Raw genomic sequence first — 144,179 nt, forward strand, 5'->3', positions numbered from 1 at the left:
GGGGGTATGTTGCAAGAATTCTAGTGTGGATTTACAAACTAACATCTAAGTAAAACAATCACCCATAGATCAAAAAGATCATTTTTCAGGAGAGGACCATGCCACATGGCATGTGAGATCTTAATTCCCTAACCATTGGAAGCACAGAGTCTCAGCCCCTGGACTGCCAGGGAAGTCCCCAACCATACTCTTTGAAAACAGCAACTGTAGATGATTGGGGGGAAAATTAAGTATAACAGCAGGCACTCCTCAGTTTATAAATGTCAAGCCTCTGAATACTTGGATGTAGCCAAGCAGAGGTAACTCTGGCAAGGCAGCAAGTGGGGGTATGCAGTTTAGGTCTTGAAGCCTGGCACAGCTGGGTTTAAGGTCTTTCTCAGCTACTCACTAATTGTGTAAGCTCTCAGAGAAACCTTTATTCAGTTCAGTTCAGTTCAGTCGCTCAGTCGTGTCCGACTCTTTGTGACCCCATGAACCGTAGGACACCAGTCCTCCCTGTCCATCACCAACTCCCGGAGTCCATCCAAACCCATGTCCATTGAGTCAGTGATGCCATCCAACCATCTCATCCTCCGTCATCCCCTTCTCCTCCTGCCCTCAATCTTTCCCAGCATCAGGGTCTTTTCAAATGAGTCAGCTCTTTGCATCAGATGGCCAAAGTATTGGAGTTTCAGCTTCAACATCAGTCCTTCCAATGAACAACCAGGACTGATCTCCTTTAGGATGGACTGGTTGGATCTCCTTGCAGTCCAAGGGACTCTCAAGAGTCTTCTCCAACACCACAGTTCAAAAGCATCAATTCTTCAGCACTCAGCTTTCTTTATAATCCAGCTCTCACATCCATACATGACCACTGGAAAAACCATAGCCTTGACTAGACGGACCTTTGTTGACAAAGTAATGTCTCTGCTTTTTAATATGCTGTCTAGACTGGGTTTTATTATCTGTGGGTTAATGATTAAAATGGTAGACAGTTATGTGAGAATTCAGTGAGATCATGTAAAATGCCAGGCACACAGTAGGTGTGGTTCAAAAATGTTAATCCCCCCTCCCTATACAGCCCTTCTTGTCTTCTTCTCTGGAATCCACTAGAGGACCCTCACCTCCAACACAGTTCTGGCCAGAACATACTTTTATTTATAATGACAGCTCCCTGAAAGATTATGTTTGTAATGCATGCACTATTTTCTTTTATTCTGAGCCAGCTTCCAAGCCCCTTGCATTTCCTGCCATTTTCCTGGTGCTCATCTCCAAATATGGTTTCACCAATAGAGCTCCCAAGCACCTTTTTATTCTGTCTTCAGGAAGATTATTAATGAAGATGTTAAGTCAGGCTGGCATAAATAACAATGCCTGAGGCAATTCCCCAGATGCTTTTGTTCCACTCAACAAGGATATGGCGTCATTTTTCATTAAGTCTCGTTACAGCTTTCTGGGCCTCTTGAAAAACTCACGTGAGGGCACTCATGTCGCATCTTCTTGAATTAGTCTTGAAGGGAGCACTCACAAGTGATGAATTAAATGTCACGTCAGGGATAGGACATCTTTTACATCACACTAACCTATCACTCTCTGCTCTCATAAATCTTTACAATCAAAACAAATTAGTCTAGCATGATATTTCTCATAAACATTGGCTTTTGTTGTGTCTGGCTCATGCCCAAAAGGGGATAATAGACCAGTTGATAAGTAACAAAATCTTGTCACAGGTTCGGAGCTGGTCAAGTGGTGAGTAAGGAATAATGACTCCTTGGCAAGGAGAGAAATGAATAGCAACAGAGCCACCTATACAAAGGGTCAAAATAAGACTTCACCTCATCAATTCAGTCTACAAAGTCCTGGAGAGAAATCATGGTCTGGATTTAGAACAAAGAATGGTTGCAGTTTTCTTGAACTTGTTTTTGCCTAATGGACCCTGGATTGTGTCACTCATGGGAGATTCTTTCTTCTCATTTACTGAAAAAGTTGAGCATTGCATGGATAATATAGATATAGTGGCAAGAAGGGTGGGAGTATGAAATGATGAAATGCTTTTCAGTCTCTGACCAGCCTCCTTTACTCTCCACTACTATTTTCCTTGCTCCTTTTCCCTCATTTTTTTTTAATTGTGGCAACATACACATAATATAAAATTTACCCTCTTGACCATTTTTTAGTGTACAGCAGTATTAAGTTCAGGGCTTCCCTGAGGCTCAGAGGGTAAAGACTCCGCCTGCAGTGCAAGAGACCTGGGTTTGATCCCTGGGTCAGGAAGATCCCCTGGAGAAGGAAATGGCAACTCACTCCAGTGTTCTTGCCCAAGAAATCCCATGGACAAAGGAGCCTTGCAGGCTACAGTCCATGGGATTGCAGGGTCGGACACCACTGAGTGACCTCACTGTCACTTTCAGTATCAACTTCAGTAGTACGAGGACATTTGCATTGTGCAGTCATCACCACTATCACTCTCTAGAATTCTTTTCATGTTGCAAAACTGAAACTCTGCTCCCAGTAAATAATAATTCCCTAGTCCCTCAGGCCCCTGGAACTGCCATTCTTTCTGTCCCCATGCATTTGATGACTTGTATCTCATGTAAGCAGAGTCACACAATTGCCCGCTACTTTTTAAGATTTTTTTTAATGTGGTTCATTTTTAAAGTCTTTATTGAATGTGTTACAATTATGCTTCTGTTTTATGTTTTGGTTTTTTAGTCGCAAGGCACGTGGGGCCTTAGCTCCCCAACCAGAGATGGAATCTCCACCCCCCACTTTGGAAGGCAAAGTCTTAACCATTGGACCAACACAGAAGTCCCTTTACTCCCCCCAACTTTTTTTAAATGAAGTATAATTGATGAGCAATATTGTATATCACAGGTATATAACATACTGATTCATAATTTAAGGTTATATTTCATCTATAGTTATTATAAAATATTGGCCCTATTCCCTGTGTTGTACAAGCTATCTTTGTAGCTTAGGGCTTCCCTGGTGGCTCAGAGGTTAAAGCTTCTGCCTGGAATGCGGGAGACCTGGGTGCAATCCCTGAATTGGGAAGATCCCCTGGAGAAGGAAATGGCAACCCACTCCAGTACTCTTGCCAGGAGAATCCCATGGAGGGAGGAGCCTGGTAGGCTGCAGTCCATGGGGTTGCAAAGAGTCGGACATGACTGAGCGACTTCGCTTTCACTTTCACTTTATACATAATAGTTTTTACTTCTTAATCCCTTTTCCCTATGTTGCCCCCTCCCCTTTCCTCTACTCATTGGTAGTTCAGTTCAGTTCAGACACTCAGTCGTGTCTGACTTTTTGCAACCCCATGGACTGCAGCAGGCCAGGCCTCCCTGTCCATCACCAACTCCCGGAGTTTACTCAAACTCATGTCCATTGAGTCAGTGATGCTATCCAAACATCTCATCCTCTGTCAGCCCCTTCTCCTCCCGCCTTCAATCTTTCCCAGCATCAGGGTCTTTTCCAATGAGTCAGCTCTTCACATCAGGTGCCCAAGTATTGGAGTTTCGGCTTCAACATCAATCCTTCCAATGAATATTCAGGACTGATTTTCTTTAGGATGGATTGGTTGGATCTCTTTGCAGTCCAAGGGACTCTCAAGAGTCTTCTCCAACACCACAGTTCAAAAGCATCAATTCTTCGGTGTTCAGCTTTATCATCCAACTCTCACATCCATACATGACCACTGGAAAAACCATAACTTTGACAAGATAGACCTTTGTTGGCGACGTAATGTCTCTGCTTTCTAATATGCTGTCTGGGTTGTTCATAACTTTCCTTCCCAGGAACAAATGTCTTTTAATTTCATGGCTGCAATCACCATCTGCAGTGATTTTGCAGCCCAGAAAAATAAAGTCTGACACTGTTTCCTCATCTTTTTGCCATGAAGTGATGGGACCAGATGCCATGATCTTTGTTTTCTGAATGTGAAGTTTTAAGCCAACTTTTTCACTCTCCTCTTTCACTTCAAGAGGCTCTTTAGTTCTTCTTCACTTTCTGCCATAAGGGCGGTGTCATCTGCATATCTGAGGTTATTGAGATTTCTCCTGGCAATCTTGATTCCAGCTTGTGTTTCTTCCAGTCCAGCACTTCTCATGATGTACTCTGCATAGAAGTTAAATAAGCAGGGTGACAATATACAGCCTTGACTTACTCCTTTTCCTATTTGGAACCAGTCTGTTGTTCCATGTCCAGTTCTAACTGTTGCTTCCTGACCTGCATACAGATTTCTCAAGAGGCAGGTCAGGTGGTCTGGTATTCCCATCTCTTTCAGAATTTTCTGCAGTTTATTGTGATCTACCCAGTCAAAGGCTTTGGCATAGTCAATAAAGCAGAAATAGATGTTTTTCTGGAATTGCCTTGCTTTTTCGATGATGTTGGCATCATATTTTGATGTTTTTTCCAGCAGATGGTGATTTCATCTCTGGTTCCTCTGCTTTTTCTAAAACCAGCTTGAACATCTGGAAGTTCACGGTTCATGTATTGCTGAAGCCTGGCTTGAAGAATTTTGAGCATTACTTTACTAGCATGTGAGATGAGTACAACTGTGCGGTAGTTTGAGCATTCTTTGGCATTGCCTTTCTTTGGAATTGGAATGAAAACTGACCTTTTCCAGTCCTGTGGCCACTGCTGAGTTTTCCAAATTTGCTGGCATATTGAGTGCAGCACTTCCACAGCATCATCTTTTAGGATTTGAAATAGCTCAACTGGAATTCCATCACCTCCACTAGCTTTGTTTGTAGTGATGCTTCCCAAGGCCCACTTGACTTCATATTCCAGGATGTCTGGCTCTAGGTGAATGTGAGTGATCACACCATCGTGATTATCTGGGTCGTGAAGATCTTTTTTGTACAGTTCTTCTGTGTATTCTTGCCACCTCTTCTTAATATCTTCTGCTTCTGTTAAGTCCCTACCATTTCTGTCCTTTATTGAGCCCATCTTTACATGAAATGTTCCCTTGGTATCTCTAATTTCCTTGAAGAGATCTCTAGTCTTTCCCATTCTATTGTTTTCCTCAATTTCTTAGCACTGATCACTGAGGAAGGCTTTTTTATCTCTCCTTGCTATTCTTTGGAATTCTGCATTCAAATGGGTATATCTTTCCTTTTCTCCTTTGCTTTTCACTACTCTTCTTTTCACAGCTATTTGTAAGGCCTCCTCAGACAACCATTTTGCTTTTTTGCATTTCTTTTCCTCGGGGATGGTCTTGATCCCTGCCTCCTATACAATGTCATGAACCTCTGTCTGTAGTTCATCAGGCACTCTATCAGATCTAGTCCCTTAAATCTATTTCTCACTTTTACTGTATAATCATAAGGGATTTTATTTAGGTCATACCTGAATAGTCTAGTGGTTTTCCCTACTTTCTTCAACTTAAGTCTGAATTTGGCAATAAGGAATTCATGATCTGAGCCACAGTCAGCTCCTGGTCTTGTTTTTGCTGACTGTATAGAGTTTCTCCATCTTTGGCTGCAAAGAATATCATCAATCTGATTTTGTTGTTGACCATCTGTTGATGGTAACCATTAGGTTATTCTCATTGGTAACCACTAGGTTATTCCCTATGAGTCTGTTTATTTTTTTATTCATTAGTTTGTTGTTATTTTTTTAGATTTCACATATAAGTGGTATTTTACAGTATCTGTCTTTGTCTCATTGGACTTAGGATGGTGGTGGTGATGGTGGTGGTTTAGTTGCTAAAACATGTCCAACTCTTGTGACCCCATGGACTGTATGAGAAGTCCATCAGACTTCTCTGTCCAGGCAAGAATATTGGAGTGGGTTACCATTTCCAGGGGCTCTTCCAAACCCAGGGATCAAACCCCAAGTCTCCTGCATTGCGGGTGGATTTTTTACTTCCAAGCCACCACAGAAGTCCTTTGCTTAGGATAGTTTAGTCACTAATTTGTGTCCAACTTTTGTGATACCATGGACTGTAGCCTGCCAGGCTCCTATGTCCATAGGATTCTCTAGGCAAGAGTACTGGAGTGGGTTGCCATTTAATGCCTTCCAGATCCACCCATCTTCTTGCAAATGGTACAACATCATTCTTTTTTATGGCTGAGTAATATTCCATTATACCACATCTTCTTAATCCATTTATCTGTTGATGAACATTTAGGTTGTTTCTGTATGTTGGCAACTTAACTTCACTTTTAATAAATGTTATCTTCCTATATATTTTTTATGTTTAAAAATGTAAACTTGGAAGAAAGTGAAGAATGAATAGACTCTTAATCTTAGTCTAAAGGCCAAGAAGTGATGAATAAATAAACAAATAAGAAAATAAAGGAAAAAGATTTCCTAGAGACTAGAAGAGTTTTATTCTCTGTGAATGAAATCAGTGGTAAGGCCATACTGTTTGCTAATTTAGAATAGAACACAATAGGTTGTTATAAATAGTCATTATTTAAATGGTTAGCAAATGTTCAGACAAGCAGCATATTTAAGGTCAACAGAGAGACTGAATATAATAGAGATTCTCACAATGAAAGAAATATCAAGATAGTTGAAGAAGAAAACAACCTGTAGATTCAAACCCAGACTTAATGGGCTAAGTGCCATTATACTGGTCACAAAGATTATTGACAGCGGTTCTTAGACTTTAGTATCCACAATAATCAATCACCACAAATCTGTTCACTGGGATTCAGGAGTTTGCATATGCCACCAGCTGCCCAACGGGTTCTTCCCAGTTTTGATAATGGGCAGGGCACAGATCACAGCAGCGGCTGTGAGGCCAGCCTCTGTTTGGTTGAGTAGTATGATTTTGGATTATATTATGCACATAGCCCTAGGGTATCCATTACTACCTATTTTTACTGCCTCTCTTTCTTCTACAATGAGTATTACCTGAAGGAGTTTTCAAAAATAGGGGCAGAGGCAGGACTGCGGCTGCTAGAAATAAACCCTCATTCAGCCCTCCACTGGAGGGGCAGCAGGGTCTTGCCACTCCCCCATGATTATTATAGCCTTGAGAATAGACCTGCTGTTGTTTTGTGTTTCATTTCTGCTCTGCCTCTGTGTCCTCAGGTGTGAACCGGCTGGAGGGAAAATATTGGCCTCCACAAAGCTGTGTTCAGCAAGAGAGATCAGTATCTGGCTTCTCCCCCGTTTATAGTTTTAATTTTCTTTCTTTCTAGAATATGTCTGTGCTGGAGAATCACCACTGGCGATCTACAATCGGCATGCTTCGAGAATCAAGGCTTCTGGCTCACTTGCCAAAGGAAATGACGTAAGTGACCTAGAGATGAAACATACCGATGTCCACACATTAGAGATAAGCCGTGTGCTCTCGGGCTTGAGACCCCCGGGGTGAATGGCAGGGAGCCAGCCAGCAGTGCTTCCGGCCCACACTCCCTTAGTCGCCTCTCGGAGGAGATGTGGTGTCAGTTACAGCAACCCAGAAACCAGAGTCCCTCTGTGAGCTCTGAAAGGGCCTGGAGAGTGTAGGACCTGATGTCAGGAAAAGAGATAATAAACAGTTCTCAGCTTTCACACTCTTTGGCCTCAGTGCTGTGCTTTGCCAAACTCCTGTCTTTTATGTTAGCAAAATTGTCCTCCAGTGTAGATCCAAATAATAAATATTTATCAAGAAGGAACACAGGAGTTCCCAAGCGAGACTGAAGCCTTGTTCAATAAAGGGTGTTTTGTCATTGCCAATCTTAGTAAAAAGAGAAGTCAGAAATTCTGTTCTAAACATCTTTTGTTAAGTGACTGAATGGGCCCCAGCCATTTCTTTTCCACCAGGAATTTACCTATGTTTCTTGCATTTAAAACAGAAGTGGAAATACTAGTTTCCTGGTCCACTATTTATTAGACTGGATGTTTAGGCTGAGGTCTACTAAATCCAAGACCATGGCCTCATTTCCATCTGGCTTCAGTTTAGCTGCTGCACCATGCTGCTGCTGCTGCTAAGTCGCTTCAGTCGTGTCCAACTCTGTGCGACCCCATAGACGGCAGCCCACCAGGCTCCCCCATCCCTGGGATTCTCTAGGCAAGAACACTGGAGTGGGTTGCCATTTCCTTCTCCAATGCATGAAAGTGAAAAGTCAAAGTGAAGTCGCTCAGTCGTGTCCGACTCTTCGCGACCCCATAGACTGCAGCTGCACCATATTGGCCTTAATTTAGCCTCTGCAACTGTCTTCCAAGGCCACCACCAATTCCTATCTGTTTCATTAATGCACAGAACCCAAAGTAGCTAGGTGGGAACAAGTAAATAGATTCCTGTACCATCTTCCAGAGGGGCACCAAGGTCAAGGGCCCCGTGGTGTCTCCTGGTCGAACAGCAGGATGCTCTGGGCACACTGGTTTACCCCTGGCCCTCTGCTCCTATTTATGCTGTTTCCTAGCACCCAGAGGAATGTGAAATTCGTGGAAAGAACTTCAATTCTGATAACACTTTACCCACTGGAACCAAATAAAATCAATCCTCATACAGGGAATAAAAATTCATGCCTTTTATGAAAACAAAGATCGAAAGAGTTGAGTACAAAAAGAACTAAAGTCTAGAGTAACAAATCAAGTTTGGAGGAGAAATGAGGAGGTGAAGGACAAGGAAGCCAAAGAAAGAGAAAAGGAGAAGGGAAGGAAAGAGAAAGAGACAGGAAAGAACAAAATGACTTGTTCTTTTGTCAAACCAGATTTGTCCCAGTAATGCCCTAGTAGGTAAAGACTAAAACAAATTTCACAAAAAAAGAAATAGAAATGACCAATAAACATATGAATATATGTCCAACCTCATTAGTAATCAAGGCAATTCATATTAAAATGACAATGAGTTGCATGATATTGGCAAATTGGCAAAGAAAAAAAGAAATGTAAAGGATAAGACTGTAAAGCAATGAGAAGCTCCTCTATTACTGCTTGGAATGTAAATTTATACAACTGTTTTGAAAATAATCAGCAATATCTAAGAAATTGAAGATGAACGTACTCTGTGATCCAATAATTTTATTCCTGGACATAGTCCCTAGAGAAAATTTACAAATGTATAATTGGAGGTATGTAATGGTATTTATTGTGTCATTTTCTTCATAGTAGTCAAAAACTAGAAACTACTCAAGTGATCATCAAAAGTAGAACAGATAAATACATTGAAGTACAGTCCTACACTGGCATATAATCTAATCATGAAAATGGATGAACAACAGCTCACACATCAACTTAACTGACCTTCAAAAATATATTAAGCTAAAAAAAGCAAGTCACAAACTGATACTTACCACATAACTTAAAGTGAACAAGCAGTTAAAGTTAAACCATAATATTTAGGCATGCATGCATAGATGGTAAAATTATCAATAGCAAGGAAATTATTAAAACAAAAGTCAAGATAGTAGTTGCTTCAGGGGTTGAGGGGAAGTGGGTTTGGATGAGAGACACAGTGAGGACTTTCTGGAGTACTGGCAGGCAACGATCTTGACCTGGCAGATCTTGACCTAGGCATTGATTGTAAGATATTTATTTTGTAATTTATCCCTTAAACTGTTTGTGTATGTTCTGTGCACTCTATCTAAACATACTTCACTTTTAAAGGTGAATTTTAAAAATAGATACGGATTTTCCTCCCATTGGTTACTTTCCATATATGAGGAAAGCCCTAATTTGGTTTACTTTTCCAAAACATCCCATTGTCTGTATACCATTCATTGACCAATATATTGCTTGAACACTGCTTTTTAATGGTACCTTAATCTACTGTGACTCTTTTGTAAGTTCCAGTATCTCTTTCCAGCCTATCCATTTTGCTCCCTTGAGGGATCTTTCCACTCCATAAGAACGGTCACTATTATTGGCTTCATGACTATTATTATACCCCTTCTCTCCCCATGCAAGTCTTAAGGTTTGAGTTGGTGTGAGCGCTATTCAAAAGCACAATCCAAATGCCAGTGATTCTGTGAGTCTTTGTGACCTCCTTCAAGCACACATTTCTAGTTGGCTTCCAATCTTGCCACCCATAGGAGCTGTGGGAATGGATAAACTGCAGCAACTTTGTTCACCCAAGGTTTCAATCACTCTGTTCAGTCCTTGGCATACCTCCCGCCCAAGGACAGAATGATGGTGGGTGAGAGAATCACACTTAGGCTGCAAGGGACCAGGACTCTGTGTAATAAACAGTATCAGAGGCAGAAATAAGGAAACAAGCCACCTGATGATGAAAGAATCAACCACTCTGCTCAAAGGGATTTGCTTTGTGTGTGTATTTTCTCTTTCATTCTTGTGGATGCAGACAGGATATTGAACAGCAGCTGGGCTCCTTGATCTTGGCAACAGACATCAACAGACAGAATGAATTTTTGACCAGATTGAAAGCTCACCTCCACAATAAAGACCTAAGACTGGAGGATGTACACGACAGGCACTTTATGCTTCAGGTAAACCACAAAAACAACAATAAGACATCATTATCCTTGCTATAAAACACTAAGGATACAATCAATCATTTTAGCACATCTGAGAAGGAGTATCCCCCATGGTATAAGCTAGAGCAGTGACCTAGTTTATTAAAAACCTTGAGACACATGAAATTTTTAAGTGCTTTCCAAGCAAGTAAAAAAAAATCTGGGTTTCATGTCAGTAGGTTGATAATATCTCATTTTTCCTTGTTTGGTATCTGCTTCACCACAAAGCAGCCCCCCTTGGTAGTTGCATGCAGCAAGAATTTACCACATTTTGTGGCTTGATATAATGTTGATCACTATCATACTTTTGCAATGTCTAAAACTATTCCTTTAATACAAAAGTATATTATGTTAACTATAGTACTAACAAAAATTGAGAAATTAGTATCTTTCCTTTACCTCAAGCCTATTAAATCTTGCTTCTTTTTACAACCTAAACTCATTTATTCATCTGAAGCTCAAAAATATTTACCTAGTCTTACCATTATCAGGTACCAATAAATAAATGATTTTGTTTAATTGAATGAACGGAATCATATCGAGCGCAGCACTTTCTGCTTCCTTCCATGGCAAGAAGCCATTTGTGAAGTGCATCTTGGAAGCAGAAGTCTGACCTGGTATCCAAACCAGAGCCTTTTGCTTGATCTTCCATTTTCTGTCATCTTCCTTCTTTCCTTTTGGCACAAAGGACTGACTGATTGGATCCTGGATGCATCTAGATAGACCAGCTTTAACCAGGGAAATGGCAAGTGGGAGACTAAACTATACAGCCTTTTCCCTTCCATGCCTTCAGGCTGCCTTCTGAAGTTATCCAACTGCTCTATCCTTTTCAAGAAATTCCCCCCTCCCAGCTGTAAAACTGAATCTCCCTCCTTCTTTCTTCCCAAAGTAGACTTCTAGCCCCTGGGTACCACTGACATCTGATTTTAGAGATTCAAGTCTTTTGAGTAGCTGAAAGATTTGGCCTGGACACTTGCATTCCAAAAGGAAAGCTCGCTAACACCCATTAATCCCTAAAGGGCAGAAAATGGAGGGGGCTTCTGCCCCTGACCTCCTCTAACAAGTACTGGTGCCCCCATTAACCTGGAAATAAAGAGCCAACCAAGTTTGCAGCTTAATATGACCCAGGCTCTCCCAGCCCCCAAAACTGCTAGCAGTTCTATGATCCCAAAGTACTAGGTCAAAACCAGTAGATCTTGCTGATGGAGGGTACACCATCAGAAGCCCATCTAGGCGGTGGTTTCTCAGCAGTTGTTTGTTAAGAGGGAGAACCTGCTTCTTTGGAAATTCAAGGGACCCCTCCGAGGGTCAGCATCCCTGACAAAAGCTGGCATCCCAGATGCAGAACTGTATGAGGCAAGCCAAGAAGGCCCAGAGTCATCTCTGGCAAGCAAACTCTCCTGGGCTTGATATGGCTTAGCTCCCTGGCTGGCAGTCTGAGCTTGCTGACACATACAGATACGGCCATATAAATGCAAACACACATGGTATAAGTGATGTGTGCAGTCGGCCAGTGTGGTCACTGTGAGGTGAGGCCCCAGTGATCTCACCCGAGCCTGGTTGGGGGCCCTGTGGCCGCCCCGCCCAGGAGGGGTGGAGCAACAGAAGGAGCCAGGCCACGGCTTTCCTTGGCCTGCCCTCTCCAGGTCCCCTCCAGGAAGCCCCATGTCCTTGGACGGTGACTCTTCTCTCCTTCTCACTGCTATAAAGTGGGAGTTCTGAATGAAGGTTTTGTGCAGTGGTGAATAAGTGCTGTTTCCTGAAGAGGCACATCAGAGAGGCCTCTGTAAATATGGGCTTGGTACCGTGAGGTCGAAGGGCAGGTCTGACTGCCCTTGGGCTTGGGATACATTTGCTGCTCAAGGATCGTCCTTTGACTGTCTCTCCCTGCCCTGTCATTTCTCAGATTGCCTTGAAGTGTGCTGACATTTGCAATCCTTGTAGAATCTGGGAGATGAGCAAACAATGGAGTGAAAGGGTCTGCGAAGAATTCTACAGGCAAGGTTAGTAGGGATCCAATTGCTGAGTGTTCATCACCCCCCTCTCCTTTTGGGCATTTATCCTAATAAAACAGGAAATGGATTGTCTATCATCATTGTTGTTTCATCAACTCATATTATCCCCACTTTTCTCTTTAAACCTTTTGCACACCATCTGGCCCTTTTTAGAAATAATTTAAAAATAAATAAGTTGACTTACTATGGAAACAGGTAGTAATGAGGTACAGTAACATGAGCAATAGAGGGATATAGATAATTTTCATGGTTTTTCTCTGTGGGTATAAGAGGACAGTTTGACTTTTACTCTGACCTTCATGTTAATGAGCTGAGCATGGCTTAAAAGCTAAATGCCATTTGGGGTCAATGTTTTCCACTCTGACAGAAGGACTTGGACTTTTTTTGTATTTCTCTCCCTTGTTTTCTTAAAGTGAATAAAGACATAGAGCATATTTAGTCAGAGTTCATCCTCTCGTGTATATATATTGTGAAAAGACAAATGGTCCCAAGTTAGGGTATAATTTTTAAGAGGTTAACCTCATTCAGAAGTAAGGCAATGAATTAGCAGCAGAATCTGGACGTTGGGTGGGATCTTGGCCTTTAAATACAGCTTGTTTCTTCAGGCCTGGTTTCAGTGCTCAGGATGTTTTTTCAGGCACAACAGTGCCCTGATGTTAGTGACAGGCTCAGGTCTGAGAGGCTGAGAACAAATAAAGCCTGAAGTGTCCCACATACCAGCTCTGTGGGGAGGTCAAGTAGCAACAGTGAGCCTTTTGGAGACGCCTCAGTAGAAAGATGAGTCAAAGACATTGAGATGGTCTCTAAGACAGAAGACAAAACAGAGCAGATTGGGTTCACATGGGGCCAGAAGGCTCTGCTCCCCATCTCTTGCCCTTGGGTAAAAGCACTCATGTAGCGTCCATTCTGTCCAGTTTCACTTCAAATGAATGTGAGTGGTTAGTAATCAAAAAAGGTCACTTCTAGTTGCCCATGTTATAAGATCACCACTGAGGGAAAAACAAAAGGAAATATGATGAACTTAGAGAAGGGAGGTTAGATTAGATAAGATAAATACTTTACTATAAAATATAGAAAATATTGAAATAGCCCAATGAGAGAAGGGCTAGGATCTTCATCCTTGGATATCAAACAATGGGACAGAGAAAAGATGCCACCTTGTTGCTCTTGGTTTTGACTCAATCATGTGTTCTTGTTGACACTGATTGGAGTTTAACCCTTTCATTTACTTATCTTATACTCTCTGGATTATGAGCTGCTTGGGGCAGGGATCATGTTTCTTGGGCAGATGGCAAGGCATACAGAGCTGGCAAATCAAAGTTGTTTTAGCTAAGTGGAGTAAATGGAATCAACCAATAAAGGTAATCTGTAAGATGCCTTTGCAAAAATTTGTCCTCATAATAATACACATGTACAGCACTATAGGGGTTCCCTGGTGGCTCAGTAGTAAAGAACCAGCCTGCCAAGGCAGGGGACGTAGGTTCCATCCCTGGGTCAGGAAGATTGCCTGGAGAAAGAAATGGCAACCCACTCCAGTATTCTTGCCTGGAAAATTCCAAGGACCCAGGAGCCTGGCAGGCTACAGTCCATGGGCTTGCAAAGAGTTGGACACAACTTAGTGACTAAACAACAACAAGTAGCATTATAAGATAGAACAACCTAGAATATTTGTGACTCAGATCTCTAAGGGCAAGCTTTCATATACTTTGCTCCATATCATGTCTCCTGTTAGAGAAAAGAAAGTACAGATGGTGTGTCCGGTCCTTTTTAATTAATAGCCATATGATCTCGCAGAAGTTCGGCTTATTTAAGAGAAGACTAGACTCTCTGGTTATCCAAACTACTTGTCCTCCATACTGAATTGTTTTTTAGAAATTCTATAAAGCACTATTTGTATCATTTTGATTAATCTTCTTCCAGCTTTCCATTTAGGATTTGGGTTTCCACAGACTGCTAACAATTCCTGCAAAAATATCTTTGATGATTCGTGACATTGAGCAAAGGAAAAGCCCAAAAACCAAGGATGAGGACAGAGAGAGAAAGAAAGGTGATTCCATGAATTAGGGAGACAGTATTAACTTCTCAGAACAGATATTAGAACTCAAACATCATTCATCCTCTTCCTCTCAATGACTCAAAAAGAGTAGCATTTCTGTCCTATGGTAACAACATATTGGTATCTTCTCAGTCAACCAAGATACCCAGAAGTTTTCATTGAACATCTGTTTCCAGCCTTGTCTAATCCTCAGCAAAGCTGTGATATTCCTATGTGCAAAGCTCCATTGGGGGTGTCCTGAAGGAGACAAAGAATTAAAGTTAATGTCTCACAAGCTCAAAATACTAATTAGTAAAGTTCCTGGAGGAGAGAAACTGCAATTTTCCTCACTGTATTTTCTACACTGATTAACAAAGTGTCTGAAATATATAGTGCTTTATAAATCCGTTGAAATAGTTAAAAGAATAAATGATCCAACTGGAAGAAAATCCTTTCATGGTGGAGGTCACAGGAGAAAATCTAGTGCTAAGGATGGTAGAATCTGAGCTGGGCATTAAAGGATGTGTAGTGACGTCACTGTCCGGTAGGACAGACACAAGGCACACATGGCCATTAAATTTAAATTAATTTGATTAAATGTAAAATTTAGTTCCTCAGTTTTATTAGTCTTATTTCAAGGGGCTACTATAGTGGGCAGCAGAGAGAATATAACCATCATTGCAGAAAATCCCACTGAGCTGGATAGAGAGGAGTGGAAATGGGAAGAGGCGTGGGGAAGGGACCATCCCCGTGCCTTATAGACCAGTTTGGTTCCAGAGAAGGTAAGAATAAGAGGATCTGTTGAGCCCCTGTTGAGGCTGAAGTGGAGACAATGACAATGAGAGTCATCTTAGAAAGTGCAATTAGGGCAACATATGTAGTTGAAGCAGAAGAAATAATAAAGAAACTAGCTAAGAAGCAGAAAATAAGAATGAGTTTTTAAGAAACCAGACGAAAATGTGAGATATGTATATGTATGTGTGTGTGCGTTTTCAATTGCTTCAGTCGTGTCCAACTCTTTGCAACGCTATGGACCGTAGCCCACCAGGTTCCTCTGTCCATGGGATTCTCCAGGCAAGAATACTAGAGTGGATCGATATGCCCTCCTCCAGGGGATCTTCCTGACCCAGGGATCAAACCCGAATCTCCTTCATTGCAGACAGATTCTTTACCACTGAGCTACCAGGGAAGCCCATATATATATATATATATATACACACACATATATACATATATGTATATATATACACATACACACACACACATATATATATATATATAATGGAATACTTGAGTTGTTGTTGTTGTTTAGTCCCTAAGTCGTGTCTGACTCTTTGCAACTCAATGGGCTGTAGCCTGCCAGGAATTTCCCAGGCAAGAATACTGGAGTGGATTGCCCCTTCCTTCTCCAGAGGATCTTCCTGACCCAGGGATCAAACCCACATCTCCTGCCTTGGCAGGTGGATTCTTTCTCTCTGAACCACCAGAGAGGTCCACAGTGGAATACCACTCAGTCATAAAAAAGAATGAAGTTTTTGCATTTGTGAAAACACGGATAAACCTGGAGGGTGTCATGCTTAATGAAATAAGTCAAACAGGAAGAGATAAATACTGTATGTTTTCATTTATATATAAAATCTAAAAAATAAAACAAGTGAATGAAAATAAAAAAGAGAAGAGAAACAGTTTCACAGATACAGAGAACTAGAGGCTACCAGCTGGGAGAGGGAAGAGGAAGGGGCAAGACAGTAGTAGGGGATCAGGAGGTTAAAAACTACTAAGTATGAAGTAAATAAGATACCGCAATGTAATGTACAACATAGGAAATAGCCAATACTTTATAATAACTTTAACTGGGATATAATCTATGAAATTATTGAATCACTACGTTGTACACCTGTAACTCATTTAATATTGTAAATCAACTATTCTTCAATTTGAAAAAAGAAAGAAGCCAGACTAGAATGAAACCAGGGAAAAGAGATATTTCAACAGAGGAATAAACGAGATTTGCTGCCTCAATACAGAGGGTAGAAGGAAGAGAAACTTCCCTCCAAGTGTCATGCTTGACTGAAAAATCCCTATTAATGGAGCTCAGGAGGGAAGGAGTGAAATCAACTTGAGGAGAATTCATTTTGATATTGAATGGTGTCATACCTGTCCTCTCAAGGCCGTTATCACCTGGCTTCCCTAAACCCCTCAGATTAAGCCAGAGTGATTTCCTCACATCGGTTTTGAGAATCGCCATGGCGCTGGAGACCATGGGAGCCGTGGCTACAGTCAGAGACAATGACGGAAATGTGGCATCTCAAAAGACTGTAGCTCCGTGGCTAAGTGAGACCTTCTGAAGCCAGACTTCCAGCATTAGAATTTAGGCTCCCCTCCTCACTGGCAGAAGGACTTAACAGACTTCTCTATGCCTCATTTCAATTGCCACATCTTGTAAAAGGGGGGTTATATTGAGCTTGTTACGAGGATTACATTAATTAAATAGGTGAAATGCTTAGAACTGTGCCTGACACACAGTAAACATGGTATAAATATATGTGTCTTTCTCCTCTAGTTTAGAGGGGTGCATTCACAGCTGTGAATTCAGCTGGTGGTTCTAAGAATCAGCTTCTCTACTGATTAACCAGATTGTTTTTCCCAATGAGAGAATTACCCACAATTTTTCACCTTCAGGAAGAATCGATAAAGTATTTTGATAAAGCTTTGCATGATGTATTTCTCCTTTGGTTTTCTAGCTGACAGAGGCATTAAAAAGAAAGATCATCCTTACATGTATGGGTATGACTGAGCCCCTCCACTGTTCATCTGAAACTATCACAACATTGCTAATCGGCTCTATCCCAGTAAAAAATATAAAGTTTTCTTTAAAAAAAGATCGTCCTGACCTTTATACTTCATTTAACTTTTAGTTATACTAAGTAAAATTCTAAGGAGTCAGAATGAAAGAATCAGACCTGTATTTTGATTAATTTTGTAGCTCTAGAGATACTCTCATATGAGATCTTTCTATTAATAGTTCCTCTTCCTTGTTTCCTGCCTACTTATTATTCCTGGTTGTTCAGGTGAAACCAGATAAGGGTTAGACAGAGTGAAAGGAGGGAAAAACATAAAACCTGTTTTCTTAATCTGTAACTTCAAACCAGAATTTCCATCTCATATTAGGAAATTGGCCATTCATTTTCCTGTTTTTATAAAGTTTTATTCAAAAGTTTATTCTAATCCCAGAGTGTACCTATTAACAATGAGCCTATTGTAAATGATCGTTGATACTCTGATATTTTAAATTTTCACAGAAATTACCAGAGCAGGGCAGAGTCAGTCATTGCTAGAGCATTCCTAACAACAAGGCAAGAAACAGTAATTCCCAGGTAACTCCTTCCAACTAGACCATTAAAAATTTCAAATTCTACATTACCAATGTGTTTCTTCTTCTTTCTTCTTAGGTGATCTTGAACAGAAATTTGAACTGGAAATCAGTCCTCTTTGCAATCAACAGAAAGATTCAATCCCTAGTATACAAATTGGTGAGTTGAACTCAATTGTAATTTTAAATGAATAATTTTGGCACCTCGGCCAAGAGTCACAAAGAAGGTCTACACACAGCTTTTGAAAGATCCGAACTAATCAATGCCCCTTTGAATAACTGAATCCAAATAAACACTCTAGTCATGACCTATCTACTAAATAATTATCAATTGAGATGAAACATAGGGTAAAGTCTTTGTTATAGACCCTTAATATACAACTTATATTAACTTTGTTGTTTAGAAACCAAATGAAGGAAAGTAACAAGAATCAATTATTGGCTGCTGAAGTTTAGATTAGCTCACACTCTCTTTAGGCCTTGAAATGTGGAAAATCTATAGTTTTGGACCCTTCCATTTTGATCACTACCCTTCATCCTCAGTGCATAATTCCAAAGGCTGGGTCCCCAGACTCAGGCCCAGAAACACATGTGACGTGGGGTCCCATGCTTCTTCACTTCAATATGTTATTTTCAGTCTTGTTCTCTTATGGCCACACTCTCAAGTGTCAATTTCAATAAAGTGTTAAACTATAGCGCTAATTCCTTTAAAATAACTATTCGTTTCTCTCACTTCTTTAAACACTCTACCAATTCCATCTACATTTAAAGCAAGTCTTTCTTTTCCTTGCAGTTTCTTCCAGTTAAAACCAAACTCAGAACTTGAACTCTTTTACTTATCAACTATAGCCCTGACATGTACCAGTTTAAGTTTTTCTTAACTGCCTTAAGACAGTTCAGACAGAACTGCCTTAAGAGTGCAGCAAACCTTTGCAAGGCTCAAGGCTCAATGCCTGGAGATTGGGAGGGCATGGGCCACCCAAAAAGATCAGCTGAAAACTGAGAAAACCAGGCAGTTAGAATGATATGCTTCCAATTACTGAGGGTCAAATTGAATCCATAGTCTCACAAAAGAGTCACAAAGTCAACCTAAGGAAATAGGAACAAAATTAATCCAGTTTTTAAAAATCTGAAGGGAATATGCAAATATTAAAATAGATATATTGGAACACTGAAATTATTGATAATTTTTTTCCCAATTGCCCTTAATATTGTTATGTTTTGTTTACAATTAAACTGATTCCTTCACCTGAAAAGGGGGAGAGGGGTGTTGTTATAAAAAGCAGAACCCAGGAAGAATCCAGAGCAGAGAAAGCTACAGAATTGCTGGGGAGGGCGAAGGGCAGCAGTATCAACAGAAATACAATCTCAGCCTCCTTGGATCTAATGCTGTATCTGGTTGGAAATTCTGCAGATGCGATTCAAAGGAAATAGACCCTGACCCAAATCCTAATCCCGGGACCCAGTTTGTTAAACTCTGGTTAGACAGGAATTTGCCAGGCACCTGTTAAAGACATTTTCAGCCCCCAGGGAAAAGCACTCACATTGTTAAGCACACAACTTGGATTTGCAAGACAGACTTGATTTCGGAGATTCTATTCTCTTGTTGTCATGAGAACACACTTATTTTGTCAGATCATATGTCCTGATTTTCAGCTCAGGAAAATGTGGTTACCATAGATACCTGTTTTTAAAATGGGATGAGGATTGAGTGCATAGGAAAATCCCATGGATGCTATACCAGCACACCAGTAATAAAGAGGAAGAGTAATTATAAAACAACCCTCAGCAGATAAATCTGTGTCCATTCCACATCTCCTAGCTCGGTAGGTTCAAGGCTGGGAAGTGTGGTGTGCAGGGGCATATCAGGCTAAACTAGAAAAACCCAGATAGATGAGTCTAATGGGAGTCTAATGGGAGCTGTGGGCTCCAGCCTCCCAAACAAATATTTTTCCAGTGGGTGTGAATAATGCAGGTAGTTCCTCTGTCCTGATTCCCTTGGGACTGAAAATGTCCTCTCTTTTTCTTTTCCCAATTCACAATGAGGATTTCCTGAGTGCCATCTCAGGCTTCTCTCTGATTCTCTTTTTAAGTAATTCATATTTACCCAAGTGAAACAAGGATTTAATATCCACCCCTCACCCACCTTCTTCCCCACTCTCATCAAAATCTGCCTTTCAAAAAGAAGGTGCTAAATCAAATGAATCTCCAATTGGTGAAACCTATAGGAATATGGGCTTCCCTGCTGCTTCCAAGTGTAAAGAATCTGCCTGCAAGGAGGGAGGCCTGGGTCAATCCCTGGGTCAAAAAGATCCCCTGGAGAAGGAAATGGCAACCCATTCCAGTATTCTGGCCTCAGAAATCCCATGGACAGAGATGCCTGGAGGGCTGTAGTCCATGGGGTCACAAAGAGTCAGACCCAACTGAGTGACTAACACTTTCACTTTCATAGAAAGATAAGGAGATAGGAATTCCCTGGCAGTCAAGTCGTTAGGACTTGTCAGTCTCACTGCCTGGAGCGCAGGTTCAATCCCTGGTTGGGGAATTAAGATTTTGTAAACCATTTAAAAACAAAAAAGCTAGAAAGATGAAGAAAAAGAGGCTTTCTTTAATCCTTATTAATTCTGAAGCCATCATTTCTCCCCTCCCCCACCTGTACCCCTTCAGGAGGACAATGTCCCCACAAAGTCAAGCTCTACATCACTTAGTAGAAGAGGGTGAATGTGAACGTGTTAGTCGCTCAGTCCTGTCCAACTCTTTGCAGTCCCATGGACTGTAGCCTACCAAGCTCCTCTGTCCATGGGATTCTCCAGGCAAGAATACTGGAGTGGGTCGTCATTTCCTTCTCCAGGGGCTCTTCCCAACCCAGAGATCAAACCTGGGTTTCCCGCATTGCAGGCAGATTCTTTACCATCTGAGTCAGTTTTCACAAATACAGTGGAACGTGTGGGACAGCCTCAAATTTAATCATGCAGAAGCTTTGCTTCATGAGAAAAACTGCCTCATGGTGTCTATTCAGACTTCAAAATCACTCTCCTATATCCTATGAGAGGTCTTTATATCTAATGAGTAGAAATATAGAGATGCAACTCCAGAGTAATTTCAGGAAAAAAATGAGCTGAAGTTTTAAGTACTGGATTTCTGAGTGTGGGATTTGTAACTTTTTAATACTTAGGGTAAACCTGGTAAATATTCACACCTTAAACTTCAGAATAGTATAACAATATTGCAGGCTATCTTTTTAGATATATAATATCTAATATCTCTTAAGATGCAAGATATTCAAAATTAGATATGGAGGTAGTCTAGAATAGCAAGCAAGAACATTCTAAAACGAAATCTTAATTGTCTGGCTCCTTACATAACCTTATCAAAATGTACACAGTAAGTCGCCAGCTTAACTTTTTGCTCCTTAGAGTCAGGTTATCTAACATCGTCTTATAATATTTAAATCATATTTCACATCTAATAAGAGAATGCAGACACATATACTAACATTTAAAATCAACGTATCCTTTTCTCATCTCCAGAGCATACTCAAAGGCTAAATATCGGCTGTTTGTCCAATAAAAAAATAATCCAGTGAAGCCTTATAATTCACATGCCTATAAACATACAGGGATAGTTGTCAGAAGATTTCATTATGCTGAAACACCTTGCCTCTCCGCATACCACAGAAGTCCCCTTCTCCCAACACCAACATTTCAAGGGAAATACAATAAAACCTAAATATATCCAAGTTTGTGATGAATCCAATAATTCCAACCTAGACTGGAAATTACCTTTGCTTTAATAAATCATGCTTAATATGGAAAGCACATTAACAGTGAGACGTGATTAGAAAGTTTAACAAAGCTAAAATAATTAAGAGAACAGACATGCTAACAAAGAAGTCTCATATCAACCCATCTTATCTCATCATTCAAGCAGAACTTTTATGCAGGTAAAAATCTGTTTTGAAGATGAATGAACTTTTATTATCTACACCTGGTTGCTTAATATACTTGAAAGTAAGACAAAAATGTGAAACAATAATCCTGAAGAAATATCTTCGGGGTAAATGTATGAATGAACTCTTCAGATGGTCTGAATCAACAATGTGTGGCTTCCTGGTGTCACTTTCCCTTTTTTCCCCTCCCTCAGCCACCTTCCTTAGTTCTAGCTCATTTCTTTTTTAACTTTTTTCCTTATATGTCTTTATCCTTCTTCAAATGAAAGTGAAAGTGGCTCAGTCATGTCGACTCTTTGCAACCCCATGGACTATACAGTCCAGGAGTTCTCTAGGCCAGAATACTAGAGCAGGTAGCCTTTCCCTTCTCCAGAGGATCTTCCCATCCCAAGGATCAAACTCAGGTCTCCCGCATTAAAGGCGGATTCTTTACCAGCTGAGCCACGAGGGAAGCCCAAGAATACTGGAGTGGGTATCCTATCGCTTCTCCAGTGGATCTTCTTCAAATAGTAAAAGCCAACATTTATTGAGTGTTTGCTATGTGCCAGGAACTTTCTAAGCATTTCACAGGTGTTATTTCATTGTCCTAACAACTCTATGGGTTTGGTACCCTTCTTAACTCCTCTTTACAAATGCAAAAACAGAGGCATAGAGAGATTAAATGCCAAGCCTAAGATGACTTACCTTATGCTCCTAGGCTGAGGGCAGGGACCACATCTTTCAGGCCTCCATACCCCTGGAGCCAAGTACATCATGAGCCCAATCGTGTGTGAGGGAAGAAGAAGTGGTCTTACTGCCCTACTGGTGATGACGTTGACCTTGCCTGTTCCAGGTTTCATGACCTACATCGTGGAGCCCCTCTTCCGGGAATGGGCCCACTTCACGGGACACAGCGCCCTGTCTGAGAGCATGCTAAGCCATCTCGCGCACAACAAAGCCCAGTGGAAGAGCCTGTTGCCCAAACAGCACAGAAGCAGTGGTGATGGCAGCCCGGACCACAAAGGCCCAGGGACTGAGGATAAGGAGCAGACTGTGACGGAAGGCGACACCCCGTAGGGCCTGCCAGGCCTGCACCCTGCTCTGCACACTGAGATTGACAGCCTCCTTGCACAGAGGCCTCTGGGAGGGTGGATGCTTCGGGGGGCTCTTGCTGATCAAGCCAACCCCTCTCTGGACATCATCCAGGAGCTCTTCAGAGTCCACCCTCCTCCCACTCACCTGCCTCCCTCCTTTTCCCAAGTGTACAGAAGCCATCCGTCACCTCAGCATTAGCTGCCGAAATGAGCAACTCTGTTCCACGATGAGGGAGCTGATTCCAGGGACCGGCTTGGCCCTGGAGGAGAAGACTGGGGAGTAAGAAAGAGGTGCTGTTGCCATGGCCCTTCTGGCCCTGGGTCACACTGTGACGGGTGGCATTCCTGAGTCCAGAGCATTTTAGCCTTGGCCATCGGACTGCTGATCTGCATGACACAAACACCAGCATATTTGGAACTCCAAGGATATTGGTCTTAAGTGCAAGAGCACAAACGAGAGAGTGTTAGAGAAAGTACCTTCTATTTTAATAATAATTATTATTATAAAATAATAATAAATCTTTTTAACTTTTCTATTTTGTGCACTAGACAACGGATCTAAAACTCTGGACAAAGATTATTCAACGTGATAATCACGTACCCAAACGTGAACAGGGGGTTCGTTGTTTTGTTACGGACTCCATGCCACTTTGGGTCAGAGATTTGGCATCTTCTCAATTTAAGAAACCACGTTTCCTATCCTATGCGAGGGGAAGGGGCTGTACAGTTCATTCCTTTGCACCATTAGTCAATCTGTCTTTTATCAATAACTCAGATTCAGTGACATGTTTCTTTTCACACCTGTACATCTTCTGTAAATATCAAGCGCTACTGATTCCCATGCCAAAATACATGAGTATTATGGGATTGCTACCTGTATAAACAATGGCACTGTGAACAGAATACTGTTAGTTTTAATACAAGAGAATGCATTTGTAAATATGGTATAGAGTTTATTAATATACTATTGTTTGCAGATAAAGGCCTTAACTTTAAACACCTTTTCATCTTCTGAAAGCTCCCCAACTGAAATCCTCACAGATGTCCTTCTGAACTGCCTGCCCATGTCCATCTTGATGCTTTCCAGCTAAGGTCACAAACCAAAACTGAATAAAGTCTTTGAGGAAATAATCTGGAAACTTCACATGCATTCCGCTTGAGACCATAGTGTCTAATCTATGGCACCAAGCATGGTTTCCTCAGATGAACAAGACCCTTCAGCAAGCCTGAAGTCACTTTCAGCACAGCGATGTTGCACTCTGTTTTAACAAGCCAGCTGATTAGCGTGTGTTTCTACAGCTCCTGTCATGGTGTGTCAGCCTCACGGGACACATGGCAGGTCTCACCAACCTTCCATAACCCTGTCAGCTAACCATCAGGGACTTCCCTGCTCCCCTATAACGCCGTCATCTATTCTGGCTGTAGTACCAAAGCACGTTTGGTTTATGGTTGGCTTGAATTTCTCTGGTGTTAATAGTAACTGGATTTTTCTTTTTCTTTCATTTCATATGAACTACCCAACTGTTTAGCAGACATTAACATCATTTAAGGAAAGAAAATATTTCCATTGTCTGGTAGAGTTTACCTTCCTCGCAGATTACTGTGGTTAATTACGACTCTACTAGCAGAGTCACCTTGGTATTTTGTTGCCATTTTTTCTGCAGACACTTGGCTGGAAAGTCAATTTGTTACAGCATTCTTCTCTAGTCAGCTAAACTCCACTCACTGAAACTTTTCTTTAGAAGTTCCAGCATAACTAATGTTACATGAAAATTGGCAATGCCCCCTTTCTTTTTATCTTCAACTGTGTGGTAGTGGGGAGAATAATATGATTGTTTCTGCTACTGTCAAGCTGTTTCACAAGCTGATAGAACCTCAGCTAACTCTCATTTCCTAAGTGCAACTCTTTTTTTCCTCCTAACATACAAATGAAATGTGAGAAACTTGACTGGGTTGTATTAAGTTCCTGCAGAAAGACCGAGGCTTGCAGAGTTAAGGTTTAGGGTGAATTGGAAAGTTGGTTGTAGTTTCATTAAAGTAGGAGAGGTGGTCAGAAGGTCCTAAAGAAAGTGTGAAAACCTCATGAAATGGGTGGATAATAAGTTGAAATTATTGATATGGGTAAGAAGGGAAGTTGTGAAAAATTAACACTAACTTTGGGTTTGTTTTTGGGGTTTGTTTTTTTCTTGTAATAACTATGAACTGACACGATTCTTTATGGCTTTAATACTCTGAAGCTCTTAGCTTGGTGAGTCCTCAAAAGAGAACTCATTGAATGTATTTCTGCTTCCAAATTCGCTTATTTTGGGTTGGTGATGCAGAGGACTTTTGAGTAGTCTATTTCTAATTTTCATGAGATCAAATCAAAGAAAACAATTACTGGGGAAGATACAGGAAAGGTAAGGAAGAAGATACTGTTTTAGCTAATGGAGCCTCTCCTTTGAGTTTGGGAAATGAACCTTGTTTAAACAACATTTATAACATAATTTAAATAAATAAGACTGGAGGCATTTTTCATAGTTTCAAATTTATAGAACACAAGTATTTTAGGTCTTAAAGAAGAACTCACAGAGAAAACTACCAAACATCTAACAGTTAAGCCTATGAAGCAGCTACTAGTACAATAAAAATCTGAAGCAAAATGAGATGTGATGCATAAACTAGTTACATTTGTCTCCTTCCTTCAACCATGTGAGTTCCTAGATCCATTTTTTTGTTTAAAAAAAATGTGAAAACGTTTGTTTTCTTTCTTCCTGCCTACGGGTGGCTGTCTTGCAATATTTCAAGAGAAGGAGTCCGATTACTAGTTAAGACACAGCTGTTGGATCATCTGGGGACACTATCTTCACATTTTTTTTTTCCTCTTAGTCCCTGGATCGTCACTTGCTGACTTCCCAAGTTTAATTCCTTCAATGCTTGAGAAGAAAGGAATCAAACGGTTCAGGTAAAGTTAAAATCAAAAGAGAGAATAGATATCACTGCCAGGCCTGATGGACAAAGCCTGCTTTTCCTTTTGAAAGCACCCGCAAACAGTCAGACCCTTTTTCCTGAAACACTGACCTCCCCATCGCTCCCTGATAGGCCGAGTGAACATCCTGCTCTGTTTCTTCCTGTCTAAGGCTTCCCGCAATGGGACGTGGATCGTGTCCTGCAACACTGTCGCCAGATAGTGCTTCCTACAAACCACAGACTTGTCTTATAAACTCTTCTCATATTGAATCAGATCTGCTCACTGATTTGAACATTGGTTATGAGCTTGTATCTCACTATATTTCTTATGCTTTGTTCTTATATGCAAACCCTTAAAATTGTGTTGTTTGTGTACACACGTGAAGTTTGGAAAACAAACAAACAAACACCTTGTGAGTTTTTGCTCAAAATGTGGCCTAAATATTCATTGGCATGTCTAGGTAAACAATGAAAAATAAAGATAATTTCTCAAAAATATCACAATATGAAAAATACTCTGATTTTCACCAGGTAGCATGTTATCAGCCAACCAGTCACATTCAAGGTCAAGGTCAAGAACACTGCTAATTGGCAACTTGCCAGCTAGGGGGAAAAGGCCATCATTCAATTCTGCCTTTCCTCTGAGTCCTGATAGTTTTCTGATCCACATTTGTCAAATTCATATATGAATGAGAATAATGTACAATGTTTTAGGTTGTGGAACCATAGCAGACTTACTGGTGAAAAATATAGTCTTGTCTTTCAGGATTGGAAGCCACCAAGAACAACAGAACAGTTCAGGCAGGACAACTGAGTGTTTAAATCTATCTGGAAATAGAGCAGGAATGAAAAAAAAAAAACACACAAAAACTATCCATGTTTCCCAGAAACAGTGTTGTATCTTTATTTATCTCTCTCATATCTATTTTGTTAAGATTTGTATTCAGAATCTCACTGATTCTTTAATGCTTCCCCATGTCTGAATGTAATGTCACTTTTTTCATTTACCGACACTCAGTGTCATCCAACTCAAAATCAAAAGTAAGATTGCCGTGGTTTTCCAAGTAAAGGTCAGACATAACTTTCAAATGTACCCAGGAACCTAGCAGAAACATTATCAAATAGACCAAGCCTATATGAGCAACTGAATTTAATTCAACAAACATTGATTGAGGATCTACTATGTGCCAGAGGTTGGGCTAGACACTTGGGATATAAAAAGACCCAATCTGGGACTTCCCTGGTGGTCCAGTAGTTAAGACACCAGGCTTCCACTGCAGGGGGCATGGGTTTGATCCCTGGTCGGGGAACTAAGATCCCACATGCCACGCAGTGAAGACAAAAAAAAGAAAGAAAGAAAAAAAAAAAACTCAATCCTTTCAGGAGCATTCAAACTCGTGTCAAAGCTTTGCATTACCAGTGAACTCTTCTGAGATTTTGTGCAAACATCCGTGAGGTCTCAACTTCTAGAGAGCAACATAAGATCATGCAGATGAGCTTGGAAGGCAGAAGTTGTCCCAATCTTGATTCTGTCACTAACCTATTCTGTGACTTCAGGCAAGTTACTCTCTACAAAATTATTTCCAGAAAATAATGGTTTTGTTATGGTCCAGGAAGATTCCAAATGCGGCAAGGCAGCTAAGCCCGCAACTACTGAGGCCCACACGCCTAAAGCCTGTGCTCCACAATAAGAGAAGCCACCGCAATGATAAGCCTGTGCACAGCAACGAAGAGGAGCTCCCACTTGTCTCAGCTAGGGAAAGCTCATGCGCAGCAGCAAAGACTCAGTGCAGCCAAAAATAAACTAATTTTTTTAAACCTTTAAAAAAATTAAAGAGATTGCATACAAAAAGCACCCAGCACTCTGGTACATGGTAGGCTTTTAATAGATACAAGTTCTCTCCTCTGAAATTATCAGACACTTCACAAATAGCCATTCATACATGGGTAAGAATGTGGATAACATATGGAGAATAATGTAGTAAAGAATGCTAGTGATCTTACACTGGGAAGTTAGACTCACTCCTGTATTTTTTTACCTGTTTATTGGCAAAATTGTTAAAAAAAAAAAAAAAGACTATCTGATGAAACCTCTTGCCTTAGCTACAGCCTGCTTTTCTGTTTAGTCCTCTATATTCAAGAATAGAAGTTAATGTATCTTTTGTTAGCAGTTTCGTCAGAAATTTCTGAGAAAGAAACAGCTCCAAAGAACAAAAATGAGAGTCATTTATATACATGGCATCGATGCCACTCAAGTCCCACATCCAGCTAGTGATGGCTCTGGTCCTCTGTGTCAGTCCCTAAAAGTTTGCGTAGGCTTTGAAGGAGCAGGCATGGACTGGTGCCTCCAGACACACTTGGTTCACTCACTCACACACCTCCAAACATGTTCTCAGCTAAAGCTTACTGTCTGTCCCAGAGCAGAGGCATTTCCTAATAACATGTCGAAGAAGGGAGAAGGCTCCGTCCTGCCTCCATAGGAATGTAATGGACAAACATTAGAATAATGACTAAACAAGGAGCTTTTAGCTATGAAACAGTATATGATGGTCTTTTTTTTCAGAGAGATTATTAGAAAAAAATTTTTAAGTTTTAGCTGATAAGGTTTGACAATGCATGATTGCCTTGCTTAGTCATCTAAGGAATGGTGTGTATCTTTGATTCAATTCCATGAAATACTTTAAATTCTAATATTGCAAGTGCTGATTTAATCTCCAGTAATTTTTTCCTTTTAAGGAGGTGGTCCGATGGAGTTTCAAAAGTGTGGGCTTTGAAGGCAAACCAGAATTCAAACTCCTTGATCATTTAGCCCCAGGCAGACGGCTTCATGTCTCCGTGCCGCCATTTCCTCCTGTGTAATATGGAAGTACCACCTTCCTCCCAGGGCAGTGTGAGGTCAAACTGAGAAGACATACATAAACATACAGCACGATTTCTAGCAGAAAGAGGACACTCAACAGATAGAAATTCTTACATCGTTTAAAGAACAAAAATTTACAAAGCGAGAGTTGGAGTATGACTTTTTATTTCTCTGCTTGTACTTTCTTGTGCCAAAGAAATCACAGGTCCGTTAATAGACATTGAGCCTGATTATATTTACAGGTGACCGGTTTGATTATGAAACAATACTTATAATATGGACAAAATGTTGTAAAAAATGACTATAGAAGAAGACAGTGTCCTTAGGGTACTAATGATAGAAGACCAGGGACATTTAAGTAAGTGTTAGTTGCTAAGTCGTGTCCGACTCTTTGCGACCTTTTGGACTGTAGCCTGTCAGGCTCCTCTGTCCATGGGATCCTCCAGGCAAGAATACTGGAGTGGGTTGCCATTTCCTTCTCCAGGGGAATCTTCCTGACCCAGGGATGGAATTAGGGTCTCCTGCATTGTAGGTAGATTCTTTACTGTCTGAACCACTGGAAAGTAGACCTATCTTTTCTGTATGTAAAGTAAAATGTTCCTCAGCCTAGCCAGAGAGAACCAATCTATCAAGGCTTTCCTAGAGGTAGTGATAATACAACCCCAGTTATTTGGTTAACAAACAAAACTTGATATCCCATCAAGTTTTCATGAATTCCATTCATACTCTATAAATTCTATCCGCAGGCATTTCCAGTGGCCCTTCCGCCCTGTAATATTAGATCCTTTCTGGCCACTGACAGCAAATGTGGAGAATCCAGGGGAGTCTTTGTAAATAGATGATCCTAAAATAGATTCTGTTCTCCCAAATTATGCTTGACAATGCATATGCTAAAAGGTGTTTATTAAGTATTCCTGGGGGCGGGCGTTGGGAGTGGCTTCTGGGGCTTCCCTGGCAGTCCAGTGGTTAAGATACCAGGCTTCCACTGCAGGGGGCACTGGTTCAATCCCTGCTCAGTAAATAAGAGCTCATAAGGGCTTCCCCGGTGGCTCAGATGGTAAAGAATCTGCTACAAGGCACAAGACTCCGGGTTTGATCCCTGAATGGGGAAGATCCTTTGGAGAAGGGAATGGCTACCCATTCTTGCCTGGAGAACACGACTGAGTAACTAACACACAAGCTGCGCCAGGTGGTCAAAATTTAAAAAATTTTTTAAATGGCTTCATAGCCAAAGAAGTTTGAGAAGCAATGAATTAAACAACCAAGTTCCTCTCCTGTATGCTTCTCAGAACCTCCCATATACTAAGGCACAGCTCCATGACGACAATATAAATGATACTGTTCAGATCTAATTTTGGTTTCATATCATCAAGGATTCCTTGATCATATCAACCCAGAATGATCTCCCCATTTATCATTTAGTTTTGTTAGTGATTATTAGTTATGTATTATTATTGATATGTGTATGTCTTTTCTGTCCAACTTGAGATATAATATAACATTGTGGTTAACTTGTTTGAGCTTGTGGCTTGAATTTACCACTTACTAGGTGTCTGACAACAAAGGTCCAACAAAGTTTCGTCTGTTCAAAGCTGTGGTTTTTCTAGTAGTCATGTATGGCTGTGAGAGTTGGATCATAAATAAAGCTGAGCACCGAAGAATTGATGCTTTTGAACTGTGGTGTTGGAGAAGACTCTTGAGAGTCCCTTGGACCGCAAGGAGATCAAAACAGTCAATCCTAAAGGAGATCAGTCCTGAATGTTCATTGCAAGGACAGATGCTGAAGCTGAAACTCTAATACTTTGGCTACCTGATTCGAAGAACTGACTCATTTGAAAAGACCCTGATGCTGGGAAAGATTGAAGGCAGGAGGAGACAGAGGATGAGATGTTTGGATGGCGTCACTGACTCGATGGACACGAGTTTGAGCAGCCTCCAGAGTTGGTGATGCACAGGGAAGGCTGGTGTGCTGCAGTCCATGGAGTTGCAAACATGACTGAGCGACTGAACTGACTGAGATGTCTGACCTCAGGCAAGTTTCTAAACTTTTTGTGCCTCGGTTTCTTCATTGGTAAAATAATGATTAAAAAAATATTACCTATTTCATAGAGCTTTTGAAGATGGAAAGAGTTCATACATATAAAGCACTTGAAAGCAGGGCACACAGAAAGCACTCACTAAATATTAGCAAGAACCAACATGTCCCTCACCCCTTCACCCATAAGCTCCTTGATAACAGGAGTAGCTATCCTTTCTAGTATATTCTCCAAAGTATAGTACAGAAAGCACAAAACAAATACTTCTTAAAATGAAAGAACATAATTTTGATTAATAAATTGAAAATCATATCAGAACAATAATGTTACTATTTAAATCTGAACAAACATGTTCCAACTGGAGCAATAAATGTCCTATAATTTGAATACTGATGTTGCTTTTCAATTTTGCTGAATTTCTATCTGGTAGACTTACATTGCCTGTAAGTCTAAATAAGAAAAAGATTTAGGAAGACAACATGTTTTCTCCTCCCAGTTTATGAGCCTACTCTTTAGAGTGGTGACAGCAAAGATAATTCCCCTAAAAAAGTTGATGCCCAAAGATTTCTAGTTTTTTTCTTTCATCCAAATAGAAGAGAAACCTACAGGACCACTAAATTGCTTCCTTTGCAGAGCTAGTAAAAGTCGCCTGTTGTAACAGACAATCCAAGAAAAGACAGACATAAATCCCAACACTCATCTTTAAAAAGGAACACGGGAGCAGAAGATGAATCTCCTATTTTATCTTTGTTTCAAGCACTTGCAACCCCATATTACCAACTCCTGCTTTCTCTTCCCAGGAAGCAATTACATGTGCATTTTTTTAAGTTGTCAGCAAAGTAAAGCCTAAGGGATCAAAATGAAGGGTCATTTCTTAGGGTTATTTATCCCTTCCCACTTCCCGCTGTTATATTTTTGTTTGGACCTTTCTAAGTAAAGAGTCAGACTTGACATATCAATGGACTTTCATCCACACTTGAAGAAAAATAACTTACAAACGAAAATAAAATGCCAAGTGTCATATATTAGCATAAGTGAGAAATGTGTTCTAGAATTACAGATGACTTTTCAAGTGTTAACCTGACTGATTTGGGGAAGAACAAACAGTTCAGATGTATCTTTCAATCCCTGGGTTATGTAACATGCTGTGAAATAGTTCTTAGATGCTTCTACTAACTTTCTTTTTTCCTTTTCTTTTTTTAAATTGGAGTATAATTGCTTTAGGCTTCCCAGGTGTCTCATTGGTAAAGAATCCCCCTGCCAATGCAGGAGACACAGGAGATGTGGGTTCGATCCTTGGGTCAGAAAGACCCAAGGAGAAGAAAATGGAAACTCACTCCAGTATTCTTGTCTGGGAAATCCCATGGACAGAGGAGCCTGGCACACAGACAACTGAGCACACACACACACGTAATTGCTTCCCAGTGCTGTGTTAGTTTCTGCTGCACTACAAAGCGAGTCAGCTATATGTATACATATGTCCCCTCCCTCTTGGACCTTCCACCCCAAAGCCCTCATCCCACCCGTCTAACTCATCACGGACCACCGAGCTGAGCTTTCTTTGCTTTATATCAGGTTCCTGCCAGCTATTTTACACACAGTAGTGTATATGTGTCAATCCTCACCTCCCAGTTTGTCCCATCCTCCTCTTACCACCTGTAGAAAGTGATCTCTGATGGGGCACACGTGTACACCCATGGTAGATTCATGTTGATGTATGGCAAAACCGATACAATATTGTAATTAGCCTCCAATTAAAATAAATAAATGTAAATTTTAAAAAATAATTAAAAAATAAAACAACAAAAAAAGAAAGTGATCTCTGAGGCTTAATTTTGTTTCAGAAACAGTAATAATAGAGCCTGTTTTGTAACTTTGGAGTGAGGCTTAGAGCTAATATACTCGCAGTGCTTTGTACAGTATTTTGAATAGTATTGACACTTAATAGTTGTGTCCAACTCTTGGCGACCTGTCCAACTCTTGGCGACCTGTCCATGGGATTTTCTGGGCAAGAATACTGGAGCGGGTTGCCATTTCCTTCTCCAGGCAATCTTCCCAACTCAGGGGTCGAACTTGGGTCTCCTGCATCATAGGCTGATTCTTTTTTTTTAATATAAATTTATTTATTTTAATTGGAGGTTAATTACTTTACAATATTGTATTGGTTTTGCCATACATCAGTATGAATCTGCCACAGGTATACACATGTTCCCCATCCTGAACCCCCCTCCCTCCTCCCCGTACCATCCCTCTGGGTCATCCCAGTGCACCAGCCCCAAGCATCCTGTATCCTGCATCAAACCTGGACTGGCGATTCATTTCATATATGATATTATACATGTTTCAGTGCCATTCTCCCAAATCATCCCACCTTCTCCCTCTCCCAGAGTCCAAAAGCCTGTTCCATACATCTGTGTCTCTTTTGCTGTCTTGCATACAGGGTTATCATTACCACCTTTCTAAATTCCACCTGCAGCTTAATTCCAGGAAAATAAATCACCCAATCAAAAAATGGGCCAAAGAACTAAATAGACATTTCTCCACAGGCGGATTCTTTACCACTGAGCCACCGGGAAAGCCCCCTTTTAAATTCTTCTTCTAACTCAAGTGAGGCTGGTGATGGAGACAGGAGGCCAGGAGGAGAAGTGGTGAGGGAAGTGAGCTTGTATTGGTTTTCCTTTAACATTCAAAGTAAAATAAGCTTTTAAGGAAGAATAACCAGGCTGAAACCAAGGTACTCCTCCCCTGCTGTGTCAGTGTCCTGAGGCTGCTCTAACAGGTCACCACAAACTGAGTGGCTTCACACCACAAAACTCTATTCTCTCCCAGATACGGAGGCTGAAGTCTGAAACCAAGGTGCCATCAGAGCCACGCTCCCTCCAAAGGCTCCAGGGAAGAAGCATTTCTTGCCTCTTCTAGTGTCTAGGAGTTTCCAGGTGTTCCTTGGGAAACCAGTCATGGGATTTAGTCTGACCCCATGTTAACGAGTTACATCTACAAGAATTATTTCCAAGGAAAATCACATTCTTGTGGACAAGAATATTGCGAGGATGGGAGTTCTATTCAGTTCAGTACAGCTTGACACTGTGCACCAATGCACTCTGTGCATTACCTCCCATGGCATCAGCCCCATCACTCACACACACACACACACACACACAGTAGAGACACATCTTCCCAATTCCCCCTGAGTGAGGCTACTGGGACAGAATGCTTTAGGTTTGAGATAGGGTTGTTTTGCATACTTGGAGGGAAAATCTTGGAGAAAAATCTTACAGGAAGGAAGATCGAAAGCACATCTTTGTGTCTTTCTTCTATCTTCTTCACTTGCTAATTCAGATCAGTCTCAGAAGAAAAAAAAATTCTTGAAAATCTCTCTGGCATCTGCCATCTGGAGATGACAATGTGTGTCTTATTCCACATTTCAGCTTCTTCACTTTCTCATCATCACTAATGTTCCAGACACTCCAATCCATTTATTCACTAGTATTTTGGAAGCAAAGCAACAGATCGAGGGGGGTTGGCCACAGGAGTGAGTAGGTTCAGGACGTGGAGGAGAAGGTTAGTGTAGATGAAGAACAAAAAGGACCTGGTGGCAGATGAGTTCTCAACTTCGTGCTGCAGTCATGACCTGCAGAATGAAGGCAGGACTTGGGGTGAGAAGCCCGGGGCCTCTCCGGTAACTGAAACAGAGACTGTGGAACATCAAATGATGGCAGAGACAAGGTGCCGGGGCCGCTGCATGGCAGGAACCCCAGGAAAAAGTTTCAGCGTTTTGGATATCTCGGTGAAGGTAGAGGACTAATGGTCTAGAAGTGGCAGTAAGATGTAAGAGGACACCAATCCTATTTCCCAATCCTGACATGAAGGACAGTTGGTGATAAATGGCCTCCATTTGGGAGGCATCTTGAAAGCAGGGTCTTGCCAGGGGGCGGGGGAGGGGAGGCGGGAGCAGTTTTCTATTGAAGCATGAAGAATAGAGGAATGTCAGTTGCGGAGCCAGGGGGTGTAACTGTGTGTCTATCCTGTTCCAGAAGCTCCAGAGAGTGTGACACAGGGGTCAGAAAGGAGGACTCTAGTGAAAGGTTAGATCAGAATAACATGGAGTATGATGCTCAGAAGAAGACAATGAGTGGAGGAAGCATCATTCTTAGGTGGTAAACCAGGTGGGGGATGGTGGGTTACGCTGGACATTTGATTGCCCAGAAAACTAGTCCCAACATTCCCTCTGTGGCTAGAAGGAGATGTTCAGGGATTTACGAAGTTCTCCTAGATGCACTTTCAAGCCACAGGGAAAAGAGGAACCCTGAGCTCTTGAAAGAAGTGACTTATGGCTTGGATTGACTGTGATGGGCCCAAGGAGGGCCCAGTAACTGGACATCAGTAACTTGTACTTGCCCCTAGAGAGTGGTCAGGGGCTCTCAACCCAGACAGCCTTGGCTGGGAGGAGTGGTGGGAGTAGGCTCTTTGAGAAGCAGCAATACCCAGAAGACTTCAGCATACAACCAGCTCAGCTTCTCCTTTGGGGACTCCAAGTCCAGCAATACTACTGTTCTAGATTCTGTGTGCAGTCTAGAGGCAGAGATAGGGTCTGTAGCTAACACTTTTTAAGTGTCCTTTGTACTGTGTCTGCAGAGGTCAACTGTGAGCCCAGGCAGCTAGCTGTAACAGGAAGGCTCATCAAATATACCAGTTTTATGGATGAAATGGAGATATAATAAGTCTGAAAAATGGAAAGAAATTTACCCCTGACCAACCAAATGGGCTACTCTTTAATCATGGAGAACATTATGTAGCAGCAAAGACTAAAAATGGATACTAAAAGGTAAATGATTTTTTATAACTATTTCTAATTACACATTGGAAATGCAAGCAATCTCTTTGTAAAGTATAAATCAAACAACATCCAGAATTTAATCTCAATTCTAACTCAGTTCATGGAGAAAAAGAGGCCCAGAAATCAGCAAGAAAAAAAGACTTTACTCAAGCCCTCTTTTATCTAATCAGATTTGGCTCTCAAAAAGCAACGGAGAACACGGACAGAAAGAGATCACTTAGACACTGTTGTGTAGTGATTTCTTATTAACATTGCAGTTAAGAAAGAGACCATTCTTAGAATTTGAGAACTTGCTAGAAAATAAAATATCTCTTTTTCCCTGAAACTGACCTTGCTGCCCAGAAGCCTCCAAGCCTTCCTGGAATTTTTATTTAGAATTCCAGAGAGTTCAGTAGAGATTTATAAAGGTAACCCCATCTTCTGCTAACATGATGTGCAGAGGCCCTCTTCCTCCTAGAATTACAGGATCTATAATCCAATATTCTTTAGAAATGAAGAGGTTATATGACAATTCTACTATCAACAAGCACCAATTTCAACTGGAACGTAATTTTGAAATCAAGACCCAAGTCAGTAAACATTACACTGAAACACGATGTATTTAAGTTATACTGGGACATTGGTTAGTCCAAGAAAGCATTGGTAGAAAAATAGAAGATGGCTTGGTTTAAGTGGTCACTACAACTTCTCAGAGACTCACCCAAAGAATGCAATATTTGGGATGTTACTCCCCTCTTCCCCTCAAACTTCCACCTCTACTATGATTAACCAGCAGTTGTCTGCTAAGCCACTGATTTCTAGTGGTGATCAGTGGAAAAACAGCATAGAAGAGTGGTTACAGGAAGATGGCCTGAACTAGAATTCTGGCTCGGCCACTTAGTAGCTGTTTATCCCTTGGAGGGTTTCTCAGTCTCTTTGTGTCCCTGTTACATCAATGAGGTAATAATAGCACCGCTCATGGGGTTCTTGAAAGGATCAAATGAATTGGAACAGTGTGGCCACATAGTAGCAGCTTAATAAGTTTTTAAATTGCTAAATGATCATATGAACAGGAAACATGAAAACACACTCTCCTGACTTTTCTCACCTTGCTCAGAATTCAAGGAGGGTTACTCTAGGCAATATTGTCCGTATATATTTCAGTTTTTGTAGCTGTTGCAAGATTGCTGTCATAACTTTGGAGGTCATGTTCCCAGACACAGTGCTCCCTGAAACTGTCTCATTCACCGATTCAAGCCCAGAATATATCCACACTTCTGGCAGATAATAGGTCCTCCAAGAATGATTGTTCAACAAAATGAACCTTAGATGAAATAGCTATAGAAGACTTAAGGCTATCAAAAGAAGAGAGAATGCAAAAAAAGGAAATATCCAGGAGCGGCCAATCAAAGAGTGGGCAGAATGGCCTGCAAACCAACACTTGGAAAGTGGAACTCCAGTTCATCTTTCCAATATCTTCTACCCAGTCATGGTCCCTCCACCATCATTTGTCCATGCTGGTAACGAATAATAACTAAGCTGCCTGAAATAGAGGCATGGAAGTTACTAGGGGGACTTCTTTGGCAGTCTACTGATTAAGACTCCATGCTCGGCACTAGGGGTAAAGAACCTGCCTGCCAGTGCAAAAGATGTAAAGGATATGGGTTCAATCCCTAGGTCGGGAAGATTCCCTGGAGGACATGGCATGGCATGGCAACCCACTCCAATATTCTTGCCTGGAGATTCCCATAGACTGAGGAGCCTGGCGAGCTACAGTCTACAGGGTCAAAAAGAGTCATACACAACTGAAGCAACTTAGCATGCACACACTTTTCCACTACAAGGGGTGCAGTTTGGTCCCTGGTTGGGGATCCAAGATCTCAGATGCTGAGCAGCATAGCCAAAAGATTTTTTTTTTTTAAGTTACTAGGAATAAATGAGACAAACTTCCAACATCTTCATGAGATGGGAGCAAAAGCACATTTGGAAGAGTCCCAAACAAGGCAGACAGCAACTGCCAAGGGGGACGACGCTCTCTCTGTCTTAACGAGGACTCTCTGCTTTCGTTGGCAGAGGTACTCTTCACAAAGCTCCAGGATGAATTCCTTCATCTGTTCTCCGGTTCTAGCCTCGTGCTCTTCCCTGATTTCTTCTCCGCTTCCTAAAATTCTTTTGTGTGTGGTCATTTTTCAGACCTTTTAAAACGGAAGTATAGCTGATTTACAATGTTTTCTTAGTTTCAGGTGTATTCTAATTTGTTTAAATGCCTTTTTTTTTCATCTTAAGAACTTTTGCATCTCAATACCGCAAGTATTCATTTCCCAATCATGTAGAAAATACATAAAGGCAGGATAACCATCAGAGGCTTGCACAACATATGGAAAGGAAAATGACAAAGAATTACTTCCTAAACCGGATTCAATGGGACTCCAGAGGTTGTTCACGATCTTGGGTTAAATAAACTATGTTGACTTAGGGAATCATAAGAGCTTATCAAAACATAATCAGAAACAACAATTTAGGCATAAGAAGAGTAGAAAATTTACCTTTTCCTCATCCAGGAAACTGAGACCTTTTTCTCTTCTTATATCTATTTTATGATAGCTGGCACAGATCAATTAAGGTTGCAATAAAACTAGAATCTCATTATTTAAAAACTGCTTCAGGGGGACTTCCCTGGAAGTCCAGTGGTTAAGACTTTGCCTTCCAATACAGGGGTGAGGGTTCGATCTCTGGTTGGAGAGCTAAGACCCCACGTGCCTCATGGCCAAAAAAAAAAAAAAAAACATAAAAAAAAAACAATATTATAACAAATTCAATAAAGACTTTAATAATGGTCCACATCAAAAGAAAAACAACTTTAAAAACAAAACAAAAACCTCCTCAGGGTCTTCCCTGGTGGTCCAGTGGTTAAGACTGGACTCCATGCTCCCAGTGCAGGGGGCCTAGGTTCAGTCCTGGTCAGGGAACTAGATCCTGCATGCTACAACTAAGAGTGCATATGCCACAACTGAGATCCAAGGCAGCCAGGGGAAAAAAAACAACCTCCCCAAAAGATCCTAAAGCTCTGTCTACACTTTTCATGAACTCTTAAAAATCACTGTAGTCTGACTGCTATCTTAAAAGTGCTCATGAAACTTCTCATCTTTCCAAATTCAGATGGCATAGTTATTTTTATCTCACATGTCATTATTATTTGCAACTCACTATTTCTTCCTTTGAACACTTTTTTTTGCATCATATTCTCTTGATTTCGCTCCCTGCGTCTACTAGCCATTCCTTTGTAGAGTGACCATCCCTATTTGTTTAGAAGTCTCCTAACTTCAAGGGGCTTCCCTGATAGCTCAGTTGGTAAAGAATGTGGGAGACCCTGGTTTGATTCCTGGGTCAGGGAGATCCGCTGGAGAAGGGAAAGGCTACCCACTCCAGTATTCTGGGCTGGAAAATTCCATGGACTGTATAGTCCATGGGATCACAAGAATTGGACACTTTCACTTTCTCCTGGTTTTAGCACTGAAAATGCCACATATCAAAAAGCTCCTCACACCAGAGCAAACTGGGATGGTTGATCAGCCCGGTCTTAAGTCTCCTTTGAAGTCTCCAAGTCTTCCACTCGCTACTAAAATACTAGTGTCCCAAGGGTGCCATCCTTGGCCTTCTGACCCTTTCACCTATAAAGCCTCACTGGTGACCTCATTCAATCAAGGCTTTAAAAACTATTGATACATTTGGATGGTGGTTACCAAATCCATACCTCCTCCAAACCCAAACTGCCAATATAGCCTAATGTATTAAAACAGAACACAGCTTCTCCATAAAATTGGCTTCTTATTTGCCATCTTGGTAAATGACCAAGGTGTCCATCTACCTAGTCATCCAAAGCAAAACAAATCTGGAAGCCTCTGATAATTCCTCTTTCTCTCTCACCCCTACTGATTTTACCTTCTAGATATTTATCCCCTGTCCTTCTCCTTTCCCCATATACAGCTTTTGTTCAGGCTTCCTAATTCCCCATCTGAAACATTACAATCCAGTCTGTCAATACAATAGTCTTTCTAAAATACTAAGCTAACTAACGTTTTTGCAGTCATTTAATGGTCTCCCCTGTGACTTTTCAAAGAAAAATCCAACTCTTTTTTTTTTAATATTTACGTTTTTGGCTGTGCCAGGTCTTAGCTGCAGCATGTGGGATCTACTTCCTGACCAGGGATTAAAACCCAGGCCCTCTCCATTGGGAGAATGGAGTTTAGCCACTGAGCCACCAGGGAAGTCCCAAAATCTCAACTCTTTAGAACACTGGGGTCTTCATACTGTGAACTCTGCTAATCTCTACAGTCTTCTCACAATTACTGTCCCATTCTCCCTCTTGCCTCCCCCTCACACAGTCTTGAGTGACGCTTGCTGGTTTCTGAAGACAGCGTGTCATTTCTCACCTATGAGCCCTCCCACCTACATTTTCCTTCAGTAGGAATGCTCATTCTCCACCTCACCCTTTTTGGACCAACTGAAACAATTCTGTTTGATTGGCTGCCCTCCATCAGCCAACTATCGCACCCTCTACCATAGCTCTTACAATTCAATATTCTCACCATTGGCAATGTGTTTGTTTCACTGACTGGACTTTGAGCAATTTAGGAATATAGTCTGCATGTTATTTGCTGTTATAAAACCCAACACCTAAAACAACTGTGCTCAATAAAAGTTTATCAATGAATAAGCAAATGATTTAATATCCAGAAACAAGATGACCTGGCTTTAATGGCTTCATGAGCTTTATTCCTTTAATTCGGTGCTTCCATATTTGCCCACATTTCAGAAGTCAAAGAACTTTCTGGAGTTGTAACAAGGAGACCAAGTTTCCCACCAATGAGAAATAGTAAGTGCCAGAACTTAGTTGAAAATATCTATGAATTTATAAATGGGTTGTGAGGATTTTTACAAGAGCTTAGTCAGTAAATAGTAAAACAATAAAGCAATCACTGGATGACTGTGTGTGCTTACTCACTCAGTCGTGTCTTACTCTTTGCGACCCCATGGCCTATAGCCCACCAGGCTCCTCTGTCCATGGGATTCTCCCAGCAAGAATATTGGAGTGGGTAGCCATTCCCTTCTCCAGGGGAGCTTCCCGACCCGGGATCGAATCCGGGTATCCAGCATTGCGGGTAGATTCTTTACCATCTGAGCCACAAGGGAAGCCCCGTATGATAGTAGGGCCTGCCAAAAAGCCACAAGCCCAACTTGAAAGTCTAACCATGTTCAAAGGGCAATGGTCCCACTGGAGTGCTCAGGACATTGTATGATTATACTTAGGGCACCCGGCTACACTTTCTAGTTTTGTCTCCTCTCTCTCTCTCTGCCTTTTCACCTCTCAGGCCTCTCCCAGTTGTCAGATACCCTGAAAACTAGTTTTGCCCCCTGACTAGATGTCTGTTAATTCTGGTCGTGGCTGTGATGCAGTCATTAGTTCTATTTGGGAAGCTCAGCTCTGCAAACTCTCCCTCCACCTGGAAACTTCCTTAGATTCTATATGTGTATTCATGCTAAATCGCTTCAGTCATGTCTGACTCTTTGCGACACTATGGACTATAGCCCGCAAGTCTCCTCTGTCCATGGGATTCTCCGGGCAAGAGTACTAGCATGGGTTGCCCTGCCTTCCTCCAGGGGGTCTTCCCAACCCAGGGATCAAACCCACATCTCCTGCATTGGCAGACGGACTCTTTAACACTACCACTACCTGGGAAGTCTTAGTAGCAACTGGGCCTAGTGTTCGTGATTACATGATAGTGCATTATCTCTTTTACAAAATGTGTTTCATAAATACAGATTTTCCTCACAGAGAATTTCTTGTATATTTTCTCTGCTTTGCTGCCCTCTGGTCTGTTTTGGATTCTCAGATTGGTAGCTTGGCTAAACCTTATCCCATGGCCACCCTCCTTCTATCAACTGCTGAGAGCTCCAAGTAATGAGGCCTTATAGCAGATGAAGCATTCCAATTTCCCCTTGTCAGTTCTTATGTTCCTATGGTAACAAAAATATCTTGATTTCTTTCTCTTTGTTTTATCTTTTAGGAGGTTTGGGGGTGAATCACAATCAACATGAGTTCACTCTTTTTCCTTTAACAGGGCATCTTTTTGATTTAAGCTTTGCTCCAGAAAAATAGAGAATAAGAGCTGGTAGGGATTGGGAGGCAGGCCTCCTGTATAAGAAGATGGGGTCAGGAAGGGCAGTGTGATGGATGGAGAGCCCTGGAGAAGACTGGCCATCTTGGTCACAGTTCTCTATTGGGGTGTGCAGAGAGTGGCAGGGTGATCAACACCTCCTCCTTCACCCAGATTTGTCTTCATTTCAAAATGGAAAGTCACACATTCTGGGAATCCCCTCAGTGTCAAGAAGACTGAGATGATTCATAGCTACCTTTTCTGTTTACTTGAGCCTTTTGAAATTGCCTTCTTGGAAGGAGTGGAGTCAAAAAGGGGGTAGAATGACATATAATTATTATGGTTCTACCTCATACTTCAGAGCTTCCCTGGTGGCTCAGGGGTAAAGAATCCGCCTAAGATGCCAGAGATGCTGGTTCGATCCCCTGTGTTGCGAAGATCTCCTGGAGAAGGAAGTGGCAGCCCACTCCAGTGTTCTTGCCTAGGAAATCCCATGGACAGAGGAGCCTGGTGGGCTTCAGTCCACAGAGTCGCAAGAGCTGGACACGACTTAGCAACTAAACAACAGCATCACCTCATGCTTCATATTGCAGTTTGGAGGACAAATAAAACTGTGACCATGAGAATACTTGGTAAACAGTAGAGAGCTTATAAATAGAATCATCATCATTATTATTATAAATGACCCTTTATTGTCCTTCCCTTGTGGCTCAGCTGGTAAAGAATCTGCCCTCAATGCAGGAGACCTGGGTTCAATCCCTGGGTTGGGAAGATTCCCTAGAGAAGGGCAAGGCTACCCACTCCAGTATTCTGGCCAAGAGAATTCCATGGACTGTATAGTCTATGGGTTGCAAAGAGTCGGACACAACTGAGCGACTTTCACTCACTTCACATTGTCAATAGCAAAGTAGACACAGGGTTAGAGTGACCGAAGTCTTCACTCAGCTTGGAACTCTGGTTTTGTAATATTTTTTAAACTTCCAAGGAAACAACTACTCTTTTAAATTCTCTCATGTAAAATCCTGCCCGGGATTAACAATCCTTCTGACATCTACCAAAGAGTCAGATAGCAAACCAACAAAACCAAACAGCTTTGACATCTGGTTTGCTCTTAAGACAAGAACACATTTCTAGAATCATAATTTAGGTATGTATCACAATGGAAATAAATAAACACATTCAGCAAAAGACTAGTGAAACCAGAAACCAACCACAGAAATGACCCTACTGAGGTCACTGGGAAATATTTGGGGGACGTAGAAAGAAATGAGGCCATATTAGCTTGGTGCCCACTCAGAAATACTTGTGTAATTAATTGGGTGGGAAATGTAATGATATGCTTCAGTCCCATTCACACCTCGGAGACAGGCAGAAACATGGAGGACAGAGCTCCATTCCTTAAAAGAACACAGGAGGAGTAAGAAACGAAGGCACTACAGAAAGGACACAATCTGTCTTCGGGGCCAGACATGAGCTCAGACAGCGAGAGCAATTTAGAGCTATTGAAACAGGCCCCTTTGGCCAAAAGCCGCTCTGTGAACCTTCTCTGACTTTACAGAACACTCACAGGCAATCTGTAACAAATACACAGCCTCTAGGAAACCTGAGTACTTCAAACACCCACACTGATTTTACAAAAATGACATAAACAAAAATTACCAACAGAAGCCCAGGCCCCAGGGGGTTATTGCCAGCCACACCGTAATGAGAAGGTAACCTACACACCCACCGTCTCTATGTGGAGAAAAGGACTGACCCTGCTCCTGGGCCTTGTTTTGGCTATTTGAATTGGCTACGTGGACTGATGTGTTAATTTGCAAATAATGCCTTTGTTCCCTTTGCAACACTGAAAATTGTCATCACCTTTAGGAAGAGCAACTTTTCTCAACCTCTGACAGAGCAGCAAACTGTTTCATACACACGCAGCCTTCAGCTAACTTTGGGAGTTGGTACTGCTGCCAAAACCCTTTCAGAACATGGAAAATGAGGTCAAGAGCCAGGCCAGTGAGTCAGTGAGTGGGGACACCTGCTCCTCCCTCTCCACCACTTGTATGCCTGTGGCAGTACCCTGGCAAGGCCCCTGTAACTGGATCTGGGCTAAGGCCTGTCCAGAGAGTGAGGCAGGCAATTGCAATCACCCTATGCCCCAACCTCACACGGGCACATGCACGCAAACACACACCACCAGAACTGTCCACACTGCTGGGGTCTAACTAAGAGGCAGAGAAGGACTTCACCTGGGAGCTAGGACACAGCATCAGCCCAACGGATTGACAGCTAATCCAGTGGCAAGTTATACAGAGAAGCAGAGTGAGAATTCATCACAAAATTGACCCTCACTGAAATCCAGTGAGTGACCTGCGTGTGTTTGTGTGTGATCGGTCACTTTAGTCATTAGTTAGTTCTTAGTTCAGTTGCTCAGTTGTGTCCAACTCTTTGTGACCCATGAATCGCAGCACGCCAGGCCTCCCTGTCCATCACCATCTCCCGGAGTTCACTCAGACTCACGTCCATCAAGTCCGTGATGCCATCCAGCCATCTCATCCTCTGTCGTCCCTTTCTCCTCCTGCACCCAATCCCTCCCAGCATCAGAGTCTTTTTCAATGAGTCAACTCTTCGCCTGAGGTGGCCAAAGTAATTATATCTGATGGAATTCCAGTTGAGCTATTTCAAATCCTAAAAGATGATGCTGTGAAAGTGCTGCACTCAATATGCCAGCAAATTTGGAAGACTCAGCAGTGGCCACAGGACTGGAAAAGGTCAGTTTTCATTCCAATCCCAAAGAAAGGCATTGCCAAAGAATGCTCAAACTACCACACAATTGCACTCATCTCACATGCTAGTAAAGTAATGCTCAAAATTCTTTAAGCCAGGCTTCAACAATACGTGAACCATGAACTTCCAGACGTTCAAGCTGGTTTTAGAAAAGGCAGAGGAACCAGAGATCAAATTGCCAACATACTCTGGATCATGGAAAAAGCAAGAGAGTTCCAGAAAAAACATCTATTTCTGCTTTATTGACTATGCCAAAGCCTTTGACTGTGTGGGTCATGATAAACTGTGGAAAATTCTGAAAGAGATGGGAATACCAGACCACCTGACTTGCCTCTTGAGAAATCTGTATGCAGGTCAAGAAGCAACAGTTAGAACTGGACATGGAACAACAGACTGGTTCCAAATAGGAAAAGGAGTATGTCAAGGCTGTACATTGTCACCCTGCTTATTTAACTTATATGCAGTGGACATCATGAGAAATGCTGGGCTGGATGAAGCACAAGCTGGAATCAAGATTGCCAGGAGAAATATCAATAACCTCAGCTATACACCACCCTTATGGCAGAAAGTGAAGCGCTAAAGAGCCTCCTGATGAAAGTGAAAGAGGAGAGTGAAAAAGTTGGCTTAAAGCTCAACATTCAGAAAACAAAGATCATGGCATCAGGTCCCATCACTTCATGGCAAATAGATGGGGAAACAATGGAAACAGTGGCAGACTTTATTTGGGGGGGCTCCAAAATCACTGCAGATGGTGACTGCAGCCATGAAATTCAAGACACTTACTCCTTGGAAGGAAAGTCATGACCAACCTAGACAGCATATTAAAAAGCAGAAACATTACTTTGCTAACAAAGGTCCATCTTGTCAAGGCTATGGTTTTTCCAGTAGTCATGAATGGATGTGAGAGTTGAATTATAAAGAAAGCTGAGTGCCAAAGAATTGATGCTTTTGAACCGTGGTACTGGAAAAGATTCTTGAGAGTCCCTTGGACTGCAAGGAGATCCAACCAGTCCATCCTAAAGGAAATAAGCCCTGGATATTCTTTGGAAGGACTGATGTTGAAGCTGAAACTCCAATGCTTTGGCCACCTGATGCAAAGAACTGACTCATTTGAAAAGACCCTGATGCTGGGAAAGATTGAAGGCAGGAGGAGAAGAGGCCGACAGAGGATGAGATGGTTGGATGGCATCACCGACTCAATGGACATGAATTCAGGTAAACCCTGGGAGTTGGTGATGGACAGGGAGGCCTGGTGTGCTGCAGTCCATAGGGTTGCAAAGAGTCGGATACGACCGAGCGACTGAACTAAACTAACTCTTTGCAGCCCTACGGACTGTAGCCTGCCAGGCTCCTAGCTACTTAAATCGAAAGGACCTAAAGTATGAAAGTGTCTCAGGCCTTACTGAGGTTCTCAGAGAGCCTGCCCAGAATTGCAGGAACAGCATGATGATGGCATTGATGATAGCAGCTAGCATTTGTTAAGCACTTCTCAACATACTGTTTTAAGAGCTCTGAATGAATTCATTCACAACAGCCCTGTGAATTGAGTGCTATGGTTTCTTCTAGTGTGAGAAAACCGAAGATGAACCAAAGGGTTAAATCCTTGTCAGGGGCAGTGAAATAAGGCCAGCTGGCTCCAGAGCCTGACAGTGTTGGACGGCCCTTCAGAAGCTCCCTGAAGAGTCCCCTTGCTTGAAGTCTCCAAAGCAGGCAAGTCTTTATATCGCCAGCCAGCTCTGGTCATGAACTTCCTCAGTGTGAATGGGGATACTGTTACATATGCTTTTCTTGTCAGCAATTGCACTTCCAAAAATTAAATCTGCAGATGTGCATATAGACATTTTTTGGTGCAAGGTTGTAGTCTGTACAGGAAATAACTCAAATTTCCATCAAGAGATAACTAGCTAAATACAGGATTAACCACCCAGGTCTCTAGTCTATAAAACTGGCTCCTCTGCTCTGTCCCTCTGCCCCCTGCAGGCTTAGACAGGGGCAGTACCTTGGTAGGAGTATACTGTGCCCTTTTCTCTAAGTGAAAGCAGCCTTAGGGTAGGGTCCTTGCACAAACCACACACTGTATGCAGCAGCCCTAAGGCCAGGATGCAGTAAAATAGAAAGAGGTGCATTTACATCCATGCATAGAGTATGTGCAGAGTACCTCTGGAAGGATCTGATGACCATTGCTTCTGAATAGAGGGCCTGGAGAGCTGGGGGCTGGGGAATGTGCTTTTCACTTGTAAATCTTTTGATCAGGTTTACATTTTTACATTTACATGTGAACCAAGCATACCTTTAAAAAGCTGAAATTTAAATTTAAAATTTAAACAACCCAGTGAAAATCAAATATTCATTATTGGTTAATCAGAAATGAAAGAAAAACAATCTAAGTGCCCAACAACTAGGGCAATGAATAAGTGCATGAGAGGATACACCTTCATGGATATATTGTACAATCATTAAAAGCCAGGGACATAGAAGGCAGGTAGAGAAAGGGGAAATATTTAGATGATAATGTTAATGAAAGACAAAATACCATATGTGCAGTATGACTGCAAATCACAATAGTATAAAAAAAATTGTCTTCTCTTAGAAGCAAGCATGAGGATTTCTTCTGAAGGTGGGATGAGGAACTTATCTTTGTTGGGAAAATTGTTCAATAAGCCCTTTGGTGCAGAAGCTAAACTCATAGAGCTTCTCTTCCAAATCCCCAGGGAAGGTGTCAGTAATTTCTACTTTGCTCCCAACAGCACTAAATTAAACAGATTCTTTTCACAAAGACAACATAGAAAGACAGGAGACAGCCAACCCTAGGTTATCCCACAACACACGAAAAAGGAAAGAAGGGTCAAACTAAATTATGGTAAATTGCTAAGTAGTCATATTACCAAGGGCTTCCCAAATTTGTTTTATTTCCTGAATATATGATTTTGTTACCTCTATACTTTTTTAAAAAGTCAATGTTTAACTGTCCATGTAAAGCAGAGACATTACTTTGCCAACAAAGGTCCATCTAGTCAAGGCTATGGTTTTTCCTGTGGTCATGTATGGATGTGAGAGATGGACAGTGAAAAAGGCTGAGCGCCGAAGAATTGATGCTTTTGAACTGTGGTGTTGGAGAACACTCTTGAGAGTCCCTTGGATTGCAAGGAGTTCCAGCCAGTCCATTCTAAAGGAGATCAGTCCTGAGTGTTCATTGGAAGGACTGATGCTGAGGCTGAAACTCCAATACTTTGGCCACCCCATAGGAAGAGCTGATTCATTGGAAAAGATCCTGATGCTGGGAGGGATTTGGGGCAGGAGGAGAAGGGGACGACAGAGGATGAGATGGCTGGATGGCATCACTGACTCGATGCACATGAGTCTGGGTGAGCTCCAGGAGTTGGTGATGGACAGGGAGGCCTGGCGTGCTGCGATTCATGGGGTCACAAAGAGTTGGACACGACTGAGCGACTGAACAGAACTGAAAGAAGCAATGAGAAAAGCAACTCTGTTCCAGCTATGGAAGTCAGTTGGAAATCTTGCAGAAGAGATTCAGAGGAAGGCTTAGTAATGAGCCCTCTGTCTTTCTCAGATCCTCAGCTTTTGGTTCTTGCTGCCTTCATGTTCAAAAGGAAGTCTGAGCTGTGGAGAGAGGAGGAAAGTTTGGGAAGTAGGAGGGGGAAAAGGACCTTAGAAGCAGAAACAACTGATGTTTTTCTCCAAGTTTTTGAAAACATCTAAACAGAGAACTGCATCTCAGATGGATAACCAATGCTCATAGAGAAACTGAGGATCAGTCCAGGGAAAACAAGAGGATTCCCTGATTATAATCTGTTTAGTAACGTTTATAATCAGATAGTCTTGAGGCTGATGTCTATACTAAGCACAAGGTATGGTCACAGTTGACATTTAAGTAGATGGGTATTATTTTAGAAACCGCATTTTTCATCCTTTTACCTCTGGTATTCTGTTCAGCCCACAGAATATGGGATTTGCAGTCAACAATCCAGCCCCTAAAAGGGATAGTTAGGGAGTCTGAGATTGCCATGTCCATGCTATTGCATTTAAAATGGATAATCAACAAGGCTATCCATAGCAGGAAACTCTGCTCAATGTTATGTGGCAGCCTGGATGGGAGGGGCGTTTGGGGGAGAATGGATACGTGTGTATATATGGCTGAGTCTCTTTGCTGTGCACTTGAAACTATCACAACATATATTATTGGCTATCCTCCAATATAAAATAAAAAGTTTTTTAAGAATCCAGCTCCCAGCCTCCTACTGGAACATATGACTTCCCACATTACTTAAGCCTTCAAGCCTCAGAATCGCCATCAATAAAATGGGAATGATAACGATAACTATCCTTTCAAAGGGTAATTCAAACTACGTAATTCAAAGTCATTTCGAACTTTAAAAGAGATAATAGATATGAAAGTGCTCCACGACATTACATTATCCCACATGAGCAAGGCTTATGCTGTTTCTGAAAATACAGAGAACTTCCCCCAAGTAATACAAATGACTAAAAGACTCAATTTTGAGATATCACATAATTTAAGGCATTAGCAATTTACATATTTGTTAATAAACTTGAAACTATATATTGCCTTCTCGTTTTATATGTATTTATAAATTGAACCTAGTTTAAAGGAAAATGGGCTTCTTCTACATAAATTTACTTGCATGCTAAGCCGCTTCAATCATGTCTGACTCTTTGTGACCTCTTGGACTTTGCCTGCCTGGCTCTTCTGTCCAAGGGATTCTTCAGGCAAGAATACTGGAGTGGGTTGCCATTCCCTTTTCCAGGGGGTCTTCCCATCCCAAGGATCGAACCCAGGTCCCCTGCATTGCAGGCAGACTCTCTACCATCTGAACCACCAGGAAAGTCCCTCAAGTTTCCTTAAAGAGTGAAAAATAAAATTAATAGAACTTTGAAAGGAAGATTGTCTAAAGAAGAGGATAATGTTACTTTCTTGAAGTCACTTTTCAACGGCACCAGTGCTATAAGCTGCAGACTGCCTTTAATGAAAAACTCAATGATATGTCCCTGAAAATTCCACATAGCTTAATCAGAATATTTCATCTTGTTCTTAAACTTAATTTTCTAAGTAAAAATTTTTTCACCTTTCTTTTTCATTATACTGAATGTAAATTCATTCATTATATTAAATGAGAAAGTGCTGTGTCATTATCAAGACTATTATTACTATAAATAAACTCATGAATCAATTGGAAATGGATACTCTAAATGAAATATAACTCAGTGTTCAAATCATGTCACAGAGGCATCAGGTATGGTCACAGTTGACATTTAAGTAGATGGGTATTATTTTAGAAACTGCCTTTTTCGTCCTTTTACCTCTGGTATTCTGTTCAGCCCACAGAATATGGGATTTGCAGTCAACAATCCAGCCCCTAAAAGGGATAGCTAGGGAGTTCGAGATCGCCATGTCCATGCTGTTGTGTTTAAAATGGATAATCAACAAGGCTATCCATAGCAGGGAACTCTGCTCAATGTTATGTGGCAGTCCGGATGGGAGGGCCCTATTAAGGGAGGTTCTGACCCAGATCCCACAGCCTCACAGTTTTTGACTCCAGGTAAAACAACTCTCGGAGTTAGAAGCCTCTTCGTAACTCAGAGCCTCCATCTGCTTTCCTTTAACTGCTCCTTGTGAGCTTGGTGCTTCCATCTGGAACAACACATAAGATGGGCCCCTCTCCATAAGGGGCTTCCCTGGTGGCTCAGATGGTAAAGAATCTATCTACCTGCAATGCAAAAGACACAAGTTCGATCCTTGGTCAGGAAGATCTCCTAGAGAAAAGAATGGCTACCCACTCCAGTAGTCTTGCCTGGAGAATCCTAAGGACAGAGAAGCCTGGCAGGCTACAGTTCATGCAGTTGCAAAGAGCCCCAACATGACTGAGCGACTAACACTTTCACTTTCACTCTCCACGACATCTATAATGCTCTCTATCAATCTCCCCTTCCAAATTAAGTGCATCAGATTGGATAAACTCCTCCTTATAAAATAGGGCATCTGTTCACTAACCACCCTGGTCCAACTTCTCTGGACGGACTAAGGCAACAACAGTCTCTAATGGATATGTTATTCCAGGTATCCCCTAAAATGTTCAATATACAGTAGAATCAGTAGATATTACTTCTACTACTGTAACTTAAATGTACATACAGTTTGTTTATTTATTTGTTTGGGAGGAAATATTTGTTTAGGGATATTCATTTCATTCCAGGTACATTTTGAGTTTGTTCCCCTTATAGTTGGAAATGTTATGATTATGTGAATAAATTTCGCTTTAATTTTCTTCAGAAAACATCTTAGCATTTTATTAAAATTCACCATCCCTAACATCCCTTTATGTCAAAGAGAAAAGAATTACATGCAGCTAACTTCTAAGTGATCTCAAAAACTAAATTACAAATGTCTACAAAGAGCAGTATATTTCTGGAAAATGCTATGCAGTCAAAGCTAGAATGTTTTTTGATCTTCAAAACATATTAGCTAAGTATCTTGAAAACAGATTAACTGGGTCCTGTACCAATCAGATAGATTTTAGTAACTGTTTTAGGTAAACTTTCAATAAGTACAAGTTAGGTTAAATAAGAGTTGCAGTTAGGATGATCTTTAAAGTGTTTTATTACATCTCAAGGACCTAGCATGGTACCTGGAAAATCAGACCTTGTTCTATTTGCCAAGAATACACCTGTGAATAAAGCAATGCCTTACCGACATGCCACTTACATCTGCACACACACTTGTAAGTATGTGTATGGTGGTAGTATATATTCATGAATTATTAAAACCAAAAATACAGAAATCAATGCCCCCCGCCACTTACCACCAAAAGAATAAACCAGTATGGTACAGGTATAACTAGGAAATAGAAATGTTTCATGGTTCACTGTCCTTAAGGGACCATTGGTGTTCTATGAATTAATTGGGCAAGAGAAAATATTTCAGGCTTTTGAATAGAATAAGTACAAGCAAATAAGTGTCATCTTGGACTTGTCTAGTGAACCAAAGACTGTCAACATACTTAGACATTTGTTCTTCTATGATAAGGGATAATATATTAGTGATATAACCTTTAAAATAAAAAACATTTTTGTTTTAGAGTTTTTCCGAAGTCTTCATTCATGGAAAAGGAATTTGAGGCCAAAAGATGTTAAAAGATTTGGCTAACATTTTTTTAACTTGCTTTATAGAAGTATAGTTGATGTACAAAGTTGTGTTAGTTTCTGCTGTACAGCAAAGTGATTCAGATTATACATTCACATACATTCTTTCTCATACTCTTTTCTATTATGATTTATCACAGGATATATATTGGGGTTTCCCTGATAGCTCAGCTGGTAAAGAATCCGCCTGCAGTGCGGGAGACCTGGGTTCGATCCCTGGGTTGGGAAGATCCCCTGGAGAAGGGAAAGGCTACTCACTCCAGTATTCTGGCCTGAAGAACTCCATGGACTATTGTCCATGGGGTTGAAAACAGTCGGACATGACTGAGCGACTTTCACTTTCACAGGATATAGAATATAGTTCCCTGTGCTATATACAGTAGGACCTTCTTGTTTATCCAGTCTACATGTAATAGTTTGCAACTGCTAATCCCAAACTCCCAATCCACCCTTCCCTTATCTCCCTTCCCCACCACCCCTCGCCCCGCCCCGCAAACACAAGTCTGTTCTCTATGTCTGCAAGTCTGTTTCTGTTTCGTAGACAAGTTTCTTGTTTAGATTCCATGTATAAGTGATATGATGGTATTTAAGATTTGGCCAATATGAACTGATACACTGGAGTCACTGCAGTGACTAGCTCTCCAGCCTCCCAGTGTCCAGTCTGTGCTGTTTCTATTCATCACAACTGCCCCTGTCGTATCAGGACGGAGGAAAGGGAGAAGGAAAGAGGACCACTGTAACAGAATGCACAGTCCATTTTAATATGCTTTCCTCAAACTCTAGTTCTGAAATTAAGTTGAAAAAGGCTAAAGTTGGAATTCTTACAAAACAAAGCTTGTAGTAAAAACTATGAAACTGGGAAGTCCTTGGTGGTCCAGTGGTTAGGATTCCAAGCTTCCACTGCAGGGCGCCTAGGTTCTATCCCTGGTAGCACAGCTAAGATCCCACAATCTGAGTGGCAAAAATAAATTTAAAAATAAAAACTATGAAACTAATACTCAACACAGCATGTAGTACGTGAAATGCTCAAAGACTGGTTGACTTGGACAAAATAATGTTTTTTTTTTCACGTCCAGCTGACTATCATCGATGTCAGCAGTTTAGGAGACGAAGGATTCCTGGTCACAGACAGATTTCATTAAAGGAAAAGAAATCAATTTTTGTGATATCTTCTACTCCATCTACTCTTTTAATGACTCAATTTGGTCAGAATATGCAGTTTGAGTTGAAAATAACAGATAAGTATAAAATTTCCATGTATATCTTAAAGAAATAAAGGTAATAGATGTATTTATGATGTAACACTCCAGTTATTGTTAATTAGTCACTCAGTCATGTCTGACGCTTTGTGACCCCACAGCCACCAGGCTCCTCTATCCATGGGATTCTCCAGGTAAGAATACTGGAATGGGTTGCCATTTCCTTCTTCATGATATCTTCCTGACCCACAGATTGAACCAGTGTCTCCTGCATTGGCAAGCAATTCTTTACCACTGAGCTGCAGAGGAAGCCCATAACACTCCAGTAGCTTTTGTCAAATCTAACCTGCCTTTGACATAAGGAGACAAGAATATATTATCTTCACCCAAAATTTTACTCTATCATTTGCTAAAACTAACATTTTAAATCTTAGATCCAAATAGCTATTTGGGCAATACCAATCACAAAACACATGGATGACTGGAAAGCCCTATGGTGGATATACTGACACTTCTATCAGAAATTCTGTACTGAAAACATATTAAGTGAGTTTTTTGCTTCCAAAATTCATCCCCGATAATGCAGCTGATGTAGCCACTGCTCAAAAATATTTTTGGAGCCAGTCTTCAGGAAATGCCTTCAGAAGCAGATTACAACAATCCTTACAAGAAAATCACTTGAATTACCTGCAAGTTGGACGTCATTTGTGACTCACTGTGATATCATTCAGCTTGATCAACCATTCATTCATCAGACTTGGCACTTGTCTATTTCCGGAAATCAGATTCATCCTCAGAGGAGAAATAGATACTCCTGCTGGAAGTGGTTTTCCAAAGACTCTGAAGCAACTCTTAGGCAGGCTCTTCTGTGGTACATCATGGGACACAGAGCCAGCGGAAAGTGGGAGGGAATCTGGGTGAGGCAGTGATCTGCTCACCAAGGTCCACGCATGGTCAATTAGAACTGCAACAAATATGACAGCAAAGAGGAAAGCCCAGTTGGTGGGAAGTGGTCACGTCTGCTGGAGGGTTTAGGGGACCAGGAGAACCAGATAAGGCTTCTGAGAAAAATGTTCCCTAAACTGGGTCTTAAAGGATGAGTGGAAATCCTCATGTGGCAGAAACAGCAAATGCCATACATAGCAGAGTGATGCTAACTTGGCAGTTTGGGGACCAGATGTTACCTATTGCCTTTGGAGGTCAGATGAGGCAGCAGTGGGAGGGGCTGGTTGGTCAGGAAAGAACTCAGACTCTGAAATCCAGAGTTTGGACTCAAGCAGTTTACTAGTAGCGTGAATGTGGGTAAAGTACCTAACTTCTCTGCTCCTTAGTTTCCTCATCTGTAAAAAAAGAATATGACTTAACAGGATAATACTTGTAAAATGTCTAGTCCAGAGACCAGAACAAACTAAGTTTTTGAGTTTAGCTATCATGATTGATTATCATCATCTCTGACCACAGGCAGCAGGACCTTGGAGGACAGAAGCTATGGTCTAGTTCTCAGGGAAGAAGGGTTGGTGTGAGCAGACCCAGCACAGGCTCCCTGGCTACCAGCTGTTTAGGCCAAGGCTGAAAGCCTGACCGTGAAGCAGGGAACGCAAGGTCCTTAGTGGGAAGGACCAGACAGAGACCTAGTCAAAGGCTGAAACCACTTGGGACAGAGTGCCGTCCTACTCAGGGGACCTTCCGGTGTCACATCATACTTCCATGCCCCAGCAGATAGACCTGAAATCGCTGATACTCCTCTCCAGATTAGCCTCTGACAAGGCTTCTCTCAACTGCAGGATGACACTGGGCTAATACAAAAGCAGGGGTTGGGGGTGGCGGGGGTAGAAGGGGAGGGCAATCATTTAAACAATTACAATGTCTTTGGAAACATATATTTTCAAGTATAAATTATGGTATGAAGTGAAATGTTAGTCACTCGGTGGGACTGTAGCCCTCTAGGCACCTCTATCCATGGGATTCTTCAGGCAAGAATTTTGGAGTGAGTTGTCATGCCCTTCTCCAGGGGATCTTCCCAACCCAGGGGAAAAAAAAAATTCCACCACTTTTTTTTTTCTGGTGCCATCATGTGGGATCTTAGCTCCCTAACCAGGGATGGAACCCATGCCCCCTGCACTGGAAGCTCAGAGTCTTAACCACTGGACAGCGAGGCAAGTCCAAAATTCCACCACTTTAATGTACCAACCTTTACTGAAATACAAACAAAAACTCTAATCCTGTTATTCATAATTAGCCTTATGCTTCTCTCTAGTAGTCAAATAATAGCTGTACTTACATTGAAGAACTTATAATAATCTCACTGAAATCTTAAAGTTTAGCAATACTGTCTTCTGTTCTTATCCTTGAATTATATAGAAAATTTATTTTGTTGGGAAAAGAGCTGAATCACAAAAAAGATACAAGCATCCAATGTTCATAGCAGCATTATTTATAAGTGTTTAAGTGTTAGTTACTCCATTGTGTCTGACTCTTTACAGCTCCATAGACTGTAGCCCACCAGGCTCCTCTGTCCATGGAATTCTCCAGGCAAGAATACTGGAGTGAGTTGCCATTCCCTTCTCCAAGGGATATTCCCAACTCATGGACCAAACCCCGGGTCTCTAGCATTGCAGGCAGATTCTTTACCATCTGAGCCACCAGGGAAGCACACAGTCTAGACATGATGTGAAATATCTACATGAAATATTATCTACATGAAATATTCTACAATGAAATATTACTCAGCCGTCAAAAAGAATGAAATAATGCCACTTGCAGCAACATGGATGGACCTAGAGATTATATTAAGTGAAGTCAAAGAAAGACAAATATCATATGATGTCACTTATATGTGGAATCCTAAAGGAAAATACAAATGCAATTATTTACAAAATAGAAATAGACTCACAGACATAGAAAACAAGTTTATGGTTACCAAAGGGGAAAGGAGAGGGGGAGGAATAAATTGGGTATTAGGGATTAATAGATACACACTACTGTATATTATATAGATAAACAAGAAGGATCTACTGTATAGCACAGGGAACTATATTCAACATATCCTAATAACCTATAATGGAAAAGAAACTGAAAAAGAATCTGATTCAGTTAACTGAATCACTTGCTGCTGCTGCTGCTGCTAAGTCGCTTCAGTTGTGTTCTCTGTGCAACCCGACCCCATAGACGGCAGCCCACCAGGCTCTCGTCCCTGGGATTCTCCAGGCAAGAACACTGGAGTGGGTTGCCATTTCCTTCTCCAGTGCATGAAAGTGAAAAGTGAAAGTGAAATCGCTCAGTCCTGTCCGAATCTTCACGACTCCATGGACTGTAGCCTACCAGGCTCCTCCATCCTACACCTGAAACTTTGTAAATCAACTATACTTCAATTAAGAAAAAAAGTTGAATTAGCTTGATGATAAATCTCAGGTTGATAAAAGCCATGGTCATTTGTAATTCATGATTATGCTTTAAAGTAAGCTGTTTTTGCAAGTTATGAAAATCTGACTCTACTTTGTGACTTCTAAAGATCTGACCTTCAAGTGGTATAACTAGTTAGCAGCTTCCCAGGAGGCTCGAGTGGTAAAGAATCCCCCTGCCAATGCAAGAGACACAAGAGATGTGGGTTCAATCCCTGGGTGGGGAAAATCCCCTGGGAAAGGGCATGGCAACCCATTCCAGTATTCTTGCCTGGAGAATCCCATGGACAGAGGAACCTGGTGGGCTACAGTTCGTAGGGTCGCCAAGAGTTGGATATGACTGAAGCGACTTAGCTCGCACGCGGGTGCTCTCTAATGCTATACTTCCCTCTTGTGGCAAACATAGAAAACTGCGGTCTGAACTTTTCCCTTTCAAGTTTTTCTGCCAAGTTTTATACATCCTTGTAAACTGCCTTAAATACTTTCAGGAAAAAGGCAAAGTGTAAACAAATAAGTAAAAAAATTTGCAAGATGGACAATGTTTCCCAGGGGTTAAAAATATGTATTTTATAAAAGCATATGTATGTGTGTGTGTGTGTGTGTGTGTGTGTGTGTGTGTGTGTGTGTAAACCCATCTGCCTGTGTTCAAATCCCATTCAGCCACTTACCAGCAATGGAAATCTGGGGGAGTTCATTCGGCTCCCCATGTCTAGGTCCCCATCTGTGAAATGAGGAAAAAAAAAAGTACCTTGTCTTGTTATAATAGAGTCAATATTTGTTAATCACTAAGAACAGGAGCTGATATATCAATGCCATTCAAAATGAGAGCTATTTGCTCTCATCTGAATGGTTAATTACAGCCCACTCCCAAGTGCAGTGTAACAGAAGTTCTCAGGGACCCACAGACCATTTCCCCCTAGTGTCCTGTCCAAAACCACATCTCCTTGCTAGGAATATTTGGCACAGAGTACAGCTAACCTGATGCGAAGAAGTGACTCATTGGAAAAGACCCTGGTGCTGGGAAAGATTGAAGGCGGGAGGAGGAGGGGCCAACAGAGGATGAGATGGTTGATGGCATCACCGACTCAATGGACATGAATTTGAGTAAACTCCAGGAGTTGGTGATGGACAGGGAGGCCTGGCGTGCTGCAGTCCATGGGGTTGCAGAGTTGGACACTCCTGCACGGCTGAACTGAACAGAAACTGAAATGGCAACCAAATTGAATTGTAAAAGTAAAAGAAGTCACTCAGTCGTGTCCAACTCTTTGCAACCCCGTGGACTATACAGTCCTGGAATTCTCCAGGCAAGAATACTGGAGTGGGTGGCCATTCCCTTCTCCAGGGGATCTTCCCAACCCAGCGGATTGAACCCAGGTCTCCCACATTGCAGGCGTATTCTTTACCACCTGAGGCACAAGAGGAATCCAAGAATACTGGAGTGGATAGCCTAGTCCTTCTCTAGGGGATCCTCCCAACCCAGGAATTGAACTGAGGTCTTCTGCACTGCAGGCGGATTCTTTACCAACTGAGCTATCAGGGAAGCCCAATTGAGTTATGATTAACCAAACTGAGCCAAGTAAGTCAGAGGATGTTAATATTGTACACAGACTCCAGGGCATGTCCCACTCCATTTTACAGTCAAGGAGCTTGGGGGCCCGAGAGGTAATAACTCAGTTCTCCCAGCACATTTCCAGCACTTCTTCCACTGGTTCCCAAAGCCACACAATGAAGTAACTGTTTAATGTTTCTGAGTCCTTGAAAACGAGTTATTTCCATGAAAAAAGGGCAAAGCTGTGAAAGACCAACCAAAGGTTACCCACAAAGAAACCAAGGGGAGCAGCGTGGGTTCGAAGGGGGATATTTGGAGACAGAAAAGCATTCTCAACACCAATTTTTAAAATGCAAACATTTTCAAGAAAATCAGTAGAAGGAAGACAGGGTAATAGGTAGTGGGAATTCTGGGCAGTCAATACTACTCAAGGCTAATGGCAGTGGAAGGCAGGCTGGACCCTGCAACATTTTTGGAGCCCATGTCTGCCGTGGATGACTAGTCTGCTAATGGACTGTGATGTACCACTATGACAAACCTCTGTGGAAATGTCCTTGGTTGAAGAAGGATGCTTTGCTCAAGATCATGCCACACTCATCAATGTAGGGTCAATGTGAAGACAAAAAGACCTGGCACCCTCAGCGCAATGGCAGACTACATGCATGTGTGCTAAGTCGGTTCAGTCGTGTCTGATTCTTTGTGACCCGATGGACTGTAGACCACCAGGCTCCTCTGTCCATGGGATTCTCCATGCAGGAATACTGGAGTGAGTAGCCATGCCCTCCTCCAGGGGATCGCCCCAACACAACCTGGGGACTGAACCCACATCTCTTGTGTCCCCTGCACTGGCAGGCAGGCTCTTTACCACTACCACCACCTAGGGAGACTACTCCATAGGGCTACTCCAGCTTCAGAGCTCCCTCTAGAGTGCTCTGAGGCCCTTGCTGAGGCTACATTTCAGCCCAGCTTCTCCCTCACCCAATCCTGCTTCCTTCCCTAGTTAGGGGTATGATCCTGAGAACACAGTCAGATAAATTTCCTCACATTAATCCCTATCTCACAGTCTGCCTCCCAGATGACCCAACCTGCAATAGCCCTTTTTTGGTTTTGTTTTTGATTTATTGTTATTATGAATTTATTTTTTGTATGTTTTGGCTTCACCATGCAGCCTGTGTTATCTTAGTCCCCTGACCAGGCCTTGAACTGGAGCCTCCTGCAATGAAAGAGCAATTCTTAACCACTGAACCACCAGGGAAGTCCCAATAGCCCTCTTTTCTGTTTAATATTTATTTGACTGCATTGGGTCTTAGCTGCGGCACAAGAGATCGATCTTTGTTGCAATGCAGTATCTTTTGCTGCAGCACAGGGACTCTCCAGCTATGTCACATGAGCTCTAGAGCTCTCAGCCCAGCAGCTGCAGTGTGTGGGTTTAGTTGCCCCTCAGCACTTGGGCAACTTAGTTCCCTGACCAGGGATCAAACCCACGTCTCCTGCACTGCAAGGCGGATTCTTAACCACTGGACCACCAGCGAAGTCCCCCAATAGCCCTCTTTTGATATAAAAATCTCACACTTGCATGATTGGCTTGTCTCCCAACCAAATTTTTATATAAATTTCATAATTAAAGCACAAATGCATTCTCATTGTAAAAGCAAGGGTTTGGGTAACCCCTACCCATAACAGTCCCATGCCACTATTTGCAACTCCAGTGCCTCCTCCAGTTGCTGATGTATCCTCCTGGGAAGTCCCATCTCCTCTCCCTGCCTTGACAATCTGCTATCATCTGCATGTCTCAACCAGCCAAGATTTTGAACAGCATTAACTTCCTGTAATCTATATTATAAAACCAATATTTTTCCCAAATATAAAATAGTATTAGAATGCCTTGTCAAATGATTTGTCAAACGCCTTAATTCTTCTCTACAGATTAACTACCAGCCAATCAAGAAAGAGAATACAACTTAGTTTAAAGGCATATGAGGAAAAGGGGAGAGGAGGGACTCTTCAAGACCAAGTGGGAGGATTCATGTCTTAGAGTCAGGAAAATAAGCTGTTGTTTATATAACTTGCAAGAAGATAACGTTTCCACATTCACAATATGTTTAGACAAGCTTAAAATTTTATAAACAACATGTAGGTATTAATTTATATATAGATTCATGATGAAAGCCTAAACCCTCACAAACTCTACAGTCAACATTAAGTCACAAGGAGCCCAAGTACAGGCCAGTCAAAAGGCCTCCCAGAGGGGAATTTCATGGCATGGTCTTGTGTTGTCCAGGACACTGCAAGTCACCCTTCTAAATAGAGGTGTTAGTCATTTGGTCCAACTCTTTCCGACCCCACAGTGCAGCCCACCAGGCTCCTCTGTCCATGGAATTCTCCAGGCAAGAATACCGGAGTGGGTTGCCATTCCCTTCTCCAAGGGATCTTCCAGACACAGGGATCAAATCTGGATCTCCTGTATTGCAGGCAAGTCTGAGCCACCAGGGAAGCTAATAGAGGTAAGCCCAAGGTCAACTCAATTCTGATGCATCCTAGTGCTGACATGTGCTTTAGGCAAGCAGGAAATCCATTCTGAAGTAGAAAAGAAAAGCGCCCTTCCCCTAAAAAACCAACTTGAGATTTCTTAGGAAATAGATCTCACTTGGCAGAAAATAGTATCTTCAAAATGTTCCTGCAATGCAAAACTGCCCTACGGGATAAAAACTAGTGATTTCAGAGGAAGAGGGACTCTAATTCGAAGTACAAGATGAGAAGAGGCAGAATGGGGACAGTGTCTAGAAGGGGCGGGAACAATAGCAGGAACAAACTACTGAGAAGTGTCAGAAGATTACACAGAGGGAATAACAGGCAGGTACGAAAGCCACACTGGTGTACTTGCTGTATCACTATGAGTGCTTTTGGCTGCAAATAACAGAAAACCCACTCAGCATTTTTTTTAATCTTTCTCATGTAATAAGTCTAGAGATGGCTTTTGCTGGTATTAGTTCAACAGCTCAGTGATGTCTTTGAATCACATTTCTGTGATTCAAAGCCTATTCCTCGTGGTCATAAGATGAATGCAGCATAGCCAGGCCTAACTAGAAGGTACTGGGTGAAAGGGGCTGGACATGGAGATAACCAGGCAGCCAATTCTCGACACCATGACATGAAAATGGTAAGCAAACGGGCTTTTTCAAAAGGAGAGAGCTTCCAAAATGGGTGGGTGCTGAGTCCATCCAAATGGAACCTAAGCTCCATTTCTAGGGAAACATGGAAATTCCCACACACATTAGTGTAATGGCAGAGGAAAAAAACACCTATTCCAAACTTATGTGTTTCATCGTATTGACCAAGAAACTAACTACACAATTCTCTTTCCCCCCAAAAGTTTAGACTTCCTAAATGTAGTGAGAAGAAAACATGAATTTGAAGCGCTATAAAACACAAGTTCAAAAAGGCGTATTTATTTACAAAGGAACAGAGCATAATAAAGAACAAAGGAAATAAAATGATAGGTGTACATATATACATAGCAAGTGAGGGCAAAACTTATCAAGAAGATTCTTTAAATACTTCTACAATCGAGCATTTAATAGTCAAAATCAGCTTCTAAGAATAATTCTTTATCACCTCAAGTGTTTTATGGGGTTCAATCTATGATTCAAAGTATGACTCTCTTAGTGAAAAAAATTATAATTTTATATTCTTTGAAAATCTCCAAGTTGCTGGAGGCCAGGTAAACCATATCACTACCAATCTTTAAAAGACTGAAAGACTCTTAAATAAGCAAGTCATAACTGATTTAAGAAATTTTAAAAAACCCAAATGTACTATCATCGGCTGCGTAGTACAATACAGACTTAGTTTATATTACTTTCTTAATCCACTAAATGGTTTCTGTTACCTTATAATGAGATCTTACCTTTCTCAAATGAGAAACATTAAATTGTTTACGATTTAGCTCTTAGGAAAATCATTCAAAGTATTTATTCAGCTTTAATAAACTTAACATATGCGGGGAAAAATGAAAAAGATCCATGCACCTGACTATCATCAGTGGCCCGTTAACTGGTGGATCTTATAAGACCAGACACAGGTCAAGATCCTTCAGACCTCTGCACTAACATACCCCATTATATGGACTGCATTTAAATTCATTGACAGGAGATGCGATCCTTTCGCAGGCAGGGAGAGGCATGCAGGCATCCTTCTGCAGTCCTGCCTTCTAGGTGTAGACACGGCCCCTGTTGCTCACGGCTTGGTCTATACCTGCTGGGTTTATTGGCTCTTCCTTTAATTCAACATACTTCTGACTTGAGATATGGTGTCCAAACTGAAACAAAGCAAATGTGTAATACATTATTCTGATGTAAAAAAACAGAATAGTAACACAAGCACCAAATGACCCTATCAGGCTTAATTCATTCAACAGTAAGTAGTTGTTTGAGAGTGGGCTATGTGTCACGCCGCCTGCTCAGGGCTGGGGTCATGGAAGGTGAGACCTCAGTTCTGCCGGAACTGACAGAGTAGAACAGTTCTCCTCTGCTCTGCTGTGCTCTGTGAGTTGTCATCTGCTTTTTAGCTTCCACCCCTCCTCCTTTGCCTCTCCAGTGCCACCCACCGGACTTTAGACTCTGTCCCTCTTTCACTCTCCCCTTGTTCCCATGGCTTAATCTTCTTTACTTCCTCAACTAAACTACGAGATGGGAAACCACCCCCCAAATTAGGATTATATCTGAAGTAAAGCAAAGAGGCTTCAAATAAGGAGCAATCTTCAGAGTTAAGAGTTGAAATATATTGTGAATTTTTTTAAGTGTCCAGGGAGCATGGTCATCGAAGGTAATTATGATCTCACTTGCTTTGTTAAGCACAATTATAAATATTCTATTTATCTAAATAATCCAGTCTTTACATGTGACGAGGAAAAATACTGGGAGTATTCACATTTAGATACGGTTAGGTTGAATCTATTACATCATTCCTCTCTGGTCCTCTCAAAGTTAGACGCCCAGCTCATACTGGGTGGCAACAGTGACAGGCAGCAATGTCAAGTTAGCACGTATCCAGGATAAACCATTACAAACTTATGCAAAAGTATTTTTCAAATCAAATGTTTTATCTCAAAAAATGTCATAGTATGCTAAAAGCTAAAATGAGCATGGAAGTGAAAGTCAGTACAAACAACCAGAACATTAGCAGCACACAGTATCAACAAACAATTTTATGGTCCAGTCCACATAATTACTTCAAGAGAATTTGAAGGTAAAGATACATCATGAACAGAATGCATGAGAAAAACTGAAAATTTAACCTTACATTATAAGTGCACCCTTGAAGTTTCTGGACTAGAAAATGGAGAAGACTCCCAACAATTATCTTCTTTCTCAAAGGAATCTTCTTCTTGGAATGCAAATTTCTGCCTAAGTGCATGGGATATTAGGGACACTGGATCCCAAGGTGAGTCTTCTCTTTTCCTTTTATGAATAGGTCTGCCTCCAGGGGACCTTTAAAAAAATGGAATAACTTAAAACTTTGTGTATTAAGTTCCTTATTGAAGAGCTTCCCAGGTGGCACTAGCGGTAAAGAACCCGCCTGCCTGTGCAGGAGATGTGAGAGACACAGATTGGATCCCTGGGTCAGGAAGACTCCCTGGGGAGGGCATGGCAACCCACTCTGATTGAATTCTGGAGAATCTTGTGGACAGAGGAGACCAGCAGGTCCCAGTCCATGGGGTCACAAACAGTTGGACACAACTGAAGCAACTGAGCACATAAGCCTTGACAAGCATAGCAAAAATATAAGCATTATATAGCAGAAATAGAAGCATAATATATCATAATCTACTTCATCTTCAAAAGATTGGAATGTTTTGGCTTAGGACAACAAATATAAGGGTGCAATGGATTAGGAATCAGAAAGCTGAGAAACCATATGGGGCTCTACCACAATCCATTATAACCTGGGATTTATCAAATATCATCTTTGTTTTTTCATTTTCTAATTCTCCAGTGGGTAGAAAAGTTTAAAGAAAAATTTAGTAACTTTTAAAAGGACTATGGAGTTCACGAAAAGAAACACATCAGGCTCTTTGTTCACTCACTCAGTCTTAATGCTGACTATTTTGCCAGGCTCCATTTTTACATTTTGGGGGTAAAGAGGTAATCCTGCTCCCATGGAACACTCTAGCGGCAGGAGTTCATCAGTGAACAAGTAAGCAAGAACATTTGGGGCAGCAATTAGTGCTGTTAATAAAATAAAAGCGGGAGGGACTTTCCTGGTGGTCCAGTAGCTAAGACTCCCCACTCCCAATGTAGGGGCCCCAGGTTTGAGCTCCAGTCAGGGAACTAGATTCCACTGCCACAACTAAGAGTTCGCATGCTGCAACTAAGACTTAGCACAGCCAAATATGTATTTTTTAAAATAAAAAATAAATAAAAGAGGGAAGTGTGATAGTGGCTAGGATAAAGCGCTTTGGATGAGATGCTGAGGGGATAAGTCTCTTAAAGGATTTGCCACTCTTCTTAAGGAAACGACAAGCAGTCAGTTTTATTGTTAACATCCAATGGATGCATCAGAAAGGAGGCTGGCATCTGTTAGAAAGGGAAAACAGGTACAACTGGAGTGCAGTGAAGTAATATGGGAAGCAGGATGGGGTGTCAGAGGCACGAGGGCTGAATCCAGGCCACAGCAAGGTGTCAAGGTTTCATTCTAAGCGCAGTGAAAACCACCAAAGGATTTTCAGCAGGGGAATGGCATGATCTGACTTCTATTTTTAAAGATCACTCTGGTTATTATTCACATACGGAGAACAGACAAGCAGGCAAGAAGGAAAAGAGACTGACCAGTTAAGAGGTCACTGCCAAAGTCCAAATTATATAAAATGGTGGCTTAAAATGAAAGGTGGCAGTGGGGACCATTGAGGGTACATAGATTTGAGTGTGGCCTCCCCCCTCAAAAACTGATAACAGGAAAAACGCATAGAAGAATTGAAAAGGATTTTTTTTTTAAGTACAATAAAAAAGCAAAGAGAAAGAAATCAGAAGGGGAAAGATATGAAGATAAGACAAATAATTCTGGCATTCGAACTTCTAATAGGAGCTTCAAGAAAAGACGGAAAAATAGGAGACGTATCAGAAAAATATTATAAGAAATTTTCAAAAATAAAGGACAACTGATTGAGTCCATAAGTGATCAGCATGAGAAATTTTAAAAGAACACTCCAGGGCTCATCATCACGAATTTTGAGAACATCAGGATCTCAAATGCTTCAAGAATAAGGGAAACAGGGTTCATACATAGTATCAGGAATTAAAATGACATTAACCTTGCAACAGGAACACTGAGAGCTAGAAACCAACGAAATGATGTCTTCAAAATTCTGAGGAAAAACGATTTTCTGCCAATTATATATCAGCCAAACTAGCAAGTGTGAGAAATTTTTTTAAAAGTTTCAAATATGCAAGGTCTTAAAATAATTTAGCTTTTATGCATTCCTCAGGAAGCTACAGAAGATGGAACACCCAGGACATGGGTGATGCAACACTGGACAAACAGAATGTCTATGATGACAAAGGAAATCCTTAGGATAACAATGCAACAAGTAAGATTAGGGAAGGGCAGAGGGCTCCAAGAGGGGATTTCCAGGGGTTTGGGGGGAATTCAAAGAGGTAATAGTTAACTGCAATAAAAAATAAAATTAGTTAACAAATAAAACGTAATTGTATATGAAATAGCTTTCCTGTGAATGTTTATTATAATAAGGATATAAATTCTGAACATGGATTTAAGACTGTGACTTAACCATAATGGGAAGATGTGATAAGAAGTGTATGTGTGCATGTGTGTTAGGAGGTAGACTGTCTAAGAGAATGTATTTCAGATTTTTAACAATTCTAGTAAACATAACTAAAATACCAAAAAATAGCAAAAGTATAATGTTGTCTCAAAAGTATGAAGGTAAGACACTAGAAGAGTCACAAAAATTTGAAAATGATTCTCTCTTAGGAGCACTGTTTGGGGTGAAGAATAATCAAAGAGAAGACATATATGTTTGAAAGTGAAAGTGAAAGTGAACTTGCTCAGTCCTGTCCGACTCTTTGCGACCCCGTGGACTGTAGCCCACCAGGCTCCTCCATCCATGGGATTCTCCAGGCAAGAATACTGAAGTGGGTTGCCATTTCCTTCTCCAGGGGATCTTCCTGACCCAGGGATCAAACCCAGGTCCCCCGCATTGCAGGCAGATACTTTAACCCCTGAGGGAAGCCCTTATATAGGTTTACTTTGATAAAATAATTTATTTAAACACCACTGATAATATTCTGGTTCATTTTGCAAATTATGACAACATACCTTTCAATAGCACGTAGTTTAACCTTATTCATATCCTTTAGAACATCCAACATGTTTGGAACAGCTTCATTTTTCTGGTTTTTTGAATGATGATTATAACTGGTGTTCCTAGCATCTGGGTGCTGTTTTTTCACTTCAGTTGTTGAATTATCTGATGCACAAATATTATTAGATGCTGTTTTCAAGAGAGGAGAACATGGAGGCTGTACAGAAGAAATCTGAGGAGGCGGTGGTGGAGGAGGAGAAGAGGGAAGCACTGAACTTGAAAACGAATCTTGTTTGACATTGAGTTGAGTAGCCCCTGATGATGGCTTTTGTCCAAAACCACTAGGCCTGTCATTCAAGTCCAGGAAACCTAGAGAAAATTTAGTCTGTTGAAAAATCATACAAAACTGTCTCTGATATAACATGTAACACTAATTAGAATCAAAATAGGAACAATTTCTGTAATGCTATCAAAACAAATGACACGGTGGCCAAGAAGGAGAATCAACCCCATCTGCTTAGCAATTTTTGGAAGAGTCAAGCAAGTAGTAAATTTCTTTTTAATCCAATTAGGGTTCTCTGTGTAGGGGGAAGGGAGAGAATGTATTTCAAAGAGAAAATAAAAAATATTTTCAGTTACAATCTAAATTTCATCCTCAGTTTACAAAAGCTAAAACATGATCAACAGCTTGTGGCTAGAAACACATGAACTGATATATTCACTCTATGATGACACTGTAGAAACACCCAGACACATATTTTCTAGGCAAGAGCCTAAGATGGATACCAAATACTTAAATTTTTTACAACAGATTTGCTCCTAAAATCATATGTAACATGACTACTTTTTAAAAAGTGTATATATAATCTCATTTATTCTATAGTAACATATACTATATAATATTTCATATAAATTGTAAATATATAATACTAAACAAATATGGGTTATAAACAAATCATATATGTGTTCATATAGGTGTTTCTACATACATACAGATACCGTGTTTGTATATTTTATTTAAAGCAAGTCACATCTCTAAAAATTTGAGAGAATCATCTAGAAAACAGTATTCACCTAGATTTGATGGAAGCATAGCAGCAATAACTTCAAACAGCAAATATATGAACCTCAAACCTATACTCTTCTCTCAAATTAATGCATCCCTCTGCTTAAATTTCTAACGATTTTCTAAAGACTCAGTAAAGCTTACAGTCGTCCATCTATATCCTCACCCATATCCTCTACATCTGCAGATTCAAAAAACTGCCAATTGAAAATATTCTTTTTTTTAAATATCGTATGTGAAACGCCAGTCCAGGTTCGATGCATGATACAGGATGCTCGGGGCTGGTGCACTGGGATGACCCAGAGGGATGGTATGGGGAGGGAGGTGGGAGGGGGGTTCAGGATGGGGAACACGTGTATACCCGTGGCGGATTCATGTTGATGTATGGCAAAACCAATACAATATTGTAAAGTAATTAGCCTCCAATTAAAATAAATAAATTTATATTAAATAAATAAAATAATATGATAATTTAAAAAAATTCCAGGATAGTTTCAAAAAGTCAAACTTGATCTGCTACGCACTAACAACCGTTTACATAGCAATTCCATTGTATTTACAATGATTTGCATTTTATTAGGTATTATAAGTAATGAGAGATGATTTAAAGTATACAGGAAGATGGAGGATGTGACAGGTTATATATAAATATGCCATCTTATATAAGGGACGTAAGTATCCTTGGATTTTGGTGGCCACAGGGGTCCTAGAACCAAAATGCTGAGGGACAACTGTACTTGGAAAATAGGCTTTTAAATATAAAACTACAATCTTTGGCAGCATAGCTAGCTCTTCTTTAAACCAAAGCCATTCTGGTCACTACAAATGCATCTTAATTTATTCTTAATAAACATCAGCAGTTATATATATACATATATTTACATGCACACACACACGCAACATCCTTTCATATTCCATGTCATTCAGAGGATACGTTAGCAGCAAACATTCTTTTCTTACTTAGAACTTTCTTACTTAGAACTTAAAATACTAGAGGAGTATCATCCAACCAAAACAAAAACCCAATGTTACTTACCAGCTTTTGTACTGTTTCCCAGTTCTTGCCGTCCCACAATTGCAGCAATCTGAGAGCGAAGAAAAGCTAGCTCATCTTCAAGGGCAGCTATCTTTTTAATTGCAGTTTCACTTTTAGGCCAATCATTTTTTCTTGGTTTGTTATGCCTTACAGCAGGTGTCAATGGACCTTCAACTAGTTGCAAAGGATGAAAAGATGCAATTTTCTCCTCTTCTTCATTTTTCCATGTACTATTTCTATGGGTGGAATGAAGGAAAAAACAAATAGATGGGGGAAGGAAAATTTTCTAAGAGAAATAATTTCTTTCAGTCAAAGAACAAAAACACCAAAACAAAATCAGAATAGCTCTCTTTACTCTATAACTATCTGTAGACTCACTAAGGACAAACAGTATCTTACACAACTTTGTATCCTCAATACCCAGAACAGAATGTTGCCTTTAGCAGGTGACCAAAAGTGATCAGTGAATAAAGGGACACATCTTGCTTTCAAACTGTAAACCAGAAATAATTATCCTATAATTGTTCTGTTAATATCAAACCATACAAATGGATTTATTTAGAAATAATTTATTTAGAAATTCTACATATTTGGAATATAAGGCTTGAAAGGATTCCATGTTATACTGGGGTAAGTACTCTAATTTTTTGAAAATTTATAAACCAGCTTTACATAGAATAAATTTAAGCAGAAATTTTGAATAATTGACCTTTATTGTACTAACAGCCTGTATCTGAATACACCAACACCTAAGTTAGTATTCCCAACCAGTAAAACATCCAAATGATGAAATATATTTAACATCATTGCCTAGTATATAGTAAACACTGTATAAATTTTGGTTAAATATATAAAACAAAATAGATCTAATATTGGACGTCCCTGGTGGTCCAGTGGTTAAGAATTCACCTGCCAATGCAGGGAACACGAGTTTGATCCCTGGTCAGGAAGATTCCCCTTGCCGAGGGGCATAGTGGACTGTGCACCACAACCGCGGAGCCTGTGCTCCAGAGCCCACAAGATGCAATCTACCCAGCTCGCGCTCTGCAACAAGAGGCTACCACAGTTAGAAGCCCCGGCACTACAACTTGAGAGGAGGCCCCGCTCTCTACTACTAGAGAAAGCCCACAGAAAGCAACGAAGACCTAGAGTAGCCAGAACTAAATAATTTAAAAGAAAAATAGATCCAGTATTTAGTATACAGGAAAGAGCTTTCTCCTAAAAATGAATGCAGTGATCTTCAAACCCTTTTAATATCATTCCTTCATAGGCTAGGGTTAGGTTTAAACATCGTTAAGAAAAGCCAAAAACGAAAAAAAAACACCAGTCATCCTTATCATGAAGACATTAGTAGGACTCAGTGTACTACTGCTGCTGCTAAGTCGCTTCAGTCGTGTCCGACCCCATAGACGACAGCCCATCAGGCTCCCCTATCCCTGGGATTCTCTAGGCAAGAACACTGGGGTGGGTTGCCATTTCCTTCTCCAATGCATGAAAGTGAAAAGTCAAAGTGAAGTCGCTCAGTCGTGTCCGACTCCCAGCCACCCCATGGACTGCAGCCAACCAGGCCCCTCCATCCATGGGATTTTCCAGGCAAGAGTACTGGAGTGGGGTGCCACTGCCTTCTCCAAGTGTACTACAAAGCTAGACAAAATAAATGAAAAGCCTCACTTAGTCTGAACACACTTCAACACCGGCAAGAATTCAGATTGTAGCCCACACCCCACTTTTTCAAGATACGTAGAAAAATTACCGAAATCTGAGATAACTGGCTTCTTCATCATTTGCCACACACCAAACGTCAGCAAAAGACGGAACTACAGAGCCACAGTTAGCCGGGTCCACAGAGTTCAAGAGCGGAACCAGCTAAAGGGAAAAAGGGAAAAGAAAGTCAGAGCTCTGCGGGCAGTCAGGGGGATACACATGCCTGTGGAAACCACCTACACAAGTGTGAAAAGGAGAAAGGATATGCAAGAGGAAAACATACACCTGTTAGCAAAAAAAAGGGCTCAGGAAAACACAGTTCTAAAGTCTATGCATACAGCACTGTTCTCTCCCCTAGGAATGTCATCCAACATAAAACGCAGACTAAAAGAATCAAAGAAACGACTCAGGGGTTTCTTCACATCTGCCAATCTTTGGATATAATTAAAGCAATAAAGACAAAAACACAGATGAAATGACTTGTTTCCAAGATAAGCTACAGGTTTTTGGTTTGCAGGAAACATTTCTTCTTCTATTCCAGTCTATGTCCCTATTTCCCTATAGAAATTTTTATACATGGTACTTAAATAATACACGTTGACTGACTTACCTCAAAATTAGGCCTGGGACAAGGTTCTAAAGGAAGAAGTTTCCCAATGATACGAACAATACTCCGAGCTGATCCATAGTCTTTATTTTCCCAAATGCGTAAAACCTATTTAAACATAAATCATTATTTAAAAAGTAGTACTCTGTTGAGCATGTTTATATTGCTTAAGAAAAGAACAAATGTTAAAGATAGGATAGCATTTATTTTTTAAAAAAATATAGCATTGCATGCTTTTAAATTATTTTCTTCAAAGAATCAAACTATTCACATGTATTTTTTAAAAAGTGGGGGTACAGGGGAGTGCAGCTGAGGGAGGCAGTTAACATAAGCATATTCCAGGAAGAAGATCTTTTGAGAAAGCACCACAAATTCATTTCCCTTTATTTCTGGTAATGACCAAATACCCTGGGGAACTTTATTAAAAACTGACAATGTCAATTTCTCAAGCAATGAAGTAATACAGAGTATACTCATGTAATTTCCTTTAAAGGGGTGAATAAATGAATCATGCCCTAAACAATTTAAGAATGCTTTCAGTTCAGTTCAGTTCAGTCGCTCAGTCGTGTCCGACTCTTTGCAACCCCATGAATCGCAGCACGCCAGGCCTCCCTGTTCATCACCATCTCCCGGAGTTCACTCAGACTCATGTCCATCGAGTCCGTGATGCCGTCCAGCCATCTCATCCTCAGTCGTCCCTTTCTCCTACTGCCCCCAATCCTTCCCAGCATCAGAGTCTTTTCCAATGAGTCAACTCTTCGCATGAGGTGGCCAAAGTACTGGAGTTTCAGCTTCAGCATCATTCCCTCCAAAGAAATCCCAGGGTTGATCTCCTTCAGAATGGACTGGTTGGATCTCCTTGCAGTCCAAGGGACTCTCAAGAGTCTTCTCCAACACCACAGTTCAAAAGCATCAATTCTTCAGCGTTCAGCCTTCTTCACAGTCCAACTCTCACATCCATACATGACCACAGGAAAAACCATAGCCTTGACTAGACAGACCTTAGTCGGCAAAGTAATGTCTCTGCCTTTGAATATGCTATCTAGTTTGGTCATCACTTTTCTTCCAAGGAGTAAGCGTCTTTTAATTTCATGGCTGCAGTCACCATCTGTGGTGATTTTGGAGCCCAAAAAAATAAAGTCTGACACTGTTTCCACTGTTTCCCCATCTATTTCCCATGAAGTGATGGGACCGGATGCCATGATCTTCGTTTTCTGAATGTTGAGCTTTAAGCCAAATTTTTCATTCTTACTTATGTAGTATTGGCACAAAAACAGACATGAAGATCAAAAGAATAGAACAGAGAGCCCAGAAATAAACCCACCCATGCACGATCAATTAATCTATGATAGAGGAGGCAAGAATATACAATGGAGAAAAGACAGTCTCTTCAGCAAGTGGTGCTGGAAAGATGCACAGCTACATGCAAATCAATGAAATTAGAACACTCCCTTACAACACGCATAACAATAAACTCAAAATGATTTAAAGACCTAAACATAAGATATGATACCATAAAACTCTCAGAACACAACATAGGCAAAATACTCTGACATAAATTCTAGCAATATTTTCTCAGATTGGTCTCCTAAGGCAAAAGAAATAAAAGCAAAAACAAACGGGATCTAATCAAACTCAGAAGCTTTAGCACCACATGAAAACCGTAAACAAAACAAAAAGACAACCTACAGAATGGAGGAAAACATTTGCAACCAACAACTGGATAATATCCAAAACATACAAACAGCTTATACAACTTTCTAGTAGCTACATTTGAAGACTAGAAAGAAACAAGTGAAATTAATTTCCTTAATGTATTTAATTCATATGTGCATATTATGTCAATGTGAAATCAACATTTTTTAAAAACAATGCCATTATTTTATAATACATTCCAGACTAAATCTTCAAAATCCATTGTATATTTTATACCTATAACAGATCTCAACTTAGACATTTCAAGTATTTTAAAGTGACATTCACACTGATCAGCACAGCCTATGGTACAGAAGCCCGACTTAATTAACATAATTATCTCTGTGGCTCTGCAGATCACTCACAGGTGCACCCTTGCTAAGAACCACAGGCCTAGAGGCTCCACTACAGTGAGGGCCACTAATGTCACACACACTCACATAACTCCAGGATAATGTGAATGTCTTGCTCTACAATTTCCGTTCTGCCAAACTTCTGTCCTTCTCTCTCATTCCTTATTGCCACTAACCATCTTCACCACTCTTACGATTTCACCTCCCTCTTCTATTTCTGCTCTGGCACTCTCCTACTGACTTCACTGACTTTCCTACTAAGTAGGGATTTTCAAGTTGTTTCAGTGATATGTTCAGTTCATTTCAGCCGCACAGTCATGTCCGACTCTGCAACTCAATGAATCGCAGCACGCCAGGCCTCCCTGTCCATCACCAACTCCTGGAGTCCACCCAAACCCATGTCCATTGTGCCGGTGATGCCATCCAACCATCTCATCCTCTGTCGTCCCCTTCTCCTCCTGCCCTTAATCTTTCCCAGCAGCAGGGTCTTTTCAAATGAGTCAGCTCTTTGCATCAGGTGCCCAAAGTATTGGAGTTTCAGCTTCAACATCAGTCCTCCCAATGAACACTCAAGACTGATTTCTTTTAGGATGAACTGGTTGGGTCTCCTTGCAGTCCAAGGGACTCTCAAGAGTCTTCTCCAACACCACAGTTCAAAAGCATTAATTCTTTGGCCCTCAGCTTTCTTTATAGTCCAACTCTCACAACCACACGTGACCAATGGAAAATCCATAGCCTTGACTAGACGGACCTTTGTTGACAAAGTAATGTCTCTGCTTTTCAATATCCTGTCTAGGTTGGTCATAGCTTTTCTTCCAAGGAGTAAGCGTCTTTTAATTTCATGGCTGCAATCACCATCTGTGGTGATTTGCAAGCCCAGAAAAATAGTCAGCCACTGTTTCCCCATCTTTTTGCCATGAAGTGATGGGACCAGATGCCATGATCTTCGTTTTCTGAATGTTGAGCTTTAAGCCAAATTTTTCACTCTCTCTTTCACTTTCATCAAGAGGCTCTTTAGTTCTTCATCTTCTGCCATAAGGCTGGTGTCATCCGCATATCTGAGGTGACTGATATTTCTCCCAGCAATCTTGATTCCAGCTTGTGCTTCCTCCAGCCCAGCATTTCTCATGTACTCTGCATAGAAGTTAAATAAGCAGGGTGACAATATACAGCCTTGACATACTCCTTTTCCTATTTGGAACCAGTCTGTTGTTCCATGTCCATTCTAACTGTTGCTTCCTGACCTGCCTATAGGTTTCTCAAGAGGCAGGTCAGGTGGTCTGGTATTCCCATCTCTTTCAGAATTTTCCACAGTTTATTGTGATTCACACAGTCAAAGGCTTTGGCATAGTCAATAAAGCAGAAATAGATGTCTTTCTGGAACTCTCTTGCTTTTTCCATGATCCAGCGGATGTTGGCAATTTGATCTCTGGTTCCTCTGCCTTTTCTAAAACCAGCTTGAACATCTAGAAGTTCACAGTTCACATATTGCTGAAGCCTGGCTTGGAGAATTTTGAATGTTACTTTACTATTGTGTGAGATGAGTGCAATTGTGCGGTAGTTTGAACATTCTTTGGCATTGTCTTTCTTTGGAATTGGAATGAAAACTGACCTTTTCCAGTACTGTGGCCACTGCTGAGTTTTCCAAATTTGCTGGCATATTGAGTGCAGCACTTTCACAGCATCATCTTTCAGGCTTTGAAATAGCTCCACTGGAATTCCATCACCTCCACCAGCTTTGTTTATAGTGATGCTTTCCAAGACCCGCTTGACTTCACATTCCAGGATGTCTGGCTCTAGGTGAGTGATCACACCATCATGATTATCCGTGTCGTGAAGATCTTTTTTGTACAGTTCTTCTGTGTATTCTTGCCACCTCTTCTTAATATCTTCTGCTTCTGTTAGGTCCATAGCATTTCTGCCCATTATCGAGCTCATCTTTGCATGAAATGTTCCCTTGGTATCTTTAATTTCCTGCAGAGATCTCTAGTCTTTCCCATTCTGTTGTTTTCCTCTATTTCTTTGCAATGATAGCTGAGGAAGGCTTTCTTATCTCTTCTTGCTATTCTTTGGAACTCTGCATTCAGATGCTTATATCTTTCCTTTTCTCCTTTGCTTTTTGCTTCTCTTCTTTTCACAGCTATTTGTAAGGTCTCCTCAGACAGCCACTTTGCTTTTTTGCATTCTTTTCCATGGGGATGGTCTTGATCCCTGTCTCCTGTACAATGTCACGTACCTCCATCCACAGTTCATCAGGCACTCTATCAGATCTATTTCTCTCCTTAAATCTATTTCTCACTTCCACTGTATAATCATAAGGGATTTGATTTAGGTCATACCTGAATGGTCTAGTGGTTTTCCCTGCTTTCTTCAATTTAAGTCTGAATTTGGCAATAAGGGTTCATGATCTGAGCCACAGTCAACTTCCAGTCTTGTTTTTGCTGACTGTATAGAGCTTCTCCATCTTTGGCTACAAAGAATATAATCAATCTGATTTCGGTGTTGACCATCTGGTGATGTCCACATGTAGAATCTTCTCTTGTGTTGTTGGAAGAGGGTGTTTGCTATGACCAGTGTGTTCTCTTGGCAAAACCCTATTAGCCTTTGCCCTGCTTCATTCTGTATTCCAAGGCCAAATTTGCCTGTTACCCCAAGTGTTTCTTGACTTCCTACTTTTGCATTCCAGTCCCCTATAATGAAAAGGACATATTTTTTTGGATGTTAGTTCTAAAAGGTCTTCACTGAACCATTCAACTTCAGCTTCTTCAGTGTTACTGGTTGGGGCATAGACTTGGATTACTGTGATATTGAATGGTTTGCCTTGGAAACGAACAGAGATCATTCTGTCGTTTTTGAGATTGCATCCAAGTACTGCATTTCGGACTCTTTTGTTGACCATGATGGCTACTCCATTTCTTCTGAGGGATTCCTGCCCACAGTAATACATATAATGGTCATCTGAGTTAAATTCACCCATTCCAGCCCATTTTAGTTCGCTGATTCCTAGAATGTCGACGTTCACTCTTGCCATCTCCTGTTTGACCACTGCCAATTTGCCTTGATTCATGGACCTGACATTCCAGGTTCCTATGCAATATTGCTCTTTACAGCATCGGACCTTGCTTCTATCACCACAGCTGGTTATTGTTTTTGCTTTGGCTCCATCCCTTCATTCTTTCTGGAGTTATTTCTCCACTGATCTCCAGTAGCATATTGGGCACCTACTGACCTGGGGAGTTCCTCTTTCAGTATCATTTTGCCTTTTCATACTGTTCATGGGGTTCTCAAGGCAAGAATACTGAAGCACATCTTCAACTATCCCTCGGTCTTGGTTTTTTTTAACCTCCTCAATTCTGAAATTCAAAATGCTTCATTATGGACATCCTCTATCATCAAAGTCAAATAACAAAAGTATATAGAAAACGCCAAATCTGAATCTCTTTTCTTTCCTACACCCAGAACCATATATCTAATAACCTGCAAGATATTTGTATTTATATATTCCAACAGATTTAACTTATCTCCCTAGGAGAAAGTAGTTCCTCATACTGAGTTGTCTATTTTTCATTAATGGCTCCATCATTCTTCAACTTACTTTTGTTCAAAATCCTTTACTTATCCTTGACTATTCTAATTCACCATACCAAATAGCAACAATTTGCCCACTCTGTGTATGCCCCTCCATTATTTTTGTGTCTGTCTTATATGTACTCTTGTAGCTGTATGTATATATTTCTCATATCTCACACTATATTTTGAGAATCATGAATACAAGAAAGATGTGCTGCCACCCTGCATCACTTACAGAACAATTGCACATTGTCTTAGATCTTAGATGTCATAGCTACTCAGTAAGTAGACAAAATCTGATTTATGATTCTCACACCTAAGTCAGCCTCTCTCCTGAATTTGCTGAACTACAAAATTCATCATTCTATAACAAATGTCAAGCATTTTTTTTCAACTTTTTATTTTATACTGTAGTATAGTTTATTGACTATGTTATGTTAGTTTCAGTTCAAATAAATCACCTTAAATAAAACCACTAGAATTTTTAAAATATTTTATCTATGAGGGTCATGTCTATCTTTTGCTTGGTTTTGATCTTTCATCAGCTTTTGACCCTTCAAGTAAATAGGTTCCTAATAATCACATCCTTTTTTTTTAACTCAAATTATCAAAGCTACACTACTGCAAACTTGCCTTTGTTACACCTTATACAGAAGTAACAATTTTGCCTTGAATGTTGACATATAAATCATTTCCAAAATAAGACCCCAAATACAACAGGTCCATTCAAATCCATTAAAAACATTTACCTGGTTTATGGGAACACCAAAATATTCCAGCATTTCTCTTAAGATACTCAATATGAATGACATTGATGAGGCAAATACAGAAGCAAATTCAAAGAAACATTGTTTCTTGATACCTTAAGGGGATAAAAATAAGAAAACATTACTCTTGATAAATAACTGTTGCACACACAAACAAAAAAGCCTTCCTTACACATTACACCATCAACTAAACTAATCTCTCTGGCCAGCATTATTTTGAGGTGAGGAGAGACAAAGAGGAATGGGAGAATGGGGAAGGGCTGGTTAAAACAAAACAAAACAAAACCAAAAAAAACCTTCAGTTTATCAGTTAAGTTGCATTAAAAATTCATAGAATTTGGGTTTTTTGGGGTTTTTTTTGTTTGTTTGTTTTTTTGAACCTCTTAAGGGACGCAGTGTTAGTGTGCTCAGCTGTTCGGTCGTATCCAACTCTTTGAGATCCCGTGGACTGTAGCCCACCAGGCTCCTCTGTCCACGGAATTTCCCAGGTAAGATTCCTGGAGTGGGCTGCCATAGGCTCCTTCAGGGGATCTTCCCAACCCAGGGCTCGAACTCACATCTACATCAGCAAGCGGATTCTTTACCAACGCACCACTTCGTTAATAAATATCAATCAAGGATAGACTGGAAACTTAGCAGGAAGCCTTCAAGTTAGTTGCAATAGCGAAAGCCAAAAGCTTCGCCTCCCTCGGAAAGCTCCGGCTGAGACTAAGCAGGGATGAGTTCAGCCCTTCCTTGAGAGCAGGCAGGCGGCCGACCAGAGACTTTGACCAAACAAAAGGAATGATAACACTTCCTTACTGACGTATCGGAGTACCAACCATCCCTCCTAGCTCATTCTAAAGATAAGGATTGTGCAGCCCAGATAGGTGACGTGACTTAGTCACCCAACTACTAAATAACAGACCGAGACTAGCTCCGGCTTACGTCACTCCCTGTGGCCCCAAGCGGCCTCGGGGTCTCTCCCGCTCGGTGATCACAGTCGCCTGGCTCACCTTCCTCCGAAGCCCAGCCTCCCGGCAACCACGGGAACTTCAAGCTACAGTCATTAAGGAACCTCGCGGCAGAATCCGCAGAGGACGAGGCCAGGCGTGCTCTCGCCCTGGTCCAGGAGCGCTTAGAGGTCCACACGTGCCCGCCCTCGCGCCCCGGCTTTCCTGCCACGGGCGGAAACACCACCTCCACTGGCCCCGGAATTGGCCCTGAAGGTCCTCACCCAGCGGGGTATCCGGGATGAAGATTCGGCGCTCCTCCAGTGCGACACTCAACCTGCGGCTTAGCCCTGATTGCTACTTCCGCGTCCCCGGACAAAAATTAAACTCCGCGGGCCTTGACCGAAGCCCGTTGTCATTGGACAAACCTTTAGGTCGTTGCTTGTGATTGGTTACGGAAGGTTATTTAGCCGCTCACGAAGCCCGTTGTCATTGGACAAACCTTTAGGTCGTTGCTTGTGATTGGTTACGGAAGGTTATTTAGCCACTCAAGGTCCTTTTCCTTCAGGAGGGCGGGCCTTTAGCGGGCCAGCCAATGGAAGCTTAGAGCCAACGGGTGGGCGTGGCAGATCGCACAAACATGGCGACGCATGCTCAGAAGGTGTGTCTAGGTTTCCCCAGTGCTGTCAAATACCTGCGTAGGAAGCCTGGAGTTGTGGAGTCTTATGGCCTTTGGCTCAGGCTCACGATCCCGAGTTCGTGCCCCGTACAGATCATCGCAGGGAAAGTGTATCGTCCTCTACATACAGACCCGAAGTGGGACCCCTCTCTCAAGTACGCCTGTCGTGGAGTGTCGCGATTTATTGTTAAATCATTCATCCATTCAGCGAACATCTGTTGTTTATGGGATTAGTGAACCAATGAAGTTGCTTAGTCATGTCCGATTCTTTGTGATCCCATGGACTGTGCCCTACCAGGCTCCTCCATCCGTGGAATTTTCCAGGCAATTCCAGTATTGGTGTGGGTTGCCATTTCCTTCTCCAGGGGATCTTCCCGACCCAGGGATCGAACCAGGTCTCCCGCATTGAAGGCAGACGCTTTACCGTCTGAGCCACCAGGAAAGCCCTGTTTAAGGGACTGCTGCTGCTGCTAAGTCGCTTCAGTCGTGTCCGACTCTGTGCGACCCCATAGACAGCAGCCCAACAGGCTCCCCCGTCCCTGAGATTCTCCAGACAAGAACACTGGAGCGGGTTGCTATTTCCTTCTCCAATGCATGAAAGTGAAAAGTGAAAGTGAAGTCGCTCAGTCGTGTCCGACTCCCAGCCACCCCATGGACTGCAGCCCACCAGGCTCCTCCGTCCATGGGATTTTCCAGGCAAGAGTACTGGATTGAGGTGCCATTGCCTTCTTTGGTTTAAGGGACTAGCAGGTGCTAAACACTGTCATCGAGAAATCTGCAGTATTCATGAAATTCTCCAGGTTATCTAGGCTATCAAATATGAGCCGGATGCTGACCTGGCCTAGCGGACAACGGTTAAGCGATTACCAAGTCCTGGCAGTTGATATCTCAATTTTGAGTTCTGATCTGAAGTTACTGGGCTTCATAAGAAACTACAGCTCCTGCTTTTCATATTTCAGCAAGAAATGCACTAGGGTGACATAATAATTTAAGATCAACTGTGTCTCCTGCTGACCAACACAATTTTTAAGTGGGAGAATTTTTCAACAAATTTCTCTGTGTCCACAGCATGTATTCATTCATCTAACACTGGATGTCTACTATGTGCAAGGAATCATTCTGACAATGAGAATGCAATTAGCAAGGCAGCTAAGATCCTTACCCTCCTGGAACTTACATTCTAGTGGAGACCTGAGGTTTCGCTGAACACCATATAAATCGCATGTCTCCACTCTCTTTCCATGATTTATTTTTCTTTACAGTACTCAAATCATGTAGTATTTATGCTCCACCTACTGCCAAACTAAACTCCAGAACAGGAACTCTGTCTTGACCCATGCTGTTATCACCATCATTTTAGAGGAATACCTGGTATATTTGATGAGCATTCAATTAAGAGTTTGTTGAATAAAATAGTTCTATATACCTAAGAGAAAACAGACACCAAGAATGATTTGACACTAAGAAACTGGCAGAACAATAGTGCTTATAGTCACAGGCCCCGTAGTATAAGCTAGATAAGCATGAAAGGAGCAGGAAAGGGCTGCTGGACAAATGTAAAAGAAAACAAATGGATCAGTGACCCTACATTAGATTTTTTTCAGCTTCCTTATCCTTCCCTTTTGCCTTTGCAAATACATGATGATCTTATAACTTCCTCTTTCCAATCTGATATCAAAACAGCAGACAATAGGGTCAAAAGGCAAAATATCCCTTGAAAGCATGAGAAGGAAAACCAGTAGTACTAACACACCTCCTTCAGGCTGCACTATTAACAGAATTCAACTGATCCAAGTGCAAGATGGGCCCAGGTCAAATGCTACCTCTTCCATGAATGCCTTGCTGACAACTTTCCTCTAACTTTTCAGAGATCCTTCCTCCATTTTATGTGTACTAAAACAGTCGAAGAATTGATACTTTTGAACTGTGGTGTTAAGAGAAGACTCTTGAGAGTCCCTTGGACTGCAAGGAGATCCAACCAGTCCATTCTGAAGATCAGCCCTGGGATTTCTTGGAAGGAATGATGCTAAAGCTGAAACTCCAGTACTTTGGCCACCTCATGCGAAGAGCTGACTCATTGGAAAAGACTCTGATGCTGGGAGAGATTGGGGGCAGGAGAAGGGGACGACAGAGGATGAGATGGCTGGATGGCATCACTGACTCGATAATCGCTGAGTCTGAGTGAACTCCAGGAGTTGGTGATGGACAGTGAGGCCTGGCGTGCTGCGATTCACGGGGTCGCAGAGTTGGACTCAACCGAGCGACTGAACTGAAAAAGTCATACATACCACATCTTGATAACCTTTTATGCGATATGAATTATTTTCCTATTACCTTTAAGTGAAATTACTGTCCTGAACTTTGAGAATGATGCAGAATTCAGTAAATCTTCTCTACCTTTTCTGTCATTTTTCAGTGGTGTTTGAAAATACGGTGGCATACTTTCTAAGCTCTTCCTGGCTATGTTCCCCTCTCCCAGTTGCATCTAGCCCCTTTTCATCTCCTATCTCTACTCTGCTCATTAAGATTCCTTTTAGTCCTTTCTTCACTGTGGGGTCCTGTCCTTAAAAGGGAGTCTTGTCTTGACAGGTCTACTTGAAGAGTTCACTGAGGTCAAGTGCTCCAGTCTCTCCATACTTACTGTGGGTACCTTGTGCTCACTACTGGAGAGGACAAGGCCCGAGTTTTGATAGGCTCATTTGAGAATTGCCTTTTCCAGCCTGTCAGATGCTACCCAACTCTTACTTTTACTCACACAGGAATCAGTACCAGGCAGGTTGGTGATGTGTCCCTATCCTGCTGCTGCTAAGTCACTTCAGTCATATCCAACTCTGTGTGACCCCACAGACGGCAGCCCACCAGGCTCCTCTGTCCCTGGGATTCTCCAGGTAAGAATTCTGGAGTGGGTTGCCATTTCCTTCTCTAATGCATGAAAGTGAAAAGTGAAAGGGAAGTCAGTCAGTAGTGCCTGACTCTTCGAGACCCCATGGACTGCAGCCCTCCAGGCTTCTCCGTTCATGGGATTTTCCAGGCAAGAGTACTGGAGTGGGGTGCCATCGCCTTCTCCCGCTACTTGCAGGTTAATGGGAAAAGCTTGTCACCTTTGGCTTTATTATCTAGATATATTTTTTCAGAATCATTAATAATACATTATTGTTAATCATCACACTAGGTACTATATTCTCAAGAGCAAGAAATTTTGATTCAACTTTAAACCCAATGTTAAGAATACTTTCCCAGTGAATAAATGGAGGTTGAGGGCTAGTTTAAACAAAGGCTAGAAAGCTAGGTACTTAATCTTGTGACAGCCCAGTTAGAAACCCATTAGTCTTCCGACACAAACCTCAATTTTAGGTGATTAGGAGAACTCCAATTATTGTAATTACCTTAAGTAATGTGGCAGGGTACAATGTTAACATTCTACCAAGTAGGTAATTGCCTGTCCATAGTATGTATGTCCTACACAACACATAATACTAATTGCTAAATGTTTATTCTAGCAAAGCATGACACATAAGCAGAATGAGTTGCCAGCCTCAAAGAATGAGGACAAGAGGAATTTTTTGATTTTTTGCTAAGATGTAAGATTTTAAGATAGGTAAATGAACAAGGAGTAGGATAAGGCAAAGGATTAAACACACACACACACACACACACAGCTCAGAGGAAATTCCTGTAGTTCATCCTAAGATTTAGGCAACAAGAAATCAAAGAAATTTTAAGTTAAAAAAACCTTTTCAACTGAAAAACATTTCATTGATGGCAATTAAAAGATGAAATTTAAAGGTCAAGATTTCCAAATTAGAAGACTGCTGCAGTAACTGAGGTTTATGAGCATCTTTACCAGTTATCACAGGGGTGAAAAGAGCTACACGTTGACTTTTAAAGTTGAGTATCATCACCAAATGTAAACACAAAATCACTGTATACTGACATTAACCAGTGAAATTCTGTTTTTAAAATAGTTTGGTTGCCTCGGGTATTAGTTGCATCATACAAGATCTTTCATTGTGGTGAGGGGACACTCTAGTTGTGGGCCCTAGATTCATTTAGGGACGTGGGCTCAGTTGCTCTGTGGCATGTGGAATCTTGGTTCCCCAACTAGGTATCAAATCTGTGTCCCTGCATTGCAAGGCGGATTCTTAACCACTGGACCACTAAGGAAGTCTCTAAATTACGTATTGTTTTATGACTCCACTTGGTGGTGATATTCAATTGCTTTCAAAAAAACTCCAAGTGCGTTTAACATTTCCCTCATAGCAGCCTCAGGAGTACCCTGGAAACTACATTTCTACAGAATTCCCCGAGTGTCCAGTGGTTAGGATTTGACGCTTTCATTGTCAGGGCCCAGACTCAATCCCTGCTTAGGGAACTAAGACTGCAAGCTGTGTGGCACAGCCAAAAATTTTCCTTTTCTGGTACAAATAAGCCAGAAAAATTATGGCCTCCCACAATCAAGGACTAAGTAAGATTCCAAGTAAACCAACATCTGGAGGGTGAGAGTGGTAATTTTACGTGGCTTTTCACAAGCCATGGAATTTGCAATTACTATGACAGTACCAAGAAGTTATCATTGTCAAATACAGACTTCATACTGTGAATGTACATCCTTTCTTCACCTAAGTTTATGGTGTACTTACTATCATTTTGCTTGTCCCCAATTTATTTTATGGGGTGGCATTTGTGGGGGTTTTTATATTGGACTACAGTTGATTTATAATGTTGTGTTAGTTTCAGGTATACATAGCCAAGTGGCTCAGTTTTATACGTATCTTTTACAAATCTTTTCCTATTTAAGCTATTACAGAATATTGAGCACAGTTCTTCCCTATGCTATACAGTAGGTTTTTGTTGGTTGCATATTTTAAACATGTATCATCTACTTTTGGGGCTTGTTATTATTCAATCAAGAAGCTGGGCAACCCTAAGAGATTACTAGGAAAAAATCTGATTCCAATTCTCAGAATAGTATTAAAACCACTTAGCATTTTCTACTTTCAAGAATGATCTTATCTTCTGCACTTTAAAAGCACTGCAAATCAGTTCACTGTTGTCAAACACCTAAAACATCCTTGAGAAAAATATCTTACACACAGATCATTATAATTAAGACACATTATTTGGAAATTTTTCTCCTAGTAGTTGCACGAAAGTGCCATCCTAATGCCTGTTCTTTTTAACCACTGGGATCCATTCTTGAAAAAAACTAACATGTGAGGAGGTAACAACAATAAAGAGAACTAGCACACTTAATGTACAACTTTGGATTCATTTGCATAACTGACACTAATCATTACTGAATGATTCTGAAACTTGAGTCCAGTTCATAAATTTACACAATCTCTACTAAAGCTCTCAAGTCAAACAATGGAATACAGTAATTTCTATATATTCCTGGATTTCAAAATAAAATTTTCACTTTAAACTTCATTAACATAGACTTCAAATTTTTAACATCTACCTCAATAAACTGAACAATTAGACCCTTGATACTCATATTTATAAATAACAATTTCAACCATGTTTTGAGAACCCAAGATGTTATGTAACAGATAATATTCTAAAATTTTGTCAAAGTATCTATCACAATCTACTACTTATAGAGACTGAAACCAATCAAATACAATCCGAGGGTAAAGTTAGTTTCTCCATGTTTCTTCCCTATTTAAGCAAGTTACAAATTCAGACAGGTCTCTGTACTACTTGTTCTGAATGTGAAAGGAATATCATTCCACATGGAACAAAGTATATCCCAGAGATTCCAGCTGAAAAGTCAAAGAGAAGAATTTCCTGGCCATCCAGTGGGTAGGGCTCCTCTGCCCCACTGCAGGGAGCACAGGTTCAATCCCTGGTCAGGGAACTAAGATTCCCTCATGCCAGAAAAAAAGCAACTAACTTATGAAAATAAGTCCTTAAAAAATAAGATGGCATACTTTTATGTAGCTAGCTGAAACATGTTAAAATTATCCAGTGTAGTTAATAAACATACAGAGAAAGGAGTAACATTTATATTAATCAAAATGTTACCTTAGCACACAAATTTCTGTGAAAATTCTTGTAAAGTTACAGAATGGTCACTTTATATTTCAAGTAACTTACAAAAGGGTTCAGTGAAGTTAAGAATTACACCAGTTCTAACTCAAGTGAACAAAGACAACAACAACAACAACACTTTTTAGTTAATAACTACTACATTTTTAGAAACCGAAGTAATGCTGCTGTCTCCATCATAATTTATAGCTGACAGTTCCTGTATGAACACATGAACAGGAGGGCTAGACTAGAATTTGGAATTCCTGTGTTAACAAATGGCTTACCATCACCACTGTAACATTTCCCATGTTTCCAGAGGAAAAAAGAAATAAATAAATGTGAATTTGAAGTTTTATAGAATATTTACTGATCTCCCCAAAAGCCCCATCATACTAGTAACTTGACTAACAGATGAGCTGTTAGACATAAATTAGACATAAACCATTGACACTGGCTGTATAGCACAGACACAGACATAGTCTCAAAATCAGGTAAACAAACAACAGCTATTACCACTTATGGCATTTTATTGGCATATGACAATTTACAAGGGTCCCTGTTGCATTATACATCACACTGAGTAAGAATCGTTTAGCCATCTACATTCATTCTTATTGGGTATATGTTTACTCAAATTGTAATTGAATTCCCAACACTTGATTTTAACTGTGACAAAAGGGAAAAACAGTAATTCCCAAAAGTAGGCTGCAATAGGAAAAACAAATTTTGCTTTTTATATTAAAATTTCTAAGATGTTGAAAAGTATACACAGCTAAGGACTGAGTCATGGCCTTCTTAAACAGCTTTCTTAATCCTTTCTAGAAATATCCTTTGGTTATTTTTATTTTCCTTCACTAGGCAAAAGGAAATCTATTAATGCAGGTTATCAAACAGCTACTATTTTCTGGCACTTGTAAACAAATATCCTTACAAGAGCAACCATTCAGCTTTTATAACATGTCATGAAGTATAGAGTTGAATTGTGGTTTAAAGACAGGCTTCTTTATATGTTTGGCTCTAAAACAAAGATAACAGCCGCGATGGCTTTCTATTGAAGTGTTTTCACAATCTCCTTTCCCACTATATTCTAATAGGATACTCTTCCCCTCAATTTTAATACAAGTAACCAAACATGAGTACATGTGGGTTAAAGCAATGCACTTGAACTTGTAACCTGCTGACAGGATTTAAGTAGCTTTACTCCTACTTCCTATTAAATTCTCAGTAAATTCCCCTTTCCACTTCTCTTATGTGGAAAAGCAAAACTGCACATTTATAGTCATGTATAGAGATTCAGTATCTAACCGAATAATAATTGTTAAAATAAAAGCTAAATTTATTTGTATAAAATAAAATGGTCGTGAAAATTTTCCTGTGTTGGAGATCAAATCCATGTTACTTTAGCATGTAATTATGTGCTATGCTGACTAGAATATTAGTTATGTCCTGATTAATGCAACATATATTTGTTTTTACAGTGTTTCCTTTCTGCTCAATTTCAGAAAAACAAAATAAGAGAAATCATGCAATGCTTAAGGATCTTAGGGCCATGAACATCACATTTGTTGAGTTTTATTTTTCTATTTTTCCCCTCATATAGCTGTTAGGTAAATGCTCTGACTGCAATCAAGGTGCCAGAAGCATCCCAAATCATCAGTGAGCATGAACGAGCCATACACTTAAAATGCTTGTTTACACTAACACAATAATCATTATCTTTTAATGCAAACAAATACAACTAATTCAGTTGCTGAATTAACAAAATGAAATTTGACTACTTTTACATTATGCTCACAGAGCAGACTTAGCACTCAAAATTTTACTATTTCCGATTTTCATTCCTTCTAAGAGATATCATCATAAACATAAAGGCAATTCACATTTGAAAGATTATCTTCCTGAAGAACAGAACCCTTGGGAAGAAAAAGAAAAACCCATTTTACAAACTGAAACAGAAATAGTGAAAAAAATAAAAAAGGTAGATCAATGCTGTGACAAACTTCCTGTCAAATCTTTTTATTGGTGACATTTGGAAAACAAGTTTCTTAAAATACTACTAATGAGCAGTATATTCTGTTTGCCTATTATTCATTATAGTTAGACTATGAACTAGTGATTTAGCTGTCTAAAAGCTCAAATAAGTATGTGAGATATGACGTCAGGTACACATCTTTTTAACGTTATCAAGTTATTCTGCAGAATAATCCTCTTCCATACCAATATCAGAATTACAGGCTTTGTTCTGTTTTTCTTTTTTAAGCAAGACGTTCAGTAGGAATGGGGGTTTTGTTTGTATTATTACAAACCAGATTCCTCTCTCAAAGAACTGATATCTAAGACCATGACTCAAACGTTCAAATAAAACAGAGAACACTGAATTTTGAATGCAAATAGTAAAGGCTCCTAAAAATGTTTTTTTATAGCCCACTGCTTGCTTTCAGTTTAAGAAAAAAATTTTTTCATACTTTTCAATTTAACTTTTAACAGCTAGTACTTTTGAACTATTGGCAAAGCTTTTTTCCATCTTAAACATTTGATGAGATGTTAAATTAGTTTAGTTTACCAAAATAACAACTTTTTCCATGGTACTCTTCAAAAATTAGTCACCCTACAATGTAGTGTGTTTGAATTAAGGAGAATGTTAAACAGATGTATACAGTTAAAATAATTAGTGTGGTCTCTATAGACAATTCCTCTTCAGGGATTTGTATGTAGAGCTAACGTTTACTTCAGAATAAACATTAACACAAACAGGGAGGGAAGAGAATCAGAACTTTCACAGAGCTGTACTTGACCATATCTTATAGACAAAGCAGAATTACAATGCATGTAACAAAAACAGTAAAAGTATATATTTTTTTAAAAGTTGATAGTTACAAATATGGTACGTAACAATTTTCTACTTTATTTCAGTACAATTTTCAACATACAGTCTACTATTTTTCAAGATATTTGAAGATTCAAAACAAAATTTCTCTAGACTACTTGCAAACAGTAAAATTTAAGTAAAATGCTTACATTCTTATTTGAAAACAAAAATCATGTAAAAAAAAATGGTGGGTGCAAGTTCTGTTCTCTGTTGCAATCTTACTTCAGATTTCCTATTCCTAAAATAAAAGAGAAAGGAAATAAAGATTAGAAAAGATATGAAGAGTGGAAATAATTCAAAATAATCACTGTATCTAAAAATCAAATAACTAACTGGCCCAAGAAACTCACACAAAAGAACACATCAGAACCACTAACAAGTTGAAAATGTCTACCTTTTCTTCTTTGCGTCTGTCCTTCTTTTCTTCATTATTTTCCATGGTCTCTTCTTCATCTTCAACAATCCCGTCCCCTTGGTATTTGTCATGAGTCCACTTTGGACTGCTACCTGACTTTTTGAAGTTAAAGCGCCCTCTGCCACGTTGAAAAGTACCACGACCTCTTCCTCTTTTGGCCCAATAATCCACACCATCATCTCTGTCATCATGCTATAGAAAGGTTAAACAAAGAAAGAAATGTCTTTCTTGTAAGGAATATGATTACATCCCCAATCCTGTTATTGTATAAATGTTCTGAAAATTGGGTATATGAGGTGGGTACTGTTCTAAAATACACAAAATCAATAAAACTGAACTTTTCATCAAAACATGTTGCATCATAAAAGTAAATAATTACATGCTTAGTAACCCAAGCATTTGAAAGCTGCCCAGTTTTCTGAAGAATCTCAACTGCTAAATTATTGCCAATTATCAAAATTTTTTATTGTTCTGCTTTTCATTACTTCAATCTACTATGCATAAATGAGATAATGTAACTGATATTTTCCCCCCAAAATTACCTGTCACAAATACATAACAAAGTATAAAAATGTCATTACAACATTATCAATAACATTTACTAAATAAAATAGGTGGTAAGAAGTATCTCTTACATATAGCTACAGACTTTTAAAAATCCTATTGAGATAAATCTAAATTAATGTGTATTACATATTAATCTTCTTGGCAAGGGCACAAGCCAAATCAGGATGGCATGATCCCTAGGGTAATACCTCAACTTATTTCTTGTTCAATAACCTAAAATTCTGCAGCTACTACATCTCAACTTTAATTTCTTATTAACTGCATCCAAATAGATTGTTCCCCAAATTACAAATTATTCCATTAACCAAAACAATCTGAAAAAGTGAAAAGTACTTGACTTTGTGTGTGAGTAGATAAGTATTACATCCCAAAGAACAAAACAAAAAATGAAAAGTTCTCCTTAACTGCTGCCCATCTCAAACAAACTTTTTAAGTTTGTACCTACAAAAAATGGGAATGATGTCCCTTCATGAGACAACAGGTATAATACAAACATAGCTGCATAACTTATGGAGTACTGATACTGACCAACTGTCCCAAAGTCACTAAACTTTTAAAAAAGAATACATAACTAAGCACCTTTTCAAAACAAAGAATGTGCCTTTGTGCATATTCACATAATATAGCTCACCCTCCTACCTGACTTAAAAAGCTCACACATGTAATTAGACAGTGTGAAAGAGCCCTCACCAATTTATTTTCTAATTATCTAGCTTTATCAAACCAGTGAGATGACCAAAGAATGAACTTAGGAGCTATCAAAAATGTACCATTTCAGTACATCAAAGTTTAACTGTAAATCCAAAATAAACTATTTTAAAATAGTCTGCCACTCAAAATAATACATACATAGAATGATGTAATTTCAAGCTCCTTTTTGTTATCATCATAACTCTGTAAGAGTTTATGCTTTCTCTTTGTGGTGTTTACACAGTATTCCATGAATTTGTAGGAAGAAGCAAATGGGTTTTCAAGCCAGAGGTATGGATTTAAATCTTAACAGAAACTGAGTGAACTTTACTTCCTCATTAAAAAAACCAAAGATAGTCTTAAAGGAACACAAATGATTTGTAAAAAGTGCCCAGCCCAGTGCTTGACAGGCAGGCACTCAATCAAAGGTGGTGATAATAATGCTTACATGGTACTTATTTCTAAGGATGAGGCATTGGTCTCAGCATTTTCTATATACTTACTCATCTAATCCTCACAACAACTGTAAAATACTGTTACTAACTCCACTTTAGGAATAAAGAAATTGGGGGACAGAGAAACTGAGTAACTTGCCCAAAGCCACAGAGCCAGTCTTTTCCAATGCCCTTTATGCTCATCATCCTCAGAATAAGCTTCCCAGGAATCATGGTAACAATAAATGACTACTAAATTGAGGTAGCCAAGAGCTAAAACAGGAAAAGCAGTAACAAAGCTAGACACTAGAGTTAGACTAGCCATTACTTTTAAATATACAATCATCTTACACAATAATCTGAAACTAAACAACAGCTACATCATCACCCTGTGTTTCTCAAAGGATATCCCAGCAGCTACCGAAGTGACATTTTAATGTTAAGCGTACTAGTTCTTTTTCTTTTTTGGACAAGTGGCATGCAGAATACTGGTTCCCCGATCAGGGATGGAACCCATGCCCTCTACAGTGGAGGTGCGGAGTCTTAACAATGGACCACCACGAAGGCCCTAAAGCATACTGAGTCTTAATCCTCAAATTCTTACAAGATTTCAGTCTTACTGTATATTAATTAACATTAACTACTTTACAGAAGATAAAGGGGATATGAGATATTTATAATATATAATCAAAAATATGTTAATGGAGGCCTTCCTTGGTGGCTCAATGGTAAAGAATCCACCTGCCAATGCAGGAGACACACGTTTGATCCCTGATCCAGGATGATCCCAAGTGTCATGGCCAACTAAGCCCGTGCATCACAACTAGTAAGGCTGTACAGCAGAGCCCAGAAACCACATCTACTGAACTCACAGGCTCTAGAAACCATGATCTCCAACAAGAGAAGCCACTGAAATGGAAAGTCTGAACATCACAACTAGAGAAAAAGCATGAGCAGCAGTGAAGACACAGAACAGTCAAAAATAAGTACAATTATTAAAGGAAAATTCCAGTTAAAAAAAAAATATGTTAACAAACGAGGCCATAGAACCAAAATCTTCTGAATCGTCTTCTCTTCTCTACAGAATGATCAAGTTTCAAAAGAGTTAATTTACTAAAGCTCCAATCCAAATCCCTGTTCCCATAAGGAATTTTCTCTTCCTCAGATGACATTAACATGGGGAACTTACCCATTTCAGTACTTTCCCATCTGGTCCAACTCTTTACAAATACTCTCAATCCCTCCAGAGAATCTCAGGTTCTAAAGACTATCTTTCCTGAAATATTTATTATTGAAAACATTATCTTATCTTTGTATAACTCAAAGTTTAGACAAGGGAAATTTCAGATAAGAATGCAGTAACTGTTACCAAGTACTGGAGGAAAAATGATACATGCTGTTAAGAACCTTTGAACCCTAAAGCATGGGTTCAAATCCTAGCCCCACTCCTTCTGGCTGAGTACCTTTGGTCAAGCTGCTCAATCTCTGTACCTCTGTGTTTTTCATCTATATAAACTGAATAATGGTCCTACCTCAAAATGACTTTACAAGCATGAAAACAAACTGAGCGACTTTCACTTTCAGTTCAAAACACTAAGAATGGTGCCGAGCAAAATGCTCAGTAAATGTTATCCATTATTATTACTAAGTATTAAATGTTTCATTACTATGGACAGAATGTCCATGCTTATTAATTATTCTGAAAAAAACCTAGAGGAATCTATAGCTTTCAACTTCACTCATTTTGAATTTTTTAAAAATTTTGTATTTCTAGTCTCATCACTGAAAAATATCTTTAGACTATCCATAAATACACATGTAGAAACCAAAGCTGGCATTCCAATGGCTCATTAACAACCAAAACAATTAACTTGGGGAACTGATTTATATATAAGAAGAAATGTGACATTAGTTTCACTTCTAGTGAGCACTAGCCTGTGACAAATGCACATGATGTCTCATACAGAAACGAGGACTTTAAAATATAGTCCAGAACAGCAACATGTGGAACCCTAAGTAACATTCCTCTTGATTAGTGTAACTAAAGCCTGCTGCTGCTCCTGCTAAGTCGCTTCAGTCACGTCCGACTCTGTGCGACCCCGTAGATGGCAGCCCACCAGGCTCCCCTGTCCCTGGGGTTCTCCAGGCAAGAACACTGGAGTGGGCTGCCATTGCCTTCTCCAATACACGAAAGTGAAAAGTGAACGTGAAGTCGCTCAGTCGTGTCCAACTCCTAGCGACCCCATGGACTGCAGCCCACCAGGCTTCTCCATCCATGGGATTTTCCAGGCAAGAGTACTGGAGTGGGGTGCCATCACCTTCTCCGAACTAAAGCCTAATTATATGCTAATCAAAAATAATTATGTCCCAATTTAAGACAAAAACTATAATACTAGAAAGAATGTCATAGAAAAGTGAAAGTGTTAGTCACTCAGTTGTGTCTTTGCAATCCCATGGACTGTATCCCACCAGGCTTCTTCGTCCATGGGACTCTTCAGGCAAGAATACTGAGTGGGTAGTCATTCCCTTCTCCAGGGAATCTTTCCAACCCAGGGATCAAACCTAGGTCTCCTGCACTGCAGGCAGATTCTTTATCCTCTGAGCCACCAAATTAAATATTTGTAAAATGTTTCAAGTGTTAAACAATTATTTAACTTGTTTACCTCTCATTTCCTTAAGTTTTTGTGCTTTTATACTTGTTTTACCGTCTGGCATTTTTATAAGCACTTGCTCCTCATTCACACCTTTGAAAAGTTGGCCTTTTAATCTCTTCTCTTCTGACTGGGTGATATTACTGTGGTTCTGTGACCGTATAATAGAACCTAGATTTTTTTTCTCTCTAGATCTGTGTTAGCACCTACCTACTGCACATTTCCACTTATTATATCTTGGGCACTTCCATACCAGAACTTAACCTTCACGTCAAATGAGCTGCTTTCCTCTGTATTCCCTGTGCCTGCAATATCCTTTCTTCTCGCTTCCAACACCAAACTAGAGGGTCCCTAAATAAGCCTTCATAAATGTGGCTTTAACATTTTTCAAAACTAGTCCCTTAGACACTCAATTACGTCTCAGGTCTGTTTGTCACAGCCATGTTTTCCCAAACTCTGCTTAACATCCAAATTTACTCAAGTATTATTGTCTTCCACAATTTGGCCCCTGCTTCTTCTTAATTTTCCCAAACTTATACCAATCATCTAGCCACTTGAGTACTGGAACTCTCTAGATTAGGATGTTTCACTCCTGCTTTTTTACAGCACACCTGCTCATCTTTTAAGCTTAAGATTCAATCCAAACTGGTCTACAAAGTCTCTCTTAATCAGTATCTCCTTCGCAATAATCCACTCTTCCTCAGGAGGACATCCACAGTATGTATTTAGAATGTTCTCTATTACCAGTCTCTTAAACCAAAAATTGAAATCCTACGTATCTTTCCATCCATAGCATAAACAGCAGTGTATTAATTTATAAATTCCTATATTAAAAAGGAAATACATCTTTTAAACTTTCTGTAACTGAATAAAACACCTTTCACTTTCCAGAGATTGTCAAGTCAAGCATAAATTTTTCCTCAAAGGAGCACAGATTGTGGAAACATTATGCATAATGCACTCTGTAAAAATTTAACTTTTCCAGACTCTTGGTCATTAAAGTACTCCAAAAAAGAGATAAATGGAAATTTTTGAAACAACTACAATGCCCATTCTTCAACCAAAATATATATCTAGTTCAGAATACAGCTATATAGTCCACCTTGGCAGAAGGCTGGGACATTCAGCTTTATTCAAATATACTCATAAAAAGTCAAATGAAAGACACATTTCTAAAAACTCAGCACTATTTTCCTCCTTGGTTCAACAAAACAACTAGTCTTCAGAAATAATCTCTAAAACATGACTTCCCTGAAAAGCTATGACAAAAATGAATACTCTGTTAATAGTTTTGGTATTTCCTTAAGTTTCTATAATGGAAGATAAACCCTCTTCTCCCGTGCCAAAATGTAAAAAATTTCCATCATTACTTAGAGAATCTTTCAGGACCCACCTCCTCTAGCTTCATCCTTACAAACTAATTCAGAGAGAAGAGCATCACAAGGAAGTGTCAAATTAATGTGTATCAAGCAATTTTTCCTCTTCCTTTTACTCCAATAAAAGTTAACAACCTCCTGAAAACCTTAATTACATGCACTGTGAAAGAATTCTTCTCCTTGTCTTTCAATTAAACAAACAGCTGTGGTGATGAAAGGGAAATCTTAATGATTTACCTTCTTAACTTTACCGTCTTATAGACAGATATGAAACAGTTTAATGTTCTTCTCTGAACGTGACTATCAAATCAGGGAAATTTTTACTTTACACTGACCAGTCCATAGATAATATCAATAAGGTGTAAAAAGGACTAAAGGGACCCACATGTTCAAAACTTCAAATCATCTGGGTAATGATTTATTTTAAAAGTTTCCTATATTATAGTAAAAACTTCTCATAGTAGTGGATGCCTGTACTCAAATGTATTCACCCAGTATGCTTTGAAAATTAATGCAAACCAAATAAACAGAGATTTCTAACACCCACCAAGAAGTACTTCTTGCTCTTTGGGGTATATTCTGGATCCCATTCCTCTTCCTTCGGTCTCTTTTGAAAAGTAGTATTTGAGTTGTTTGGACCAGTATTTGTCCCAGCAAAAACTCCTCTGGCTCTTCCTCTGCCTCTAATTCGAAACTGATTAACAAAGTTGTTTAGTAATGAAATCAAAAGGTATTAAGTTACATGCAAACTCTAATTTTACTGCAGTAACAAAAAACATTCCCTAATTTCTTCCCTAAATCTCAACTTCACAGCCACTGAGGATGGAAAGGGTGGCCATTTTATACTAGTAAGGACAGAAAAAATTCTGCCTATTGAAAGCTGAATAGGTTAAGAAGAAATGCACAGTCAACCTAAGTTGTCAGAACACTGCACTTTCTTTCATGGCCTGAACTAAAATTTTTAAATAGTTTAAATTTTAAGAAGTTGTTTCTTTTCCCTTTTACTAGCCAAAAGAGTTGTCTAATTTCTTTGAATTACACAGGAGTCCTAAGTGTTAACTACACCTTTCACCATATGGGCAAAGCTCTTCTCTTTCCCAAATGATCTAATCAATAAACCCTACTAACAACTAACTGGATACTAGCTTAAGTTAGAAATCTGAACCTAGACATTAAGGAGTCAAGAAGATATGAAATCATTAAATTTACAATTGTAAGAATTTATGGAAACATGGGAATAATAATATATATACTAGGTAGGATAAAAAGTCTTGTAATTTCTATGACTGACACACATATAAAAAAGAATTTGAATAGGCAAAAATGAAAATAGTTGTTAATACAAACATGGATCTGTTTCAAAACATGTTCTTATTAATAAAAAAGTGACTAAAGAAATGGATCTAAATTATTAACTTTCCTTGACTCTTGGGTCTCTAAGCACTATGTACAGTTATTGAATCCACAGTTAGTACGTTACACAGATGCTTCTAAATCTCAAAATGGAATATTTTCAAAATCAGGCAAAAACATGGATTTTTTACTTTCTATACAAAGGAGGTTATCATCCCACCTCCAGCTCCTCCTCACTCTCCCAAATGGCATTTCTTAATAAAGATATATCAAATACCATTTTAAAGACTTCAGGAGTAATGACTCATACAACAATGACTAAATCATCATATATCTTACTTTCCTTATGTACAGTGCGCTAAAGTTCTATCAAAGACAGAAAATAATTTTATTACTTACAAAGGTTCCTCGTGGTCGGCTAACTCCTGCAAAGCCTGAGTATTCTTTCAGCTCATGGTGAGTTTTAAATTCTTCTTCTCTTTCCTTCTTACTCTCCTTTTCTTCTCGAGAACTAGGAGAAGAAGGTGATGCTGAAGAGGATGAAGATCGAGAATGATCTTGCTCTCTACTTTTATGTTTACTGAAAAATAAAAGAAACAAGAAAAATGTGCTATTTAAAAAAAAGACTATGAAAGACCCTGCTGTATCTTACAATAAGAGGGATATTTTTCAAGTCAAAGAAACTATCCCCTATTAAAATTAGCATGAAACTAAAATGATTGGGTGTTCAACTTTGACATAGTCTGTTTCCATTCTCCTCCAATATTTGTTTTATATCACTACTGGAAAACATGCTATGACCTGCCAGTTAGAAACTAGCAGTCTGGAAACTTCAAGAATATAAAGTTCAGTTCAACATTTTTAACATTCTTTTTTTTTTTTTAAGGAAAGGAAGGGAAGAGTAGGAAAAAGAATGAATGTCCTTAAGGCCATGTTTCAAAATGACTGCAGTTTGTACAACCCTAGGTGAAAACAGTTGATACAGATTGGGCCATAACTCCGTTATTGAAATAAAAGGCATAAGACATTATAAATACCAGGAAATTAAAATTAATTATAAATTTAAAAACACAAGTAAAATTACCACCATTCACCTAATGAACAGCAAGAAAAACGATTATCTATGATACTTAGTATTCCTAATATTTACTTGACTCTATCATGATCAATACATGATTCTACTGCAATACCCGAAAAGGTCATACCTGCGATAACTCTTACCACTTCTAACAGTATCCATGGAAACATTACTTTGAAAGCCTAATACACATTGCTATTTCAAAAAAACTAGTCCTTCCTCCCCCCCAACTCTCCCATGTTAAACCACTAGACATCAGTTTAAAATTCTTGTACTCTGGGTGTTATGAGTTGAAAAAGTGCGGAATCAAGCATAACGAACCAAAGTTCTTACACAAACTGTTTCTAGAAATGCACTGCATTGAAGTCCAACCTCCTGATGTAGCCTGGATAATAGGACACATTAATTTGTCATTTTTTTTTCAGTGTTAGCTTGCTATTCCAAAGTTTTTGTCCTCATCCACCATAAGCCGTGTAAAAGACAAATACATTTTTGCTGTAAAACAAATAATTTTAATTGTTTAAATTTAAACATTCGATTACACAGTCAAAATTGAAAGCAATTAAGCTGACAATTATTAAAGGCTAATTAGAAGCTAAAACCTAACTCCGACAGTTTCAACAATTACCTGTCATCTTTGTAAGATTTGTATTCCTTGTAATCTTTTGGAGTTTTTTCCTGCTTTCTTGATCCACTGGATTCCCTGGAGCCCTTGGAATCCCCCCGTTCTTTACTTCTTTCTTTTCTCCGACGGTCTATGTCATGCCGAAGATCAGCAGAATCACATCTTAATTTTTTATCTCCCTAGAAAAGACAGATGTAAAATGCAGATTTCAGGGAAACTATAGGGAAAAAAAAGAAATATATATATAAAATACCAATTTTTTTTTGGCCAGTTTCTAAGCTGGCATTTTTAGTAGCAGAAAAGAATGAATATAACATACTACTTCCATACTTAAGTTTTTGTTTAAAAACATACTTGCTGTTTTCACTAAACACTTGTGAACACAAGTACAACAGGACTGGAGAAGTAATTAAAAGCTAATTGTCTTCAAAATGTCATAGGTTTCTGTTCAAAGCAATCCATAATAAACTTTCATATAGTAAAATGATATAATTATTTTTCCACTCGGTACATCCTCATTAATTATCCCTCATCTTTCGAAACAGCTTTTTATATACTTTAACAATGATAGAGATTATACTCAGTTGTGGGTATAGCCATCTGACAGTAAAGTTAAGGGATCCTAAAGTAAATGGTTCTCATTATTTAAGCCTCATTATCATCAAGTTCTTCCCAAATTAGTTGACCAACCCGATAAAAATCACTTTACAAGTTAAATATTCTGTATTTTCCATAACATGCAAAGATAATATGATTAATGAAACCAACTGAGGTTGAACAAGGGTAGAAACAAAGCCAGAAAGAGTCATTCCCAATCCTGTACTCAGTATCTGGGCCATATACTGCCCTTTCTCAATTCAGGTATTGCAACGGACATTAGTTTAACTGGGTCACAATTCACCTCCTTCTTGTTCCATTGCTTTTTCAAATACTATATAATTTAGGAAGATGGAAAGAGGCATCTAGGAATGAAGAAAAATTATACATCAGTAAGATGCTAAGCAATGTGGACATCCTTGCTAGTATTCAACAATAAGAAGTACTTACTCTGGGAAGTCTAGCTACAATGTTCATAAACATTCCTAAAACTGGAAGTATATGTCCAAATGGTATCAGCTACTCACCTATTTGCTCCCATAGTTATGAGAAAATCTAATCAAGAGCAAAAACTTTCCTATTCACCTAGTAATATGCTATTGGCAAGCCCTTGGGTAACAGTATAGGTGGAAGTACTTTGTAAACACCAAACTATCTATGTAAACTACACACTACTACATGTATGTTAATTGTTCATTCAGATAGGAAGATAAAGGATAAAAAGCAATGTCTTTTCCTCTTATCCTTCCATTAGTTATCACTATTTTCTCTCCTCTAGATCAAAACCTGGTCTGAATAATGAAGAGAGAAGAAAGACACTCACTCTGTCAGAGTACAAGAATAGACTAAATTGTGGGCAAAACAAAATTAATCAACAGTGAACCCAAGATATTGAAAATAAAAGCCAAAATTAGCATTCACTTCTCAGAATCTGCTTTACCAAAACCAATTTCCCCCACGCAAAGACACCACTTTCTAAGCTCTAAATTTCTTATTTAATAAATTAATAGCATGCCTAATTAAAAAGCTTATAAATGAAAGCCTTAGTAACAACTTCTAGTAATAAAGTGCCAATTTATCGTAACAGCCCAGTTATTCAACTCTGCAAAACAGATGTATTCTCATTTTTCTTATCAGGAAACCGACATCCAAAAAGCTAATCACATTCCTATTATCAAGACAGTACTCAGTAATGGCCACGACTGGAACCAAGTAATACCGTTACAAGTCCCTAACCTTCTCATTACAACAGACAGTTGCTCCCTTTTAACCTTGCTCCACATTTCAACTAGAATATTATGGCCTGTCACATAGACTAATCTACCTAGGAAATATCAAATTATCAATTAAACAGAGTCCCCTTAATGACTGAATTCCATTCTTAAAAGTCCCCCGACCCCAATGCCAGTCATTCAGACTCCTTTCTGAAGTTTAAAGGCATTCTTCCCCAAAATCTACAATATTCCAATAGTAACACAGTTTTTATTCCAAGTGTTCATTTGTAAACCAGTTCTTAGAATGCTCATTTCTTAGTCCAGATCAAAAATACCCAGTAGCATGGCAATTACTTCCTGTTCTCTCTTTGAAGAACCTAAAGATATTAATTTAGGCACCCATAAATCAAGGAATATTTATTCTGGATTACCCATTTCACCTCTAACAAAAATCTTTATATAATGTGTATCTTTCCTATTATAATTTTTCTGTCTACTCACTGATTCTTTGCCTTTTTCTTAGAAATACTTTTTTCCTTTCATTAGCATTTAAATTAATTATTCTTGGTTTAACATATAGTAAAAGGTGAGCTTAATTTTTTTTATAGGAAGAAACACCACATACACACTACTACAGATATAGATATATACATAAATATATATATTTACAAGTTATAATCAATGATGTCTATAAACATTTTGCCTAGACAAACTGCTTATTAGAACAATATCATTAACTAACCAGAAGTTAACATGGAAAAGAAAAAGTGCATTCAAAACATACCTTTTGATTTTCTTCTTTAAAAACTCTCTCTTCCCCTGCTAAACGGGTATGCTTCCTCAGGGCACTTGGAGAGATGTCAATTCTCCTTAATGTAAAATAAAGTCTATTTGTAGTCACATTAATTTTATGATTCCACAAATTCCTAAAATCTGTCCATTTTTGGAAAGGGAATACCAGACAGTTGTTTCTCTCCCAGTTGACTAAATTTAGTATAGCAAGATTATTAATCTAATTCCTAATGATAATTAAGAAATAAAAACTGTACTTATTAAAAATAAATTTAAATGCCTCCAATTATTTATGTACAAATGAAGCCTGATCGTTTTAAGATATCAAGCTTACTTTAATAATCAAAAAAGAAAAAACTTTTTTGATTAAAATTATCTTTTAAGTATCAGCATATATCAGTATCAACGAATACACAAATAGGATTATTTGTTCTTAAGTTATCTCCCATATTTTTACATATTCAGTATCTTTAGTTTTATTCTGTGCCTCTCCTTGCGTTCTTAAGCTACTGTCAGTTGAATCTTCTCAGTGCCTCTTTCAGCAGTGACCACCAAAACCATACCCACTATGTACTAAGCACTGAATTAAGATACTTAACAATTAATACTGTCACCATCATCCTGCAAAACAGGATATTTTATTTGTTATTCTTATTTGTAGATAGAAAAAAAAACATTCAGAGATTAAATAACTTTTTTATCACAATGCAATTAAGTGAGAGCAAGGAACTGAAAATAACTATCTAACTTCAAATTCACGATCTTTCCACAAGGAACAATTCTATCTCACCAAGCATTTTTATTTTACAAACTTACTTGAAGTGAATAAAATTCAAGGGTTACTTACTCTAGGCATCCAACCCCCTCCCAGAAGAAAAATTGCTAACTATTTAATTCCATACTGGGAAGTGATAAGAGTGAGTATTTTAAGTTCTAACAACGAGTTTTAGCCAAATAAACTGAAAACTAAAAAGAAATGGTAAATTACAAATTTTCATTTGAGTCATGATACCCATATAGTTTCATGTATCTTATTTATAGCTTCAACATGAACTTATTTAACAGTGTCTTCCTATCAAAACAACATTTTTACATGCCCAGTATACATACCTGTGAATCTCAGGGCTCTTTTGCCTGGCACTATGTTCTTCAGTGGCTTTCTGATACGAAGTGAACCTCTCGTTTAGGGTCATTGAAGATGATTTGAAGTATTGCTCTGTTGATTTAGGAGAAACACTGCCCAATTAGTTACTTTTACCTTAAGAGGAATTTTCAATTGTGACAGAAGGGCATGTAGCAGGTGAATAGAAAATAAAAATACTCAAGAAACCTAGTAGAAGAGAATCAAGTGTTACAAAGAACTCCTACCCTGTCCCACGTAACTTCTTGTACCTTAACAGGTAACTGATGCAAAGTTCCTCACAGGTCTCTGTCAACATTACATATAATCCAAGAACAATAAATATACTAAATCAAGAGTCTCTCTCTAATTCCATTTCAATAACGCACTACACTTCCTCAAATTAAACAAAAAGCAACAATAATACGTCAATGTCCTTAAGCCTTGCCAATATGAACCAATGAAGTTAACTTCAAGTAATCATTTGCAGAAAACAAAAATACTAAAATAACTTGCAAAGCTTGTTTTAATAAACTAATAAAATTATTTTGGCAAGAACTATGTTGTTTACAAAAACCGGCTTTAAGAAAAAACTGAATACTGGCACTTCAATTGGAAAAATATTTTTTATATCAATTAACACTAATTACTCCAAAAATCTGGCATCTTGGCAAACCTGACAGTACATTTGATATTACTGTCTTGTCTTTTAACAATTTAAAAATTAGTAATATCAACACCAATTCTTTTTTAAACCATTTCAAGATATGCTGTTGATGTAATATAGAAAGACGTATAAAGTCATGAAATGTTACATTACGAAGCAAGCTATCTGCTTAACAGGTCAACATACATCTGTGTCAACTTACCGCCCAATATCCAGCACATGTCTCATAACCAATCATTAAAACTTGAAATGGCCACTACCAGGGTAGTGCCTCAATCATAATTCCATGAAACCCAGGAATTTGAGCTAGCAACTCAGTTTTTATGCCATTTTTGCCAGGAAGACAGAAGATTCAACTTTGCCTGTATCTTTCAACAGCTATTTTACTTTGAAACATGGATTTGCCATTTCAAAACATATTCCAGGACCTAGTTACAATGAAAAAGAAAACATCACTGGGCATTTTCAGCTCTATACAAAGTAAGAGCTGTTCAGATCGGTTGCACAATACCAATAATGAAACATAACTACAGTTCTTTTCTTCAAAAAAAAAGGAAAAAGGAAAAATTTATCAAAACCTGATCTCAAAATTCAGCAATAAATTGTAAAATGTAGAGACAGGTAAAAAAAAAAAAAGAAAAAAGAAAAAATGTTAATGTTTCATATTCTATGCACCACAGTAATATGGTCATAAATTGGTTCATAAACCTAGTCATAGCCAAATAGCAAAACTCTTTTGTTACTACGTTTAAATAATTACAGTAAAAAAGAAATTCATTAACTCTTCACTATTTTGAAATATCAAGTGCATTAAGAATTCCTGAGTGATAAGTTTCACCTATGAGTTGTTCTCAGGTCCAAAGACAAACTTTTCAAAAACGGCTTTTCAGAGCAACAGCCACGGAGATTCCTGGGTAAGAAACCTACTTCAAGGTAAACTCCCTTTCAAACACAAAAAGTCGCAAGCTAAAATCTTTGAAAATTATTAGTAACTCTGGAACTAAAATTAGACACCGGTGAAAAGAGAACATCACTACTTCAGTTGAAAAGAGCATCCTTCATCATCCCCAGGACCTCAAGAAATATCATCATTTTTATCCTTAGTCATTCACTACTCATAGTATCACTACTTACCTAACATACTTTTAAATTTCTTGAACTTTTTCCCCTTTTAAAAATCCTAATAAAGTTTTCTGATTTATCATATAAAAAAGTAAAATACTATAACAAATTAAGTAATACAAAATTAACAGAGAAATAGTGTTTTCCCCTCCCCACTGGTTTCAAGTTTCTTTAAAGGTTAAAAAGAAATTCTTCATAATAGTAACAACATTGCACCACTCTGTTAGAAATCTATACCAAGAGTATATTAATACAAGTCTTACGAATGCAATCAAAGATAATCTGCAAGCACTCTGAACTTCAAAGACAGTATTATGGCACATTTCAAAGACTTTTAGCACTGTATAAATCTGTATCATTTTTTATCATGATACAGATTTTCAGGGTATGTTTTAATTTTACTTACATTTCACTTATTAAATATTAAAAATCACTTTATTAAATAGGTGTGTTAATGTTAACAAGACTGGTATCTCATTTATGAAGTGCTATTTATGCAAAATTTTAATAGTCTACATAGAGCCCTAGGGTACATCATTATTATGCATAGCTGTTAATTTTTTTTTTACTTGCAAGAAAAATATAATTCACAATACTAAACATACCTTTAACATGATGAACCAAGGACACAATGTGTTGAATAAATGACTCAGATGTGCTTTTGCTGGCCTGTGGCAACTTAATGTGGTCAAAGATGGATCGGAATTCTTGCTCCTTCTTGACAGAATGGACAAGTGTACTAGCAAGCAGTCTGTCTTTAGTCAAGGAAGCAGGTCTGGAGCATATCGGTAACAGACAGACACATACAAACAAAATATACCATTGGTTTGAATATGAAAATGGAAGTATGGTCAGAAAATAAGATAATTAACTGGATTATTAACTAACCACCCACAGATTATTTATTGGGGAGCAATGTGGATTACCTGTTAGAATCATCAAGAGGAACAGGTGCCATTTTGAGTTTGACTTCAGGACGATGAGAATCACTGGCTATCATTTTGATCCTAAGTGGGCTCTCTTCTCTGAAGGTAGACTTTTCTCGAGCATCCAGATTCTTGTGTAGAGGGGGACTGTAATCAAAGAGGTCTTTGAGCTTTTCAGACTTTACCTGCTCAGGTGACTGAGTTTCTTTCTTTACTGTTATTCTCTCAGAATTTTTGTCGTCTTCCTTGTGCTTATCTTTTGCAGTGCTAGGCCTTTCCACTACATATCCAGTCTCTTTAAGTTTGTAATTTTTTTCTTCTCTAAATCCATCACTTTCTCTATTGCCTTTCAATGAAACTTTGGACTTGTACTTGGGTCCTTCCTCCTCAGTATTCCGATGAGACGTAGTAGCAAAATTTTTACCCTGATCTGCAAGAACTGACTTCCTGAACTGTCTATAATCCTCTGTCTCCTCTGTGTCATCCCCTTCTGAATCATTAAACTTTTGTTTTCCAGATTCTTTATCACTGAAGTAATCTAGAACTTCCTGATCTTCCCATTCTCCCTCTGCCCTCCCTTTCTCTGATCCTTTCTCCTTTGGAGCCTCTTTATCCCTGGTATTACCCCTATCAAGCAGGAATACTCTAGACTCTTCATCTGTGAACCTGTGAATAAGCAAAGAAGAGGATGGTAACTCTGGATTGCATTCATTCTGGACCACTTACATACTTAACTGTGCTTCCCAATATCACAGGGCCAGTAAGGGAAAAACTCCTACTGAAAATTGCTTTTTTCAGATTCCACTTATAGAAAGCCTTAAAAGCATCCATAAAGCTTATGTGCTGAGGTTTTAAATAAATGCACACATTAAGACTTCTGAAGTTAAAAAAAAGTAAAGCCATTCTCAAAAACTTGTTCTATTTCCTCACAGTTCACAATTCTGCACTAACAAATCCAAATTTTCACATAGCTTAAGTTTTATTTTTGAGACTAAGAACCACTAAAAACTTATCTGTAATACACTTATCTATTTGATACTTAAAATATACTTATCTATTTAATATATTTATCTATTTGAATTCTACTTATGATTATACTCAAAATTTCACTCTTTAACATATCTACTAATATAAATAAGAGTTCAAAAAAGTGGACTTCAGTGTAGTTAACATTAGATGTTACTATTCTATCTAAATCACAAAATAATTCATGTATATACTTTTCAGTAGAAAATGATTTCTGGCAATATTAAGTAGAAACTACGTATCAATTCAATAAAAAATTAATTTTAGGTTGGGAAGCACTAAAAAAATAAATAGCAAGCTCACTGTATTTCCTTACTTAAAACCAACCATATTACCTTAGCAATCCATTTTCATTAAGGAACCTTTAGCAATGCTTAAAATTAGCATTTAGACCAAGCATCTCTCTGAAATGTTACTAGAGTCAATAAGAAATACCATTTATTATCTTTTCTACAGTCAGGAGGATTTACTAAAAATTGGCAGCTGGACTATTTATATACAAGAATATATAACTGCATTATTTTATGTAGGTCACATTATAATGATGAAGAAGACAAAATAACCTTTCAATGCTTTAACACTTTCAACTTCTCATTTACATTCTTAATTCTGGACTTTAAAAAATGGATGAAATGAAAAAGAAGAGTATGAATTATCTTCATAAACACTAAAACACTTTACAATCAACTTCAAATTATTTTATAAAAAGAAAGAAGTCACAATTAAAAATACTTAAATACACATCACAATGCCATTTCCAAACATAAATCCAAACAGAATTCAGAGAAATATTACTATTATGATCTAAATTCTCTTAACTCTTACCTTTTTAAGAATTTTCCTGTCTTTGCAGTTTCCTGATCTCCACCATCAGGATAAAATGAGGAACGTCCCCTAGCCTCATCTCTTGGAGCATTCTGTGGTGTGATTGTCTTTGCAGGGCTTCTTCGTGAAGGGATGTGATGAATTGGACTATTCTGAGAAGGGCTGTATCTACTTGATCCATTTCCAACAGAACCAGACCCAGATCTTTCAGGACTATGCTGAATGGAATGTGAATGCTGAGAGGGTGTGTTTTTTGCAGAGTGTACTGTACTGAGCATGGGGGCATCAGAGCAAGATGAACTCTGACTAGGTGGTGTAGCAATTGGTGAAGGACTATGGGGCGATCTGGGGCTATTATCATAAGCTGAAAGGCCAGGCCAAATATCACCAGATGTGGCCGATGATTTATTAAACTCATCAATAGATTCAGACGGGTCGTGTTCAAATGTATCTTTCGGTTCCTCCTGTGATTTATTTTTCAAAGGACTCTCTTCTTGAGGTTCCCCTTCAGCTTTTTTGGTTTGTTTTTCCTGAGACCCTCGTCTTTTAGAGACAGGAGACTTGCTATAAGGGGACGAAGAACGAGAAGATGATGATCTTGGAGACCTAGAGGATCTATATGATCGGCGAGATCTGCTTCGGGATCTTTGAGAAGAAACAGATCTTCTTTTTGGACTCCTGGAACGTGAACGACCTCGTCGAGGACTCCTAGAGTGTCTTCTATTCCAAACAGGTCTATATCCACCTCGATGGTATCTACCTCCTCCTCCTTGATAATACCCTCTACCCCTTCCTCTGTACCCATAAGGTCGTCTCATTCCTCTATTATTTCTGTAATCTCGACGATAATCTCTAGAATAAATTCGATCTCTACTACGAGATCTTGAATACGTCCTGGAACGAGACCTAGAACTAAAAATGAAATAAATATCAATGAAAGAAAAATAAACTATTCCATTGTACCATTCTGATCAAATATGCAAATAAGTTGTCAAAGCTAAAAATGTATTAAAAAAAAAAACAAACCCTCACTTATATATAAAAGTAAAAGGTTACTATTTTCAATGACGAGCATCTCAATTCTAAGGTATATATCAAGAAAAACTGACATCCAAAAATAGGACACACTAACACATTACATTCATGCAGGCACTTAAAGTGGTAATGTTAAAAGAATATGTAATGCCACGGAAGAATGTTCATTAGTGAAATACCACTGGCTAAATGTATATGTAATAAAAAGTTAGGCCAAGAAAAATACTAAAGAAAAACCAGAAACTAACATTAATTCATAACAAGACCATGGTCATTTATTTTTAACTTGCAGTTTCTATTTTCCATGCTAAGTATGTATTACCATTTAAAGAAAAACCACCAGAGTCAATCATTTTTATATAAAAGAATAAACCTATTGAGACCTCAGAATCAGAAACAAGAAACTATGAAATAGTATGCAAAGATTGTTTACTGCCAAGTAATTCTTACATTATCCAATTCATCTCTTAACGTTACAACAGTTCCCCTTTATCTGCAGGAAATTCATTCAAAGTTTCCCCAGTGGACTAATTCTAAACAACAGATCCACTCACTGGGTTCTTGGAGACTAAAACATGTTAATGAATTTAGCACTTTGCCTGTGTAAGCAATCCGTAACTGTTAGCTGGTATGATGATTATAATTTAGAAAGGTAAAAGCACAGTAATTCACCTGTATCTCTTCTTCCTTGAGTGTGATCTTGATCTTGATCGAGAACTAGACTGTGATCTAGACTTTGATCTTGAAGAATGTGATCTAGAATTGGAGCGACCCATTTCTTTTCTCCTAGGCAAATGAGAGGGCAAAAAAAGGTTAAAAATCACAATGCAAGAGAAGTCGTTTCTATTATTTATCTTCAGATATAAATTAAATTTATAAAACATTAAGTTTCTCAAAGGATATTACCCATCATTATTCAAGTGAGTACTAAGTCATAAATTATCCCTAACTAAAACTTTATTTGCACCTGCATGGCAGGTATGGTAAAGACACAATAGAAGATTTCTATGGACTTTTCCACTTATGTGCCTCAATCCAAAAAAAGGCAGCAGCTGCAGAAGTCAGAAAGAGCAACATCAGACTGCAGCAGTACGTTAGATGTTATTCCATGCCCAATACAAATGCCTACCTCTCCTGTAAAAAAGATAAATAATATCAGAGTATTACAGATAACAAACCTGAAAAGAAAATACAAATGACATAATATTAAAAAACAGAGTAAACCTACCCAGCTGTCATCATAAGTGCTTTATGGCTTTGAAATGGGACTAAATCGACCACTCCATGTATGCAATACTGCTTGGAATGGTGACGGCTAAGTCTCCTAGGAGAATAAAGGTCACTAAGTCTCTGAACAGCTGGAGCCCACAGCTCTTTTAACAGTCATGACTGTAGAAATAAAAAAGGACTTATGTGACAATGCCTAGTTCACCCTGTAGCTTTCTGGTGAAAAGATGAAAAAGGATAAAAGAAACTAAAAAGATTGCTGCAAGAAGAGATTGGGACTGAAAGAAAAAGAGAACTTGTACACCAATATTCTAACTTTTCTAAATACTAGCTAGTATCTAATGCAATAATCAGACCTCACGGAAATCAGTAACAGGACTAACTGATTTATAAGATCTACTCTTTACAAAATTAAGCCTACACGTCTCCCAAATTTATTCCTGCTACAACTATTTTCAAATTTTCACTAACTTACACAAAATAAGTATTTTTTCCCAAAAAATCAACTCAGTAAACTTTCCTAATAGCCTGCAATTGCCATGTATTTAAATCCTTTTGATCTGATTAGACTTTGCTCAATATTCTGAAACAGTTTTTGAAAAGTACTGAGATGAACTAGAGGAGGCAATGATGTCTGCATACTTCCTCACCAAAAAAGCCACATAAATGATAAATTCAAAGGGTTTCAAATATTTATAACAAAATAAAACACAACTGTCTTCAAAGAGACAAACACCAGCTTCACCTTTTCTCACTCTTAATTCCAAGTGAGTTAAGATATAAAGACAGCACCTTCCTCAGAGATGCAGTGATTAAATGAGTTGATACATATAATATTATTAAAACAATTTTTAGCACATAATAAGCAATCAAACCTAACTTTAACACCCATGTAACGGGGGAAAAGTTAAGTTATGGAATTCCCTTGTATGCATAAAAGATAAGTTAAATAAGCAGAGCTATTTTATCCTGATTATTTTTGAACAACTGTGTGTTCTCAGTCTTTAAGTAGATGTGTTTATAGAAGTAAAAGCAGATACACAACCTAGAAATAGAAGAGAATCTTTCCCCTAAAACTTTAAAAATCTGGCTTACTTCATACAAGTCACCATAACAAGTTTCAGACCATATCACTTTCAATCGGTCTAAATCATTAAGTTCAGAAGTCACATTTTCTTTAAAAAGTCCAAACTGCAGACTAGAAAAACTAATCATCTACCTTGGGTTTTATGCAGGATCAAGCAGTCAACTGAAGTCTTTGAGAAACTGTAAGATTCTTCCTGGAGAGAATGTTCTGAGAAATTAAATTCCTAGCAAAGATAAAAAAAAATTTTGAATTATGATTAAAAAAACCCACTATTTACAACATATTACCACTCAGCACTGCAATAAACTCTTAATAAAGGCACTAAATATTTCAGGAACAGGATAGTGAATCAGGAAATAAGTTTTTAATCATAAAAGCTTAAAGAAATTCAACTTCTGTTTTAATCAGAATGCAGCAGTGCATTATGAAACTGCAGAACCTTTCATTCAAACACTTGAGTTCTAATTTTAGCAATCTGGGATTCAGAAAACAGAAGCTATACTGTCATCCTATCAGAAAATTCCAAAGTGGTTAGTTTACCATAAGTGGCCATCTTGGTATATCAAAACATGTTATGTATCCATAGTAGGGGTTTCCCACACAGCTCAGTCGGTAAAGAATCTGCCTGCAATGCAGGAGACCTGGGTTCAATCCCTGGGTCAGGAAGATTCCCTGCAGAAGGAAACTGCAAACCACTCCAGTATTCTTGCCTGGAGAATCCCACTGACAGAAGAGCCGGGGAGGCTACAGTCCATGGGGTCGCAAGAATCGGACACAACTTAGCGACTAAACTACTACCATCTACAGTTAGTATTCATAATGCTACAGTTTATAACAACTACAGTATGAGTTTACTTTAATGCTATTTATCTTATTTTCTCCTGACCACTTCCTTTCATATAGTGCAGTTTCATATGAAGCTGATTTTTAAAATTAATATAACCACCATCATAGTAACTTTAGTAATTTTGTGCCTAAAAGGATTTTGATATATATACAGATGTTCAAAAAAAAAAAAAAAAAAAAAACCCCAGCCAGTAGATGAAACAAGTATCAACTGGAAGCTAGAGCTCTTCCTAGACTAATTTATATTACTATACAAATAAGTTTAAGTTATACACAAAGTATTAAGCAGTTTCAGTATTTACTGAAATGCTTAGCCTTATGAATAAAATTCAGTTATTATCAATTATGGGGCTTCCCAAGCGGCACAAGTAGTAAAGAACCTGCCTGCAATGCAGGAGACACACAAGACGTGGGTTTGTTCCCTGGGTCAGGAAGATCCCCGAAGGACAGCATAGCAACCTACTCTAGTATTCTTGCCTGGAGAATCCCATGGACAGAGGAGCCTAGAGGGCTACAGTCCATGGGATCACAAAGAGTCAGACATGACTGAAATGACTTAGCACACATTATCAGCTATGTACAAAACATAATCAAAACTACGAGGGGATCAGAAACTAAACAATACAAAATTGTATGTGACTATACTCAAAGAATTCATAAATCAGTTTAAATGGGAAAAAAACCCACATTAATATGAAAATCTGTCTTATCGAATTATTGATCCAATGGAAAAAAGGTAATAAAAACGAAAACACAAAGTAGAAGAAACAAGATTAAACTGGTAAAACAAGAACACGTCCCCTAAATATTTATACACGGCCTTACAGCTAAGGGAATTATTTTATTTTTAAGATAGGAAGAAGGAATAGGAACCTAGCAAGTATGGGAAATATAGCAAAATAGAAATTAGCAAAAACAAAAGAACATGGATACATCCTAAAGTATTCCTATGTTTAGTTTTAAAAATATTAGATCCCCCAAGTGGGCAGAGAAAAACTCTCATCTTTTAAACTGATAGGTTGTTATGAAACTTTATTCTGACTGAGAAGTCCAATACTACTGATTCACTGCTGGAAGTGATACAAGGCTCATTTTAGCCAACACTTACCCCCAAACAATTCTAAAAGGCTTATTTTAGTTTCTGTATATCCAAAGAAGAACCAATTGCCAAATCTCTCTTTACTCCAAGTCATGATTTTCTGAAGTACCAAGAAAATATATGCTAGAAATAGCAAAGTGAGGGAAAAGGGGCTGTAGGCTGTTAGCCTAGCAGATATACCTTCTTGTTCACGATCTATGAATATATTCAAGCATCCATACCAAAAACTCAATGATCATATATAAAGTGACACATAATACATTAATAATATATAATATACATTACAAATTAATGTTTAATACTATGTTAATATTTAAGATAGTACAAAGATCGTAATCAGCTTGCCTTTTTTCTTTTTTAAATGGAAGTCTATATACAAAGTACTGTGTTATATATTATGGGAGACACGACAGGTCCCTGCTAAGTCACTTCAGTCGTGTCTGACTGTGCGACCCCATAGACGGCAGCCCACCAGGCACCCCCATCCCTGGGATTCTCCAGGCAAGAACACTGGAGTGGGCTGCCATTTCCTTCTCCAATGCATGAAAGTAAAAAGTGAAAGTGAAGTTGCTCAGTCATATCCGACTCTTTGTGACCCCATGGACTGCAGCCTACCAGGCTCCTCCATCCATGGGATTTTCCAGGCAAGAGTACTGGAGTGGGTTGCCATTGCCTTCTCCGAAGAACTATGCTAGGTGACTTTAAACATAATTATCTTATTTAATCCTCATAATCTCATAACCTACATATTTAACCCCACCTTTCAGATTAAGCTTTCATAATTGATATGAATTTAAACAAAGACTATCAGAAGCCAGACGCTACTACTGTAGGAAATACAGCACTTTAAGCGAGACATTAAGTTCCCTTCTCTGTTGGAGCTTACGTTCAAGCTAGGGGAAGAAAGAAACCAAAGAACACAAAGTGATGTCAAGAGATGGAGAGGAGGACTACTACAGTGGGTCCTTGAACCATCTTTAAAGAGGTAACAATCAAGTTAAACAGAAGGAATACTGCAAAGATCCAAGAAAAGCATTCTAAGCAAAAGACACAAACTTAACCAATTCAAGACATACTTGTAAGAAGGCTGAGGTACTGTGATCAATGAGAGGGTGCAAGATAAGGCAGGAAACAGGAAGGACTAAATCAAATAGCATCTAATAAGGAGGCCAGAGTAGAGTCAAGATTTTACTCTAACTATAATGGGAAGGTCCTAGAAGGTCTGATTAGGGAAGTGTCACCATCTTATTTATTTACATTTTAAGATGGCTGCTGTATAGAGCATGAACCACATGGAGAAAAGAAAAGGGAGACAAATTAGAAGGTTGAAGTAGCAGTAAGTACTTGAGCCGAGTCTTAATTTTAGCATATTCAGGATGTGGGCTTCAAATTTTTGAAAACTATTGCTATTCATATCTTTAATAATCCTAAAAATACCTCCCATGACTATTACTCCAACTGACTAGGTTCAAAATTCTGGTTTGACAATTAACCAGCTACCCAACTTTGGACAAATTACCTTAATCTCTTTCAGCTTCACTTTCCACAGATACAAAATAAAGCTAGTAACAGCTTAAGATTAAATGTACTAAACTAATAAATGGAAATGTCTTATCTGGCATATGGTCTGTATTCAAATGTTAACTGGTCTGAAACAGTCTTAACTGCAATTTATTAATTTCACTTCAAATGACTAATATTTTTGGCACAGCATTAATCAGCATTATTTAAAAAGTCAAGAAATGCTTAACAGGGTGTGAGGATGGCCAAGTGGTCTAAGGCTCCAGACTCAAGAAACGCTTAATGAGTAGAATTTTGCTTTAAAATACTCCAGAAAAATGGAATTTGAAAAAGAACAGATTTCACATGTATAACTAAATCACTTTACTGTACACCTGAAACTAACACAACAATGTTAATCACCTATACTCCAATATAAAATAATTTTTAAGCACTCTCAAAAAAAAGCAAATAATGTTAAAGTTGGTAAATGCTGATAATTATTAAGCTTAAGTAACAGTTCAATATTCTACTTTTGTGCTTGAATATTTTCTTAAGAAAAAGATTTAAAAAAAGGCTTAGTCACAAATTTTTAGTCCTGTGTCCAGTTCCTTGTCAGCCTGCTTTAGAAAAAAGCATGCAGAACTGAGAAAAAGAATACCTGCATTCCAGAACAGATTGTGCCACTCCCTGGTTCATGTGGCCCTAAAAAGTTTTCTACCTTTTTTGGCCTCCTCCTACTATATGCTTGCTCCTTGGAAGAAAAGCTATGATTAACCTAGACAGCATATTAAAAAGCAGAGATATTACTTTGCCAACAAAGGTCCGTCTAGTCAAAGCTATGGTTTTTCCAGTAGTCATGTACGGATCTGAGTGCTGGACTGTAAAGAAAGCTGAACGCCAAAGAATTGATGCTTTGGCATCAATGAAGACTCTTGGAATGCAAGGAGATCCAATCAGTCTATCCTAAAAGCAATCAGCCCTGAATATTCATTGCAAGGACTGATGCTGAAGCTGAAACTCCAATACTTTGGCCACCTGACGTGAAGAATGGACTCATTGGAAAAGACCCTGATGCTGGGAAAGATTGAAGGCAGGAGAAGGGGGTAACAGAGGATGAGATGGTTGGATGGCATCACCAACTCGATGAACATGAGTATGAGTAAGCTCCAGGAGTTGGTGGTGGACTGGGAAGCCTGGTGTGCTGCAGTCCATGGGGTTGCAAAGAGTGAGACACAACTGAGCGACTGAATGACTGAACTAGCGTAGGGAGAAATACTAGATCAAGTTGAAGGTTTGAAAATTCCAAAATAACACACAAATGTCAATCTGTATTATTGTTACATTAATGTTTGTAGACTTTTTTTTCAGCTTGGGGCAAAGAAAATATTAAATACTTAGTATCGAACACTGGACTGGTTCTAAATTGGGAAAGGAATATTACATCAAGACTGTATATTGTCACCCTGCTTATTTAACTTCTATGCAGAGTACATTATGCAAAATGCCAGGATGGATGAAACACAAGCTGGAATCAAGATTGCACAGAGAAGTATCAATAACCTCATATGCAGATGAGACCACCCTTATGCAGAAAGCGAAGAAGAACTAAAGATCCTCTTGACGAAAGTGAGAGAGTGAAAAAGTGGCATAAAACTCAACATTGAAAAACCGAATATCATGGCATCCAATCCCATCACTTTATGGCAAATAGATGGGGAAACCACGGAAACAGACTTTATTTTCTTGGGCTCTGAAACCACCGAAGCCATGAAATTAAAAGATGCCTGCTCCTTAGAAGAAAAGCTATGACCAACCTGGACTGTGTTATTAAAAAGCAGAGGACATTATTTTGCCAACAAAGGTCCATCTATTCAAAGCTATGGTTTTTCCGGTAGTCATGAATGGATGTGAGAATTGGACCATAAAGAAGGCTGAGCAAGGAAGAACTGATGCTTTTGAACTGTGGTGTTGGAGAAGACTTGGGGGACCTTGGACTGCAAGGAGATCCAACCAGTCAATCCTAAAGGAAATTAGTCCTGAATATTCATGGGAAGGACTGAAGGAAGTTCCAACACTTTGGCCACCTGATGCAAAAGAGGTGATTTCATTAGAAAAGACTCTGATGCTGGGAAAGAGTGATGAAGGCAGGAGGAGAAGGGTTATGACAGAGGACGAGATGGTTTAATGGCATCACCCATTCAATGTACATGGGTTTGAGCAAGCTCTGGGAGATGCTGAGGACAGGGAAGCCTGGTGTGCTGCAGTCCATGGGGGTCACAAATAGTTGGACACGACTGAGCAACTGAACGTTTATATACTTTTTTCCAGCTGGGGGCAAAGAAAATATTAAACACTTAACATTCTGAGGCTAACACTGACAACCACTGTTTAAGAAACTTGAACTGAAAAATGAACAAATTCATAATCTACAGCTATAACCTAAACATTTACACTTATCAGTCAGAGACAGCTGGACTTCCCAATTCCCTTATCCACTTCTTTGTCACTTAATAAATCACTGTAAATTACACAGCTGTGGTTGTTGTTCAGTTGCTAAGTCATGTCTGACTCTTTGCCACCCCATGAACTGCAGCATGCCAGGCTTCCCTGTCCTTCACCAATGATTCTGAATGTAGCTTCTGGAAAACCCTAATACAAAGTTCTATATATAACAGAAGTGAAAAGACTTTCCATTTCTATTAAGGCAAGTTATCACTCACATAGATAATCTAGTATAGGTAGCCGCCCATATTCAATACACTGAACTAAACCTGAGCCTACCCAAGCCACAAGTGTTTAGAGATCTATCTCCAAGTCCTGAAACACTACTTACTGCTCTTCCAACTCAAGAACTCAGCTCTAGGCAAAAAATTACCTTTGCCACAATTATCTGAATCAAGGGGGATTCCCATGACTACCACAATGTGACAATGAAAGTGTGGTATTCCAAAAACAAGATGCTAACTGCCATCAGTAAACAGGCTTTAGTTTACTCACCTAAAGTGAGTTATTTCGGACACACAATCCTTCCATTCAATTAGTTATCCAAAATTGTCTAGGATCACATAAAACTGCAAATAAACTGGTAGCGTTTCCTTCCATGTAAAGGTTCTTTTAAACTGTAGCCCAACCATTCCAACTATAGTCCAATCTGAATGAGAATTCTCAGTGAGAAATAAACTGTTTTGCCTTTTAATATCCCCAAAATTTAAGAGGCGCTGCTGCACAAAAAAATACAAGACTGAAGGAGCTAATCTCTGTACGTCATTTTTGGTCATATCTACCTCCAAATTTAATTTCAATTGTTTTCACTTCTAAAATTCTCTCTATATAAACATATATAAAATAAATTAAAAAGTTTGACTTAGAAAAATAGTTGCCAGTACTGCTGGATTCTGACAAGATACACCTTAAAATTTAAATAAAGTCAACCAAGGCTCTATGATGGCAAAGTCCCTAACCTCAACTCACCACTCACATCCATCCATTTATACCACCAATCGCGGATCCAACTTTTCTAACAAGGTACAGTGGCTAAATCTGCATGAAGGACGTGGCTTAGCGGGTACTGCAGAACTGCTCTTTAGCCCCGGAGGTGGCAAGGCCGTCCTTACATCCATCGGCTGAGACCTTTGCTCAAGCTAGTAACTAGGCACCAAATCCTAGCGTCAAAAGTGCACTCTCGCTTCAAATCAATGACCAGGGGAACCCGAAGAAACATTTCCCGCAACCCAGAAAGCCGGAAGCGGATGCCGGGGACAGAGCACGGAACGAGATCCTAGGACAAACTAGAGTAACAAAAACAAGGCGTAAAGCGACCGGGAGCGTGAAGCCGGGGAAAAAACTCCGGAGTTAAAAGACGGCGCGGAAAGAGGTTAACCTACCCAAAGCACTTCGTTGCAGGTTAGTTATTTTGTCCAAGCCTCTCAGGCCGGAAAAGAAGGTGGCGATTCCAGCCAATGAGAAGCGAACACAAGTTGCACCTCGGACCGCCTGAGGAGCCGTAGGCGGGGAAGGGAGAGAAGAGGAAGCGCGCGTGCGCCGGGGCCAGCTTTCAGTCGGCAACGCGCAGAGATCAGGGCTGAGGAAAATGGGGGAAGGGTTGAAAAGGCAGATCTGCGCAAGCGCACGGAAGGCCGCGCGGTCTGAGGGTCTCGAGCCAGGCTCGCAGGCGCGCGCGCGCGCACGGTTCTCGCTGCTCACCCCACCCCCCACCTTTTCGGCCCGTAGTGCCTCGAAAGCCTGAGGGAAACTGGCTGGGAAACGCATCAATAACGGTGCAACGTTTCCTGGGCTCTCCTGTCACCGCCAACCCGCCACTACCAACAAAAGGTTCAGTAATATTCATTCCTCCTCGATATTCACTGCCTTTTGAGTTATTTGGACGCAACACAAGGCCTACCTGACACGCCGAAGGACGGTTCCCGGGACTTATCTCACCGGTAACTACACAGCGGCCATTTCCCCACTCAAGAACGGGAGGAAAACCATAGAGGTATCTTCGACGCGCTAGCTCCTCTCCGTCACTTCCGATTTGGGGCGTGGCCTCCGGTGCCGCTAAATATCTGACCAAGCCCCACCCACCCCACCGCCCTAAAGCCGCTCTCCGGCCGCGGTATAGATGTTGCCTGAGGCTTTCTGGGAAGTCGCGTGGCTGGTCTCGCGCGATGATGTGGCGGCTCCGCCTTCCGGTCTTCATCAGCCGCCTCCGCCAGGGTGGCGGTAGAAAGTGGGCGGGGTGTTTTGGTGATGTGAGGTGGTGGTTCCACACCGAGGGACTCGCTGGTCTCTGGTTTGCATTGGGCGAACCCTCCGGACTCGCTTGCCCCCACTTTTCCTCGTCTGGTCTGTTTTTTCTGTGGGACCAACTCTGACCAGGCCAGAAACAAAAGGATAATTTCACACTGAAGAAAAGACACGGACTCTATTAGCACACTGCGTTTCTCTGTGCCAGGAAGCTCCGAGTTTTTTCTCAGACGCCAACTGGAAACTAGGAAGTGTCGCTTTTTGTTTGATAGAAAATATGCCAGACGCACTTAGAAAGTAGAAAAATGGCCACGATCTGCGTCCGTTTCTAGAGTGGCGTCACACCACCTCTCCTACCCGTAGCGGAGTTCACGCTGCAGTACTCCGAAGTGGCTTACGCTGTCTTGGCGGTTTGCGTCAGAGGATGCTTCTTGTCCTCGGATGTGGTTAAAGCATTACCACTTAGACGCCTCGAGACATTGGTTTGAGCATAAAAATAAAGCAGAACGCGAAACTTAACGATCAGTTGTGCTGGTCCAGAAACAACCTAATCTGCTGAGAATATAAACCAGATTATGAATGGGGAAGCCATATTTTTTGATTTGGATAAAATTTCAAATAATCATAGCACATTTTCTATTAAGACTTAGCTGCGCGTAATTCCTTAGGGCCTAAAATGGTTATTACTTTGTTGTTTAGGGACCTGAACTGCCTGAAAGGATTTAAAAGTTCTAATTAGCAACCAGTCTTCTGTCAGTAAAGGCAGTCCAGTATTGGGCCCTAGCCGTGGATTTAATACTGTGCTTAGGGCGTTCTCTCATCACAATCCAATTTACGAGCTCAACTAGAAAAAATACCTCATTTGTATGAGATGTACTCTCGGTTATTTCTTGTACAGCCTGCCCCTCAACCCCTCACCACTATCAAAATATGGAAGCAGGAATCTTTGGCCTATGTCATGCACTGATAAGTCCCAAGCATTCAGTAGGTGCTCAGTAAATATTTGTTGAATGGATAAACTATATTAAAAGAAAAAAAGGAAAAGTCATTGATGGCTCAATACAACTACTATTCTGCAAGTAAGGAAGGGGGGTTAAAGCTAAAAGCCCTTACCCATACAGGGTAAACCACAATCTGACAAGAGTACTTTTAAGCTAGGATATTATCTTAAGCCTTTCTCTGCAATTCTGTTGCGAATTCATTGAAAACGAAGTCATGTTGCTACCTGAGGCAGTATGCTGCTGCTGCTGCTAAGTCGCTTCAGTTGGGTCCGACCCTGTGCGACCCCATAGACGGCAGCCCACCAGGCTCCCCCGTCCCTGGGATTCTCCAGGCAGGAACACTGGAGTGGGTTGCCATTTCCTTCTCCAATGCATGAAAGTGAAAAATGGAAGTGAATTTGCTCAGTCGTGCCCTACTCCTAGCGACCCCATGAACTGCAGCCAACCATGCTCCTCCATCCGTGGGATTTTCCAGGCAAGAGTACTGGAGTGGGGTGCCATTGCCTTCTCCGCTGAGGCAGTATAACTGCTTTTAAATAACCTGAGGTAATAACAAAGTAGAAGAGACATTGGAACAAATCCTTTAATAAAAAGCAACCCAGGCTTCTTTTGAACTAGATTCATTTGATATATGACACTTTTATTAACCTCCAAAATTAGAGGATATTGAATTTAGATCATGTTTTATGTACTTCACTGTATTGTTTTCTTTTACTTTCAAAACCTGGAATTCCACCATTACAGTTCCATTCTTTGTAATGGAACTTTTTACCCTGTTGAAAATACAAAGAAGGTGGAGAGGAACATGAGAAAATCAAGAGCCCATTTAACAAAAGGACATTATATAAAAATAGAAATTTTCCCAAGAAGAAATAGTAATTGTAAACAACCTTATTAATAAGATAAATGCCTACAAAAAGAATAATAAATCGGTAAGCTAAATTTAACTTAATGGTCATTGGCAGTTTACTCTATGTTTATAAAACTCCTTAGCGTTTTGGTTTGTTTCCTTGAAGGTAACTTGAAAGAGAGAACAAGAAAGGACTTGCTGTCTAAAAATGGTGTTGGAAGATTAGACTTGGAAGGCAGACTCCCTCCTTCTACTGGTTTTGTTTGTCTTTTTAGGCTGAACAACATTGGAACTGTTTTCTCATTTGGGGAAATTAAAGTTCAAGGGGAATTTGGAGAGTGTCTTCCCACTCCCTGAGAATAGTAACTGTTGCTAACCCATTAGTAGTGGGAAGCAGGCAAAACAAGTGGGGCCAAAAGAGTTTAGGCTATGTAGGCTAGAGAAGGCAATGGCACCCCACTCCAGTACTCTTGCCTGGAAAATCCCATGGACAGAGGAGCCTGGTGAGCTGCAGTCTATGGGGTCGCTAAGAGTCGGACACAACTGAGCGACTTCACTTTCACTTTTCACTTTCATGCACTGGAGAAGGAAATGGCAAGCCAGTCCAGTGTTCTTGCCTGGAGAATCCCAGGGACGGGGGAGCCTGGTGGGCTGCCGTCTATGGGGTCACATGGAGTCGGACACGACTGAAGCGACTTAGCAGCAGCAGGCTGGGAGGCTGGAAGTGGTTGGCTATTGTTTCTGCTACCTCCTCAGTTCCTATCCTTCCCAAGGCTTTGTGTTGATTCCTTTTTGTGTGTGTGTGGTAAAATGTATGCTGATACTTGGAGCTAGCTGATACCTTTCAGTATATTTCTGAGTGAGCTAACCAGAGTTGGTTTCTGTTGCTCACAAACAAGAACCCTCAACTGCATGCTCTGTTTTGGGTAGAGACATTTTCTATTTATGAGGACATGTTCTCAAATAGTCTGGCATTTTTCCGTATCTGTACAATTGAAATAAATGGTTCCCCTTGCCAAATCTATTTCACTTCCTACTGGTGAGCACAAGTTGATTGGGATCCATCCCCACCCCCTCCGCCGCTCTTTCTATCCTCTTTTTGCCTGCTACGAACATGGAAGTTGTTTTTTCCCCAAGATTTAAAATTATCAAAATTATATATTCAAGAATTATGTATTACACTATTGTTCCTTAATATTCATTTCAAAAAATTGAAATATCATAATATGACTGTAAAGCATTGTTCTTAAGTCCCACCAAGATTAATGTGCATATTTCTCACAAGATTATTGCAATAAATATAATACTTTCTAAGTTTCCATAAGAAATCTTTGCCCACAGATCATGCCAGCTGGCTATTTAATCTAGCTATTAAAGAGCAGAGAGGAAAGGCCACCTAAAGTGAGGTAATTGAATTATGATTAGATTTATCACCAAAAACCATTTCTTCCTTGAGAGAGGTTACAGGAGGAGCAGAATGTTCTTTGTTGAAATTCTTTGGGGTTCAGTCCTGAGTCATCTCTTGTCTCTCTATATCTGTCATCCTGTGATTTTAAGTATCATCTTTGTACTTTATCTCAAAGCTGGAATTCTTCTTTGAACCACAGACCCGCACATATTTGACTTCATACCTTGTTTTTCTTCTTGGAGGTTTCACACACATCTCAAACCTAATATTAAGAATGGAATTCCTGGGATTTCCCTGGTGATCTAGTGGCTAAAACTCCATGCTCCCAATGCAAGAGGTCTGGATTTGTCCCTGGTGGGGGAACTAGATCCTGCATGCTGAAACTAAGACCTGGTGCATCTAAATAAGTAAATAAATAAATAAAAAGTTAGAAAAAAATGAAATTTCTAATTTCCTTTCCTTCTCCCAATCTGTTTATTCTTTCCTTCCCTATTATTCTCTCCAATCTTCCCAACTATTATAACACTATCAAACTCCAGTGAATTAAGGTCAAAACCTAGGGAGCAACACTATTTCCTCTTTCCCTAAATTTCTAATCCAATAAATCAGCTGAGACCTGTCAATCCGTTTCCAAAACACATTTGCAATTATTTGCATTTTCCTTTTCTCACAATGATCATTGTTACCTCACTTAAACTACCAAAACAGCCTCCTAGCTGGTCTCCCTGCCCACTGTCAATCCATTTCTCAGAGAAAGCCGCTTGAATGATCTCTTTCAAATAAATCATGCCATATCTCTGATTACAATCTTAACCTTCCACTGCAGCCGGATTGAAATCCAAATTAGTTATGTAGCTTATCCACTATATATCCACAACCACTTATGTACCACAACCTGCACTTATCTATTTATTCTTTTTTTTTAATTTTTTTTTTAGTTTTTTATTTTTTAAATTTTAATATCTTTAATTCTTACATGCGTTCCCAAACATGAACCCCCCCCCCACCTCCCTCCCCATAACATCTCTCTGGGTCATCCCCATGCACCAGCCCCAAGCATGCTGCATCCTGCGTCAGACATAGACTGGCGATTCAATTCTTACATGATAGTATACATGTTAGACTGTCATTCTCCCAAATCATCCCACCCTCTCCCTCTCCCTCTGAGTCCAAAGGTCCGTTATGCACATCTGTGTCTCTTTCCCTGTCTTGCATACAGGGTCGTCATTGCCATCTTCCTAAATTCCATATATATGTGTTAGTATACTGTATTGGTGTTTTTCTTTCTGGCTTACTTCACTCTGTATAATCGGCTCCAGTTTCATCCATCTCATCAGAACTGATTCAAATGAATTCTTTTTAACGGCTGAGTAATACTCCATTGTGTATATGTACCACAGCTTGCTTATCCATTCATCTGCTGATGGACATCTAGGTTGTTTCCATGTCCTGGCTATTATAAACAGTGCTGCGATGAACATTGGGGTACATGTGTCTCTTTCAATTCTGGTTTCCTCGGTGTGTATGCCCAGAAGTGGGATTGCTGGGTCATAAGGTAGTTCTATTTGCAATTTTTTAAGGAATCTCCACACTGTTCTCCATAGTGGCTGTACTAGTTTGCATTCCCACCAACAGTGTAGGAGGGTTCCCTTTTCTCCACACCCTCTCCAGCATTTATTGCTTGCAGATTTTTGGATCGCAGCCATTCTGACTGGTGTGAAGTGGTACCTCATTGTGGTTTTGATTTGCATTTCTCTAATAATGAGTGATGTTGAGCATCTTTTCATGTGTTTGTTAGCCATCCGTATGTCTTCTTTGGAGAAATGTCTATTTAGTTCTTTGGCCCATTTTTTGATTGGGTCGTTTATTTTTCTGGAATTGAGCTGCAGAAGTTGCTTGTATATTTTTGAGATTAGTTGTTTGTCAGTTGCTTCATTTGCTATTATTTCCTCCCATTCAGAAGGCTGTCTTTTCACCTTGCTTATATTTTCCTTTGTTGTGCAGAAGCTTTTAATTTTAATTAGATCCCATTTGTTTATTTTAGCTTTTATTTCCAGAATTCTGGGAGGTGGATCATAGAGGATCCTGCTGTGATTTATGTCTGAGAGTGTTTTGCCTATGTTCTCCTCTAGGAGTTTTATAGTTTCTGATCTTACATTTAGATCTTTAATCCATTTTGAGTTTATTTTTGTGTGCGGTGTTAGAAAGTGATCTAGTTTCATTCTTTTACAAGTGGTTGACCAGTTTTCCCAGCACCACTTGTTAAAGAGATTGTCTTTACTCCATTGTATATTCTTGCCTCCTTTGTCAAAGATAAGGTGTCCATATGTGTGTGGATTTATCTCTGGGCTTTCTATTTTGTTCCATTGATCTATATGTCTGTCTTTGTGCCAGTACCATACTGTCTTGATGACTGTGGCTTTGTAGTAGAGCCTGAAGTCAGGCAAGTTGATTCCTCCAGTTCCATTCTTCTTTCTCAAGATTGCTTTGGCTATTCGAGGTTTTTTGTATTTCCATACAAATTTTGAAATTGTTTGTTCTAGTTCTGTGAAAAATGTGGCTGGTAGCTTGATAGGGATTGCATTGAATTTGTAAATTGCTTTGGGTAGTATACTCATTTTCACTATATTGATTCTTCCGATCCATGAACATGGTATATTTCTCCACATATTAGTGTCCTCTTTGATTTCTTTCATCCGTGTTTTATACTTTTCTATATATAGGTCTTTAGTTTCTTTAGGTAGATATATTCCTAATTATTTTATTCTTTTCATTGCAATGGTGAATGGAATTGTTTCCTTAATTTCTTTTTCTACTTTCTCATTATTAGTGTATAGGAATGCAAGGGATTTCTGTGTGTTGATTTTATATCCTGCAACTTTACTATATTCATTGATTAGCTCTAGTAATTTTCTGGTGGAGTCTTTAGGGTTTTCCATGTAGAGGATCATGTCATCTGCAAACAGTGAGAGTTTTACTTCTTCTTTTCCAATTTGGATTCCTTTTATTTCTTTTTCTGCTCTGATTGCTGTGGCCAAAACTTCAGAACTATGTTGAATAGTAGCGGTGAAAGTGGACACCCTTGTCTTGTTCCTGACTTTAGGGGAAATGCTTTCAATTTTTCACCATTGAGGATAATGTTTGCTGTGGGTTTGTCATAGATAGCTTTTATTATGTTGAGGTATGTTCCTTCTATTCCTGCTTTCTGGAGAGTTTTTATCATAAATGGATGTTGAATTTTGTCAAAGGCCTTCTCTGCATCTATTGAGATAATCATATGGTTTTTATTTTTCAATTTGTTAATGTGGTGAATTACATTGATTGATTTGCGGATATTGAAGAATCTTTGCATCCCTGGGATAAAGCCCACTTGGTCATGGTGTATGATCTTTTTAATGTGTTGTTGGATTCTGATTGCTAGAATTTTGTTAAGGATTTTTGCATCTATGTTCATCAGTGATATTGGCCTGTAGTTTTCTTTTTTTGTGACATCTTTGTCAGGTTTTGGTATTAGGGTGATGGTGGCCTCATAGAATGAGTTTGGAAGTTTACCTTCTTCTGCAATTTTCTGGAAGAGTTTGAGGAGGATAGGTGTTAGCTCTTCTCGAAATTTTTGGTAGAATTCAGCTGTGAAGCCGTCTGGACCTGGGCTTTTGTTTGCTGGAAGATTTCTGATTACAGTTTCAATTTCCGTGCTTGTGATGGGTCTGTTAAGATTTTCTATTTCTTCCTGGTTCAGTTTTGGAAAATTGTACTTTTCTAAGAATTTGTCCATTTCTTCCACGTTGTCCATTTTATTGGCATACAACTGCTGATAGTAGTCTCTTATGATCCCTTGTATTTCTGTGTTGTCTGTTGTGATCTCTCCATTTTCATTTCTAATTTTATTGATTTGATTTTTCTCTCTTTGCTTCTTGATGAGTCTGGCTAGTGGTTTGTCAATTTTATTTATCCTTTCAAAGAACCAGCTTTTGGCTTTGTTGATTTTTGCTATGGTCTCTTTTGTTTCTTTTGCATTTATTTCTGCCCTAATTTTTAAGATTTCTTTCCTTCTACTAACTCTGGGGTTCTCCAATTCTTCCTTTTCTAGTTGCTTTAGGTGTAGAGTTAGGTTATTTATTTGACTTTTTTCTTGTTTCTTGAGGTATGCCTGTATTGCTATGAACTTTCCTCTTAGCACTGCTTTTATAGTGTCCCACAGGTTTTGGGTTGTTGTGTTTTCATTTTCATTAGTTTCTATGCATATTTTGATTTCTTTTTTGATTTCTTCTGAGATTTGTTGGTTATTCAGAAGTGTGTTGTTCATCCTCCATATGTTGGAATTTTAAATAGTTTTTCTCCTGTAATTGAGATCTAATCTTAATGCATTATGGTCAGAAAAGATGCTTGGAATGATTTCGATTTTTTTGAATTTATCAATTTAGATTTATGGCCCAGGATGTGGTCTATCCTGGAGAAGGTTCCATGAGCACTTGAAAAAAAGGTGAAATTCATTGTTTTGGGGTGAAATGTCCTATAGATATCAATTAGGTCTAACTGATCTAATGTATCATTTAAAGTTTGCGTTTCTTTGTTAATTTTCTGTTTAGTTGATCTGTCCATAGGTGTGAGTGGGGTATTAGAGTCTCCTACTATTATTGTGTTATTGTTGATTTCCCCTTTCATACTTGTTAGCATTTGTCTTACATATTGCGGTGCTCCTACATTGGGTGCATATATATTTATAATTGTTATATCTTCTTCTTGGATTGTTCCTTTGATCATTATGTAGTGGCCTTCTTTGTCTCTTTTTACAGCCTTTGTTTTAAAGTCTATTTTATCGGATATGAGTATTGCCACTCCTGCTTTCTTTTGGTCTCTATTTGCGTGGTATATCTTTTTCCAGCCCTATCTATTTATTCTCACCTTGAACCACCTTCCTCTTGATTAATTATGTTCACTGCCATTCTTTCCATTCCAGAAACAGAAGGAGATCTTTTCTACTCCAGGGAATTTCAACATTTATACATTTATTAAAAGAGGAGGAGGAACCAGTAAGGAGATTGAGAAAGAACAGCCAGGGAGGTAGAAGACAAATGAAATCAAATGTAGTAGTTTCTCTGTTACTGTATAACAAAACATAGCAGCTTTAAACAGTAATTTCACAGTGTCTGTGGGTCAGGAATCTGGAGGGATTATCTGCATGATTCTGGCTCAGGGTGTCTCATGAAGTTGCAGTGAATTTGTCAGCTAAGACTGCAAACATCTGAAGTCTGGAGATTCACTCCACAATTCATGTGGACGTTGGCAGGAGACCTCAGTTCCCAATCACATGGACCTCTGCACAGAATGCCTCAGAGTCCTCATGCTATAGCTGGCTTCCCCCAGTTAATGATGGGAGAAAGGGGAGCCCAAGAAAGAAGTTGTTACCGTTATAAGCTAATCTCAGAAGTGACACCATCACTCTACTATATTTTATTGGCCATTCAGACCTAACCCTGGTGCAGTGTGAAAGCACACTAAAGAAAGGTGTGAATACCAGGAAGTGGAGATCACTGGAGACCATCTCGGAGATTGTCTTCCAGGCCAAGAGAAGCATGTGCTTAAGTGTGTGAAGTCAAAAAGACAAGGACAGTGTGCCTCTGTGCCACTTAGTCTGCAAGAAACACTGCTGCTGCTGCTGCTAAGTCGCTTCAGTCGTGTCCGACTCTGTGCAACCCCATAGACGGCAGCCCACCAGGCTCCCCCGTCCCTGGGATTCTCCAGGCAAGAACTCTGGAGTGGCTCACCATTTCCTTCTCTGATGCATGAAAGTGAAAAGTGAAAGTGAAGTCACTCAGTCGCGTCCAACTCTTAGTGACCCCATGGACTGCAGCCCATGAGGTTCCTCCGTCTATGGAATATGCCATGCAAGAGTACTGGAGTGGGTTGCCATTGCCTTCTCCTCCCCGCTAGCTTTATTGAGATATAATTGACATATACCTTTGTATAAGTTTAAACCAAGCCATGCCCGCGGGGCAACCCAAGATGGGCGGGTCATGGTGGAGAGGTCTGACAGAATGTGGTCCACTGGAGAAGGAAATGGCAAACCACTTCAGTATTCTTGCCTTGAGAACCCCATGAACAGTATGAAAAGGCAAAATAATAGGATACTGAACGAGGAACTCCCCAGGTCAGTAGGTGCCCAATATGCTACTGGAGATCTCCGGGAGTTGGTGATGGACAGGGAGGCCTGGCGTGCTGCAATTCATGGGGTCGCAAAGAGTTGGACACGACTGAGTGACTGAACTGAACTGAACTGAAGGTATACAATGTGATGATTTGATACATGCATATATTGCAAATGATTGCCACAATGAGGTTAGGCAAGAAACACTATATGAGTGCAGTAATTAATACCCAGCTGAACTGAACTGAATGGGAATTTTGAAACATAAGCAACTCGAGTACCTACCAGCTATTTCAACTCACATCCATCCTCTGTTCATGTTACAGCTTTCCTTCTGTTTTCAGATTACTCTCCTTCTACCTCTTCACAACAGCTCACAACTTTCTTGATACCCATTTCTACAAATAAACTTCAGGTTTAAAATAAAATAGTATTTTAGTATTTATGTGTTTCTTAACCACTTAACATGTATGAAACTCTGCTACCATATTTGCTAGGTTCCTATTTTTTTTCACTTGTAACTGATGACGTTTCTGAGTATTATATCCTAAGCCTATTTTTGCCGAAAACCCTGTGATTTTTATTGTGATTTTGCCTAGCACATTACTTTAAAAAAAATTTATTAAAGTGTAATTGACTTACAAGGTTGTGTTAGTTTCAGATAGACAGCAAAGTAATTCAATCATATATACATATGTGTATATATATGTGGCTACATATATATATATATATATATATTCTTTTTCAGATTCTTTTCCATTATAGGTTGTTGTTGATCCATCTCTAAGTCGTGTCTGACTCTTTGCAACCCCATGAACTGCAGCACACCAGGCTTCCCTGTCCTTCACTGTCTCCAAGACTTTGCTCAAACTCATGTCCATTGAGTCAGTGATGCCATCTATCCATCTCATCCTCGTTACTCTCTTCTCTTGCTTTCACTTCTTTTTGCCTTGGGAGAGTGACCTAAGAAAACAGTGTTATGATTTATGTCAGAGTATGTTTTGCCTATTTTCTCTTCTAGGAGCTTTATAGTATGTCTTTTTTATTTTTAATATTTATTTACTTGGCTGTACTGAGTCTTAGTTGCAGCATGTAGAATCTTAGTTGTAATGTGTGGAATCTTATTTCCCTTATTTCCCTCTATGCATTGAGAGCATAGAGTCTTAGCCACTCTACCACCAGGCAAGTGTCATATGGTGTCATTCATGGCTTGTATTTAAGTCTTTAAGCCATTTTGAGTTTATTTTTGTGTATAATGTGAGGGAGTGTTCTAACCTCATTGATTTACCTGCAGCCGTCCAACTTTCCCAGCATTGCCTGGTCTTTTCTCAACTGTATATTCTTACCTCTTGAGCTTCCCTGGTGGCTCAGAGGTTAAAGCATCTGCCTGCAATGCAGGAGACCTGGGTTCGATCCCTGGGTTGGGAAGATCCCCTGGAGAAGGAAATGGCAACCCACTCCAATATTCTTGCCTAGGAAATCCCATGGATGCAGGAGTCTGGTGGCCCACAGTCCACAGGGTTGCAGAGTTGGACATGACTGAGCGACCTCATTTCACTTCACCTCTTTTGTCACAGATTAACTGACTGTACATGTGTATGTTTATTTCTGGGCCCTAGAACATGAATTTTTATGAACACACATGTTTCACTATAGCAGAACTGACTATATAACATTCAATAAATATTCCCAGTTTTAACAATAAGGAAATTGAACCTTGCAGAAGTATCTTGCCAAAGTCACATGTCAACTGAATTTATCAAATGTCCATCTGGCTCTAAAGACTGCCATCTTTTCACAGCAGTTTTAACCATGTAAATACTTTTAGTAGAGGTAATATTAGATCAACCTGACCTTGTGCTCTTCCTCTTGTATGCAAGTTGGTTAATAGTTCCCATATATCTGATTCTAAGTAATAAGATAGATACAAAGTCTAGCATGTGTACACATGCATATATATTTATCTGAATAGTTCTCTTATTACCCTAAAGTAAACAAATTCAGAAATTTAAGGGACTTTTCTGGTGGTCCAGTGGCTAAGACTCTGCATTCCCAATGCAGAAAGCCAAGATCTGATCCTTAGTCAAAGAACTAGACCCCACATGCCACAAATAAAAGTTTGTATGCCACAACGAAAGATCCTGCATGCTGCAATGAAGACCTGATGCAGCCAAATAAAAAAATTTTTAAAGAAATGTCAGTGTCCAAGTAATTATTAAATGGTCTTGATAGAGAAATAATGCATAATATATTTCTATCTTATGTAGAACTGTAATTTTAAGTATTAATGTTTTATGTCTTTTCAAATTTCCTTTTGTATTTATGCATTTAAAGCACAAGATAAGTAATAACATTACCCTGCCCTGCTGTACTTTCTCAGCAATGACATTGTTGAAATTATCTAGCTCTAACTCTAACATGGACCACAAAACTATTCGCATTAGGGGAGGCTAAGTAGTTCCCAGATCTGGGCCACAGTTATATGCTGCACCAGGCTGTTCAAAAGGATAAATGTGAAATGAAAATCTATTTGAGGGTTTCAGGCTGGTATATTTATTAGTGCCTTAAGAAAAACCAAGAGGGGGCGGGTAACAAAATGCACAGAAATTGTGAATTCATTGTGTCAAGGGGACTATAGGGTAATGATATCTGCATTCAAGCCTAGACAGCTCAAAGATAAATTTAAGGTGCATATTAACTGGAAATTAAATGTTTAAAGCATTAGAAAAATGAGACACTAAGGGTGTATACAATGGGATGACAGGTGTGGAAGAGGAAGCAGGATTAAATAATCTCTCTGAGAAAATGGCTCAGTTATAAATATATAAATTGCCTGCAGGGAAGGCATATGCCCTCCAACTTTTCAGAGATAAATGATTGTGTCAATGTCAAAAAAAATGATTGAATTTTAAAAAGTAGATAAAGTCAACTGAATGAATTGTGATGCCATATTTTATTCTGTTTTTCAGCACATTTTTTCATCAAGACAGAAAATAAATTATCAGTGCCACACCTGAATCTTACCTTCCTCCAAACCTTAGGCTATGCTTTGTTTATGAAAATACCTGATTTTTGCCCCATGAAACTGAAAGGAAGTAAAGAGTAAATGTAAGGGGAATAAATATTCATCTAGGTTTTAAAGTTACTGAGAGTTGTGAGATAAATCCAAGTCATAAGAAAAGTTCTGGCCATCTTTGCAGATGGCTTGCTCTTTCCAATATAAGTTATATAATCTTATACAGGGTCATAATAATTTTACCCTAAGTGTTACTTTAGATGTTCTACAAACATTATCAGAGACCCAACAGTTTAACTCCATCCTATAGCTTTTCATAAAGAAAACTGCATTAGAATTTTATAATAAACTAATAAAATTTTATGAGAATATATATATAATCATTCTGTAACTAATTTCAATGTAGCACAACATTTTTTCTTTTTAAAATTTATTTTATTTATGTATTTTTGGCTGCACTGGGTCTTTGTTGCTGTGCATGGGCTTTCTGTAGTTGCAGCAAGCTTTTCTATATATTCTAAAACTTTTACAATAAGCACTGCTATTACAATACAAATTTATCTTCAATTTAGACCATTTAGTTTTATTTAAGTTGCATAAGATAAGGAGGAGCTAAGGACTAACTAAGAAAAGATTTTTTGTATGTGGTTCTTATAAATCATGGTCAAAATTGTACTTTAATAGAGGAAAATGAAATATTCATTAGTAAACCACCATTATGATCAATCTAGTTCTAAATTACTGCTAGGGGGATATTTGCTTCCAGAGAGAATTGTTGTTTTCTTTTCTTTTTTTTTTTTTTTTTCTGGAGTGCCCTATAGTGCTGTTTTTGCTTAATGAATCTTCTCTTAAACAGTGAAGGGGAGTACTATATAGTTCAGTAACAAAACTATAAATGTTACATGGTTCGCTTCCATTTAAAAGAAATCTTTATACTGAATTCCAACCAGCCATGATATATATGCCTAAAAATGGCTTGAGCTTTTGCAAGACGATTATTTTCAAAATTCATTTTGTCATACTAGGATCTGGCTAGTTAGGTTGAAATTAACACCACTGGCTCATTTTTAAAATTCAATTTTAGAAAGAATTGTAAAATCACAGACCTGACTTTGTTTTCTTAGTGGTTGTAACATTTTTTTAAATGTCTATGACAATAAAACCCCTTCAACCTTGTGCTGCTGCTGCTGCTGCTGCTGCTGCTGCTGCTGCTGCTGCTGCTGCTGCTGCTAAGCCGCTTCAGTCATGTCCGACCCTGTGCGACCCCATAGATGGCAGCCCACCAGGCTCCCCCGTCCCTGGGATTCTCCAGACAAGAACACTGAAGTGGGTCGCCATTTCCTTCTCCAATGCAGGAAAGTGAAGGCACTCAGTCGTGTCTGACTCTTAGCGACCCCATGGACTGCAGCCTACCAGGCTCTTCCATCCATGGGATTTTCCAGGCAAGAGTACTGGTGTGGGTTGCCATTGCCTTCTCCCAACCTTGTAATATAACTAGGTTAATCTCTTTTAACACAAACCCATCCAGCAGCTTTACCAAAATACATTCAGTCTTTCAGTCTCCATTATTTGTCCCAGGGAGATATTTCTGCCAATGGTATATGGGATGATCTGTTGTCCCTGTGATGAGATGCTCATTATTTGAAAACAAGTTCATTAACGTGCTTAAATATCTTTTAGGAGCATGAGTCATAAAAATATTGATTATTATTGATTATTTACAATTTATTCATAGGGATCCAGCTGGCAACCATCTGGTGTATAAAACTGAAAGCTGGAGGAAAAAATAAAAGTCACTGAAATAATATAATTTAGTCTCTACATGTCTTTATTACATGTACATATTAAGTTAGTGAATTAGATGATAGTGGAATGAGATGAATGCTCTACAATAGCAGATAAATTTATGGAATTTAACACAAAGGTAAGTTAAAATTTTACTCAAAAGTGTATGTTGAAGGACAAAATAAAGTAGAAATAATATTGTAATTAATTGGAAAATGTATTAAGGAGTATAGGATAGGCTATAGTAACAAATGGACTTCCCTAATGGCTCATTGGGGCTTCCCTCATAGCTTAGTGGGTAAAGAATCTACCTGCAATGCAGGAGACTCAGGTTTGATTCCTGGGTTGGGAAGATCCCCTGGAGAAGGAAGTGGCAACCCACTCCAGTATTCTTACCTGGAGGATCCTATGGACAGAGGAGCCTGGCGGGCTATAGCCCACGGCAGAGTCGGACTCAACTGAACGACTAAAGAGAGAGAGAGAATGGCTCATTGGTAAAGAATCCGCCTGTCAATGCAGGAGACACAGGTTTGATCCCTGGGTTGGGAAGATCCCCTGGAGAAGGAAATGGCAACCACTCCAGATTCTTGCCCGGGAAACCCTGTGACAGAGGCCCCTGGTGGGCTACAGTCCACAAGGTCGCAAAAGAGTTGGACAAAACTTAGGGACTGAACAACAAATAGTATTAATAACAAATAGACTCTAAAATATATAATGGCTCACACACAGTAGAGGCTTTCTCTCAACAGATCAAGGCAATTGTAATGGTTTGATAACTATTTCCTCAAGTAGTGATTTGGGGTATTAAGCTATCTGTGTCTCTCCAATCTCATAGGGTCGTTGGCTAGAATTCAAGAGTCTGCTAACCTCCAAAGGATTCATGGATAGAATTCAGGGCTGCCCATATATTTGCAAGGGAAAAGTTACATCACTGTTAACTTCAAACCAAAATTTGTCCTTTCCTTTAATTATGAACATAGGCAAGAACCACAGAAAGTATTAGCAGTACTTGCATCTTTGTAACAGATAAATCACAGATTTTTTTTTAATCATCACTGTTGTTGCCAAACTTTCAAAGAATCACTTATACTCAGCACACTTTCAAAATTACAGGGGTTATTAGACTTTCCTCTGGATTTTGTATTTTAAAACAAAAACAAAAAATTCGCTGTGGTATGCAGGCTTTTGCATGGCCCTCAGTTTCCTGGCATTCGTACCTTTGTGTAATACTCGTCTGGTGAATAGAGTCTGGTAAAAGTGATTCTATGTCATTTATGAGATTAGGCTATAACATTTCAATGGATTCTGTGCCCTTTCTTTGAGCACTTGCTCCTGGGGAGGTCATGCTGCCATGACATGGGAACTCCGTGGAGGGATGGATGTGACAAAGGACTGAAACCTGCCAACAGCCGTTTGAACAAGCTTAGCAGTGGATCTTTTCCCCACTCAAGCTTCCAGGTGATTGCATTCCTAATTGTCACCTTGAATGTAGCCTTTTGAAAGACTCTGGACCAGAACTGCCCAGTTAAGCTGCTCCTGACTCACAGAAACCATGAAAAAAAATTTGTTTTTTGGGGCTCCAAAATCACTGCAGATGGTGATTGCAGCCATGAAATTAAAAGACGCTTGCTCCTTGGAAGGAAAGTTATGACCAACCTAAATAGCATATTCAAAAGCAGAGACATTACTTTGCCAAATAACGTCCGTCTAGTCAAGGCTATGGTTTTTCCTGTGGTCATGTATGGATGTGAGAGTTGGACTGTGAAGAAGGCTGAGCGCCGAAGAATTGATGCTTTTGAACTGTGGTGTAGGAGAAGACTCTTGAGAGTCCCTTGGACTGCAAGGAGATCCAACCAGTCCATTCTGAAGGAGATCAGTCCTGGGATTTCTTTGGAAGGAATGATGCTAAAGCTGAAACTCCAGTACTTTGGCCACCTCATGTGAAGAGTTAACTCATTGGAAAAGACTCTGATGCTGGGAAGGATTGGGGGCAGGAGGAGAAGGGGACGACAGAGGATGAGATGGCTGGATGGCATCACCGACTCGATGGACGCGACTCTGAGTGAACTCCGGGAGTTGGTGATGGACAAGGAGGCCTGGCGTGCTGCGATTCATGGGGTCGCAAAGAGTCGGACACGACTGAGCGACTGAACTGAACTGAATTTGTTACATAGTGGTAGATAATGAATATACTCAGATATTTATGTATTACTGATTTTCTAAATAGGCTAATAATTTTATTTAGTTAGTTTCCTTTATAATTCTAGATTTGTATACATTCAACAAACATTCTGCAAAGGGATTCAGAGGCTTTTAATGTATGCCAGAGGAATCCATAGTACAGTAAAGATTACAAGGCTCATTATTGCTCTGTGACAATCAGCAAAAGGAGAAAGGAGTATGGAGGAAATATACTTTTTTATATTGGCCTAGAAGAAGACATCGGAGAAGGAAATGGCAACCCACTCCAATACTCTTGCCTGGAAAATCCCATGGACGGAGGAGCCTGGTAGGCTGCAGTCCATGGGGTCGCTAGGAATCAGACTCGACTGAGTCAGTCACTTTCACTTTTCACTTTCATGCATTGGAGAAGGAAATGGCAACCCACTCCAGTGTTCTTGCCTGGAGAATCCCAGGGACAGGGGAGCCTGGTGGGCTGCCGTCTATGGGGTCACACAGAGTCGGACACGACTGACGCGACTTAGCAGCAGCAGCGGCAGAAGACATCATTTCTGATCATATTTTATTGGTGTGGACTAGTCATATGACCACAACTTGACCCAATGGGGGCTGGGAAATGTAGTTCTTGGTGAACAGCCATTTGATAGCCATTGCTGCATGTAGGAGGAGGATATGCTCTAATGGATAGTACCAGAGCAAATGCCCAAAATATGAAGAAAAGCAATGAAAATAATATGGACTAGAGGAGAATCTTAAAGCTCATTTGAAAATTTAACACAGAGTCAAATGAAAGAAGCAGATGGTAATGACAAACCATTTTCTGTGAAGTGATTTTTATTCCAAATGATAAGATATCTGTAAATCTAAAGATGTAAAGAACTAATTTGGGTTTACCATCTAGATTAGAAAATAAGAAATCAAAATCTTCTTTAGTGTACCTTAAAAATAAATTTTTGCGGTTATGAACACAGAATCTTAATTTTTCTGAATAAACTGAACAAGGATGTGATAGGATTGGTGGTGATTCATTTATTCAATAAACATCTGCTTAGGGCCTACTATGTAACAGAGACTGTAGGAAGTACTGGGGAAAATGAGATGACCAAAACTGAGACAAGACCCAGAGAGCCTAGGATAAGGGAAATGGCTCAGGCAAGTAAATCCATAATGTCTTCTGCTCAGTACTGTGACATACATAACCACAGGGTGCCAAAAGCAATACACTGACAGCAGAATAATTCTTAATTACTTGTTTCATTTAAACATGCCTTGAGCTAAGATGATCAAATTAAATTGGAATGTCAAGCTCTAGTTGTTAAATAGGGTAAGATTCCTCTGGGGATCATTTATCAGGCCTTCCCAGAATCCCTAAATCCACAAAGTAAAGCTGTCCATGGGTATTCATAGAAAAGAGTCCAATCCTCTGCTGATGGGGGCATGGCAAGAAAGAATTCTTGGAGGTCCACCATGGGGTTCCATGCATGAAGTGTTCATGTGAAACAATTAGTAATGCTATGTACCCGCCAACATTTTCATGATGGCGAATGACTAATTAATGACCGCTGGAGAAAAATCCAGACACAGGGAAACTGGGCTGCCAACAGTTAATCGGTATCGGGGGCTTCCCAAGAATCTGCCTACAACGCTAAAGACGCAGGAGACTCAGATTCAATCCCTGGGTCGGGAAGATCTCCTGGAGGAGGAAATGGTAACCCACTCCAGTATTCTTGCCTGGAAAATCGCATGGACAGAGGAGCCTGATGGGCTGTTGTCCAAAGTGTAACAGCAATTCAGGCATGGCTGAGCAACGAAGCATGCGTCTTTGAGATTAGGCAAACCTACTCTTTCCTTGGACAGTGGCAGCCACATGCTCAGGAACATGGCTTGATGAGCAGATAAACAGAATGCAGGCTGGGTTCCAGGCCCATGTCACCCCCAGCTGCACATTCTGGTGCAGACAGTAATCTACATAATCTACTGTTGCGGGCAGAGGCTCTTGCATGAAAGTTCCTCGGTAAAACAACATGTCTCCCCACTACATCTTTCTTCTGAACATCTCTCCCTTTGTGACCCTCACCTTAACAACTTGAGTTTTTAGCACCATGTCTATTATCCTTACACAGCCAACAGGACAACACAAGAATTATACTCAGTTTTATGATATTGAATATTCATTCAACAAATATTTATTGATCAATTGTTCCTTGGGTGAAGAAATTGAGTATTATGCATATGACAAGGATAAGAAACGAGTTATCAAACACAAGTAGCTTGATGTCAAATAACTTATAAAATCATATCTCATTAAAACAGGCTTTGCCATTGAATCGATCAGAAGAAAATACAGGAATGAGTGAGTGCTTGTCATCAGTTCAGTTTAGTTCAGGCGCTCAGTCGTGTCCGACTCTTTGCGACCACATGAATCACAGCACGTCAGGCCTCCCTGTCCATTACCAACCCCCGGAGTTCACTCAGACCACGTTCATCGAGTCAATGATGCCATCCAGCCATCTCATCCTCTGTCGTCCCCTTCTCCTCCTGCACCCAATCCTTCCCAGCATCAGAGTCTTTTCCAGTGAGTCAACTCTTTGCATGAGGTGGCCAAAGTACTGAAGTTTCAGCTTTAGCATCAGTCCTTCCAAAGAACACCCAGGACTGATCTCCTTCAGAATGGACTGGTTGGATCTCCTTGCAGTCCAAGGGACTCTCAAGAGTCTTCTCCAACACCACAGTTCAAAAGCATCAATTCTTCGGCGCTCAGCCTTCTTCACAGTCCAACTCTCACATCCATACATGACCACTGGAAAAACCATAGCCTTTACTAGACAGACCTTAGTCGGCAAAGTAATGTCTCTGCTTTTGAATATGCTATCTAGGTTGGTCATAACTTTCCTTCTAAGGAGTAAGCGTCTTTTAATTTCATGGCTGCAATCACCATCTGCAGTGATTTTGGAGCCCAAAAAAATGAAGTCTGACACTGTTTCCACTGGTTCCCCATCTATTTCCCACGAAGTGATGGGACCAGATGCCATGATCTTAGTTTTCTGAATGTTGAGCTTTAAGCCAACTTTTTCACTCTCCTCTTTCACTTTCATCAAGAGGCTCTTTAGTTCCTCTTCACTTTCTGCCATAAGGGTGGGGTCATCTGCATATCTGAAGTTATTGATATTTCTCCCGGCAATCTTGATTCCAGCTTGTGTCTCTTCCAGCCCAGCGTTTCTCATGATGTACTCTGCATAGAAGTTAAATAAGCAGGGTGACAATATACAGCCTTGACGTACTCCTTTTCCTATTTGGAACCAGTCTGTTGTTCCATGCCCAGTTCTAACTGTTGCTTCCTGACCTGCATACAGATTTCTCAAGAGGCAGGTTAGGTGGTCTGGTATTCCCATCTCTTTCAAAATTTTCCACAGTTTATTGTGATCCACACAGTCAAAGGCTTTGGCATAGTCAATAAAGCAGAAATAGATGTTTTTCTGGAACTCTCTTGCTTTTTCCATGATCCAGCAGATGTTGGCAATTTGATCTCTGGTTCCTCTGCCTTTTCTAAAACCAGCTTGAACATCAGGAAGTCCTCGGTTCTCGTATTGCTGAAGCCTGGCTTGGAGAATTTTGAGCATTACTTTACCAGCATGTGAGATGAGTGCAATTGTGCGGTAGTTCGAGCATTCTTTGGCATTGCCTTTCTTTGGGATTGGAATGAAAACTGACCTTTTCCAGTCCTGTGGCCACTGCTGAGTTTTCCAAATTTGCTGGCATATTGAGTGCAGCACTTTCATAGCATCATCTTTCAGGATTTGAAAGAGCTCAACTGGAATTCCATCACCTTCACTAGCTTTGTTCATAGTGATGCTTTCCAAGGCCCACTTGACTTCACATTCCAGGATATCTGGCTCTAGATGAGTGATCACACCATCATGATTATCCGTGTCGTGAAGATCTTTTTTGTACAGTTCTTCTGTGTATTCTTGCCACCTCTTCTGAATATCTTCTGCTTCTGTTAGGTCCATACCATTTCTGTCCTTTATCGAGCCCATCTTTGCATGAAATGTTCCCTTGGTATCTCTAATTTTCTTGAAGAGATCTCTAGTCTTTCCCATTCTGTTGTTTTCCTCTATTTCTTTGCACTGATCACTGAAGAAGGCTTTCTTATTTCTTCTTGCTATTCTCTGGAACTCTGCATTCAGATGCTTATATCATTCCTTTTCTCCTTTGCTTTTCGCTTCTCTTCTTTTCACAGCTATTTGTAAGGCCTCCCCAGACAGCCATTTTGCTTTTTTGCATTTCTTTTCCATGGGGATGGTCTTGATCCCTGTCTCCTGTACAATGTCATGAACCTCATTCCATAGTTCATCAGGCACCCTATCTATCAGATCTAGGCCCTTAAATCTATTTCTCACTTCCCCTGTATAATCATAAGGGATTTGATTTCAGTCATACCTGAATGGTCCAGCGGTTTTCCCTGCTTTCTTCAATTTAAGTCTGAATTTGGCAATAAGGAGTTCATGATCTGAGCCACAGTCAGTTCCTGGTCTTGTTTTTGTTGACTGTATAGACTTCTCCATCTTTGGCTGCAAAGAATATAATCAATCTGATTTCGGTGTTGACCATCTGGTGATGTCCATGTGTAGAGTCTTCTCGTGTGTTGTTGGAAGAGGGTGTTTGCTATGGCCAGTGCATTTTCTTAGCAAAACTCTATTAGTCTTTGCCCTGCTTCATTCCACATTCCAAGGCCAAATTTGCCTGTTACTCCAGGTGTTTCTTGACTTCCTACTTTTGCATTTCAGTCCCCTATAATGAAAAGGACATCTTTTTTGGGTGTTAGTTCTATAAGGTCTTGTAGGTCTTCATAGAACCGTTCAACTTGAGCTTCTTCAGCATTACTGGTTGTGGCATAGACTTGGATTACCGTGATATTGAATGGTTTGCCTTGAAAATGAACAGGGATCATTCTGTCATTTTTGAGATTGCATCCAAGTACTGCATTTCGGACTCTTTGGTTGACCATGATGGCTACTCCATTTCTTCTGAGGGATTCCTGCCCGCAGTAGTAGATATAATGGTCATCTGAGTTAAATTCACCCATTCCAGTCCATTTTAGTTCGCTGATTCCTAGAATGTCGACGTTCACTCTTCCCATCTCCTGTTTGACCACTTCCAATTTGCCTTGATTCATGGACCTGACATTCCAGGTTCCTATGCAATATTGCTCTTTACAGCGTGGGACCTTGCTTCTATCACCAGTCACATCCACAGCTGGGTATTGTTTTTGCTTTGGCTCCATCCCTTCATTCTTTCTGGAGTTATTTCTCCATTGATCTCTAGTAGCATATTGGGCACCTACTGACCTGGGGAGTTTCTCTTTAAGTATCCTATCATTTTGCCTTTTCATACTGTTCATGGGGTTCTCGAGGCAAGAATACTGAAGTGGTTTGCCATTCCCTTCTCCAGTGGACCACATTCTGTCAGACCTCTCCACCATGACCTGCCTGTTTTGGGTTGCCCCATGGGCATGGCTTAGTTTCATTGAGTTAGACAAGGCTGTGGTCCTAGTGTGATTAGGTTGACTAGTTTTCTGTGAGTATGGTTCCAGTGTGTCTGCCCTCTGATGCCCTCTTGCAATACCTAGCATCTTACTTGGGTTTCTCTTACCTTGGGCGTGGGGTATCTCTCCACGGCTGCTCCAGCAAAGTGCAGCCGCTGCTCCTTACCTTGGTTGAGGTGCTTGTCATAGTTCTATTTAAAGAAACATTTAATTTTCAAGAAGTCCTCTTCAAAAGGATCTAGCTGACTCTTAGAAAGATACTAATCCTGGCATTCTGCCCAGCTGACAGTATTTTGCCTGTGTAAGTAATCCAGACCCTTCCTTTGGTCAATATTTTAAAGTTGTTCTCAAGCCTGGCATCAGCACACTGGTGAGTTGCAATCAGTTGTACAACATTTTGAACGTAACGTGTTTTTGTCAGTGTGAACTGAGATGCTCTTTCCTTTTCCTTTTATCAAAGAGAAGCATGATGGTGGGGGAACAGCTGGAATGATCATTCATCCCAGGTGACTATAACAGAGCAAATGATTCTGGAAACAGCAGCAGCGTCACCCGGGGACTTATTAGAGATGCAAATTCTGTTCTTTCCACAGAAGCACTGGATTGGAAATTCTGGGATGAGGTCCAGCAAGCTTTAATAAACCTTCCAGGTGACAGTAATGTACACTCAAGTTTGAGAACTACTGTAATAGACCCATTCCTGGTTGATTAAATTGTCCTTATATTGTAAATATGATCAAGAAAGAATCAAATGCTGCTTTACATGATAGACTCAGGCTTTTATTTCACAGATTGCCTGGAGTAGGAAACGGCAACCCACACCAATATTCTTGCCTGGGAAATTCTCATGGACTGAGGAGCCAAGCGGGCTACAGTCCACAGGGTCGCAAAGAGTCAGACATGACTGAGTGACTGAGCACAGTTTCACAGGATAAAAGTCATGCTAATAGAAACATGGTGAATCTGGATAATGGAGAAAGATTAGTATTTGCGGAGGCAGTTGTATGTGCACCTAGGTAATTTGAGGCAGAGAGGGAAGATTGGTTGCAGCCATCTCTGGTGGAACGATTGAACTGAAATCTGACTACCTGCCTTCTCCTCTCCACTCTGACTCTTGAGTCTTAGAAGTCATCAAAACCCTCCACTCTCCAGGGTTCTCTGTCAGTGCAAGGACAGCCTACAGTGCAGGGACCTTAGTTATATACTGTATAATCTGACCACTCAAGATGGCTGTTCTCTTGTTCTTTGAGCCCTTGCTTTACCTATACCCTACTCACATGAATGTGCTTGCCCCCTGCCTCTTAGGCCAGAATCGCTCCACCTGCTAGCTTATTAAAGGAAAACATCTCCTGATGCTCTTTAACCCAAGGAGCAATGAGGAAAGTGCCTCAGTTGCTGGTTTCCCTGGTTGCTGATGAGCCAATAGCTGATGTCAGTTCCCCCCTATAAATGGTAGGCTCCTCCCCCACGCCCGCTGTGGCAAAGATGGCTGCTGTGTCCTGCTTACTGTCTGGTGCACATGGTAGTGGGTCACTCCAGGACCTTGCTTCAGATGGGTAAGATTCCCGACCTATGAAGCCATTTAGATCTTGGTCACTATCTCTGAGCTCTTTCTTCAGTCTTGAGGTCGGGCAACTACAAGGCTTGCAGGCCTGAGGGGTGTAGCCCAACAATTGCCGAGCTAGCCAAGAGGCTGAGGAAACTCCTGGGGAACGCCAAGGCACCAGGAAATAAGGACATAAGGACCAGGAACAGAAAGCTGCGGGAGTGATGCCAAGGTGGCCGTCCACTAGCATGTAGGGACCTGTGACAAGTGCCTACTGAGAGAGGTAGCTTTCTCTTCCATTATATTGATGATATTCTGTTAACCTCAGTCTTTTCCCAGCTTAAAAGTAGCAGCCCCATCCTCATGGTTCATCTCATTGTACGGGGTAGGCTTCATATAGACAAAATACAAGGACCTGGGTTAGCTACAAAAGACAAGCATACACCGAACCCATCACCCCTAAACAATTACAGACACTGGCTTTAGGGACATGGACTTAGGAGCAGGTTTGTGAATTGGACTTGTTCAGTTACCCAGGAGGGCTTGGTTGGGACCTGTGGCAATGGTAAAATAGTAAGAGTACCTTAGCTATAGAAGGGGGCAAAGCAGTGATACAGTGTGATGACAGCCATTGTTCCCTGTGTCGTCCGCAATGCGTTACAACAGGGGGAAGATATTACAAAAGGCCTGCCTGAGTCCTCAGGCAATGCATAAAAAACAGTGAATGGAGTCTAGAACAGCTGTGTGTGTCATCAGAACCCCCACAGGACCCCTATGACTGTAAGGGTCATTCAGGGTAGGTAGGGAAGGAGTATATGATCGGGCCACGCAAGATGGCTGTTCTCTTGCTCTTTGAGCCCCCTGCTTAACCAGTCCCTGCTTCACCTGTGCCCTGTTCTCATAAACGTGCTTGCCCCTTAGGCCAGAAGGGCTCCACCTGCTAATTTATCAAAGGGCAATATCCACTCTTGTGATGGTCATTAACCCAAGGGGCGATGAGGGACGTGCCTCAGCTGCTGGTTTCCCTGGTAGCTGATGAGCCAACCTGATGTCAATTCTTTGTATAAATAGTAGCCTTCTTTTCCCTCCAGGTAGCAAAGACTGCTCCCATGTCTTGCCCACTGTCTGTTGCATGTGGATTCTCCAGGACCTGCTTGAGGTATGTAAGACCTCCCATCTATTAAGCCTTTGATGTCTCTGTCGCTATCTCTGGGTTCTTTTTCAGTCTCAGGGCTGGGCAACTACAAAACTTGCAGAGCTGTGGGGTCTAGCCCAACATACATAATGCTATATCCACTAGTTGATCCCTACGTTTTTACCAAATTTTAGCATCTATCTCTCCTTGCCGTTTGTAACTCTTAGTGTCTACTTACTTTCCAAAAAGCTTTTTCTGCCCCTTTGCCTTCTTGCAACAATGGCTGTTCCTTGTTTGCCACCTTTTCCTTCAGCTGATCATATCTCACTACTCACGCTGGGTGTACATCTTTGTGTCCATCTCCAGTGCCTCACCCACTTTCCTCATCGCAAGCCACTGGCGAGCAAAACATTTTAAAAAGCCGTGGCCTATGTGAGACTTCCCTGGTGGTCCAGTGGCTGAGATTCCACATTCCCAATGCAGGGGCCCCGGGTTTGCTTCCTGGTCAGGGAACTAGATCCCACATGCCACAGCTAAGAGAGTTCACATGCTGCAACTAAGACCTGGCTCAGCCAAAAAATAAAAATATTTTAAAAAGCAGTGTCCTGCAGCACCAACTAGCTGTAGTATAGATGCGTAAGTCCTCCCCACATGTGTGCATGCTAAGTTGCTCAGTCGTGTGTCTTTGTGACCCTATGGACTGTAGCCTACCAGGCTCCTCTGTCCATGGGATTCTCCAGGCAGGAATACGGGAGTGGGTTGCCTTGCCCTCCTCCAGGGGATCTTCCCGACCCAGGGAAGATCCATGTCTCTTACATCTCCTGCATTGGCAGGTGGGTTCTTTACCACTAGTGCCACCTGGGAAGCCCAGTCTTCCCCACCCCCACCTTTAAATCAAGTCTTGTGGACCAGCCTATCTGAGGTACCCAATAAGCATGATTCCACAAACATGTGTGTATATACGATTTGAGTAGTCTGCTTTCTTTTTCTCTGAGGCCAACCTTTTTCAGTCAGTATGATGTCTGTTTTATTACCTTGCATTTGTTTAGGACTTGAATTCTTCCTAGCTGGAAAATGCTAGAAGTTCTTAAAAACAAACAAACCGAAAAAACCTTAATGTTCTTTAAAATGCTGTATTATAGTGCCCAGTGGAGCACCAACTTGAGCTGGGCCACCCCTCCGCCCCAACTCGGGCCTCCTGGCCGCTGCCTTGCAGCTGTGCCTGGGCTGGTCAGATGGCCCCGGGTACTGACATATTTCACCATCTGTGAAAACTTCCCTGTAATTCAGTTTTCCTCACTCCAGTATTATGAATTACACCAAATTAAAAAGATATGAATGAATATCCTAAAAAAAGAAAAAGGAAAACTTTACATCCTTCTCATTATTCAGATTCCTCTGGAATAAGCAGAATTGCAGATGGATTGAATGGAATTTTTTCTGATCATTGTTACAGCGTTTGTTCTGTGAGATAACCAGACTTAAATTGACAGCAAAATCTTTGATTCTGATACAGAGATGTCAAATGAATTACCAAAATTTACACATGGCATCTAGGCCAGAAACAGAAATTAAAACTACCTGGTTCCCAGTCCTGTACGTAGACTTCTAGACCACACTGCCTTTCCTACAGAAAAATCTGCTGATATTGAAATTTGTGATGAAAGACTGTGCTCCCCTGAATCAGTCCACCAGCAAACCCAAGAGGAGAGCTCCATAGAAGTTCAGACTGCTGAAGGTGTTCCAGTTGCCGCAGAAGTGCATGCAATTTCTGAAGATTATGATACAGAGACAGGAAACAATTCCTCTGAGAGATTCCAAGATCAAACTGATGAAGAGCCACCAGCTAAACTTTGCAAAATTGTTGACAAGAGCCAAGCTTTGAATGTGACTGCACAGCAGAAATGGCCTTTACTGAGAGCTAGCAACGGTGGCCTCGATAAATGTGAACTTTGTGAGTTCAACAGCAAATATTTTTCTGATTTAAAGCAGGCATATGATCTTGAAGCACAAGTGTACTGATTCAAACATGTGTCGAGTATGCAAAGAGTTTCTCTACCAACATGCTTCTGATAGAACATGCCAAACTGCATGAAGAGGATCCCTACATTTATAAATACTGTGATTATAAGACAGTAATTTTTGAGAACCTCAGCCAGCACGTTGCAGACACCCGTTTTAGTGATCACCTTTATTGGTGTGAGCAATGTGACATACAGTTCTCCTCAAGCAGTGAACTCTACCTACATTTCCAGGAGCAGCTGTGATGAACAGTACTTGTGTCAGTTCTGTGAACATGAAACGAATGATCCAGAAGACTTGCACAGCCTTGTGGTAAACAAGCATGCATGTATATTAATAGAGTTAAGTGATAAGTATAACAATGGAAAACATGGACAGTATAGCCTCTTAAGCAAAATCACATTTGACAAATGTAAAAACTTCTTTGTTAAGTGTGTGGGTTTTGGAGTAGACTTCATATGAATGTTAACAGACATGTTGCTACTGAACACAGTAAAAATTTTCCTAATGTTTGTGATGACTGTGGGAAAGGCTTCTCAAGTATGCTAGAATACTACAAATGTTTAAATTCACATTTACCTGAAGGGATTTATTTATGTCAATTCTGTGAATATTCAACAGGACAGATTGAAGATCTTAAAATTCATCTAGATTTCAAGTATTTGGCTGATTTACCTCACAAATGTAGTGACTGATGAGGTTTGGAAATGAAAGGGAATTAATAAGTCACCTTCCAGTCCATGAAACAACTTGATTGTTCTCTTTAATTTCTGTAATGTTGATGTGAAATAATAAATTCTACGTTTTTGGAGAAAAAAATATTATAGCATTTTGGGTTTCCTCTATTAACATGTGAGCCAGCAGGGCAAGTGGACTGCATACCTACTGTGTGCTTTTCACATACCTTTTTGATGTGCAACCTATGTGTTACTCAAAACACTTGGTAAATACCTTATGAATGCATGCCTTTTTAGAATGACAGGTAGGATGACTATTTTATGTTGATAAAGAAAATTCCAGATCACTGACTTCTTAAAGTATTTCAGATCTGGTAGATCTATTTCTATACTTGTGTTCTTGGAATAAGCCTACAGCTTTCCTCTGAAAATGTGAAAATACTGCTAAAATCTAG

The 144,179-nt window shown here is 39.8% G+C and overlaps 3 protein-coding genes and 1 pseudogene across 22 annotated transcripts in view; 2 read left to right on the forward strand and 2 right to left on the reverse strand.

Moving 5' to 3' along the window:
* PDE7B (phosphodiesterase 7B) overlaps positions 1 to 22,918 on the forward strand; it is a 355,914-nt gene extending 332,996 nt beyond the window's left edge. For all 5 annotated transcript variants that reach the window (XM_069598496.1, XM_069598499.1, XM_069598498.1 and 2 more), the window contains 5 exons: positions 7,131 to 7,222; positions 10,220 to 10,364; positions 12,298 to 12,394; positions 17,894 to 17,974; positions 22,596 to 22,918. In XM_069598496.1, coding sequence (XP_069454597.1) covers positions 7,131 to 7,222; positions 10,220 to 10,364; positions 12,298 to 12,394; positions 17,894 to 17,974; positions 22,596 to 22,819 — 639 coding nt within the window. In that variant the 3' untranslated portion in view covers positions 22,820 to 22,918. The remainder of the gene's footprint in view (positions 1 to 7,130; positions 7,223 to 10,219; positions 10,365 to 12,297; positions 12,395 to 17,893; positions 17,975 to 22,595) is intronic.
* A 38,269-nt stretch (positions 22,919 to 61,187) lies between these two features.
* On the reverse strand, positions 61,188 to 81,555 carry MTFR2 (mitochondrial fission regulator 2). 3 transcript variants are annotated; one of them, XM_069598501.1, is made up of 8 exons: positions 78,093 to 81,555; positions 76,859 to 76,971; positions 70,495 to 70,599; positions 69,934 to 70,046; positions 68,181 to 68,416; positions 66,093 to 66,447; positions 63,060 to 63,247; positions 61,188 to 62,076 (listed from the first exon to the last, which is right to left on the reverse strand). In XM_069598501.1, the coding sequence occupies exons 2-7, from the start codon at positions 76,919 to 76,921 to the stop codon at positions 63,061 to 63,063; spliced, it is 1,059 nt and encodes a 352-aa protein (XP_069454602.1). In that variant the 5' UTR covers positions 76,922 to 76,971; positions 78,093 to 81,555; the 3' UTR covers positions 61,188 to 62,076; position 63,060. The 3 variants fall into 3 exon arrangements, with proteins under 3 accessions (XP_069454602.1, XP_069454604.1, XP_069454603.1); XM_069598503.1 differs by having other exon boundaries at positions 77,872 to 79,754; XM_069598502.1 differs by having other exon boundaries at positions 77,804 to 79,660.
* Positions 81,556 to 85,029: 3,474 nt separating this feature from the next.
* BCLAF1 (BCL2 associated transcription factor 1) lies at positions 85,030 to 116,326 on the reverse strand. Of its 14 annotated transcripts, none has more exons than XR_011258638.1 (15): positions 116,067 to 116,326; positions 108,349 to 108,439; positions 106,575 to 106,688; positions 104,868 to 105,779; positions 103,017 to 103,682; positions 102,696 to 102,865; positions 100,292 to 100,397; positions 99,174 to 99,258; positions 96,582 to 96,757; positions 96,287 to 96,448; positions 95,275 to 95,455; positions 94,070 to 94,216; positions 87,784 to 87,996; positions 87,539 to 87,627; positions 85,030 to 86,433 (listed from the first exon to the last, which is right to left on the reverse strand). XR_011258638.1 is itself a non-coding variant. In XM_069598471.1 (13 exons), exons 3-13 carry the CDS (start codon positions 106,676 to 106,678, stop codon positions 87,622 to 87,624), a joined length of 2,766 nt encoding a protein of 921 aa, XP_069454572.1. In that variant the 5' UTR covers positions 106,679 to 106,688; positions 108,349 to 108,439; positions 116,067 to 116,326; the 3' UTR covers positions 85,030 to 87,621. The 14 variants fall into 14 exon arrangements, 4 of the variants coding, with proteins under 4 accessions (XP_069454572.1, XP_069454573.1, XP_069454574.1 ...); XR_011258642.1 differs by having other exon boundaries at positions 104,868 to 105,773; positions 116,067 to 116,283; XR_011258633.1 differs by lacking the exon at positions 96,287 to 96,448.
* Positions 116,327 to 142,308: 25,982 nt separating this feature from the next.
* LOC138444880 (zinc finger protein 639-like) lies at positions 142,309 to 143,866 on the forward strand (annotated as a pseudogene).
* Positions 143,867 to 144,179: the final 313 nt, after the last annotated feature.

Source organism: Ovis canadensis, chromosome 8, assembly GCF_042477335.2.
Source record: "Ovis canadensis isolate MfBH-ARS-UI-01 breed Bighorn chromosome 8, ARS-UI_OviCan_v2, whole genome shotgun sequence".
NCBI classification, from domain to species: Eukaryota; Metazoa; Chordata; class Mammalia; order Artiodactyla; family Bovidae; genus Ovis; species Ovis canadensis.

Bases quoted from the DNA above. Each gene is read 5' to 3' on its own strand.
- MTFR2 (XM_069598501.1), bottom strand. From the start codon at position 76,921: ATGTCATTCATATTGAGTATCTTAAGAGAAATGCTGGAATATTTTGGT. The intron at 70,600-76,858 runs GTAAATGTTTTT...ATGTTTAAATAG, and splicing joins TTGGTGTTCCCATAAACCAG to GTTTTACGCATTTGGGAAAA. The intron at 63,248-66,092 runs GTATGTTGTCAT...ATTTTTTTAAAG, and splicing joins AAACTACGTGCTATTGAAAG to GTCCCCTGGAGGCAGACCTA.
- BCLAF1 (XM_069598471.1), bottom strand. From the start codon at position 106,678: ATGGGTCGCTCCAATTCTAGATCACATTCTTCAAGATCAAAGTCTAGA. The intron at 100,398-102,695 runs GTATGTTTAGTA...CTAAATCAACAG, and splicing joins CTTGGTTCATCATGTTAAAG to AGCAATACTTCAAATCATCT. The intron at 95,456-96,581 runs GTAATTGTTGAA...TTTATTTTTCAG, and splicing joins AAATCTTACAAAGATGACAG to TAAACATAAAAGTAGAGAGC.